Source organism: Channa argus, chromosome 14, assembly GCF_033026475.1.
Source record: "Channa argus isolate prfri chromosome 14, Channa argus male v1.0, whole genome shotgun sequence".
Taxonomy (NCBI): domain Eukaryota; kingdom Metazoa; phylum Chordata; class Actinopteri; order Anabantiformes; family Channidae; genus Channa; species Channa argus.
Window position 1 is genome coordinate 10,744,259 of NC_090210.1, and position 111,781 is coordinate 10,856,039.

Below are 111,781 nucleotides of genomic sequence, written 5' to 3' on the forward strand. Positions count from 1 at the left end.
GGTCGTAACCCAAAGTATTGAATAAATTCAAATTTTGATCACCTCACAAAAGTTATGGGTCGAGTCAGGTCATTTGGATTCATCATCTGGGATCATGGATTTCATGGATAAAGGGCTAGCTGATCTGTGTTGACCCCCAGAATTGTGAGCCAAACTCTGTCCATGCTGGCAGAACTAAGTCAATGAACCTCTCATCTCAAACATATTGCCCTTTTTCAAGTAGATTTGCCATTTTCCCAAATAATTTCAACAGAAACACTTCCCCTGTCATTTAATTGCACTAAGCATACACAACAATATTAGGAACCCACACAACTGCTTAGATCAACAAAAGATTAAAGCAGTTTTTCTACTAATTGCTCCACTTAAAATTCAACCAAGCCCAGTGGAGAAAAAAACAAAAACAAATGAAACAATGTTGGTCAAAGAAGAGTTTTTTTAATTTGAAACAACTGGAATGCATCTGCTTTTGCACAAGCAAATCAATATGAGCAACATGTTCCTGATACTTTATGCATTCAGCATATTTAACTCTCCCAAAAGAATGCAGAAAGCATACCAACATTTGGTTTGTATTTCTTTAGTCGCACAAGATTACCATCTGTGGGTTTTCTCAGTCACACTATCTCTGTTTATTACCCAGACTTAGAGTAGAAACCAGAGTGATTCCAGGAAGGGACCAACAGATATGCAGTGAAACCCAGAATAACCTGTATTATGTAGAATATCAAACACTTCACTTATCATTTTAAGCCGTGCTAGCTGCATTACTCTAGGGATATGAGTGTCTGTCAGTCAATAGGAGCAGTATTCAAACATCTCATCATTTGTAGTGACAATATTGGTTCCAGAAGATATTGCTTGTCTCCTGACTTTAATACCACCATGAGGTTCTACATTGGGTTTTGATTAAAATATGTGGACAAATAATGTATGGCTTGGTTGCCATGACATTTAGTACAGGTATTAAGCCACTTATGAGTATTTTAGGTTTATGATCAAATATTGGCAAAGGTAATGGCGGGGGATTAGTTGGTAGAGTGGATGCCTATTGACCAAAGGGACGGTGGTTCATGCCCCAAATGAGCACATGTCAAAGTGATCATGGGCAAGACACTGAAAACCAAAACTGCCCACATTTCCTGATAAACATTAGAATCATTGATCTTGGAGCATGTTAACTCACAATTGTGTCTTCGGTAACTAGCATAACTTTACGCTGCACAACTGTTTATTAGCTAAAGTGGGATAAATTATTTAAGGTTTAAGACACTGTCCGTTTTCTAATATATACAAACTAACTATAATCTTTACTATCTAATTTTAGACTAAAAATTGACTATCATTTCAAAAAGATGTTCAACCTCCTAAAAAGAAAGGTGTGAGTGACAGAAATACTCTAAGCTGCAGTGAATACTGGGCAAATCATTGCAGTTTTCACTGCAAAAGCGGTGAATCTTATAAACATTTATTTTAAATCAGTTTTACTGAGAGGGTTTTATATAAACCAGGCACAGAAACTTTATCAGGAAAAGTCACATCTTCAGTTCTTGATTCTCTAAAACTCTTGTTGTCACAGTCTCAAGTCCAGAAGAGATTTTGACACTGAAGCAGAGTCAATGTTCCACTGTTCTCTTGTACCATGTAAAACAGCAATATTGCCTTTTACAAAGATAAGCACAGTGCTGATCCAGACACCCAGTCCAAGGTGAAAGTGCGTCTTAAAATTAAATGCTGATGGTGGTGTTATGTGTGAAGCCGCTGGTCAAATAAACACAGTGGCTTTCTTTTCTTTCTGAAGAAGGGGAGTGAAGAAATAATACACAAAGAAGTGAGGCAGGCAATGTGTTATCTTTACAGTAAAATGGTTGAAAAGATGGACTAAGAAACACGTGGAGTGCATGAGATCTAGAGGCAATAAGAGGAGATTCTTTGTTGAAAAAGACCTGCAGACAGGTTCTGTTAAGATGGTCACATGGACATTAAACATCTGTTAAATGTTACTCAAAGTACATACAGTACTATACAGGCAGGCACAATATACATCATGTGAATACTGAGAACATGTTATTGTTGTTTTCTGTCACAACCCACAAATTGTATTTATCGTCAGTCTGAACATGTGTTTTCCTGCTTCTGTGCTGCCTTTGCAGGTGTGTGAACTCCCAGCAGGGGTGGATGCCAACTGAAGGCATCTTTTTATGTGCAATGTAGAATATTCCAGCTCTTTGCCTTAATATCTGCCAGAAAAATTTATCCAAGCAACAGAACAATGTTTTAGATAAAAGCCACACTCTTCAGAGAAAATTACGTCTTTTCTTCTCTGTGTTTGGCACTTGTACAAAATCTGAAAGTTTTCCACATTTTACTTGTGAGTTGCTCTTTTGTAAAATTGTGAACGGTCTTTAGACATTAGGCACACACAGTGTATTGTGTGGTTGTCAAGAAGGCCCATTATCACAAGAGGGCAACCACACAGAGAAAGAAAGATGATGGCCAGAAAAAAGACAGACGAGAGAGGAATGGGGAGGAAAAGGGTGCGTCAGATAAAAGGGAGATGAGAGAAGTAGAACAGAGGAGGGAGGAAAGAAGAGCTAGTATGTATTTAAGAAAAAGCTGTTACCTGTTAAACAAGGCCATCCTATAATGACAACTTTGGAGAAATAATTTGTAACTTGTTGTGTTTAGAGGCAATCCAACAACTTGCCACCTAATTTACAGCTGACAGACAACTTTATTGTTGGCAACCAGGAGAGCCTGTACTTTTCCCAGTGGTCTGCTACACTAATTGGGCCAGAGGATAAATGTGGAAAAACTTAAAGAAAAGGGAGGAAAAAAGCAGAGAGTGAGAGAGATGTACATGTGTGATCTCCGTCATATCTGTGGCCCTCTCCTCCCCCCACCCCCCGGTGACCATTTATCTCTTTGTATCTTTACACTGGTACAAACACTGAGGCAACAGTTGCTGAGAAAAGAGGTTAAAATCCGGAAATATCCAAATGCTCCAAATAGCTGTGCATCTAGTAGCAGATAACTGAGATGAGGTGCAGAGCTGGATAGTGGCTACATACATATTTGGTGAATGCTGTCAATGCTGGCAACATGACAGGTCGCTACTTAGTATGAAATGTCATGAGAGCACATACAGTACAGTGTTTTTTTTTTGTTTTTTTTTGTATTTAGGAGGTGCCTATTAGGAAATGATAGAAGACACATTCTGCACAAATTTTAAAATTTGTTAATGAAAAGGGTGTTAAAGGGGTCTTAAAAATAACCAACCCTGGAGAGAAAATCACCCAGAACATTGGGATCGGTCAGCAATGTGTAGTCAGAACCACTATACACAGCTGTTTCACATCAGTTTGACACATGCTGTGCTGAGAAAAAGCCTTACAAAATTGTTCTTTTTATTGTTTGTGGTCAAAATGATAATATATTATCCAAATTGGTTATTTTAAGATTACTTTCATGTACATTACCTTTTGTGTTTGCCATAATTACTAAACAGGATTTCAGATTAAACAAATGAGGTCAAGCTATCAACTGATGCTATAAAATAGTGAAACAAGCTTTATTGTACAGCCGTACATTTCTGTGATCAGAGGAAATCAAGTTCTTTCATCTAAAACAATACAAAGTGTACGAAGGATGCAGTGGAAATGAAAGAACAAAGGCGCTTGATTACTAAACGGAGAAACAATGAAGAAAGACTCATGCAGAAGATGCTTTTTTTATAGATCTATTATAGTGCCACCAAATTGCTCTCTATTACTTAGCTTGCAAGGCTGCAGGGCAAAGGCCAGTCAGCCTGTTCTGACCCCAGAGGACAAGGACACCCACCCACACACACACACACACACACACACACACACACACACACACACACACACACACACACACACACACAAACACACACACACACACACACACACACACACATGCATAAAACCACAGCACTAGACATTATTCAGCTTGAAAGTCAGTATCTCCAGAGCTTCTAACAGAGCATTCTCAGAGAGTGTGCTGGATGCTAAGGTGCCCTCTTGTTGACACTAAAGGCAATATATCCCTAAAACAAGTCAGCCCTTTGTCCTTGTCTGAGCTGGTGAGGATGATTTTCTGCTGTTTAAGGCACCAGAGATGGAGAGAAGGCTTGCCACATATTAACCAGTGCAGGTGAAATGCTCCCGGGGAAAAAAATGGACAATGCTGAGCGGAATGAGGGAGCCTTTCTTTGCTGCAAATTGTAAATCTACACTGTCAGACCAGAGCTGTAAAACATTGTTACTAAAATTGGAGATAATAAACTATGAGTGGCTCCTGTGTTTCTTATGCACTGATGTCAGGGGTTTTTTTTCAAAGTAAAGGTCATGACCTGGTAGGTTCACATAAATTACATTAGGAGTATTTCTGGTAGATTTTGGAGCAGTGTTGAAATCACACACTCTAATCACACAATACAATTACCTTACTAACTACTTAACAGCAAAGGCTGTTAAAAAAAGCGATGTTGTATGCAGCTCTCTTAATACATCCATAGAACCCCTGCAAACTAGGTCAGGTGATGAAATATTCCATGCAGACCTGCACTGAACCTTGCAAAAATAGAGAAACCGACAGCTTGAAGCAGCCTTAGTAGTTCTCCCATACCTCCAGCTCCTGAACCAAGACAACATATAACTATCAAATCAGTCTAGTATTACAATACAAAACCACCCTCCATTAAACTAACAGTAAGATAACAAACAACTTAGCCTCCAAAATGTCAAAGTAAAACAGCATTGCCACCTGTCACTGAAAAAGTAAAAAATTATATTATTATTATTATTATTCTGTAATGAGCTACAGAAGTGTGCATTACTGACAAATATTAAGCCAAAAAACATTCAACTAAAGACTTGTCATTAGACACTACTGTATATGATATGTTTTGGTTTTTTATTTAAATTTTACTGTTAAGCTTGTCCAAACTTTATTGATTCCCTTTCACTCCAAATCTAGTAAATAATGCTCTTCCTATTTCGAATTTTATGCTTCATAAAAAATTTCACAGACTGCTATTAATGTTAATGTAGTGAACCCTAAACAAGAACACTTCACTCTCTGTTATGCACCAGAGTTACTTAGTCATCAGTGTTTGATGCTTCATGCCTAGGGGGCTAGAACCTGAGCCAGCAGACCGTGTCCCTACTCACAAGGCTCGCCTTCTGCTCCTCACATCTCAGGCGTAATATGGTGATAGCTTTGCTATCACATGGCACATAGAACACTTTACAGTCCCGAACACGAATAGCTGCAAGCAGCAGCTAATATGAATACAAAACACACATGTTGAAATGTTGATATTGTTGTTGGAGAATGAAAAAGTTTTATTTTTTTGTTCCACAAATGATCTAAGCTTAGTCGAGTACTTAGTGAGTACTACAAGTTTAGAAAAAATATTACATATCCTACAAAGCTTTACTTTTTAACATATGATAGTAACAGTAATAATAATAATACATATGATTGTGCATATGCTTGTTAACACATATACACAGAAACTAAATTAAAGTAATTTAAAGAAATTAAAGTACCCAAAAAAAGTGGGACAACATATTCATTGAATGCTCTTCTATGAAGGTATGTTTTAAGGCCAGACATAAAAGAAGATGGGGCTCAAACAGCACAATTCCCTTTGGTGGCCAGGTAGGAAATTCGAAGAGTTAGTAATCTCAGCCTATAGGAATGTAGGGAGTGCTTCGGTTCATATGGTAACAGCAGGTACTTGTATATAATTTGGTGCCAGATAATATAGGGCTTGAAAAACATCAACAAGTCAAAATTAATTCTAAACCCTTTTAGAGTAGCAGCAATGGGGATAATATGGTTTCCTCTAGTTAAGTTTATCAGTAGTATACCAGTTTTGGATGAGTTAGACAATAGTATCCTCTGAGTTAAAGCAATTACACTAATCTAAATGAGATAAAAATGAGGGCACGCGTAGCTTTGTCATGGTCTGACTGGGAAAGTTTTAAAGTTTTTGTTCAAAGCAGATCTTGGGGTTTGAAAATAACACCTAAATCCATCTATCAATTATCTTTAATCTTTTATCCTGTTCAGGGTCGTCGAGGGCTGGAGGCTATCAGCTATCATTTGGCGAAAGGAAGGGTACATCCTGGAACGGTCAATAACATCCAGTTTCTTCACTGAAAGCCCAGGGTTATTGTTTAAGCTTCCAAGATTTCATAAATAAAACCACTTATGATTTGGCTTCATTAAAGTTTAAACCTTTCTAAGTAGACATATTCTCTATGCTGCTGTTAGTGCCTCCTGTGACAGATTCACAAAACAGCAGGATTTTTAAAGTGAGGGTCAGATTTTTGAACATTCAGAGAAGGTCAAACCCTGTGTGTTACATACTGATGCAAAAGGGTACCTTACATTTATTTGTAAGACATCATGGGCCATGACATATTGTCAGTTTTTCATGCTTAAACTATCTTAATTCCAAAAGGTTTCATATTGTAGCTTTAAGTGAACATGAATTTAAAGACATGCAGCATTTTATGTCTAAAAAACAGGATATTATGTCCTAATGCATCAACATATAGTACAGCACTGTCCCTTTGAGAGTTTTACTCATGCAATAATGTGGAGCTAATTGTTTTTAACATTTTACTGTTAATGCACTTCACCACATAGGGCCTATCAGCTAAATCAGGAATAAGGATAAAAAACAAATGTGAATCATTAAGATAAACTTGTACACTGGGTATGTTTCTGTGACTACTCACACATAATCCCGTCCTCTGGTAATGAAGCAGACTAGGTGGCTTTAGCAAGTAGACCGCGACCTTAACAAAGATGAGTATCTCTTTGTTTTTAACTCTCTTGCTCAAGTGCACATGAAGTAAACCAACAGTAAAAACACACAGTCTACCTAATAGCCGTTACCAAGGTTCCAGTGAGATGGTAATCTGTCAACAGAGAAGAACATCTGATGCTGATGAGTTGTCTCGTCTGTGCGTAACTCTCATCAGAACATCTGAGCCTTAATCCTGGGTCAGTACAAGTGCGGTCTACAGACTACAAACTACTCAGGTCAGGTACTCAGCAATAAAATCACTACTACAATAATTTATGATAAATATCATGAAACCAACAAGATTAAACACAAGACATTTGCATGCACATCTTTAAATACATAAACTGTTTTTCAGAGTGTGTAATCCAGTGACAGAAAATTACTTTACAACGAGAGAGTGGAAAACAGTACTGTTTATCATAAAGGCAAAGAGAGAAAACATGGAGTTACACTGAGGTGAGGAAGGAGAGAAACACATCGTGTGGCACAATGTAAAAGGTTTAATGGTGAATGTGTTTTTTATTTTAAAATAACATCACTAAGCTAGACAAACAGGTATTATTGACTATGATCTTATTTGTGCAACAAAATGAACATCTTTGTGAATATGTTTTTAAAAGCTTAAAAAACATGGATTCATGCATTAAAAGTTTGGCTCTTTATGTTTTGAAAAATTGAAATTCTGTTGGGTAGGTTATCAAATGTCAAACAAACCAAGATCCACAAACGAAGCACTGGCACAGTGTTGTGTAGTAGTTAAAAAAGTAAAATTGATGCTGATGTGATTATTAGATTTGATTTGCAGATAAAGTGAATGCAGCAAACACTAATGTATCTAATGCATTTTGTTATTACAATAAATATCAATATAAATATCATTACAATAATAGGTTTATGGTGCTGTTTTATTTAATGTTACAGCCTGAATGTGTCCACATGAGAGGATTGTCATGGGGTTACAGTATAGTAAACCAAATAGTTTAACGTCTAACTCTGGCTATATTGTTTTGTTATGAAACAGAACAACTGTGAAACATCTACTTACTGTCTGATTTATGGCTTTACACTGAATATTTTCCCTGCCTCCTACCAACTTCTTCCACCCCTCCACTCCATAAAGAGGAGGGGGTGGGGCAGCAGACTCTTGGGACACTGAGTTCACTGAAACTCAGCAGCCAGTACTGGGGAGGACTGAAGTAGCAGAGGAACTGACTGGAGCTTTTGCACAGGAACATCATCCCTCTGCTTTGGGAACATCTCTCTGTCCTGAGAACTTGAGAGTTACTGGCGAAGATTGATTTAAGCGGCGCAAGAGTTCTACCTCAGTTAAGAGTAAGGTGAGTAAAAGCTTAGGCAACAGTGAGTGGAGAACATTAATTGATTTTGGGATTTTGAAGTTTGGGACTGTCCCAAACAAGGGGGGCTAAAACTATTTTTTCACTTTGTAAAAAGAAGCCATTCAAGGGTTATGATTATTTTCTCAGTAAAACTGGTAAACCAATACCACCTTAAAATCATTGTATACATAAATAAACGGCAATACAGAGACAGCTCTGTAAAAAAAGACAAGTAAAATTGTCTTTCTGAAGTATACCTACAGTACATATGCAACTTTTAACTGTATTTCTAAAGGAGGCTGATATAAAACTCAAACTACCAGGCAGTGACTTTGTTGCAATTTTTGTTTCAGGTGCATTCAAGAGGATAAGTTGGAGCCCTGTCGCATAAAAGACATATTCATAACCAAACTCCAGGATGAAGACTGGACTCCTCTGCTTTGAGTTACTCATCTTGACAGGCCACCTCCTGGTAGCCAGTGGACAGCTGGAGCCAAAAAAGCAAGAACCCCCGAACCCACTTACAATTACCCAGAGACTTGGGCTCATAGAGAGGGACGTGCAGGGTCAGGTAAGGCCCAACATCACTATGCCCCGCCGTAGGCTACCTCCCATGTGCACAGGACCCACAGAAATCCGAGACACCTTCAAGCACATCAACACAGTGGTGTCCTGTCTGGTGTTTGTTGTCGGGATTATTGGCAACTCAACTCTTCTGAGGATCATCTACAAAAATAAGTGCATGCGTAATGGGCCAAACATCCTAATCGCTAGTCTAGCACTGGGAGACCTGCTGCATATCATCATTGGTATTCCCATTAACGTTTACAAGGTGAGTGCAGAATGTGTTGGTTAAAATGTCCATAACATATAAGCCTAGTATTAGGTTCATAATGATGGTTTTCTGCTGAAATAATAGCAAACATTCCTGGGCTTAAAGTGTATTACAGGAGCTTTATAATGGTCATGTGCAAATATTTTGCTGCATATTGAGCCCTTTCATAATGCTCATAAAAGCACATTTCATACATGCACATAAAAGCACACACATCAACACCCTTGAAAGCCAGGTGGTCTTTACATTTTATTACTTATCTGGACTCTGAGCCCCTCTCTATCCCTGTGTGTCTTGAGTATACTATCTTTAGGGCTGTGTGTGTGAGTGCGTGTGCATGTGTATGTGTGTAGAAATCATTGTATGTTTGTGTGGACAAGTCTTTGTTGGATACCATCACTGTGAGGACATTTTGTGCATTCTTCACAACTTCCAAGGGCTTTTTGGGGATTAATACTTAGTTTAGGTTTCAGGTTAGAATTAAGTTTATGTAAGGGTTTAGCCATTTATTTGTGAGGGTTAAGGCTCAGCTAAGGGGCTAGGGGATGCATTTTGTGTGTGTACATGTTTGTGTATCCCTGTTTGTGTGTGCGTGAGAGAGAGAGAGAGAAAGAGAGAGACAGAGAAAGAGAGAGAGAGAGAGATAGGATGTATCTGTATATTTGGGTAAGGGGGCAAGCATGTTAAAACAACTGGATGCGGTTGCATACCACAGCAGAGACAGGAGACACAGAGTGGTAGGAGAAGATACAGGGTCACATATGATTCCAATATGTTTACACACATTCCAGTCAACTATACAAAGCAAGTATAACTAGTCTAATATTGGACAGGTTTAGTGGAGCTTTGTTGTACTCCCAAGAGGTACTGTACTTTTCTGGGTTATGGTGCTTTAGGGTCAAACTAAAGCCTCACTGTGTCTAAGACCAAAACCCAAAACCAGACAAAAAGGTTTAAAAAAACAGCTCTGAGTTTTCCCAGTAACCAATAAGGTCACGTTTTTGTCAATACTGGATTTTTCATGGTGGTAAAAACAGGATGTACAGAGGTAAGTGTAGGATATTTAATTACTGTCAAAAAGTGAGTGTCTGAAATAAGCCTGTGTGGATGCATTAAAACTTTTGCATTTTTACTTATTTATTAGTATCATTTTATTTATTATAAGCAGTTTTCACTATTTTTGCACCTGCATCATTTAAATATAAGCAGGTTTCACTATATGGTTAAGAGGTGACTATAAGGTAACAATTCATACTATAAAGTGAAAAAGCACATCACAATAAAAACACTACATACCAACACCTGTCCTTCAATACCTGCAGTTTCATGAAAAATATTTTGTTGCATAAATAACTTGTTGTGTACAACAGGGGGCAAACATAAAATATAGTGCCATGAGTTGTGGGGGGGTGCTTCACCACTGTCACGGACCCAAACAATCTGTGACATCGCTCATCTCAGTCATCAATTGTTTCCGTCTCCCTCCAGCTCCTGGCAGAAGACTGGCCATTCGGGGTGACTCTGTGCAAGCTGGTGCCCTTTGTGCAGAAGGCTTCAGTAGGCATCACAGTGCTGAGTCTGTGTGCTTTGAGTATTGACAGGTAAAGCCTGTCACAACCAGTGGACAGCCCAAACCCTCACACTGGCTTGTATTCTTACTCTCTAACAACTGTTTGGGATTACAGAAACATTATCAGAGTTATGACTTTTGACCTGGCCTTTGACCTCCTTCTTGTAGCTGATTTTAACCTCTGTAAACCATCTTTAAATTGATTTTTTTTACCTGTCAACCTCATTATTTAAGTCAGTTAGGATAAGAAGTAGTATCTCAGAATTAAACCCAAACAGATACCAGGACTTCTAAAATGGGTTTAAAAAGTAAAGACTAATTAACTATCCATCTGGTGGATCTACCTAGAAACAGACATCAGAATGGCAATGGCCAATTCCCAGGTAAAACTGAATAAGCATATTTACTTAAATTGATTTGTAAACTGACTTTACGTGTGATGAATCTTTAGGTATCGTGCTGTGGCCTCATGGAGTCGAATCAAAGGGATGGGAGTCCCAAAGTGGATGGCTATTGAGATCGCACTCATCTGGGTAGTATCCATTGTCCTGGCTGTGCCAGAGGCAATAGCTTTTGACATGATCACCATGGACTACAAAGGAGAACATTTGCGGATCTGTTTACTGCATCCCATGCAGAAGACTGACTTTATGAGGGTAAGCTAAGACACAGAGCTTCAGAGGGCTAGAATTCAGTCGGGGCATGTTGACAGAGCTGTGCACTTTGTTAACCTGTGCATGTACAAACACTCTCTGGCCACTTCATTATGATGACCTGTATAATTTTATGCAATCGTCCACAGCAGCTTTGCCTTGAATTCTACTTTTAAATGATTGTATTTTCTCAGTTTTAAGCTGAAAACTACTATGTGTTTATTATTGAGATCACAGTGGGTGGTGGAGTCATACTGTAAGGTATTATGGTGAGTGGTGGTTTTAAAGTTTTGGCCTTATCATTCATTTTAAATATGGGGGCAGATGTACCTAATCAAGTAGCCAGTAAGTCTTTAATACATACCGACATGTACAAATCACACAGAGATACAGATGTGTATCATTCCTCCTGGTGAATTTCTGAACACACTTGAGTAAGGCAAATGTGAAGTTCTGTCATACTGTGAACGCTTCCTGAATAGACGAGTTGATACAAAGAGAAGCACTGTCAAATAGAAAACTTAGTGGAACACAGGAGTTATTGTTCTTTTGGCTCTCAGATAATACTGCAGTGTCTGCCTGCGTACTGTATTTATGTTAGGACGTCTTCCACCAACCGTAAAATAATAACGATAACCATTTTAATTCCATTGAAGAACTGGTCCAGGTCAAACTACAGATATGCTCTAATTTACCTTCACATGTCTTACCTTTAACTTAAAACAGATGTTTGTGTATGATTCAGTGTTGTGTACTGTCTTGTGTCTCCATAGTTTTATAAATCAGCGAAGGACTGGTGGCTGTTCAGTGCATATTTCTGCCTGCCGTTGGCCTGTACTGCTATTTTCTACACACTAATGACCTGCGAGATGCTGAGGAAGAAGAATGGGGTCCAGATTGCTCTTAGTGATCACCTCAAACAGGTGCAACAACAGCCTTTATTTTATTTTACTTATTTGTTATTCTTTACAGGCTCTCTTTATAGTGATTACATATACTATATGCTATAGTATATAGTTTACCATTAGTGACATTACACAAATTTAGTTTATGACATGTGTCTTTGATCCTTAACTTTAATTGAAAAGATTTCCAATGATCCATTCTTTGTGGCCAACATTTTGCCACACCTAATTCAGTAACAAACCAGCAGTGCAATATGTACCTATACAGTTACTAATGTTTTTTATGTGTTTTTTCAGAGGAGGGAGGTGGCAAAGACAGTGTTCTGTCTGGTTATTGTTTTCGCACTGTGCTGGCTACCACTCCACCTCAGCCGTATCCTGAAGCTCACCATCTACGATGAGAAAGATCCAAACCGCTGCGAACTGCTCAGGTAAGAAGGAAATATACTTCCTACACTGTATAAGAAAAAACAGCAGAGTAGATGAGATAATTTAGCAGAAAAATTAATCCACCTCTAGGAAGGGAAATGTGGAAGATTAATTTGTCTCCATGACCCCACAGTTTCTTTTTAGTGTTGGACTACATTGGCATCAACATGGCATCTGTAAACTCCTGCATCAACCCCATCGCCCTCTACATGGTCAGCAAGCGCTTCAAGAACTGCTTCAGGGTAAGTCAGAACTCATATGCAACATATGCCAGTTGCAAGATAAAAACACTACAATATTTTTGAAACTGTTTACTTAAATTGCTAATAGTTATATAGGATTGCCCCACTATCACGTTCATATGATTAATATACTGCAGCACCAGCAGAGGGTTAGCTGAGCAGACTGAAAAAGACACTACTAAATCATGAAATTAACATAGTGAAATGTCATATGTTGTTTGTATAATACTTTAAAAAAGTGTAAAACAAAAAAACAGTGGGTTAGCAAAACAATTTGCTGACCAAGCTCAGTAACTTCTTTTTCTAAAATAAACTAATGAAATGTTGGTTGCACCTTTTAATTTAAACTTCTGAGGCATTCCTTAAGAGGCATGAAGAAAAAAAAAAGAACAATTCATCTTTTATTTACCAAGCTGTGAATACGTGCACATTAAGAAGTTTTTGTCAGTCTTCACTTAGAAATCTCTCACCACTTTTTGCCTCCTCTAGTCCTGCCTGTGCTGCTGGTGCCTACCGGCAGAGATGTTGATGGATGAGAAGCAGTCGTGCATGAAGCTGAAAGTCACTGAACGTCCTTCTGACCAGAGCAACTCCCATATGACGAACAAATCAACTACAGCCTGAAGAGATCGAGAAGTGAGAAAAGACTAGATGTAATGACAAAAAATAAATACATTTTGAGGTATGTTTGACTGAATGTGGGTAAATGCCCGGTTGCCTCATCTCCAACATGACGACTCCAACTATTTACAGATGTTTCTTGGGAAATCAGCCTTCACTGAAACTCATTTTACCCAAAACACTAAACACTTTCCAGCACGGAGCAGTGAGCTCTGCCTGAAGAAGAAATACCACAGACACTGCAGCAGACACTGCAGCAGCTTGGAATGAGTTAACTAATAATCTGATGCTATTGTTTGTATTTTTTTACGTTATATCTTATAAATATATGTATGCATTAAGAGTTTTGCATACTTCATAATTTGCTACACTAATGCCTTTAATGTATTGTCATTGTCGTTCTGTGACTACTGATGTATGTGTTCAGCTGTGTGATCATTTAGCTTATTGTTCAGTACTGTTTCTTTACCTGACCCATTACCTCAGCTAGTGTGACAAGGGGTAAGGGTTTCTTTTTGCAGTCAATTAAATGATAAATACAAGAAATGACAAACAACTTGTATAGTTTTTTACATCACACATCTGCTCAGACACACTTGATCATTTATGACTGGGACTGCCTGTTATTGAGTCCTGACTGAATATGTGTTGTGTGTGTTTACAACGTGCCTTTGAGTAAAGTCTGACAGCAGGCAGCATCATGTGATGGTAAATGCTAACACAGACCACTGTGTCTTTATTTTTCTTCCCTCTTCTTTGCTTCAAGCCAACACACCCACACACACACACACACACACACACCCACACCCACACCCACACACAGCTCTGACCTTTTCCTTCAGGCTAAACCAGTGTCACACATGTCGCATTAGCTGTCAAAGATGCTTTCTGTCTTGTGATCTCTCACCACCCCTCCTTGTCTCATCTCTTCATCACTCTCCTTGCCTTTATTCATTTCTTTTTGCGCTTTTTTCTCACCTTTTTGTCTCTTTCCCATCCTCTACACTTGCCCCTCTGTCTCCACTCCTCCCCTCACTCAACCCTATAGGCCCCCTGCCTCTGTTATTCCAACATGGTTTCAACAATTCACTGTGGTTTGACATTAAATCAAACCCCTCTGTAATGTGAATAGCTGAAAGAAAATCACATTCAGTACATTCCTCCCTAAAATATTTCCTGTTCTGCTCTTAACAAGGTTAAAGTGATGTATCTGTGAATACCGGCAATGGCCCTCTGCTGATATGATGGATTATACTGTGCAATCACTAGAAGACACAGCCACTAAAAAGTTTAAAAGTAATTGGCTGAGAGTCACTTTAGAATCTCATATTTAGAATTAAACTTTTGTTTGAAATTAAAATTGTTTGTTTGTTTGAGGAACACAGACTTATGTAATGTGGACAGCAGTAAGAACAGCTTTGTGTTGTGTTAAAAGAATAGTTGAAGCATATTAGTATGTGTAAGTGTTAATGTTACTTACTCTCTTATAAATCAACCCTATCTTCACATTCGTATGGTATGTAAGGATATTAGCCAAGTATCTTACCTTAGCATAAAGACTGGATTAAGGGGGAGCGTGGCAGATTCTGAAGATAACAAAATCTACATCATGTATGTTCTATCTGTACAAAAAAATAGACAACAGGTTCAGGGGTGGATCTAGAAACTTTTGTGTGTGTTAGCCTGACTGGGGCACATGCTCAAAATAATGGGGTGGCATATTTGGAAAAGGATTTTTAAAAATTTCAACTTAATTTTAAAATTTTTTAAAGAAATAATAAATTGTACAATAATAGGGTAATTGTGTTTTTAAGTGTTTGTTTGTTGGAAAAAAGTCAAATATGTAACTTCTCTACCAAATAGTAATAAACAAATAATAACAAATAGTTGAAGAGAGATAATAATCAATCTTTTAGAGGAATAGTCTGCCTGGTTGCCTACAAAATTATTTAAGATTTATGAATCCAATGTTAAAGTACGTAAAATTAATAAAAACTTCATCTATTTATAATGATGGTGATTTATTTGAGCTTCAGATTTGCTTGGTTCTCCTGCTGAAAGTACTACAGTACCTTTCATTCTGGCAGGGTGTGGCACCTAAGGGTGGCAATTAGGCCACCCCTCTGACCCCGCCCTTCAACAAGTGGTGTGATCAACTGTTAATCAGATGCTACAATCTCCCGTACTAAGCTAAGCTAAACTAAGGTAAACAAACCCAAGCTAAGCTAACCTATGCGGCTGCTACTGGTAGCTTCCTGTTAATTATATGGGAATTAAAGTGATATGGAATTCATGGCAAGAATGTGATTAAGCATAAAATATGGAAAAAAATAAGGCAACAAAAAGTAAAGAAGGAACTAATCTTCAACTCCCCACAGCTTTAGCGGCCAGTAGAGCTGTCTGGAAACCAGCTGAATTGGTCAATTAATAGTGTAACGGCCCAGCAAGTGGGTTAGTGTGGGGGTGGATGCAATCTGCCCCGAGGGAATTATGGGTAAATGTGTTCTGAATAGTTCTGTTCTTTAATTGCTTAAATGTTAAATGTTGTTAAATGATTACGTTACAGTTAGTGTTATTAGGTGTGTTCACATGTTTAGGTTTGTCATGTAAAGTGTATGTGTTAGCCGGCACTGTGAGTGAAGGTGATGGGTGTATGAATGGCCGTCACGGTGATCGGCTACTTGTGGGTGTGTTCAAAATAAAGCTCAGCTATCTCTGTTGTGAGAGGTAGCTGTAAAAAGGCAAGAGTTGTGTTGTGTTGTGATTGCTTATGTCAAACAGCTCGAGGCACTTGGGGTCGTGCGGTGTATGGGGTGCAAGTGTTCTCCCTTCCGCCTGCCATTTTGAACTGTTCGTTGATGTTAGCTTGCTAGCACCCAAGCTAGCCGATTAGGTTAGCTAAGTCAGTTAGGGTTAGCCTTAGCTTTAGCTTCACCGCCTCCCACAGTTAGCTCCCATAAACCGTGGGTTGCTACATTGGTGTCAGCAAGTGGGATTTATCGTCTAGTAGACGCCATAATGGAACGAAGCATAGGCGAGTTAGAGCGTGCAGTCTTAGAGAGCAGCGTGCTGCTGGAGCACCTCAAGCTGGGGGCACGGCGAAAGGCTAGCGAGTCACGCCGACCCGACGGCACCAGTGTGGGCCGGTCTACACACTGCAACCCTGACCACGGGAGACGCGGACCATTACCCATAACGCCAGTAAAGCTACCACGTTACAGTGGGCTGACTCCACTGGAACCTTACCTCGCCCAGGTCGAGTTGGCTGCCCTCCATGGGGGATGGAGCGGTGAGGAAACGACTACTCACCTGGCCCTGGCCCTGGAAGGTCCTGCCTTGCAGGTGCTTGCTGACCTACTCCCAGAGGATTGTCGGGAGCTCCAAGCCATCACCGCCGCTCTTCAACGGCGCTTTGGGCAGAGAACCTCCGTCGAGCAGAGCAGAGAGCAGCTAGCTGGCCGCTACAGACATGACGTAGAGAGCTTGGGGGCTTTTGCCGCTGATGTACAGCTCTACACCCAACGCGGCTACCCCACCTTTCCGGTTGCAGCCCGAGAGGAACTGAGCCTCCACTCCTTTCTGCGGGGGCTAGCACCAGAGCGACTTCGCCAACATGTCCGCCTGTCCACACCCCGCTCACTGGAAGAGGCCCTGAGAGAAGCCGAGCGTGCAGAGGAGGTGTTGGGGGCTGGTTCAGCACCGGGCCGATCCCCGTCCTGGCACAGGCAGCAGCCAGCCGGGAGGCCGCCGGGGAGTGCCTAGAGGGAGAGGTAACCAGCCGGGCCCAGCCAGCTGTCACACGACGACGACCGAGGGACGATCGCTGCCACCGCTGTGGGGAACCAGGGCATTTCGCCAGGGACTGCCTAGCTGCGAGCCCTCGCCCCAGAGCTGAGTCACTGACGGGAAACGGATACGGGATGAGGCAGTGAGGGACCCCTCATCCCGCTTCCAACCACTCCTCCAAATAGACTGCCCCACAGTGGGACGCTGTGGAGCCGCTATGGGGTTGTACATAGACTGTGCCATCGCAGGGCAGCTTTGTAGGGCGCTAGTGGATACAGGATCCACCATCTGCCTGTTGCGACGGGGGGTACTGCCAGGGACCGCTGGTCCTCTCCCCGCAGACTGGACTCCCACCACCACTGAACTGCTTACGGTGACGGGAGAAAAGACAGTTATGCCAGGCAAGAAACTGTTACCCGTGGTGGTGGGGGCGCAACAGATAAGCCATGAGTTTTGGCTTGCAGACATTAGAGACGACTGCATTGTGGGTCTGGATCTGCTGGCCCGCTGGGGAGCTTGTGTCGACGTGCCGGGGTCTTCTATCTGTCTCGGTGCAGAGACCATACGCCTCCGGTCAGGCCGGAGTGCTGCTGGAGAATCCCAGAGACGTCGTGGGAGCTGCACAGCCAGGGCCAGCGCACCCGAGCAGCCTCATCGAGACCATCGCTCTCCAGCCCAGGCCAGGCAAGAGAGGCAACGGAGACGCCGCGGGAGCTGCACCACCAGGGCCAGCGCACCCCAGCAGCCTCATCGAGACCATCACTCTCCAGCCCAGGCCAGGCAGGAGGGGCAACGGAGACACCGCGGGAGCTGCACCACCAAAGCCAACGCACCCCAGCAGCCTCATCGAGACCATCACTCTCCAGCCCAGGCCGGGCAGGAGGGGCAACGGAGACACCGTGGGAGGGGCACAGCCAGGGCCAGCGTACCCCAACAGCCACCCCCCCGTGCCTATGCTCCTCCCTCTGATGAGACTGCTGCCGCTGTTGCGGAGCTAGCGCAGCGGAGCGGTGGACACCTTGACGCAGCGCAGCGGCAGCAGCTGAACAGGCTGCTGCAGGACTTCGTAGACATTTTTGCTGCCAGGGACGAGGACTGCACTAGGACGGGCCTGGTGCAGCACCACATTGACACTGGCGATGCACCTCCCATTCGCTTGCGGCCCCATAGACTGCCGTTGGTGAAACGCCAAGCCGCACAAGAACTGATCGAGAGCATGGTGGCCAATGACATCATCGAGCCCTCGGACAGTCCGTGGGCTGCACCAATTGTGATGGTGCGAAAAAAAACGGGAAAATGGCGCCCCTGAGTGGATTATAGGCGTTTAAACGCAGTTACTAAGAAAGACTCTTACCCGCTGCCCCGCATTGACGATGCCCTGGACTACGTTGCTGGATCCTGTTGGTTCAGCTCTTTGGACTTGCGTAGCGGGTACTGGCAAGTAGAGCTGGCACCAGAGGCCCGCTCAAAGACTGCTTTCACCATCGGGCAAGGACTGTGGCAGTTTAAAGTAATGCCTTTTGGACTTTGCAATGCCCCGGCCACCTTTGAACGGTTGATGGAGCGTGTTCTTAAGGACATTCCACGGAGCCGCTGTGTTGTCTACATGGACGACCTGCTGGTGCACGCCAAGGGCTTCGAGGACGCCATCAATAACCTTGCAGGCGTGTTCATGGCCATTCGTCAGGCTGGACTGCGGCTTAACCCAGCGAAATGCCACTTGCTGGCGAGAGAGACTCAGTTTCTGGGTCACGTGGTCAACGAGCACGGGGTGACCACGGACCGGGCCAAGGTGGCTGCAATTAAAGAGTGGCCCCAGCCAACCACCACCAGTGAGCTGAGGAGTTTCCTTGGCCTAGCCTCCTATTACCGGAGGTTTTTAAAAGACTTTGCCACCATTGCCGGTCCCCTCCACCGGGTGACTGAGAAGGGCCGGCGGTTCGAGTGGTCTGAGGCCTGCTCAAGGGCTTTCCAACGTTTGAAGGTGGACCTCTCGGAGGCTCCTGTCTTGGCGTACCCCGACCCCCAGCAGCCGTTCATTGTGGACACAGATGCCAGTGGAGTGGGAATTGGAGTGGTACTCTCTCAAGGGGGGGAGACAGGAGAACGAGTGGTGGCCTACTACAGCTGCAGTCTGAGTCGCCCTGAACGCAACTATTGTGTGACTAGGCGAGAACTGTTGGCGGTGGTCCTGGCTGTAAGACACTTTAGACCATATCTCCTTGGCACCAGGTTCACTTTGAGGACCAACCACGCCTCTCTCACCTGGCTGCTCAACTTCAAGCAGCCCGAGGGCCAGGTGGCAAGGTGGCTGGAGATCCTCCAGGAGTATGACTTTGATATCCAGCACCGGCCAGGGCGACAGCATGGCAATGCTGATGCCCTCTCACGACGCCCCTGTCTTCTGGACGAGTGCCGCTACTGTCGCCGCCATGAGGAACGAGAGCTGGGGCCATCAGCAGCTGCAGTCACCACCGGGGAGGGAGAGCCGTTCAGCAGAGAACAGCTGCAGCAGCATCAGGAGATGGATCCGGTGCTGGCTGGAGACTCAACAACGACCGGAATGGCCGGCCATTTCAGCCAGAGGGCCAGAGATCAAGCTGCTTCACTCACAGTGGGGCAGCCTGGAGCTCTGTGACGGTATCCTCTACCGGCGGTGGCGGGCACCAGTTGGGGGGGCTGACCGCCTGCAACTCTTGGTCCCCAGTGCTCTTCGGGCGGAGGTACTCCGGTGGGTCCATGGATCTGCCGGGGCTGGCCACTTTGGAAACTCCAAGACGGTGCGCCGTTTGCGACAGCGTTTCTACTGGCCAGGCTGCCGTCAGGACGCGGAGCTTCACGTCCACTGCTGTGATGACTGTACAGCTCAAAAAGGACCCACCCAACGCTCCCGAGGGCCTCTGCAGCAGTACCTGGTCGGTGCGCCTATGGAGAGGGTCGGCGTGGATATCCTGGGCCCTTTTCCCACTACCGAGGCTGGCAATCGCTACATCCTGGTCGCAATGGACTACTTCACCAAGTGGCCTGAGGCATATGCAGTTCCGGACCAGACTGCCACTACAGCTGCCCAGCGACTGGTGGAGGACATGTTCTCCCGGTTTGGGGTACCGGAGGAACTGCACAGCGACCAGGGGTGGAACTTTTTGCTGTTTGCTGAGGTGTGCCGGCGGCTCGGGGTGAGAAAGACTCGGACCACAGCACTCCACCCTCAGAGCGATGGACTGGTGGAGTGGTTTAATCGCACCCTCGCAACTCAGCTGGCCATTCTAACCAGCCGGCATTAGAAGGACTGGGACCAGCACCTACCCCTGGTCCTGTGGGCTTACCGGACTGCTGTGCAGGAGTCCAGCCAATGTACCCCAGCCACACTGATGTTTGGAAGGGAGCTCCGGACACCAGTGGACTTGGTTTTTGGGCCACCCCCGGAGCCTGAAATTACGGGGGGCCCAGAGTTGGATTACCTCAGGCGGCTCAAGGAGCGCTTTAGTGTGGTCCATCAGCTGGCTCGGGAATCCCAAGGGGATGCTGGGGCCCGACAAAAGCGGGCATATGATGGACGGTGCCATGGACACCCTTTTTCAGTTGGGGACAATGTCTGGGTGTACTGCCCTGTGAGGAAACGGGGGCTCTCGCCAAAACTCACCAGCCACTGGCAGGGGCCCGGAGAGATCCTGGATCGGATCTCTGAGGTGGTGTATCGGGTTCGCATGCCGGGAAGGGGGCGGAGGGTGGTGCTGCACAGGGATCGGCTGGCGCCATATCATCCTCTGGCTCCGAATCCGGTGACAGAACCGGAGGACAGTCTTTTGTCGGCCACTCCCAGTGCCAGCATGAACAATGGTGGACTTGGGGCTGAGCCTGGTACGGTGAGTGGGCCGCTGCAAAGACCGGCGCGTGCTCGACGTCTGCCGGGACAGTTAAGAGACTTTGTTGTGGGACTGAGTGACTGAGGGTTGTGGGGACACTGAACCCTCTTGGGGGGGGGCAGTGTAACGGCCCAGCAAGTGGGTTAGTGTGGGGGTGGATGCAATCTGCCCCGAGGGAATTATGGGTAAATGTGTTCTGAATAGTTCTGTGCTTTAATTGCTTAAATGTTAAATGTTGTTAAATGATTACGTTACAGTTAGTGTTATTAGGTGTGTTCACATGTTTAGGTTTGTCATGTAAAGTGTATGTGTTAGCCGGCACTGTGAGTGAAGGTGATGGGTGTATGAATGGCCGTCACGGTGATCGGCTACTTGTGGGTGTGTTCAAAATAAAGCTCAGCTATCTCTGTTGTGAGAGGTAGCTGTAAAAAGGCAAGAGTTGTGTTGTGATTGCTTATGTCAAACAGCTCGAGGCACTTGGGGTCGTGCGGTGTATGGGGCGCAAGTGTTCTCCCTTCCGCCTGCCATTTTGAACTGTTCGTTGACGTTAGCTTGCTAGCACCCAAGCTAGCCGATTAGGTTAGCTAAGTCAGTTAGGGTTAGCCTTAGCTTTAGCTTCACCGCCTCCCTCAGTTAGCTCCCATAAACCGTGGGTTGCTACAATAGTTTTGGGTTTGGGTCTCAGGGGTTGGATGTGAACAGACCTGGTTTGGCCAATCTCCAATTTTCTTCAAACAATCTTTCATGTTTATCTACCATTTCCATTCATGGTTTCACACATTTAAACAGAATTGTCATCAAAAATTGCCAGCAAAATGTATTCAAACCAATTAGAAGCAATTGTATGAGCAGAACGTTTGACTTTAGTTTCAAATATTTGAGAGGCAGACATTGCCCCATTTCTTAACCCTTTGGTGCACACTGATTTGTCCTGCTATAGTGAACAGCACAATGTCAGCATATCCCATGTCTGGCAGAAATGCAGTAATTTAAAAGCATATGCTTTTTGATATGGAAGACTTGGTGTTGTAGAGCATTTATTTTGGATTGATGGTATAAGGACAAGATCTTTCAGTCTGGCATCGCTTCACTAGCATTTGGGAAGAACAGAGAAAATATGCTTTGTGTGAAAATGTGTGTGTTGCCTGTGTGCTGTTCAGCTATGGAAGCACTTCAAGGGAAGTCAGTTGAACCACACTCAAACTAAGACCCTCGTGCTGTCGATTGAGGCTCCGTAGTAAGTGCATGTGTGACTGTGCACATGTTTAAAACAAGCTCCAAATGCACAGCCAGTGTGAGCACATGTATGAAATACTTTCAGCGTTTTTATCTAACTGATGGGCTGTGTTTGGTCACATACCACTTGTATGAGCCAACCAAGGTTTCCTTTGTTTTGTTTATGTTGAGTATTGTAAGGCTAGTAAGATTAACAAGTGTATGTAATAGTGTCCTGATGATGTCGTCAATGACATCACATAACTTCCTTTGAAGTTTGCCTTTTGACTATACCTTTGAAGTTTACCTTTTAAGTTTGATTAACTGTTGTTGTAGAAACCATGTATATAGAAAGTTTGAAGCAGTTCAGCTAAACATTTGGACAAAATAGACAGCTATAGGAGCTGCAACGTACAGCTATTAGACTGACAGAAAGAACAGACCAAAAGGTAGTGGAGAGTCAGACAAGGTAGAAGTGAAAGGTTCAGTGTCTAGGGTTTCTTAACTTGTTCGGTGGAATTAATTTTTAAACGTGTTTGTGAAATTACTACACGTAAACGTGTACTGCAGAATTACTCCGTTATCGGCTAAGTTAAGAAACGGGGGATTCAATAAATGTTCAGTCTTCGTCATACAACGATCTCTGGAGTGGATAATTGGAGTGGACAACCGGATACGAGTAAGATCACCTCTACACCACTGATGTCTCACTTTAAGGGATGGTTGATAAATAACAGTAAAACACAACTCATCACTGACTTTCACAGATGCAACAGAAGGTAAGCAGACGGAGGCAGCAGAAGGAATTCATTAGACTGACATACCATAGACACTGGAGCATTTCTTTCATCTATTTTCACCCCCTAGCTCCACATCAGATGACATTTAAACTTTCCACTCTTCACATACTGTTTTTAAAATTCAAAGATATTCACTATTAGACAATTATAACTATAAACAGCTAAGAAAACAACTACATACCGATCCGCCACCTGGTGGTTTTAAGATGTTGGCTGGTATTAATGTTGTGGCTGATTAGTGTATATAGATTTTACAAGCTGGAACCATTGAAGGTTTAACATTTTGGCTGTCAAAAAATTACATTGGTTAAGCAATTATCAACAAAGTTAATAGTTTCTTAACAAATAAACTGACAAATTTATGTGAAATAAATAAGGGATCATAATATTATCCATACCTGCTGTTGAAAAAACTGCAACACCATCACTTGTCAAGAAACTACTATATTTGTATCATATCTACTTTGATCCTGTTTTCTTCTGCATATGAAAGGCCATCTTAATGAATTGAGCATGATACAAGTAAAAGTTGTTTCATTGACTTAATCTTTGTATTTTAGTGCATTGTGTCACCTATTTTTGGGTATCGTTACTCTTATATTGCAAGGTAAGGTTAATAATATAGACATTTAAACAATAAAAAGACCAGTGCTTTTGAGAAAGTCAGACTACCAAATGTGCAGCTTAAAGAAAAATTACAATACCTTCAGCTTTTTTTCAGGGGTATTGCAATTTTTTGGCCCCTCTGATAATTTATGTACAGTTCCTAATCAGTTCAGCTAATAACAGTTCTGTTAATTATATCTGTACCTGGTTTTGCACTGATTAGAAGCAAACTAATCACAATGATGACTTGTGCGCGATTTGTACACAACTAAAAATAACAATTTTACCTTAAAAGTTTAGAAATAATAGAAATAATAATAGCCCCAATCTCTCCCACTGCACAAACAAACCTATTGTGGCAATCAAACACTTTGCTATTTTTAAAAAAATGAATTATCTTATTTTAGAGCCAAATCAGCACATTCTTACTGCCTGCTGTTGCAGGAGAAGGGAAAATGACAAAAAGAAATATGAAGGGGAAGGAATGAAGGGGAAGCTGGATTTATTTTGCCTGATCTGTCCAAGTCTTCCCACTTACATAGGACGTATACACATCAAATTAAAGGTAGAATAATATCAAATCATACTGCTGTTTGTTGAACACATTTCAAATATGCAACTGTTAAAATCCTCAAAACCTAATCTGTTAAAGATGAGTGAATCTGTAATCTTTATACAAACAACAAGTTACCAATTGTGTCTGTCTTGCAAAAATTCATTTCAGCTAAATGTGGCTAAATAAAGCTTCTTTAGGATTAAAAAATGTATATTTTGTTGAGGAATTGATCATGCCACATTTGATTTGCAATGTATTTCTGAAGATATAACAAGATTTCTATTATATAAAGTTTGCCATGGAGGTAGTTATGCAACCATTAGAGCAGTGACAAAGTACAGATAAAGCAGGGCTTACTGAAGAAGACCCTGTTCTCATGCAGGAGCTGATGATTTCCAGGAAACAGTTGTGACAGCAATCACACAGCTTGTACCAAGCTTCTCAGTATGACTGAACAACACTCCAAGGACGTTTAATTTTACATTTATGTTTTTCTCTATTGCATTGGTCGTGTGTTAAAAAGAGAAAATAAGAGAAGTCCGTGAGGGGATGGATTAGACTTTTTGGTGTTGGTACAGAGTGTTGCCACTAGGGAGCATTAGGGACTGGATAAAGGAAAGACCTGTGTTTTACTTATGACTGTATATCTGTCTACAGTATGTGTCTGTCTGCTTTTTTAGTCTTTTAGCCAGCAATTGTATATGTCTATTGCTCAGCCTATATCTACACTTGCCTTATTAACATTAACTGTACAAGTTTTAAATTGAGGAGTTTAGTTTATATTTAGTGAGATTATCAAACACATCCACTGGCTGGCCACCCTCATTTAACCACTGGGCTGTTTGCAGATCTGTTGCTTGTCTCGCTGCTGTTTTACATTGCAAATAGACCCGTGTTTACATTTGCTCCACACTGACAATGGTCACTAAGGGTTACCTTGACTCACAACACAGGTAACCAATCACATCTCATGGTGGGGGCAGTTCTCTGGAAAAAAGAGGAAGCAATAACTGACAGAAACTGAAGTGAACAAGGAAAAAACAAGATGATCTACACTGATCTTACATCTGTGTGGCACATTCTCTGGTGACTTGAAACCGACAAAAGGAAACTGATCCCAGGTCTGTGAGCAGATGAAGGTCGTGTGTTTGCCAATAAGGGATAAGAACAATTTCCGTTTCTCTCTTGGATCCTCCAGGCAGCTGCTGCTCTGCCACAACGAGGCACAAGTGGCAAACCCACGGTAAACCTAAAGCTTCTTATTCCATATAGCAGGCCTACTACCCTATATAGTAAACATACTTAAAAACAACAGAAGAAAATGCTGTTAGTTTTTCGCGTGACTTTATGTTACTATACATGTGCTGAAGAGAAAGTGAAAGTAATTTTTTAAAAAGTGTCTGTGAGTTTCCGAGCATGGTTGTTTGACACTGCTTAAACAACCTGCAAGAAACCACCAAGAAAAAAAATACCAGTATATCATTTGCTTTAAATGACAGTTACCATACAGCAGGAATGTTGTAAAAACAGGTATGTGTTGTGGCTGCCTCCACCATTCCCTCCTTCTCCACCTCTCCACACACCATATTTCACTCTGTTCATTTAACAAGGCCCAGTTACCCTGAGCAAGACGGTCTTATCTGCCAAATCCCTCACTCGCCATAATATTATCAGCCTGGCCTAGATCACATACACACACTCTGCCCTTTCTGTCAAACAAACCTGTGCTCTTCTATCTCGATCACTGACTCTCACACACACAGGCAGCTGGGGAATGAATGTTATGGGGGCTTATCTGTGTCCTTAAAGGCCTTGAAGCCACTTCACAGAGTCAGATCCCAGTGCCAAGGCCACAGAGACAAACCTATGTGACCAGAGTACTGATGAATAGAGCTTCTATGTTGTTAGACCGTCAATAGAAGCAGCAGGCTACAGGGCACATGAACATATGCACATGCAGATCTGGCAGTCAAAGAAAGTTTTAAAAAAAGAGATTTTCTAATAGATTGTGACATCAGATCTGTGTTTTTGGTTACTACTAGAAAATTCAAGCTGCATTCTTTGGGTTTTGTGCTACACTGATTACCGCTAAAATAAACATGGCAGCTAGCCATACTGTACACCCAGAGCCTGAATATCAGGTTAGGAAGTGGAAGGCACCTACTTAGTCAACAAGCAGTGCAACTTTACAAGAAAACACAGTATGAGTAGATATGTAAAAAAAGACATTCATGTTGGTTCATTTCAAATTATCTGTGTTTTATTGTAGATGACAAAACACGTGTATTTGTTCAACAACTACTAAATATTTTCTCAGAAAACTGAAGAAAATAAAAAAGAGGTGTTATCTTCAAATTGCTTGTTTTGTCCAAAAATCTGAGATTAAAAAATATATTTGTTCTAATTAGCCAATTACTGAAAGCCAAATAAAAAAAACAGCAAATATTCACATTGAATATACACTGCTCAAAACAAATACAGCAACACTTATAGTCATGTTTAAAAGTTAGTACAACCTCTTATTTCTATGTCAAAGAATAATAAATTATAGAAATCATCTTATCATAGTGGGTCTTTGTATTAGGCAAATACAACCTCAGATGAACAACTAATGCTTCCATAGGATTTAAGAGGATAAGTTATATCCAGGTACTGCTGATCATCCGCCCTTGATTAATTGATCATCAGGAGGTCTGCAGACGTTTATAAAAGCAGAAGCTTTGACATTGTGCTGGTCTGGGGCATTCAGGGAAAGGCATAAAACATGGTCTTTGAGAAGCAGTTGTTGCTGCACAACAGTCTGGAAAGGGATATTTCCAAACAATTTGGAGTTCAACATTCTACAGTGAAAAAGATTATTCACAAGGGCAAAGCATATAAGACAACTGTCAATCTTCCCACGGGGGAACATCTCAGCACATTCGACCCAAGGTTAGACTGCAATGCTTAGAGAAATACAAAAAACCCAAGAACTACATCTCAGGCTCTACAGGGCTCACTGACCATGTAAAATGTTAAAGTCCATGACAACACAATAAGAAGAAGAAAAGTCTGGTTTGTTTGGAAGCGTTGCCAGAAGAAAACCTCTTGTCTCTAAAACATAATGCCAAACACCGTGTTTGGTGAAACATGTAATACCCAATATCAAGCATGGTAGCAAAGAGGAGATGATGTGAGCTTGTTTTGAAGCCACAGGTCCTGGGCACCTTGCACTCATTGGATCGACCCAACTGCCCTCTAGAATCAAATGAGAGGACCTCTGTTTGACAGCTAAAGCATGGTCCAAACTGTCATGCAACAGGGCAATAATATGAAGCACAATAGTAAATCTACACCAGAATAGATAAAAATAAAAGAATGAATCTTTAGAAATCACCTACTCAAAGTCCAGACACCCTCATATATACAGGCAATATACCATTTGCTGTGATATCCTCAGACTCTGTCACGCCTGTCAGATGTGCTCAGTCTGAATGGTGGACCTGCCAATCCTGGTGTTCCCTGGAATATGCCAATCAAGCTGCACGGTGCTGGGCTGTGAGCCTAGCTCATAATGGAGTTTGTCAGACCACAATTCCATCCTCATGAAGTCTGTTTCTTACACTTTGGTCAGAAACTTGCACACCAGTAGCCTGCTAGAGGTCATTTTGTAGGGATCACGCAGTGCTCCTATTGTTCCGCCTTGCTAAAAAAAAGGAGCAGATACCTGTCCTGCTGCTGGGCTGTTGCCCTTTTACAAACCGATCTAGCTCTCCTTATGTAACGGCCAGTATTGTGGTATCTGCTCCTTAAGACTGTACTTCAGCCAGGAAAGAGAAAGAGAGCATTCACTTTGATTTACACCAAAGCAGATGAAATCACTTGTAGATTTTTAATACTGTGAGGATTTGAGTATTCCTTGAATTTTTTGAGCAGTGTATATATCACATATAAGAGGCCAAAACTTAAGAATGTGTCACAAATTGATGTAAATCTAATAAAACTGGCTAAGGTTTTCGGATAATCTCTACTATAATAACTGCACATAGATCATTATTGTTTAAAACTACTTTTGTAAAAACTACCACTTTTGTTTAAAAGGACTGTTTTTCCTTACACTAGTCTGAACAGTGAATTAGTCTCAATTTAACTCATGTCCAATGTAAATCATTGAGTGCCAAATGACTGCAAATATCAGAGGAAGTCAAAAATGAGAAGGCCATTGCTGGCAAAAATGTTGGCAGCCGTTTGGTACAGGAACTCAGGAAGTGGTGCCTCCTAACTGAGCTGTGCTTCCTGTGTGATAACTGACCCAAACATGCCGCCTCTATCACACACAAAAAGACGCAGAAGAATGCTTACATTCTCTCTGTATTTGGCAGCTGCTGTATTAAACATTACCGTTATACTAAACAGAGGCTTTTTTAAACATCGCAAGGATTAATGGGATTAAAATGTCGGAGTTCAGTGATTAGGATTAATTCCTCGGAGGCGATTTCTTCACAGTGTGAGATCTATTGTGTACAAAACCTAAATACTGGCGTGATCTTCGAAAAAGTTGAGCTGAAGGTAAGTGCAAGTGTGTAAACAGGGTTACCAACCTAAATGTGACACTAATGAGGGAGAGGATGCAACAGCAGCAGAAGGGCTAAGTTCACTTTAAACTCACAGTGTAGGCGTAGAGGACAGAGGTGCATGGTCCTGGGGAATATATATATATATATATATATATATATATATATATATATATATATATATATATATATATATATATATATATATATATATATATATATATATATATATATATATATATATATATATATATATATATATATATATATATATATATATATATATATATATATATAAGAGAGAGAGAGAGAGAGAGAGAGAGAGAGAGAGAGAGAGAGAGAGAGAGAGAGAGAGAGAGAGAGAGAGAGTGATTAAGAGGAACTAGGACAAGAAACGAGGCATGGAAAAAAGTGAGGGGGAGTAGAAGAGTTGGTTTTCTTCGTTTTGTTCTGAATGTCCCCTTCAGAGTCATGTTGTAAAGAATGCTCATGCCACAGCTCTAAAACCTTGAACATTGTGTAAAGACATGGTGTTTCAAGTTCAACACCAGCTGCCTCCCTCTACTCATAACCATGCACCAACACGCGCGCGCACACACACTGCAGTGCAAATGCTTCCTTCCTGTTTCTGGTGTAGCCTATTTTAAAAGCAAGATAAGGGCAAAAGAATTACATATATGAAAGCGGGAAGTGAAGTGTACTTTCATCTCTGTATCTAAGATCAAAGTAAAAACTCATCTTTACTTGGACAATTTCTTAAAAAGTCCAGCAACTGCATGCCTCCTGACTTTCACTACAAGTGTGGTATTCTCTGTGTTTTTTCTCTTAACGGCATCTCATCCCCTCACACACATTTACCCTCTTTTTTTTCTTCTCTGGCAGGTTCAGTCAGACCACAGGACAGTTTAGCAGACCCCGCTTCCTCATCGAGAGGCGCAGCAGATTGAGCAAACACGAGTTTCCTGTGATGTCTCTGTCTCTGGTCAATTAGTTTACTCACATCACTCTTCCACTGTTGAATTGCCCTGCATGGAACGACGTCAACATTCTTCATAACCTTGGGGGAGCTCTCCGGTAGATCTGCATTGACAGTCATTTCCAGTGATCTTACGATTTGCTTCAAACACTGGACAAGAAAAAGACATCAGACCTGTTGTGTAACAGTCTTCCGAGAAAATTTGTGATGCTGTTTTCACATACTTAGGATTGTGTGTGTGTTTTTGAAATTCAACCATGTTGCAGCAGTCAGAGCTTATCTTTGACTTTGCCAGTGACCATGTGTCACAGGTGAGTAAAAGTGAAAACTTATTTAATATAAATTTGTTGCTTGTATTGAACCAATAGTCAAAACTGACATCCAATTGTGTTTTGCAGTTGGGGGGTCACTCTGATTACCCTGCGGTGATTGTGGAGCAGGTTCCCCATCCACACCTGCTCGCATATTCAGGTCTAGCGTGTGAACAGCTAGAAACAGAGGAGGATCACCAGCAGCTGCTCAAAGGTCAGTGCATATTACACACAGGCTCCAGCCTCTCTATACCTGACACTGCCGTGACTGGAGCCCCCCTACCGTCTGTTACTCCGCAGTAATGGTTAATCAACCGTTTGTTCTGTGGAGATTTTATTAATGTTTTACCAAAGCAAAAGTTACACCAAGCTATTTTATAAAGGGAGGGACTGCGCATGCGCAGTCGCAACTCTCGCACATGGACCACCCTCCGCAGAAATTCAGGAAGTTAAACAAAACATTCCTGGTCTGTGCCTGGGAAATATCGTTAATGAATCAAATTAGGATGTAGACGTGGTTTCGTCGGGCTGCAGCACACATGCTATAGCTTGTTTCTCACCAGTGCTGGGAATTAAAAGTAAGTTACATGGTTGTATCGGCTTGTTTTTCCCGACACAGTCACACCAGGCAGCAGCTTAAGTTGGGGATGGCATGGCGAGATTCGGTTAATTTAGCTAACAGCAGTAAGTGCTAGCACAGAAGTAACACTCGCCGTAACTTGTGGAGCACTTACTTCAATGCTACAGCCGTTTAAGGGCAGCAGCCTACACATTTGTGTTGCCACGCTTTTTATAAGACTGTTTGAGCTCACGACAAACCGCTGCTAGCTAGCAGATGTTTTCTAGCTCACTGCTCACTGCCTGGTAACGTCGACAGATGCGCACAAAACAATAGACTCCCCCTCCCCCCAATTTGATCATATTTGTCTCAGAGACATAATTTGCCGAGATGTATGTCCATATGATAAATAAAGGCCATAGCTGGCCACAATGTGTGGAGGTACTAGCGTTATAATGTCTCAAAAATGTTATTTTTACTTTAGTGTTCGCTTGTACTTGTTTGAAAAAATTCAAACAAGTACTTATCTGCTGTAGTTAAGGGAAACCTTGTGGAGAGTCCTTTAAGATACAATACAAAGTACGATATATGAAATGGAAATTATGATTTACTCATAAAAAATTATTCTAATGATGTTGCAGCGCGTCACAGTACAAAAACTCTTGTTTATAAGCCTGTTGCACGGGACCCTTACATCTCCCCAGCACCTACTTTCAGTAGTCAGTTGCAACGCCATAAAAGGTTGACTTCAGTTTGCTTTCTATGGTTCTAATTTGGGATGTTGAGTTGATTTCGTCTGGTTGCTTGTAATAGTGGTGAAGTCTTCGTCAACCTTATCCTCTTGATTACATCATAGGAACTATAAATGTTTTTTCAGATGATGTCATATGGAGGACACCATCACCTTTCAGTAAAGACAGATGGATATCTACTATACTGATATTTTAGTACACAAATTCTTGACTGTCATAGATGCCTAGAAGTTGCCACGCAAAGTAAATGGACAAATGTACTAGTGAACCCATTTAAAAAAGCATGTCAGCCTAAACATTGACAATTATTATGCCAGATTAGAGTGAGATTCATGCAAATCACAGCACGACATGTTTATTAATTTATTTAAAATAAAACAATGAATAGTAATTACCTTTTTTCAAAATATGGCAGAGTTGTGATCAGTTGTCCCTGTACATATACAAAAAATGTCAGGTGAGAAGATTGGTGAATCACTGCTTTACTTATCTATCCAAGTAGACATTTAAAATTTTGCACAGCTCTGTGTCTTGCAGCAACTTGGTACAGATATGAAATCTCATTTGTGGGGCTTACAACTTACAACAAGAGATACATGATATGGGTAAAATCCTTTATAATGATGAAAGTTATACACTAAAATATAATTAAGCAGTGTGTTGTAAAACTTGCAGCAAATAAATATACTGAGTAAAAAAAACATTTGCAGAGGTGTCTCTTAATAAAATATGTGATTGCACAGTTTTATACATGTATCCAACAACAACAAAGACAGTTAGACAGTGAGGCAGTTTACACATGCAGCACCCATGAAACAACTTATAAAATTCTGCCACCTTTAAGTTTATTCTTTGCACCTGACTTTTATGTATTTTGACTTAAAATGTCTTTCATGAAAGTTTAAGTTGAACAGCTGAACACAATTGCTACTATTACATACAGATTGCAGTTACTTTAAAAGTGGTAGATGATGTGTCGTAGATTTTTTGATTTTGAAATGTGTTTAATGTTTCGCTACCTTAAGACCCAGAGGTGAAATTTTTTGTTGTTGTAATTGTATTGAAAAGGAAACAGAAATCACAGGCACGTGTGCTAAAACCAAACCATTAGAATAGCTACAAAGCCCTAAAGGTGATAGAATGCTCGTTTTTTCTAATGTGTGGGTGAACCCATCTTTTAAACTCAAGCTTTATCATCAGTTGTTCTAACATTTAATTGTCTTTGTATTAAACTCCAGCCTTTTCCACCCGAAAAGTATCATTCTACATTACTTTCTTCTCTTTCCTCTGTAGTGGAGCCACATGAAAGTGGAGAGGAAGAGACCATGGAGACTCTTATTGCTGCTGACTCCCTTCTCAACATGGACTGCCCTGACAGTCTGTCTCTGGAGCAACACTACTGTAAGCAAACACACCTGACTAAACTATACTTACATGCTTACAAACAGAGTGAAGATGCCCTAGCGAAACCTCACCCCCTCGTGTTTTGATGTAGGACAAGTTTGACTGCGGGATGTTATTTTAAGACATGGTGGTCATGGCGCTGTTGTCTTCAATTAAATCTGTTTGTGCCCCCTGCAGCCCAGACCTTCCTATCATCACTGGGTGATGTCATCACTACTCCTGTTGCCCAGGTAACTGTGTCAGCAGAGGGGGTTGTGGGAGCTGTTGACCAGTCACAGTGGCAAGCGTTGCACACAAAGAAGCCCTCAGCACAGCTGCAGTCCAGAAAGAGGGGTCAGTCACACATGTATATCACCTTATCTCAAACTAAGTCAAGGGATGTCTGATAATAAATGTCTTTTATTATTTTGTTATTTTTATTCTTTTTCTACAGGTAAAAAAGCACGACATCGGAGGGCAGAGTCTCCCACACCAGACATTATTGTGAAAAAGGACAAATACAACAAAGGTATTGTCCCATACAAACACATTTGTTTCTTTCTCTTAAAACATTATCACTTATTGGCCGAATGTCTTAATAAATGTCATTTTTATTTACAAATTGTAATAGCAATCCTCTGATGCTGAATGCAGTCATATAGTTAAACTCAAATAAGGTAGCTAGTACAGCAGCTGTTTAATAGTATGTATAAACCCTTAATACCTGTAAATGAGACAATTTTAAGGTATTTTACCTGTCTTTTTATATCATATCAATTTAAAAATATTCTCCTCATGCTCAAGCTATCTCCTCAAGCTATGCAGAATGCATGAACTTTCATCAAAAAACATTTTGTTATTATCCTATTATTTCTTAATTAAACACACAGTAACTAGCCCTTATGTGTGTGAGGAGAAAAAGCCATTGTTTGAAATTAAATGTCCCATACGGCCTGTCAGAAACAGGGTTTAGATGGATAGTTCACACAGGATGGGGTCAGTTTTGCAACACAGTTTGTACAAAAGTAATTTTCATTTGTCTTTTCTCCTTTTGTTTAACGTGTTTGTGCTTCAGGAGGAAACACGCTGTACCTATGGCAGTTCTTGATGGAGTTGCTGCAGGATCGTCAGGTCTGCCCCCGCTACATCAAATGGACTAACCCTCAAGCAGGGATCTTCAAGTTGGTCAACTCAAAAGCAGTGGCCAGGCTCTGGGGTAAACACAAGAACAAGCCGGATATGAATTATGAGACAATGGGGAGAGCACTCAGGTACACAACACTCTAAAATGACATCATAATATCATGTACTTAAGGCACTGGATCTGATAATAACAGATAATAGATTTTATTTCCCAGTAATGATCCATCAAAAGAGTCATTGCAAGTCAATGTTTTTCCGAATACTGGTTTTCAGTGTTGCTAAAGATAACGTGGGCAATGTTTATTTAGCTTGGTATATTAAAATTGTTAGACACTGCTGTTTAAAATATATAAACCAGAAAGAGGAAGACACATGCTTGATGTTTTTATATTTAAACAAAAAATAAAATAAAATGTAAAAATCAAGAGCTAACCCTTTTTTTCATCAAGAATAGGTTGGTAAATGAATATTAGTCATTTCACAATATGGGTGCTTTTGTGTGTATTTATTTATTTATTTATTTGGTTAATTTAATCATTTTGAATGTTTCCTTCATTTTATGCTTAAATCAAAAGTCATTGTCATTTACATTCTGTAAACATAATATCATTGACCATGAATATTCTTAATGCTGAATCTCTGTTCATGCAGGTACTACTACCAGAGAGGCATCCTCAACAAAGTTGAAGGCCAGCGTCTAGTCTACCAGTTCACCTCTCTGCCCAAAGATATGATTTATATCACTGATGGAGATGGATCCAAAGAGGAAGATGATGATCACGATGACAATAGCGTCAATGATGAAGATATGAGTGAGGAGTCTGATGACAGCACAGTAGCTTCTAGTGATCAGTCCTTGGAGGAAGAAGATTTACACCCACCACAGAAGAAGATTTCATCTGGCCCTGTCCGTGCCCCAGCTGCCCAGCGAACCAGGCCAGCTTCAAAGCCTTCTAGCCAGCGTGACACCGTCCTGCGGCCTCCCAGCTCCTTGATCCAGGAGCAGCATTTGCCTATTGTGTCTGCTGAGATGCTGCGAACCCTCCAGAACCTGCAGAAGGTCCAGTCGCTGCAGCCTGCAGGTCACGCCTCTGTGTTTAAAACAGCTCAGCTGCTAGGGAGTCTGTGTGAGCGACAGGCTGCTGCGGATGTGGCTGTGGACAGTAAGGGTGTACCAGAGATGCCAGATAAAAAGTCACACAGAGGACAAAAAACTTCACAAGTGGAGACTCCACGGCTGATGCCTCTGACTAGCTCTGACCATTAGAACAGACCAATTCACGCTCACTGCAAACATTCACCTACACTCCACTGACTCAGGATCACTTAGATAGTTACGCAGCTACACATTCAGGCATTTATGCCTTAAGTGTCCATGAGTGGGATTATTGATCTAGCATTACTTTTGTAATGTGAATTGGTAAAAAAAGTAATTATAGATCACTGCTTCCTCCCTGTCATCTAAAATGGCTCAATATCTCCCATCAGTTCATAAAAACTCCCTTCGTCTTAGCGTCATTCTCTGTATCCATCAAGTACACAAGACACCAAAGACATACATGCACTGGAATCTACAGCCTCTGCACCTTCTGCAGACACACCCTCTGCTTGCACTTCAGCTTCAGTGTCTTGGAGCTAATTATATTATTGTCCACCTTTACTTTTCCTTGTTCTTTCTCACAACTTTTTTTTTTTTTATCACACCCTAAATCATTCCTCTGCCTCTAAAGTGGCTTTGCACTAATGTTTACCCCTGCTGTATGTTCTTTCTTTAAGTGCCTGAAAATCTCAGACCACCCTGTCTCTGCCTCAGTGTTCGTGGTAATCATAAGGGTTATTGAGGGAAAACATTCCAAATAATTATTATTATTATTATTATTTTGTTTTACAATTACTGAATTATATTTGTATTGTTAAATCTTGAAAACAAGGGATCACTGTTGTTTTTTGAATAGAACTTGATAGTTGATGTATCTATACAGTGGACCTTTTTGTTTTGTTGACAATCACCAGTAAAATGTTCTTAGAGCCTTTTTGTTTAGCTACAGTGCCTCCTGTAGAATAGCCTTTCCGCAATGCACATATTCTGTTGAGTTATTACACTTATATAAATGCATATATGAACCTCTAAAGCCTCGAAACCTTTATGTATTGTGTTATATTCTGTATGTCTGTGAACATATTTGACTTTGTGCCTTGTTGCCATTTACTCCCTCAGGTTCATAAACTTTTTTTTTGCTGCACAGACTATATAATCTATGCAAGTAGTAAAATAGCTAGCCCTTTCTAATGAAGTCATTTTAGGTTCAGTGTTGTCTCTTCAGTTGCGCTAGTTCTAGCCCTACAAAGCTAGTCCAGACAGTTCACCTCTCTTAAAATGAAAATGCAGTTTGTCAAAGTCAGACTTTCATATGGGAGGTGAAACATGGCTAAGAGATGTGTTGTACTGTGCTTTTGCAACCAGGGAACCCTTTTATTGCAAAACGAATTATTTTGAAATCCCATCGCTTTGCTTTGTCTGAAAGTGTCTTGAATACTATAACTTTTACTGATCTAGATTTGTAAGCTTGTAGCAGAGGGAGAGGTGAAGTTTATTTTGCTTTTTTGTGTGTCTCTATGCTTTCATGCATTTCCAAGGTGTTGAAAAGATAATGGTCTATTATATGAAATAAACTTAATTTTCCATTATCTGTGTGAACTTCATCCCTACATATTTACTTACCTACAGTTTGAAATCTTCATTAATGGAAACCGCATTTATGTAAGAGCTGGATTTAGGTACCGGTAATTCAGTTTAATGCAACTTTCTAATTCCTCAAAACTATATGTTAGAATGTTTTACATCAATATGATTATTTGACATGTTATAAGAACTCCCTACTGTACAGGTGAAATGTTTACTTGAAAAAGTATTCAGTTTATAAAATACATTATTATGTGACCTTTTCATTGACACAAAATATGTAACGTAAGCCCCACTTGGCCTAGTTACAGCATTTAAATGTTAATTCATTGATGAAATTTCCCTAAAAGATTTATAATTGTGTAACTTAGAATATCTATATAAGTAAAAATAGTATTATATATTTATATATTTTAGATAACATAATGGTCTAGCCTCAACAGGAAAACATTAGCTGCAAGAAACATACTAATGCATTTATACCAAAGTAGATTAGGTATATTTAATATGAAAGAAGTTTAATACCTAAATTCTTAAATGCAACATTGTAATTCCAGTGTAACGACAAAGCAACTCAATAGTTCTTATTGTTTATATAGTGTTGGTCCCCCTTGAGCTACAAAAACAGCTCTGACCCATCGGGGCATACACTCCACAAGACTTCTAAATGTGTCCTCTAGGATCTGGCACAAGACGTCAGCAACATGTCCTTTAAGTCTTGTGACTTGTTTTTCCCGCACATCCCACAGGCTGGATTGAAATCGGGGGAATTTGAAGGCCAAGGCAACACCTTAAACTCTCATATTGTGTTTCTCAAAACGTTCCTACACAAGTTTTGCATACTGGCAGGGCAGATAGACTACTGAAAGAGACCATTGCCATCAGGCAATGCTATTGCCAGGAAGCACGTACTTGATCTGCAACACTGTTTAGGTAGGTGATACATGTCATTATACCAACTATGTGAATGCCAGAAGTCAAGGTTTTCCAACAGAACATGCTCAGAGCATCTCACTGCAGTAGCTGGCTTGCCTTTTTCCCCACTGCATTCTGGTGCCATCTCTGAGCCACCCAGTTGACTGCACAACGTAAAAAAAAAAAAAATTCCCGCTCTTTCCCGCTTTTCTACTGTTCCACTGCTCCACAGTTCTGATGCTCCTGTATCCATTGTGAATGCTTTCGGTGGTAGGGGCCAGCATGGGCACTTTGACTCTCTGCAGACGCACAGCTCCATGCACACCAAGATGTGATGCACTGTGATCGGCTCCCTTCCCCAACACCCTGTTATTTTGTCAACTTTGAGTAATTACTGACCACTGCATACCAGCGACACTCCACAAGACCTGTGCTTATGGAGATCCAGTGACCCAGTCTAGTCATCACTGTTGAGCACTTGTCAATTTGTCAGTTTGTTTAGGTACTGCTGTTGTTTGCATTGCCCTCAGCTTGCTTTGGAAATACATTCTAGGAGCTAATTTTTCAGCATGCCTCAGAGTGTAGTAAATCAAATTCCAGGAATTTGTCGATGGGGTATTTGGCAGGTAGGAGTTATCTGCTCTCAAGCTTCAGTATGGCAGACATGGTGTGAACAGCAACTTCACAAGAGAATACAGTTATCTTAAGCTCCAACTTCCAGGCTACCGTTTAGTCAAAAAAAAGGGACTTATTTACAGCAATGTATGGCTGCCACCCTAAGAAGGTTTTTACTCTATATCTTATTATAAAGAGAAAACTTTCTCCTTTTAATGAGAAACAAAACCTACATCTCCATGTATGCTGCTAAGTGAAAGCAGAGTTTTATTATGTGTTAGGCCTGATACAAAGTAAGACTTAATCAGTGCATTTAAATGTTCACATGCATCCATGTAACCAACAATACCAGCAGCTTTGAGGATAGGTCCACTAAATACACAGTATTTCGAAGAATCGATTAGATTTTTCTCGTTAAACGAGAATGTTTTCCCATTATAACAAGATAATTTTTCTCATTAAAAAAAGAGTTTAGACAAGAAAGTTTTAAAGGCTGAAGCATTCACAGTATATAATATTCTAATCTTTATTATTATTATTATTATTATTTCCATGTTCCATATGTTTTTCTTGGCACTTAACTACTTCAGCCCACTTTTAGCTAGAAACACTGTTCAAACTTTAAAGCTTATGAAGGACATGTGCTCCTCCATTCAGCATTTGAAAATATTTTATACTTAAATATTCAGCTTTTTTCAGCATTTATTTCTAATTCAAATAAATTGAGAGATTCTTCAGTTTTGTTGAAACAGGACAAGCTGAAGAATCTCTCCATTTATTTGACTTTAACTAGTTGGGCATACTTCAGCCTAGAGCCCATTCAAACTTTCAGCAAATCACAAGAGTCTGCTATCAGCCATCTATTTCGCTTTTTAATATATTTTACGGTTTTTGAATAATCGCAGTTATAGTTTGAATTCATTTTTGGTAAATTTCCAACTTCTCCATTAGTGTGTATTGCAGAATGTTGGCCCAGCTAGAGTGGGTGACATCACATGCTCTCTCACTTCTCACCTTCAACTGTTATAAACTTTTTTCTTCTTTTCTTCAGTCAACTTTCATCTTTCCTCAACAAATTACACATTAAAATTTAGGTATTTTTGTTTTCTTTCTTTTGTGTCCTGTCTCATAGTGACAAGACTTACTTCAGTATTTTGGCCAGAAGCGGAGAGAGTGCCGTCTGAAACTCCCATTGGAGCCCATTATAATGGAGGTCCAGAAATTCTCCTCAAGTGTTGCTGTGGGTGTTTTCTAAAACATGCACATGCACACACACACACACACACACACACACACACACACACACACACACACACACACACACACACACACACACACACACACACACACAGTAAACCCACTTTCAAAATAAAAGTCTTGGATGTTTTTTTTCAAGTTCAGCTTTTTGCTTGGAAATGCCTTTTCTATAAGGTGTTATTAGGTTGGGTTGGGGCTGATTGTTTAATATAAAATATAATATAAGTTATAATATTTTGCTATCGGTAATGTATTTTTTGAAGTGTATTTTCATGCCATTGTTAAGTTTGCACTGACTCCTCCAGGCCGGTGGGTGGCGGAGCGGCCTTTGGAGCAGTGTTGCCGCAGGATGTTGACAGCCTGCTGCTGTGCTGTGCTGTGCTGTGCTGTAGCTGTGGCTGCGGCCGCTATCACGTTTCTACTTGCCTCCACATCTAGAACTTTCCTGTCACTCCAGAAAGACTTTGCACAGTCGCTGCAGACCCATGGCTACGGAAAGGCAAGTAAAACTAAGCATATGAAGCATTTTCTTTTATCAAGTTATATTATCTTACGTTCGTGTTTATTAAGAATGTTAATGGTTGGTCTGTTCTTTCGTTTTAGCAGCTTCCCCGATAGCTTCATTGATCAAGATCCACAGAAAGCTCTGGAGGTAAACAGCGTCAGCTTACTACAAACCAGATGTCGATAGCTTATATCATTGTACACATTTGCCAAAGTATTGCTGAATAATGTCATGTTAAAGTGATGTTAAGTCAATATTTGTTATGTTAGCACTGATTTTGCTAATTACTGTAAAGATAACCAGCTAATAACCAAGCTAGCAAACATGTGCTAGTACCAGTTTGCAAAAGCAGCAGAACATCATTAGTAGCTATATGTTAAGATTATAAGGTAAGACCACCGTTACTTAGTTGTATTTTTCTGCCATTAACATGCAGTATTTCTGAGTTTTTTTAACTAGGGTGGAAAGCAATAATAATAATAATAATAAACAATAATACAATATATTTTTTTGTGTGTGTCAGCTGATGTTTTTGTTCCATCACCATCACAACTCTTTCTGAATCAAATCAGTGCTGTAAGCTGTGTTGTTGTAATCGCTATCTCTTTTCCCTTAGGCACTTAATGAGGCCTTGCTCAGAGACTCTGACAATGCTGAGTGGTTTTGCCAGCGTTCCTATGCCCAAATACTTCTCAAAAACTACAGCTGTAAGCACACATAGTATATGTTAACAGTCATGTTTTCATGTTCAAAAATATTTTAAATTTTAAATAGGTCCAGCACATCAAATGTTGAAACTGAGAAATTGTGACTGGTTTTTGAAAAATACCCAAGGTTATTTAAACTGGACTGAGGAAATGTAAAATCTGTCCTGTGGTCTGTTGAGTCAAAAATATAAAGTCTACTTTGACATCATAGACACTGCATCCTTAACTACCCTCGCCTGGCTCAAGTAAACTCCATGTTCAGGCAAGTGGAATACATAAAGTTGCACCACTGTCTGTAGTGTTTCCCAAACATTGATTTATGTTTGTTGCCCCGCCACAAATTAGATAAAATCGTATTTCGTCTTATTATGTTCAATTGATGCTGTCCTATCCCTGTTTAATAACTTCATCATAACATTATGAAGCATTATTACCTTTAAATACAGACATAGGTTTCACATTGTTTTATTGTAACTCAACTTTCTGAATAATCATCATGTCCTTTGACAACCTTTATAGATATGAGCTGCAGCTGCAAAAAAAATATATGCTGTGTGTGAAAAGATTTGGACTATTATAAAGTGAAAAATAGACTTTAGAACTTTTGAGCAGCTGAAATATCAAACAGAGAAGGGAAAAAGTCTTGAAATTAAAGCTTTGTCTCCTTAGTTCCCAAATGGCTAGTGTGCTTTTGGTTGTTGTAAACGTGGCCCCATCCCAACGTTTTTTTTAATGTGTTTTCAGTATTAAATTCCGAATGAGCAAATATTTTGAACTTTCAAATTTCTCAGTTTTACCATTTGGTAGGTGGGCTTTGTACTATTTTAGATTTATATTTTTTTGTTATCTCTTTTTTTTTTTTCCATTTCCATTTACACAGCATCCCAACTTTAGTAGAAATGTGGTTTGTAAGAGATATACAAGTTCTTAACATTGTCTTTGTTTTATAATAATGCTCACATTATGTGAGTATATTCTAGTAAATGGGCCCTCAAGTTTGAATCGTTTGAATCGCCTTTGAGATACATCTAAGAATATTGGGAGTTGCAGAATACATTGTTTCTATGTGATATAGCCTGGGTCAATGTATATGCACTGCATAATAAACATGTTTTTTGCTCTCTTCAAAGGTGCCGCTGAGGATGCTAAGATAGCAAAACAGCTCAAACCTAATTTTCCTCTTGCATTCATGCGAACAGGGTGTGTATAGTGAAATCACAAAGAATATTAGGAAAATATTCAAACAAGTTTTAATTTATAACCTGAACTGAAATGACTGTTGGTAAATTAATTTGATATGTGAATTTAGTGTTTGCATAGGTTAAATTATATTGCAAATACACTCTACTGTTATGAAAGTGAAACTTTTTTTATTTTTCTATAGCATTAATTTAAAGTTTTGTCTGCCAAGTAGTAATATTTTTTTTACCCCCTCCCCCTTTCCAAATGCAGAATAGCAGAGTACCACCTGAACCACTATGAGTCAGCACATGTAGCGTTCACTCAGGGACACCAACTGGATGGTGAGTATGGGCTTTTCTGGCTTTGGGTTAACCAAGGTCAAGCAAATCAAAATGAATTAATTTTGTTCAATTGAGGTCATAATATTTGGCAAAGTGTATGTTATTGACTGATACTATAGTTAACGTTAACTAATTCTAACTTTGCCATGACACAATTTGAAGATAACAGGTTTGTTTTTTAAGGTGTATGATTCATAAGTTAAGGTTTGTACCAACCTGTGCAAGTGTAAATCATTTTATTGTAGTGCACAGTATAATTGTCTTGCATGTCTATTTATTAATTTTTTTAAATAATGCTCTAGTAACAGTGTTTCACCTGCTTTTAACACAGCAAGACTGCCATTTTGGAGTCATTATAACTATAAGCCAGTGACAGAATCTGTATGTCTATAACAGCTTTTTTGCCATATCCTGCTATATCCTAGTCCCCTTCACTCCCTTTTTGCATTGCTTTTGTTGTCAAATGTGTTTTTATTGGGGGTTTGTATGAATATAATGTACACACAAATGGTAAACATTCACATAATAAGCTGAAAAGCAACAAAACATTATAATGTAAAATCTTGCAAATTCTTCTAGAATAGGTTTAGCACAGGTGTAATAACATTATTATAAAATGTTATTTTCTGTGCTGGGCCCTACAGATATTTCAGCAGGGCTGAGTAGTTTGATGTCTTTGTTTCTATTTTTTGTAATATCAATGCTCTCATCAAGGAATGGCTAGATTTTAATAGACAGTAGCCATGCTTTTGATCCTTTCTGGAGTGGTGGCCTTATAGGACTTTGTTGTCTTAATATACTGTGTATTACACAGTACTGTGTATAACAATCTGCATGTATGTGAATCTGACTGTAGAAGAAGATAAAAAATATCTAAAAAATTTAGTAAGCCATTTTTTTACTTTCTGCATTGTCAACAAACCTAATAAATAAATGACGTTAGCCTTGCCTTGTCAGAACACTTTTGACTCTACTGAGGCTTCACTAAGGCCATTTTCACAAATTTCTCTAATGTAGTTGCTAGGTTGTCATTATTATTATTATTATTAATATTATTATTATTATTATTATTATTATATTTCTAAATAGATTAGATAAATAAATAGATAAATAGATTCTATTTATTTATTTGATTCCTACAGTTTCTGACAAAACATTTGAGGTCTGGATCAGACGTTGTGAGGAGATGATGGGAGGTAAGTAGCCCATATCAGCATATTATTAAGATTAGATATACATTTAGAAGTAGTCTTTAGGTTTATGAAAATATCTATAACTGTTTTCTGTCCATTGTATTAAAATATCTATAACTGTTTTCTGTCCATTTTATTTCAATAAAATCAATTAATTTTGTTAATAATGTTAAATTTATAAGCTATTGCCCTCTGATTTGCACACAACATTTTCTAGTACTATCAAGCACTAAGATAAATGGCACAGTCAGGGAGCCTATCAGCATATTTGATCAAACTAATGAAAATGAACACGCATATCACACACATATACAGTTTGTGCTCACAGTGGCACAGTTAGGCAGAGCTGTTTAGTCTAATAAAAGATGCATTCCGTGTTGTGGTGGTGTGTGTCTGTTTGCTGGTGATGCCTGGGCCCTCTGGATCATCTCAAGTAAACAAGAGCACAAGATTTGACAAACATGCAATACACCCGCATGCACACGCTCTCCCAGGAGCAGTATGATTCATCAGTGTTAACGTTAGTGATGTTTGAAAAGCCCCTGATGAGACCCAGCCCCTTCATAAGCCTGCTCACAGACAGCACACATGCACATCAGGGTGTAAATCACACACTCCTTCCTCTCTGCCCCAAAACTTTAAAGTTCCTTACTTGTGTTTGCTTGTGCTCACACCAGGAGCAAATGTTGTTTCTTCAGGTGACAGTGTGTTTACTACCAACCATAACACACAGCACATCCTTACTCCATCTCAAGTAGCATCTGGCTTATATCAAAACTTACAGACATTCAAGCACACATGCAGCTTTTTTCCATAACAGCTTCCCTTTCTCACCATTTCAAACGTGACCTCATTAAGACAACATTAAAACTTCCCCTATCATCTCAACTCTCCCTCTCTCTGCATTCCCTCTCTCTCCCTCTGTGTAATGAAGTCAGTGAATAATGTATGATAGCATGCTGGTAAACGGTGATCAGACTTGCTTCAGCTCACAGGGCTTCTAATGGGCGTGGATAGACCAGTAAACAAACTGGTGGCAAGGCTGGGAGCTGTGTGTATCTGACTACATACTAGAGTGCTAGATTAGCAGTTGTGTTTTTATAGCTTTGCAATAATCATCATTTAGAGAGTAAAAATTTGTTTTAGGCAGTGTCAGTGTGCAATAAATGATTCCACCTATCACAAACCCATTTTACTTTTTTCTACAGATCAGACACAGTACAGCGTCAACACGGTGAGTTTCTTGTATGGCCACTAGGGGGCAGTGTTGCAATCAGTATCAGTTTTCTTTATGCTGCTGCTTCAAAGAGAAAAGCCATACTAAGCTCCTTTTGTTGTTACTTATTTTTCTCATTTGTGTGCTTTTTTTAATGTCTCTGCATTTTCACCACACTTTACTCTCTAATTGTCATCCCATCTCGGGGGCTGAATGACCCAGCAGACACCAACAGTTCCACCTGTGAAGTAAGTGCAAATATGTTTTATGTATGGATTTGTTTTATGTTTTTACTGCTTATTTTATTAATTACTGCACTTTTACTGCATATTTACAAGGCAGATTCAATCTATATAAGTATGTAATGATCAGCTGCTTTTTTTTGGACTCATAAGGTTTGCATAATCTACTTCTCATAATAATGGTCAAAACTGAAAAAAGATATATATTTATAATAACAATTTATGTTATTCTGGCTTCTTGATGTTTGTGTTTGTTTCTTGCAGACATGACTGGTACCAAACAGAATCTCAAGTCATTGTCACAGTCATGGTGAAAAATGTACCCAAGGATGGTGTGTGTGTCAGCTTCATGGAAAAAGAGGTATAAACACACACTTGAATGTCATGTTGAAGTAGGAGTCTGTGTTTTCTCTTTATGCGTATGTGAAATACAGATGGGTTAGCTCTTGTTTTTTTCCTCAGGGGGGCCCATTAGATGGGTCTCATACACGCATACATACTCTCCCTATGGGACCAACTATGCCTCCAGTGGTGCCTTGTTAACATTGCCCCCAAAGTACAGATATAAGAACGATTTACCCTCCCTAGGTTCTTCAACCTCCTAATTGTAGGTAGATAGAAGCCATAACTGATCTAGAATCATCCATAGAGTCCTCCAGGGATAAATTCTTTCTTTTTTTTTTTCTTTTCTTTCTGTCTTTCCCTCTCTCAGATGAGTGACTGCAGGGCACCCCAGGGAAAAGCTTTGTCTTTCCTAATAGAATAACAAACTGAGTTTACCCCATTTCAAAAGAAATAGTTAATTCACTCTGAATCACACAGTAACTTGTTAAACTCCATCTGTGGAGCAAAGTACAGATAAGTTCATATATTTTTTACTAGGTCAGTATATACAAAAGAAATTTAAGATGAAAGGCTATAGTTCCATTTTTTTTCTCCTCGTGACTGAGTATGCAGAGCTGTATACCTACAGACAGTGAAGGAATTCAACTGGAAATGAATATTAAGGTTGTGATAGTTTTGTGGAAATTGCTCAAAGGCTACTGTAGCTAACTTTCTAAGCTTTTATCCCAGATGAACTACTTCTTGCATTTATTTGGTTCCAAATCGGAGAGTCAATTTTAGCAAAGTCGTTACAAGAATTGTAAGTTGAAGTGATGTAATGTGTGTCCTAAAAACATACAATAACAAGCAGAGCTCTCTATGTGGGTGCAACATTTTCCAAGCAATGTGCCGGTGAACATTTGGGCCACAGCCAAGGCCATGTCCCTCAAAACCAGCAAGCCACCCACCCAGTCAGCCACCCAGTCCCAGTGAGTGACAGGGTGTTAGGAGCTGTCTGACCCCCTCTCATCACTGGTCACTTTGTGGCTGAAGGGGACACAGTGAGGATACCCCTGGCTGTCACATTAAATGATTAATCTTATAGACATGCTGACACCTGAACCCCCCCCCCCCCCCACACACACACACACACACACACAGACTCCTTATCTTTTTTAATGTTTTGTGTGTTTTCCTAACGTTGTTTACCACATTATGGGTTTTGAATGCCGAGAATTATCAAATATTAATGCAACTGTTTAAAAACAGGTCTTAAGTAAGACTTCTTAAAATAAGTTTTTTCCTTAATTGCTTACAGCTGAGCCTAAAGGCAGGCAATGAGATATCTCCTTAATGTCTCTTGTTTTGGGTGTCTTCAGCTCAGTGCCACTATTCAGCTGGTGTCAGGGGACAACTACAATCTCCACCTCCACCTCCTGCATCCCATCAACCCTCAACAGAGCAGCTTCAAGATTCTCAGCACCAAGGTACCACAGCCATCCATTCAGCCATTTATTAGAACTTGTATAAATTCAACAGTCCACTTTTAGGAAGAGATTTTGTTTTGGCAGCTGTGTAGATGTTACACTCTCACATACATTTCTGATGACTGGACATGTTTTTGACAGGTTCAACATTCATTTAAAATTCATTTTAGTCAGTCAAATGACATGTTCATAAATCAGGAAATTAGAAAACATGATAATTCATGGTATAACAACTAACCAATTAGTAATTTTTACAGGATATAGTTTAGTTGACACCAGCTTCTGCATTTCAGCATTCATAACATAAAGTTTATCATCACCCCAGTTCACTGCTCAGATAGCTTCTTGCAGTACAAACTTTTCTGTGTCAGCACGTACTATCCACATCCCTGGTGCATTAGCTGCACATGTGCCAGAGAAGTAAACCAGCTGTTCCGATATATCATTAATTGAATTTCTGTTAAAAAAAACAAAAAAAACCAAAAACCAACATCCTTGACACTGCTAATGTGAAACATTTACACATATTTTTTTCAAATGTTTAGTCAGACATATTACACAGTACTGTTCAGATTTGCCTTCATGTATTGAAGTGAGCATGTATGGAGCCTGTCTTCATCCCTAATTGCTACATGAATAGTAGTGCCAGCATCTACTGTCCATGTCCATCTCTGGACAAGGGTATGAGAAAATATGATCCTTGGATAACCTGTTACCGTGTTACAAGGCTATTGGACAGTGGTGGTTTTCTCCTCAGTAAGCTTCAACTGATCTTTTTAAAGTCAACAAAAAGTGGCCTTGCTATGCTAGTAGTTTCTATTATATTGCTATAAATAAAATATGATCCAGTAATGTCACACACTGGACAAAAGCAGCCCCTTCAGCTCTGAAATGCATTTTTTTTTCAATGCACCCACGATTTCTGTATATCCAAGCTTTTATGTTCTTAACATTTGATCATTAATTACTTTTTGTGTGAGTACATTGTTAAAAAAAACAAACAAATCCAATATCAAACTGGAAAAAAAGCAAATCAAAACAACTATACAAATGTGAATTATAGCAACATATTGAAACTGTGCCTGATTGAGTTAGCACTTTAAGATTAACATCTTAATGTTTTCAACAATTTAATGCTGTATAACGCGGGCTGTCACTGTGTATCATTCCTTAATGCCAAGAAAGCTTTCTGTAGCTTAGTAGTAAAAAGAAAATCCACTTGCTGTATACTGCATGGCTCCTGTGGAGATCTTGGTGCAGTTTATTTTAGTAGCTAACAGGAGATTCACACATATGCATAGATCCTCACTCCTACACATAGACACACACACACACGCACTTTTATTAGGGCTGCAGTTGCTGAGAGTTCCTCAGTGATTATGGACCTAATGAGTAGGAAGAGTGCTTCTACTGTAGGCTAATTATCAAGTATGTGGGCTAATGAGTGCACAGGCCGGATTCATGCTGATTCAGGTTTTAGGCCTCTGTCAGATATTAGCCTGTGGATCAATAGGAAGATAGATAGATAGATAGATAGATAGATACACAGATACACAGACACACAGACACATAGATACATAGTAGATTCAATAAAACGATCCTTTTAAATTCTTAATACCTTATAAGTCATTGACTGTCAAGTATTGTCAAATGTCAGGGCAGATTTCTTTGGACAACTTAGACTAAATTTACAAATAAAATACAAATGTGCCCTGCATATTTTATCTAATTTGTTCTTGCATTTGTACATGTTAAACTTGTTGCCTTCCAAGGAAGCAGCTCAGTACACAGTTGCGTCCTGATCTAGAAGTGCCCCACAGATGTATATATAGGTCATAAGATTTGTTTAAATAGTTCATAAAAGTTGGTCCTAACTTAAGCAAAAGGTAAACTTCACATATGGTAAAGGTTTATATCTTATAAAACACATTAGTCTTTAGGACTATTTCTATAAGCTCCAATATATAGTATACGACCTTTATGGCAAATGAAAAAGAAATGTAAAGTCACCCACACAAGTGAAGCAAAGTGGAAGGAAGGTATCAATACAGCTGATATTTCACTAGGATGCTGAGGTAAATGCAGTAAAATGTGCTATATAAATGACATGTACAAACAGAATAGCACTGATGAAATCTGTTGTAGTTTTCTATTCAAATACTATCGTGTTCATATTTAACTTCTCACCTCCTGCTTGTTTGATCTCAAATCTAATCTATGGTCATCTATATTATTTTTTTAAATGTTAGGGTTTTAATGTGTGTATCTTTTTACTTATTTATTTTTAGAAAATTGAGTAATCTGTCTAACCTGTCTTGATATATTTATGTGATGCAGCTATTGTCTGTCGAATGTCGATAAGCTGTCACATTTTTTTTTTTCCCACACCTGCTGTCATTGTGGCTCTTGTAAATTCCATTTGCAGCTGAGAATTTTCTACACAGAGCTGACAGCTGCAAATTATATGACCTTCCAAAATTAGCCAGCATACATAATAAATCTGTGGTAACATGTTTCCACCTATTATTTATGTAGCATTTTGTAAAAATGCATATCCAATACACTCAAACACTTTGCAAAAACTTGCTAAAATTCCAGGAAATTGTCAGTGAACAAGCATAAAAGTGTTTGGTTTTGGCCATTTCATTAAAACAAATGTAGCATCTTTACAACTGGGATACTTTAGGTAACATTAGTATTGTGTAGAGATCAGACTTGGCACAAATGCAAATTTTTGTCTCAGTCCCTCATTGTTAGGCAGTTGTTTTGAGATAAACTGTGGTTTGGGAATGAAAACAACTTTGTGCTTTTAAGCAGTTTTTTGAAATCTATTTGTTGGCATGCATTGCATACTGATCTTATTTATTTAAACCATTTTTTAAGTACTTTAAAAATCGTCCTATACTCAGCTTTTTAAAAATTGTTATTTGTTACAATTGCAAAGTGCCTAAGAACAAGCAGAGACACAAAAAGTGTTTGTGGTCCTAACTGTGAAATTCCCCAAACTATATAAGCCACTGAGCTTCTGAAAGCATTGTTGATATTTGTATTTTACAGCAAGGCCAAAGAGGGAATGAAATGGCAGTTCATGATCACAGGTGCTGCAATTAAAGACTGTACGGTGCCTGTGTTGTGTAAAGATGATGGGAAATTTAATAGAAGCGTTAGGTAACCTGAGGTTTGTATTGTTTGAATTATTTCCACTGGCTACACTCAGCCGTGTAGAGGCTGACCTGCACAGAAAGTGCCCCCTCTTAAAAACGCTTGCTTTCTCACTTTTCCATGGCAACGGCAGACACCAAATACCAGAGGTGCTCGTGGGTTGCAGCTTAAACAAGGGCTCAGTCTTAGAGAGACCACAGATGAAGACGGACTTAGACTCCCCCTCATCTCTCTACAGTGTGTTTTTTCTTCTTCCTCCTCATTTACCTTTTGTCTTTTATTTGTCAGTCTCTCTATGCCCCCTCACAGACACACACACACTTTCTTTCCTCTTTTTCGCTCACATACACACATACCTACCTCTAGGATAACGAAAGAGGGTGTTCAAACTCTCCTTCTCTTCCACAAAGCCCTGACTGTTCCCTGGTCCACTGGGCTCCGCGGGTACACATGGATACTAACACACAGACAGCTCATAAGTTCTTATTGGTAATTGCAGTAAAGACAGCATTCAAGACAGAATAAACCCCCCGAACTCTTAAGAAACTCCACAGGTAAAGTACACGCACACACGCACAATATTGTGAGACACCCCAACAAAGACAGACGCTTTCTGGATGCATGTCTCATTTAAATTTTTTGGAGCCATTTCATTTTTCTTAAGCTAAGGAGCCACTGGGGGGAGAAAACATTCAAATGAACAACAGTATCAGCAAATCAAGTTACCCCAGATTGGCATGCATCCCTAATGAGCATTTAAAAAAAAAAAAGTGAAAAGCACTGCCCTCGGTGCTGTTGATTCCTAGCCAGTGTTAGTCTGTCTGTCTCTGTAATAGGCTGCTCTGCACTCTTCGTTCCAATGTTTACGCTTCATCTCCTCACTGTCTTTAAAGACAACTTAGCAGGAGAAGGCTAAGCCAGGCGTGAGCTTGCATGCACGTGCACACACATGTACACACATGCAAGCAAATGCAAATTCAGAGATTGAACACTAATCTTTCACACACATGCTATCTAAACAAAGTATTTGCTCTGTGTCTGCATACACAAGTGTCATCTATAGCACATTATCGTCAGTGCGACCTCCTCCTGTCCTCCACTAAGACAGACATTCCAACCGCAGGGGTCACCACGACAACGGGGAGCCAATTACACACTAGTGTGTTTGATCAGAACAGACGGCTGAGGCGCATGCGTGCACACACAAACACTTAGAGCCGTGCATGTAGATACATCAAAAGCAATTTAGAATCCACGCTCACTCCTTCATTCAGTTTCAAACTCTTCTCTTTTTACCAAATGGCTAAAGTAGCATCTCCCCTCTTTAATTTGCATGCCTGTCAACATCTAAGAATGTTTATATTTATTTCATTTATGTATCTCTTTAGTTTATTTTGAAATCTGCAGGCATCTGGGACAAGAGGGGAGATGAGGGGAGAAGAGGAGTCGTTTGTGTCCGTGTCTGTATCTTTTGGGGTTGGGGAACATCTGACAAAAACATTTCACAAGTAACAGCACCCCGGTGCCCCTCTCTAAATACTCTGTGTTTGTTGTGTAGTATTGTATAGTCCAGCCCCTGAGGTCCTCGGTGGTGGCCCCTGCATTTGGCTGTGCTGTCACCTCGCTTTTAAAACCATCTCTTCTTCTGTCACACACACAGAAACGCATACAGAGAGACACACACACACACACACACACACACACACACACACACACACACACACACAGAGGGCGCCTGGCCTGCCATGTCTCCTAAAAGCCAGGAAACACAGATGTGGCAGCAGATTAATGTTGTATGGCCCAGGAGCACGCACAGAAACACACACACACACACACACACACACACACACACACACACACACACACACACACCCTTGGCTTGAGTTCTGCTGCACTTTGCAGTACAAAAACACTCAAGACAATAAATGGCACCTGCAACTGGCTGGTAATTTTACAATGATATTTAAATTGCTTGGCCTGCTATCGTTTTCTGTTTTAATTTAAATACTATCTATGTTTATTAACAAATCCTATTAAAATGGGCAGACAGGCTCATAATTTGCTGCCTTGTTGCAAGTGGGCAAGAAGGCTGGATTAAGATTATTTTACTATCTGTTTCCTATCTGCTACTGTTACTATCAGAATATGAAACTGAATCCACCTAGGTAACGAAAAAATCTACAAACAACAGACTTGATCTGAAGAACTGTAATGTGACTGAACACCAATTAGCAGTATCCATTGCCCATTAGAACTGGCCTTGCAAATCAGCACTTTGATACCTACTGAAATCTTCAAAGCACCATGAGACTATGAACAGTTTAGCAACTGTGCCCTGATTGCAGGTGTATCTGTCAAAAAACTAAACAAAAAACTAACTAACGCTTGAAATGACTTCATCAAGTGCGAACTACTTTGACAAAGAGGGATAACCCTGAAAATGTATCAGTGGGGTTTAACAAATCACCATTGATGTTGCTGTGACTTTGTGTGCACACAGCTGAATTTGAGAATTGTCTATTTCATACCAAAATGCACCGTTTTCTTCTTAGACACAAGAATGTTCATCTGACCTTTTATTTAAGAATCTAATAATATGTACACATCACCTCATTATATGAATAATGAGCTTTTTCTAAGCAGTAAATAAACTGGACTTTTAACTCCAGAACAAAAAAAACTTCTCCCACCTCAAACAATGTTTGCAGTGCTGATTAAGTTAAGTTCATTTCTGAAATATTTGTTTGAAAGAACTACCAACAAGTAGTCTGATCTTGTTGGAATTCAAATCTACAGATATTTGAAGGGCCTCATTTTGAGAAAGGTCCAAAGTCACCCAGGCATGAAAAATAACAATAGGAAAAGATCCATTGGCATTTAAATTAACACACAATTTAATTGTATGCAGAAACTGGTATTGAAAAAGTTGTACAACAAACTGAAAGGTGAACATGAATTATTTGGCCAGTAACTTGTATTCTCAGTGGAGATCTTCGTTTTTTAGTTCCTCAGTCAGGTGAGCCAAAAAGTTAATTTCGGACACTGCACAGATGCCTCGCTGTGCATAAGGCCCTTTGTGGGACCGAAAGCGCTGACACATACCAAAGTGATCTATCAGTGTACCCGCTACTCACAGTAGCTCACCTCAGAGTGGAAGGTAGCAGCGATCATGCAGTCTTATTTCCCTCAATCTGCTCCCTTCACTCAAGCTTCACTCAGTACCAATCAGCCTCTTTGCCTCCTTGTCTCTAACCATGGCCAGTTCATGGTTCCTCCCTTCTTATCTGACATACCCTCATAAATGAATCATCACATCGCCCAGCAGAGCAGAACTTTTCCCTAATTGCTCCGACATAACCAGTTCTGTCTTTCAAACACGCACTATTAGCTTGCGTGTCTCACTGGTATGTGCCCTGTCAATGCAGCTTAATGTTAAAAGTGTGTGTCCATGTCCTTTCTTCACTCATTGTTTCCTCCTCTCCCATGTCCTCTTGGTGTAATGATCAGTCGCTGCTGTGTGGAATTAGGAACCCCCTTACTCCTCCCTCCACCTCCTACTCCTGCTCCATCTCTCACGCTGGCCCTCTGGCTGACAGGCATCTCGTTAGTGCAGTACGTCTGTCAGTGAGGTTTGAGATTGAGCTGTGCCCCCGCATATCCCTGATGTCTTTCTCTCTCTCTCTCTCACACACACGCACACACACTCGCAGGCTGAGCTGACGACAGCTCTGAATCGTCTCTCTGGCCTCAATAATGATCTGATGTCCTGTATTTTTAAGATGTCTCACTAATGGAAGTGTTATTTTTGTCCCGCAACACAAAGAAGTCCGTTCTGTAACACTGTTCTCTCCCTTCTTCCCTCTTCTTTCCTCCCCTTTCCTCCTCTGTCAGGTAGAGATCAAGATGAAGAAGACAGATGCCATCAGATGGGAGAAGCTGGAGGGAGAAGGCCAGGAGTCTAACATCAAACACTTCAATTCTAGTCAGTCTATAGCTTCAGCATTGACGCTCTTTCCCCCAACTACCCCCCTGTCTCCACTCACATCACTCTGCCTCCCTTCCCTTCTCAACCTCTTCATATTTTTCTCTCTCTCTCGCGCTCTCTGCAAAGATCAATATAAGCTTCTGTGTTTGTCTGTTCCGCACTAAAATGAGAGTGGGCAGTCAAGCCCTGCTAGAGTCTTTCATTAGTCTGACGGTGAAAGTAGGCAGGGAGAGAGAAAGGTACGACAGCAAGAAATGACTCAGTATTTCAGCCCACACATTCCTATTACTGACAGGATTAATTACTTATGTAACTGTGTATGTGTGTGTTGAAGTGGGAGTAGAAGTTAAGTGGGCAGCTGAACTATCCTTTTCAGGCAACCAGCTCCGCCTCTAGGATGCCTTTTTTATAAGTGGCTGCTCATAACTGTGACTAGTGTTACATTTGATCATGATATGACATCTGATGTTATAGGATCACATTGCCTGATGTCCACACTTGGCCTAAATATGTCTTCTGTGTGTCTGGCACTTTATTTATGCAAATCTGTGTCTGGATTACATTTCTCCGCCCGCCCTTTCTATCTCTTGTTGGGATTATAGTGGGTATATTGCACCCTGAAAATATACAAATGAAATCACAATGTGATCCCTCAGTATCTGAGTTGGATGATGCAGTAGCAAAGTCAGCAAAAAAAATTCAGATGTGCCAGTTTCTAAATCTTAGTGTGATGTGATGATAAAGGGCAAATTACTTATGAACATATCCATTGTTTCTTAAAACGAGTAAGCTATTTGTATCAAGGTTTTCAGATCTACATAATGTTATTTCAAATACCTCTCAGCTAGTTTCAAATCTCCCTAAATCTATGTTAAGTGTATTGCAGCATTTTTAACACTTTCTCTTTTCTTCTTCAGATCAGTACCCATCATCATCCCACTACACATGCAAATGGGACAAGATGGTGGTCGACATCAGTGAGGAGGAGAAAAACGAGAACCTAGAAGGAGATGCAGCACTCAACAAGCTCTTCCAGCAGATCTACTCAGATGGCTCAGATGAGGTCAAGCGAGCCATGAACAAGTCCTTTGTAAGTTTTAATCTGAAGTTACCTGTTTTTTTTTTTTTTTTTTGGTTTTTTCTTTGTTTAGTTTTTGCCAGTGTGCTTATATCCATGCTAACCAGTGGTTGGTTAAAATGGGAGGGTTGTGGGAGGAAGGGCATCCAGTGTATAAGCAAACTCATGCCAAATCATGCCCGAACACATCATGCACGTCTCTGAAGGGACAAGCCGAAAGCAGTTAATCTTTTTTATTTATGGGTCTTGCCAACTTGGCACTTAGCAACATGATAGTTAGACCTCAGAAAGGAACAAATTAGGTTTTGCAGACTACATTGGAATCTACTGGGGCAACCAGCTTGGTGTTACTTGCCCCAGACTAGCCACCCCTGTCAAAATGGTCTTGAACTGCTAATGCGTTTAACCACAGTTTCTGTGTGTTAGGTGCTGAGCGTTTTCAAAAAGTCTGCGACCTAAACTTTGCTACGGACCTGAAGGCTCCGGTGTAGACACACAGCACCAAAGCTGATGCTGTTGCTCTTCTAACATGTAATTTTAATTCCATTGTGGTGGCACACAGAGTTAAGTGATGACAGTTTTTAAAAACTAATCAAAATTGTGTTTTTGTTTTTTTTGTTGTTGTTGTTGTTTTTTTCCTTTTTAGGTCTTGAGTGCAAAATTAGCATAAGCTATAGTACAGTCACAAGTCTAAGACAAACTGCAGTTTTCCTCAAATGAAGGCAGAAACACAGCTATTTATCTGTACCTGTGTTATCCACACATCATGTTCATGTAAAGTAATGCCATAAATGCAGGAGTGTAGCAGCGTTAACTCACTGTGCAGCTAAACGAGTGAATTAAAATTCTGTTTTGTTAATGATGTCATCCAAACCATTCAGCTGAAATAGGATTTGCTGGAATTACCAACATAGCAGCCTAAAAGTGATTGAGTTTTAACATTCATGTCAAGTAGTCATGTCTGCATTGGTTTGAACAACCGAGAGTACAGGACTAAAGGGACTAAAGAGACTAAAGGTCAGCTTATATGAAAATCAGCATTTTAAATGATTTGATTTTCAGCGTATTATGAGAAAAAGAAGTAAATTAAAATTAATAATTAGTTTAGAAGAATCTACCTTGTTCATCAAGACTGTTGGAAAACTGCTGCAGTGGACCTCCACCTTTATTTTTATTTATTTCACTGTTACATTCCACTGTTCTGTCTCTTTCCTCTCTGTGCAGATGGAGTCAGGTGGTACAGTCCTTAGCACCAACTGGGGAGATGTGGGCAAGAGAACAGTGGAAATGACTCCACCGGAAGACGTAGAGTTCAAGAAGTACTGATCATTTCCCTTCATTACTTCTTTTCTCCTCTGTTCTGACACCATCTTTCTTCATATTTTTGCACTGAGCTCCAGTGGGTTCTTATTGCTCTGCAGACTGCTTGCCCCCACCCATTCCCTACCCCTTTAGTTGTGTTGTTGCTCTGAACCACACAAAGCCTATTCTCTGCAATAATTAATTAAAATAATCTGTTGAACTGACTAATTTACAGTATCTGATTTTCATTTTTTTTTTAAGGCTAGTGAACTCAAAAGGAGACTGCGGTCTGAATTTCAATGCAGTTGACATTTCCAGGCCTAAAATGCTCCAATTCAAACTTCATCTTCTTCCCTTTTTTTCCTCTGCCTATCTTCTCAAAACACCCATAGCCTTTCAATTTGGGAGCATTTTATGACTCTCTATTATCAGCACTTGTATAAAGTTTTAAAAATGCCCTAAAATGATTGCTATGAATGCATTTCTTTGCTCTAGCAGTCTTTTTTTCCCTTTATATTCAGTAGAAAGTAAATAGCAGTACTCTGCAAACTAACTTGTCTTGAATCTCTGTGACTTGTTAGCCAGTGGCTTAGCCGAATGTTTGATACCGGCTTTGTTGTAAATAAAAGATTTGTTGTTTGGCTCATAAATTTTGTGTCATGTTTTATGGTTCATTGTCTCTGGAAACATTTTTGGACAGGTTGGAAAGTCTCCGAAGGGATTCATCAAATGCAAAAAATGAAACAAACAGCAATGTATTATGAGAGGAAACCGTGTTGTGTGATTATGTGCTGTTAGGGATGAAATGAGGCATTAGTGATATGAGTGCAGCCAGTTGTGATATGGCTGACAGCTCAAGAGTGAGGTTTGCGTATCTCAGTTTCCGATCACGGTATCAACTCAGACAGCTTGGAGTTTTTGGTTAGCAGGTGGGGGTGCAACCCTGAGGTAGTGTGTGGAGTTTTACAATCAGAAATGTGGTAGAGCAGCCGCCTCCCGTTTTCCAACTACATGTATGCAGCTGCTGTAACTGTGAGGGGGCGTCCTGCCCAAGCAAGAGAGCATTAATATGGATCAGCCTCCTAACCGCATCATCAAGCCTCTCACACTGAGTTAAGTGTTAAATTCATCACACATCGTTTCATCTCTCGTGACGATCAAACACCCGTTTGTTGCACTGGAACTCTTAGATTTATAACACACACTCTCTCAAATACACACAAACACACTCTCCTCCACTATCCCTTACACACACAACACATCGCCCCCATGCTTACCCCCTACCCCTGCCTAAGGCAGCTCTGTGACATCAAAAGAAGCTAAGCGCTTTGCATCGTGGGTAAGATCTGGGAGCGTGACGGCTACAGAGTCTTTAGTCTCATTAAAGAGTTCTAGAGCTGCAACTCTCACATTAAAGAATTCAGGAAACTTCTCTCTGCTCGTCTCTTTGGAGCAGCTACCAGATGTGACACTTCCAAAAACACTGAAAAGTGTCTGAGCCTGAAAGAGAGAGGGTGTCTGCAAATAAAGCTAGAGAAAAGTAATAAGCCATATGCATTTACAAATAGGATATACTGTAAGTTACTCTGCCAATAACATGAAAGAGAGGTTTGACACTTGAAAGTTTATTTTAAAAAAAGTCAGTCAGGGATATTGCACTTTGAGATAGCTTCTTCAATGCAGATAAAAATAAATTTAGATGCAAGTCTTTGAGAGGAAGTGTACAGTTAATGAGAGCTACTCATGAAGACAAAGTAGGAAAGGTGCTAAAAGCACAGGAGTCAGAAATATTTCTCACTACAGTGAAAAACAAAAGATGCTATTTAAGCTGTGGAAACCCTGCACCATATACAGCTGTATACATCAAAAGCAAGGAATGAAATAAAAGGACAGCTTTTCCATATGTTAATTTAGTTCTGTTCATCCAACAGATGTCACTACATTTGATTGAAAGCAGGTCTGTTGAATGTGTGCTATCATAACCTGTGTGTCTGCAGTGTTGTGCTGTAGAAGCAACTACATCAATAGCAGGAATGTTTTTCTTAATAGGATAAGCTAATGTGATATTGTGTGGGTCTTAAATTTTGTAATGTGCATTTATTTTTATGTGGACATGGTTACTGATGCTGTTTCGTGAGTCTGCTCGGACCAGCACTCAACTGGGAGTCACCAACTCCCCTTTGCTAAACTTTTTTCTTGCAACTTCATCCCTGCCTCCACCTTTCCCTCCTTCCTTCCTGGTTCCTAACATCTTATAGGTGGGTGGGCTGTGTGTCTACACTACACCTATAATGCGTGCATACCACCATTTGCAGGGCATGATAACCCTACAGGCCACCCTGCAGCCTCTGTAGTTGTATGGCCATGGTTCGTAGCCTCCCAGTGGTTCACAGATCTTTTGGCAGTGTGTGTAGCCATGACTGCACTCTGCACAGCAAATGCCCTGGTGGTCCAGCATAGGGTCAATGTTCATGGTTCCCTCCTCACCCTCGAGACCTCTCTGAGAACAGAGTGAGAGAACGGGTCAGAATAAAGCGATGACAGTGTTTTTGTGGCGTTCTGACATGTAACAGTGTATGTGTTCAGTGGCAGAGAAAGCTTGTTTCAAACCAATTAAAAATGGATTTCCGACAGGCGGGATCGGGGGGAGGTGATGTTGTCATGTGGGTTTTTGTTGTCAAATATTTTCTTTTTCAACTTAGTGTGTGCTGTTTACCCCCCTCTGTGGTTGTCAGGAATGTGTAGCAGTGGTTGGGGGATGCTTACAGTGAGAAGGATTAGGAAAATCGGGGCCAAACAGAAGGGGTGAGGATGGGTGTGTGGATATGTTTGGGGGGAGAGTCTGTGTATGCTCAGCAGGGCAAAGAGGCCACAGGAGAGGTGGGGGGATGTTGTGGAATTATTCATACAGCCTCAGTGCTGAATGGAAAGCTTTGGACAGCCTCACACAGAAAACGCATGCATAGAAAACACACCCCCGCATACACTCAGATTTGCAGTGACAATCCAGGCCCCTCCGCCATGACCTCAGCATCTGCTACTGCTCGCACAGCTGTGAGAAACTCTCCTCTGCAAAAGCCTTCTCAAGGTACCCCTCAGATCTGAACAGACAGCTGCGAACTCTCTGGCGGGACGTAACACAACAGATAAAGGAGACACGTGTGAGTTTGTTTGTGTGACTCACCTGATAAGGGTTCTCTGGGTTGAACTCCGCCTCCACGTCCTCCTTCCTCCTGGCTGCAGTTGCCTGGCTGAGCTGGCGGGGGGCAGCCCTCCGCTTCCTCTGTCCGCCTGCACATATCACAGTCTCAATATCTGACAGCACACCAAATTTAGGAGCAGAGTGGCACTCATGTTGTTCTGCTGCTTTTTGCACCACAGTTTCTCTGGCAGCATTTTCAAGTCAACAGATGAAGTAAAATAAAATTGTGTTTGGGGAACGCTTGACCTCCCAGCATGCTAAAAACTGTAAACTCTGTAGCTCAGAAACTTCAAAAGGACTTCTTTAGCCTGGTTTTTATTCTCAAGCTTTTGCAACTGTGGTGTTAGAGTGTTTGACATTCAGATGCACCTCAAACTCTACCATGATTATCTGATTGCTTACTGCTTGAGTAAGTGGGATGGAGCCAGAAGATCGGCAGGTCCCCACACAGGTCCTTGATTTTGTTGCTAAGGAAAGTGGAGTCAGAGAGGGGGGTGTCAGCAGCCACCCAGATCAGATCATCATCAAACTTAGCCGGCATCATCTCGTCGTCCTTCAGGGGGTGAAGAAGGTGAAAAGAAGTGAGAACAAATATCTCAACAAAACATCTGGCAGCTTGAGGCGGGATATCACAGTTGTGTATGTATCTTGTTACTAGCCTTTCCCTTTTAATAGTCTTCACTCTGTGCATCCTGTCCACGTCTAGTCTGCAGTATTGCTTTGCTGTTAATAACCCTTAAAACATAAAATCAAGTAGTAAAATAAAGAAGCCCTTGAGGCTTTAGTATACATACTTTCCTTGTGCTAACATTTAGCTGAAAACACAAAGTCAGGACTCATCACCATCTGAAGGGAAGGACAGATTGGATGGCCTAAACTAAAAGCTTTCTGCAGATAAACTAATGAGGTTTGCAGAGGAATTGACTGTGTAAACATAGGTGCTCTGGTATCCTCAGCCTGCAGGTGCAACAGGAATTCCGTGGGGCTGATTTTGCCCCGAGGCATTATTTCCTGCAGGGCTGCACTGCACAATCCACAGCCATGTTTAGGGAATGTTATCCTCCAACCTTTCATAAATGCTGCTGCTGTTTTTTTTTTAACCTGCAACTCAAATGATTTGCTGGATGGATAAATAATAGGGGGGTTCTTCTCCGCTGTTTGACTGATAAGGGTTTATCTGACCCACTCTCTCTAGATGGGGATGTGTGCGTGTGTCCATGTGCTTATCTAATGCATATTTGCCATCATTCTAAATTATAGCAAATGACCAGCCTGCAGCAACCATTATGACATCTCCCTGTCTACACACAAACACAAAATGGGAAGCGAAACGATTGTTTATGAGGCAGGCAAAGTTAATAAGAGCAGCTCTGTGTGATAATTAATTGTGTGAATGTGTGCGAGTGTTTATATCCATACGTGTTGATAAAAGCAATTCTGGTGGTGTGGATTTATGCGGATGTGAGGCTTATAAAGAACTAAATGATTTTAATTATCACACAGCCTCAACTGAACAATCACAGGCAGTGAGCTGAGATAAGGGTCCACACACACATATGGTACTGTATATTCAGTGTAGATGTTTTTTATCTTATCTAATCCACCAAGCTGTTAAGTGAGGAGAACTCACACATGAAAATTGCCTTTGTTCCTTGCAGGTTGGCTTGAATGCGTTGTGACAATATCACAACATAGACTTTATATCACAAGTGAGTATTTGTGGATCTCTAAATCTCAACAGAAAATATGCAATGCAATCATAAAACTTTTACTGCTTTTAAATATTAAATGCTTCATAGACTGTAAATTTTTACTGTTAACATGCTAATGGTTTTGCAGATTTAATGCCTACTGTATTTGGTGGCTCAGTGTTAGATCATTGGGTTGGGATGCATAATGTCAGGGGCTCGAATACCACCCCACCATGTGCCAAAGGCCACCTTGGTGCCGGTCCTGAGTTCGTCTAAAATGGGAGGGCCGTGGCAGGAAGGGCATATGACGTAAAAACTCATGCCAAATTTACTTGCAGAAAATGGTTCACTGTGGCGACACCTGAAGGGACAAGGCGAAAGCCGTTGAACTTTGTATTAACCATGCTAGGGTGCTAATATGACTACTTGGCTTATTGCCAACATAGAGTGCTAATGGACATGTGGTCAGTTTTCCAGGTATTTTGTCATAAAATAAAATAAAAGTTCCACATGATAATATCAACAAAAACTGTGGTTTCAAATATTCTGGCATGGTTGTAAAAACAAGTAACGGTCAGTGGGTCTCCAAAGTAATTTGGGTTCATCCTCCGAGGATTATATTTGTCTTTTTAAAATTTGGCAATCTATCCATCAGAGACTCTGATCTTGCCCAAATGCTTTACAATTTTTGTTACTTGCTAAAAAAATTCAAATGTAAAACTGTAACTGCTTGTAAGTATTGTTATTTAGAAAGTGGTCAAATCAAAAGCTTTGTTTTCTACATTTGCGTAGCCTTCCTAGCACCGAATGCCGCAGGCGAAGATTTATCAGGCACACACAGACTGACTATAAGAAAGACTGCTCTGGTTGAGCAATACAAAGAAAACCATCAATGCACTGAATGTGGAAATACCCCACTGTAAAATTCAGGAAGTAGCTTTACAATGTTATTACCAGTTCAGGTTTGGTAAAGCTATAGATAAAGTCCCTAAGATCCCACAGCACGGAGACAAGATGCTGTTTCACAACATATAAGACAGACAGCACCAACCCACCAGCTCAATTGTCATTGAGTCCTTGTTGAGGGCCTCCACATCAGGCAGACGAGCCTTCACCTGGGTCTTGATGTAGCACTTCTCTCCTCCTGAAAACCGAATACCTGTGATCCCCTGGAAAGATCAGGAAGGAAATAGGACAGGTTATTCTTTTAACTTGTTTCAAACCAATTAAAAACTTTTAGTTAAAATTAAGAGATTTCTGGTTACACATCAGCACATTTAATGCACCACCACTGCTAACATCTGTAGGTTTTGATTAAACCTGCATTTTAACAATATATCCAGGATACAAAAATACACTCATGTTATGATGAAAGGTCCAATTTTTAACGGTTAAAATGCCAAAATTGCTGATCCGCTAGTCTGATTGGCCTGAGTGGGCTGCTTTAATTAAAGGTCAAAAACCACCAGTCCGAACTTAATGAAAATTGGTGGGACGAAGCATCTTGACACTGATTGGCCCAAAGCTGAATAACATGTCTACTTGTTCTTAATTTCTCTGCTGCTGCAATGAGCCAATTTCCCCACAAGGGTCTTTGAAGTCTCAACAAATCTAATTACTTGCACAGTGCTGATCAGTGTGTTGATGTATTCATAATATTTTTGGATTATTTCCAGAGCAACTCACAATCTCAAAGTCATGGACCTCTACAGCCTCATCCATCCCGCTGCCGGTGCTGAATCTCTCCACGTTATTGGCCGTATCGATCTCCATTGAACCTTCCTCCTCTTTGCCATTGATGCTCATGCTGTAGTGGACATTGTAAATCTGCACACACAAACACAAGAGTTCAGACTGGCATGTAAGGTATGAGAGTCCTGAGAGTCACCCCACCCCCAGACGTCTCCCTTTCACTCTCTCTAGTCCTCTGTCTCCAATCCTTCCCTGTGAATTCTCCTACCACACATACAACCATTCTTTATTCGACTTTCTTTGCTCAGACACACACGTTCATTCAAATCTGGTCAGAGGAATACAATCCTTATAGCTCTAGGCGATGATGATCCTTCTCCACAGCCTTTTCATTGTGTCCTAATAGCATTTTCTAACTTCATATTGAACACTCTAAAAATTACATTTTTCTCTCTCATCTCTTACACCTCTTGCCCCTGGAGCATCAGCTGGACCGGAGAGAGAGCCCCCTCCCCTCACTAACCCTTCAACAGGCTGCCACGATGATCCAGCTCACACCGCGTACACACAACGACTCCATTCACCACGCTTTACCTCAGTCTCTACCAAGAAAATGAAGTGCTTCATTTACATTTTACCGTTTGCCTTCACTGCAAAGAAATTCCGTCTTGAAAAAAACAACTTCACTCCTCTATCGATTCTCCTGCTTTTAATTCAATGTACTTAAAAAATGAACCACTGATTTCCAAATTAAATTTGTTTCCTAATTCAGACAAGCTTGCTTCATCAGTTTCTTTAATTAAGAGGCAGTTTTTTCTATAATATGATTATGACATCTGTGTTTTTACTAAGTAGTGCCATTTTAGAAAATGTCTAACAGGCAGCACCATTGATACACACTGATAAAACTAATACAAATCCATGTGGTAACTCCCCCTTTATGAACCGTGCTCCATCATGCAAGTAAAAGCACAGATTATTTATCTTTTCCTCTACTGCAAAGGAAGAAGAAAAAAGCATGTAAGTATAAAAAAAGTGAAACAAACTACCCCACTTTTCACAAACAACGGTCACAACAAAACCTTAACTTTTCCCCCTTTTCTGAATTCCTCCTTCCAATAATTTTCCTACATTCTCTTATAAAACGTTGTTTTCCATTGAAAGCTGCACTTCACACTAACACACACCACACACACAGTAAAGTTAGAGAACTAATAAACTACCACTCCTACGTGTTTCTCATTGTTGTTCCAGAAATAGAAAGCTCCCACTGCCCCTAGCAGCAACAGTAGGGCTCCAGCGATGAGGACAACAATCCCGGCCTTCAGGAGGCGGCCGGTGGCTGCAGGCTTCACGGCCACGGCAGAGTAGGCCTGCAGTAAAACAAACAGACCCTAAAATGACAACATGTCCATATATTGTGGGCCTCATTGTGTCACATTGAACATGAAATCCTCTGTATCTAAGCAACATGTTACAGAGGTTTTCTAATCAATTACTGACGGTCAACAGAGTCTGTTACCCTGACCGCCCGCTCACAGATCCACTGCAGCCTACACATCAAACTTCTGTATCCCAGGGGAAGTGAGTCGAGAGGAGCCTACATCAACACTCACCGGAGGCATAAACTGCTGCAGGTCCTCTGGTCCTGCCGAGGCAATCGGTACTTTCTCTGAGCTCCCGGCCATGACTGAAGCCAAACACCTGAGGGAACCTCAGTCCACTGACTTCTCTGTCTCTCTGTCTCTCTGTCTCTCTCTCTCTCTCTCTCTCTTTCTCTCTCTCTCTGTGTGGAGGAGGGTGAATGGTCTCGTTCACATCCATGCAGGTTGTGTTGTAGGTGTGACCAAAACCTCCTTTTGACGATCACAAAATTATGAGCCATCACTATTTTAAGCCATAAATTCAGTTTTCTTCTAGAAAATGAACAGCATTCATCTTTTTTTCTCTTTGAAGACCCTATAGGCTGCTCATCCAACTTACATGAGTTTGATTCCTGCTATGATCTTCAGAACTTTGTTTCATTAAGTTTTGCTACCTCACACACACAAGTGCACGCGCTTACACACGCCTACACACACACGGTCTCTCTCTCTCTCTCTCTCTCTCTCTGCAGCAGGTCAAAGGTGACTGGCGGAATGTGGCACGTTTTCTCCAGCCCCAGGGCAGAAAACCTGCCTTAGTGTGTGCACACAAGATAAAACTCAGTCTTACTTTCCTCTATATATCTGAGTCCAGAGCTACCTTGCTGTTATTAAAAATGCCCTGAATCCATGAATGATAATGGGGGATTACGTAAGGAGCGCACCGTGGCCATTTGGCAGATCCTGACAGGATCGCAGCAGAATTCTTTCACACCGACTTCATGTTCTTTAACAAAAAATGTTTGGATGACCATTAAACATGCTTAATTACACTTCCTCTTATGCCTGTCATCTTTTGTGGAGACGAACAGTATAAATGCGCCTTTACACCTGGCAAAAACCAGGTGGTGAGTTACGTAACGAAAACCTGAGCATATATTTTAATTATTGTATTAGCATCCAGGTCTTAGGCAGTAAATTTCAGTTATTAACACCGTGAAAATGAAAACTGTGACAGTTTTTCGCCCTTGATATGCATGAGGTGACAGAGTTATTTGATTGGCGCCTGCTCTGGCATCTCACCAGTGACATCGCATTCACAAAAAGAAAAAAGAAAAGTGAGCTGACCTTCTTCAGTGGACTGCAAGGACAAAGGCTCACTACTGCAATCACAGCGACGCCTGTCGGCTCTTACTATAGTGACTGGCCTGACTGAATATCCCGCAAGGCATTCATTCATTCATTCACAACTCAGTGTGTTCAGAACAGTATTTCAAAGTTTATTTACTCCCAGAATATTGTGATAATAAAAAATCTGTACACTTATTTATTATTGCATTCAATTAATTTCATACAGCTTTATCAACATGATACATTGTGGTTTACTGGCCTTTAAATTGCACAGTTTCTGGGGCCATTTTAAATAGTCAGCATGCGTAAAGATCGATAATTACAATTCATATTTACATATCTTTGCTTAATTATTACTTTTATAAAAAATAAAATCTCTGTATGTACAAAACTTGCATATAATACATTTCATGTCCAGAAAAATGTCTCAGTGATTGAATGGACGTTTACAGTAGAACAGAAAAGCACAAATATTAGGGTATAAACTTAAATGTGCACACCCTCCTAAGCAACAAATAACTTCAAATCGTTACATTATTCTCATTGTCGATGAATCATAAATTAAATTCTTAATATTTTGTACATTTCTTTGAGAGTGAGCTTATTTGTGTGCAGTTGTCCGTTTTAGACATCATTGTTAGGGCAGTGTGTAGGGGTGGGGGTATAAACCGGGATGGTTATATCACTGATCTCCTGGACTCTCACAGGCCTGGGCGGGGTGACCAGAACGTAGTCGTACTCTCTGTGCAGCACTTTCTCATACACACTCTGCAGCCCTACTGTTTTGGGGATGTGGGCCTGGTAGTAGTTGTCCCTGCGGAGGGTGTCCCGGGGCAGGGAGGATGTCTTGGACAGGCTACTGAAAGAGGAGAGGGTCGGGGCTGGAGAGGGAGCGGCGTTGGCTCTTACTGCCGAGGGGCTCCAGCAGCGATCTGAATGACCGAGGACCTTACATTCGCTGGTACAAGCCCAGAGAGCTAAAAGAGAAGGAGACAAGAAAGATTAGTTAGATACAGCACTAAAAAGCATTCTGATTATTTACACATCCAAGCTTTCTTTTCTTTTTTTATTCTTACCATTCTGAGCGCCCATGGGAGGAGCCAATGCACCATCTTTCTTCAGCCCAGTGTCTCCACTGACATCACTGTCACTATCATTGAAGTCGCTGTCCCCCTTGCCACTGTCTTTGCCACTGAAGGCCGGGTCCCTGGCAGAGATGGTGGTGTAAGAGTTGCCCTTCCAGATGGTGATGGGCCTGACAGCTTCCTTACCGTTCCCATAGCCAGGCAGAGTGGAGTAGCCCTACAGGAGAAGAAAAGGAAAACAGAGGTTAATATCTGCTGAGTGAACACATTGCTCAGTGTTAATTGTTGTGCGCCCCCTTCACACTCAGACACACTCAGCACAATGTCCCAAAACATCTCACCTCGTGTTTATTCGCTCGGAGCTTGCTGTTGCTGTCTGAATCATACACACAGGGCACCTCGCTGCCGTCCTCTGAGGCCGAACACATGTCGCTGCCCCCAGGGTGAGCCGAGGTGAACTCAGCGGGCTGACTGCTGTACGAGTGTCCGTCGAAGCCCGCTATCGCCTCGGCTCCATGGAGAGGTAGAAGCGGGTTGTCCACCACGTGGCTCCTACCCCGCTCCAACGTGCCCTTCTCCCCGTACGAGTCGCTGTCCTCTCCGCTTTTGTCCCGCTTGCGTCGGTTGCAGGTGGTGGCGATGAGGATGATGGCAAGCAGCAGGAGCGTGCAGCTCCCCGCCAGGACGACGATAATCACCACCGACAGGTCCCACTGCGCGTGCACCTCGTCCTCGCTTCCTGACTGGTACACTGTCCTGTCGCTCGGCGGGGCGCCCTCGATGATGAGGAAGTGAAGAGTTGCGGTGGAGGTGAGTGCTGGCCTCCCGTTGTCACTCACTGTCACGGTCACGCTCAGAGTTTCGTCCACGTCGTGGCTCAGCACCTGGTTGAGGTAGATCTCCCCAGTGGCTTTGTTAACAGAGAACACGGAGGGTTCACCGGTGGCCAGTCCGTAGGACAACTCCGAGTTCACGCCCTCATCTGCGTCCCGCGCCTCCACCCGGGTGATGACATATCCCGCTGGTGCGTCGCGGGGCAAGAGGACTTCAGCGGATCCGTTATTGAGGGCTGGCTGAGTGATGACCGGTGCGTTGTCGTTCTGGTCCACTATCCTCACATAGACGTTAGCGCTGCCGGACAGGGGCGGGGAGCCGACGTCGCTGGCCGTGATACGCAACTCCAGCTGCTTCATCACCTCATAGTTGAAGCTGCGGAGCGCGTAAAGCGACCCACTGGCCGGATCCAGCGACACGAAGGTGGAAATAGGAGATCCCATAAAGTAGGTGTCAGCCAGTTTGTAGCTGACCTTCCCGTTTGACCCCATGTCCAAGTCCCTTGCTACGACTGTGGTGATGTATGCCCCAGGTGCGTTGTTCTCCACCACGGCCACCTCATACACCGGTTTACTGAACACTGGAGCGTTGTCGTTCTCATCCGTCAGTCTGATGGTGTACTGAGTGATGGTCCTGAAGGGAGGGGAGCCCAAATCCTCAGCAACTACTGTCAGGTTATATTCGGGGATTTTCTCACGGTCCAACGGGCTTGTACTCACTATCATGAAGCTGTCCTCGTACGCCTGCTGCAGTCTGAAGTGATCGTGTCCGTACAGAGTGCAGTGCACCTGTCCGTTAGCGCCAGAGTCTCTGTCCGAGGTGCTGACCAGCGCCACGAAACTCTCTCTGGCCGCGGCCTCTGTGATGTACGCTATCCCCGCTGTGATGGACGTCATGGGGGTGATGGAGATTTCTGGTGCGTTATCATTAACGTCCTGCACCTGCACTACAATTTTGCAGATGGCTGGGCTCGGGTTCGGACCCAGGTCGGTGGCCTGGACATCAAACTCGTAGGTGTTCTTACTTTCAAAGTCTATCGGGCTCTCCAGGGTGAGCCGTCCAGTCTTTCTGTCCACTCTGAAGAGTTGTCGTATTTCTGAGGGAACCTGGTTACCGAACCCGTACACCACTTCACCGTTCAGCCCCTCGTCCGGGTCCTCGGCGTTCAGGTCCAGCAGGAGGGAGCCCACTGGTGCGTCCTCGGGCAGGTCCACAGAGAAGCTGTTTCTGTCGAACACCGGGCTATTGTCATTGTAGTCTTTCACCTTGACGTTGATGCGCGTTGTTCCTGTGCGGGACGGGTTGCCTCCGTCCATGGCAACCAGCTCCAGCGCGTAAGAAGCCTGCGTCTCGCGGTCTAGCTCTTTCATGAGTACCAGCTCCGCATATTTAACCCCGTCGGCCCTGCTAAGTACGTCGATTGAAAAGTGGCTGTTGACAGAGATCTGGTAGCTTTGTATGTAGTTTAGCCCAACGTCCTCATCCACAGCAAAGTCCAGCGGGATCCGCGTCCCCACCGCTGTGTTCTCGGAGATCTCCAGACTCGACTCTTTCCGGGGGAACTCGGGGGAGTTGTCGTTGATGTCCTTGACCTCCACCTCGACGTGGATGAGTTTGAACTGCTCCTTTGAGAAGCTGACCACGTCGAAAGCGATGAGACAGTGCAGGGTGTGTTTGCAGATCCGCTCCCTGTCTATCCTCTCTCCTATGGTGAGCTGCCCGTCGCTCTCTCTCAGACGGATGAAAGAGGAGTTGAACTGTTTCATCATCCTGAAATTTGTCCTGGAGCCTCCCGAGGAAGAAGGAGTGGATGAGATGTCCTTAGCCAAGTTTCCAATCACCGTGCCTGGTGCGTCTTCTTCGAATGTCTGATATTTCAACGTTTTTCCTTGTGTCACAGAAGCCAGGTTTGCCACAAAGACGCACACAAGCACTAACAGCCCGTTCCACCCTATTTCTCTCATCTTAACACCTTCAGTCCGAAATAATCTGATAATTCAGCAAACTGTGCGCAATTAGTCCAGTTGAGAGTTTAAACAAAACGCACCTGCAGGAGGCTCTTCCTTCCCTGCTCTTGTCGACTCTCTGGGGCGGTTCTTTACTATAAAGCATGTAATGAATATTCCATATGTATTTTAATGCGCGCTCTGGATGCGCTCAACTCTCTCCACTGAAGGTGTGCTGCTCTCTCAGTGCAAGAGGGCTGCAGTGTCTGCAGGAGGGTTTATATCGAGAGACATGCAAATGAGGCGCACTGTGACCAATCCGAGCTTTGAGAGGGGGGGGCCTTCTGAAAGACCTCTAAACCCTATTTAGAGATTCCTAGACTGTGCGGAGTAACTTGGCACCCAATATGTGGGCTAAGCGCGGAGCTTGATTTAATACAGCTATAGTTTCCGTTGCTTGTTTATGTTCCTCGGGCTGGGAAATGAGTCTGCGCACCGACACATGGGGGAGCACAAAGATGCGCAGTGTCCCTGAGCTAGAGGACAAAGCATTAGAATAGGAGTGTCTGTTCGCGATGCTTTACACTATAGGCATACTTTCAGTGTAAAGTGATTAACGTTTGAACACTGGCAGAATGGGTCCGCACACACGTGTCCTGTGTAACCCAATAACAACTGTTCAAGTGACCTCTCCATCGCTTCCTAATCTCCAAACTCAAAGTGCCCCTATCCACTAAGGACAGACAGAAGATTATTATATGCAATATTTAGATATAACTATTGTGCTGAGGCAGCTAAACATGCTGAATAATGTATCGGCTGGAGATTCAAAAGAATGTGGTGTAAATGGTGGTAAAAGCATCAATTTAATGCTCGTTTTATTCTCATTAATGAGTTCCCTGAATTCGCTCTACCTTTTATTATTCACCTCCCTTAATGTTGTAATACAGTGATTGTTTGCCTATCAGATCATATTTGACACAGAAAAAGGACTATATCCACTTAAACATTGATTTTATTCTAATTCGCTCTCAGCTCAGATCGGCTCACGAGATGTCGTGTGAGCGGGAGCAGGGATTTTTTTAATTAAAGCCAGTGTAACGGCCCGGGTTAGCATGCGACTCTCTTTGGCCTCGGCTGGCAGAACAGAGAGGCGCAGGTGAAAACGACACACGCAAATGCACACACACACACACACGCGCGCGCGCTCAGGCAGCCACTCACACAGCCTTCTTCTACCAACCCGTTACAAATGGGATTTGGCTGTAAACGCAGGGGGGATTTATCAGGATTTCAATGGTGAGATTATATCAAAGACGTATGAAGCCCTCGTTAGTACTAGCCGGATAATGGCGTGGCGGGGTCTCCGTTTGCAGCCGTCCATGCTGGCATTGTGGCCCCTGAGCTGGTCTGCGGGGACCCTAAACTCAGTGCTTCCATGCAGCCCTTCGTCTAACTACAGCATAATGAGGCAAAGCCAAAGCAGCCTTTGTATCATCCTTCCATCACCACCCCTCCTTAGACCTGCCCTGTTCCCGGCCATGACTCCTTTCATTACACAGAGATGGGAGATGAATTGCCCTGGACATCAGGGCCCCTCCTATTAAAACACATTCAGAGAGCGACCGGGGGCCCGTCACGGCTCTTTAAAGGAATTCTCCCTCTTCCCGTTGGACTCTGTCTCTCTTTCTGTCTTCCCTTTCTGCTCTTCACCCCCTCCTCACAGACACATAGGCAGCTTTCTTCAGGGCCAACACTTGCCTTAACTAGAAGCTAATATCAGTTGACATGTTCTATAAAGAACCCATCTGCCACAGAAAGTCAAATAGGAGACACCTGAATGGACACACTGACACGGTGAAGACTGTCCCAAACCATAAGGAGACATCATTCTGCGATTAATTCCGGACAGCAAAACTATAGTATCAGTGTTATGGCAAGGATTATGCCACTTTTAGTAAACGGCTCAGATATTACATGGTCAGTTATTACCATTGGTTGTTTAGAGGCCCCTTTAGAGACTGTATGGAAATTGTTAGGCGGTGTGTGTGTGTTTGTGTGTGTGTGTGTTAATTACTTTTTCAGCTATTCAATGCATACATCAACAACTTTAACTTGCTGCAAAGAGGAGAAGTCTGTCTCTGTACCAACCTTTTATTAATGCGCTTGCTGATGTCACACATCATAACATCATTAGGGTGTCAAATTTTGCGCACCAAATCGTACCAATTTTACATCACTGTATTCTCACATGTTAAAGAGTACAGCCACTGGAAAGGACATGCTTTTGTTGCTTTTCAGTCCCTCTCAGCAGAAATAGCAATTCGACACAGTCCCTTAAAAAGGGTTGAAGAAGAATTGTTTTCTCTCAGTCAACAGGCAGAAAAAAATAAGCACCCACCCTAATAATTTGAATACAGGCCCTAATAAAGACAGCAATCTATTGCTAAGACAACAATGTGGGTGACAGTACTAAGATGAGACAAGGTAACTGATAAATGTGTTGCAGTAGAAACAGATCCTAACAGAACTGTGAAGAACCCAAACTGAAGGCGAAACGCAGTAATTTCCTTACTGTTTCTTCTCATTTCTTCATGTGGAGACAGGACTCCTAATTTAATACCGCTCAACATTCCCTCACACGCACACACACACACACTTGAAAAACAGAACGATCAGACCCAAATTACACTGTCTTGAGTCTCGCCTCGCGGATTAAACCCATTGCACGTGCGCGTGCGCTAGAAAGACGGGAAAGACACTGGATGCAATTGTTGGACAGGGTTTTGCATCATCAGCCCTCCTAAAGAAAGCTGCCATTTGAAGGACATACACACACACACCTAAAAAAAAAAAAAAAATCATTCTCTCACGTGACCACCGTGTCAATCTCGCCAGTCTGCACGCGAGTTCAACAATAGCAGAATTAGAGAGAGTCTCCGAAATCCCCTCTATTCTTCACGGGACGCATTAGCATTTTCTTTAACATATATAAATATGTCTTTAGAGGACACCCCCTCCTGTCCCTCCCCGTCCTCCTTTCTATCTTTTCTTCAGCATTGTGGTCCCATTTGCTCTAGTGATCGCCGGGTATTTGGGGTCTGAAGCTGGTCGCCCGATCCCTGCCTCTTGTTGGGGCTTAACTCATTGAGATGGAAATAGGCTGTTTGGTCTCCTTTGTCCAGCAGATAAGCGGTGGGGAGAGAGGCGAGCTGTGTGTGCTGCTGTGTGTGTGTGTGTGTGTGTGTGTGGGGGGGGGCGTCCAAGATAATCGATCAGGGCTGTGAACCCCGTCACCCCCCCTCCTCTTCCCCTCTCAGCTAACCTTTTCTTAACTCGCGTGCCATCACAAGCACAGAGCCTTAATTGGTTCCCAGCACTAATTATCCAATTATCGCCTCTCCACCGGAGAAGCGCACTCCAGGGCTCATCTGGATAATGGCCTCATCTTCTGTACTATTGATGAAAATGATGAGGAGTGAATGCGCCCATCACAGTGAAACACTTGAGAAACTGGTGTCACGGCCCCTGTGTAGCAATCCTAAAGAGAAAACCCCACTTCACGTACAGAGGCTAGATGCGCTCATTCAAGCTGCATTATTCCTAAACTCTTATCGAGATTGAATACATGATAAAGTGATGTGCAGGTTAATTATGTCCTTTTGTGTAAGACATGTGGTAGTTGTGGTAAGGTCACTTTAATTGCTTTGTATAGAACATGTTAAATATGATGAAAACATTATTTGAAATATATTTCAACACATTAAGGGAATGTATGAAAAGTAACAAAATTGGTGGTTGTGGTCTTATGTTTCAATTTTTTGGCACATTGTGTCTCTTTTTTTTTCTTTTGCCTTTTTGTACAATATTGGGAATCTAGGAAGTAAAACATTTTTTGGCTACTTTCTGGTTTCCTTTTTGACAACATTTTAAATTTAAAAAGAAGTCTAATGGTTAATCATTATTAGTAGCAGCTGCCTATTGCTTTACATAGGGTCCAAATTTTATTTAGAAATCGCAACACCATACCCACAGATCAAAATAAAAACTTCTGTTAAAGTGTAGCCCAGATTTAAACATCAAGGAACTTCAAGGATAACAACATAATTGATCGATTTAGATTAAAAGGACATGATGCAGCTTTGTGATTAAGGCCAGTTGTCTAAACAGACAGTCACCAGCAGTGTGGGGCAGATTTGAAATGAGCAGCACTGAAAACAGACGAATGAAAGCAGACTGACAATATCCAGTTACATTAAACGTTTGTCTCGTTTCTCCATCTCCTTTTTTTTCACTTGGTTAACTTGTGCTCCGATCCATCACCTTCAGCCCATCTGTCGCTGATAGCTGCAACACTTTGAATAAATTCCTCCCGACAAAAAAAAAAGAAAAAAGAAAAACAGTTAACATCTCATGAATACATCTTTTTACACACCACACACAGATTGTGTGGAAACTTTAGGGCCATGGAGAAACTAGTGCAAAGAAATCTGTCGGGGGATACTCCCTCTTCACTTCCACTTCATTACCAGCATTGTGCTCGGGAGCGCGCAATCTGTGCGGCCGGCTCCGCCCGGCCCCGCCAGCTTTCTAATGAGTTTCCAATGATGATTTAAAGGCTCGCACGGCCCCCTTGCCTCCAAACTTCTCCTGCCTCCCCTTTTATTCTTCGTTTTACTGCTTTTGAATCCCATCCGCTTTTGTCTGTAGCTCTTTCCATCACTCGCGTTCTGGGGATTCAGGAGGAGGTCAGGAGGAGCACACAAAACCATTCACACACCAGGCCTGAGTAAAAGAAACCACAGGGGAGTTACATGGGACCAGGTTTGGCCCCGTTTCTGCCTGATATTGTAGTAGTGGTGGAATGTGGAGAAAGTATTAAAGGCATGTATCTGGTTTTGTGAATGCAAGTTTTATTCTAGACAAACAGGAACTTCAATTTGGTGGGAGAGCTAAGGAAATGTGTGTGTGTGTGTGTGTGTATTCCTGATGGTTGCATTGTGCCAGATTGTGCCGTGCTTCGGATGAACAGATGGGGGTGGTTGGGTTAAGAGAAGCACAGAGAGAGGGGATTGCAGAAGTCTGGAAATCACTTGTGTAGTTATGTCTCACCTTGCTTAGACTCTCATTTGCATTCAAAAATTGTCATGGATTTAGTCCAGAGCAGGTTGGTATGGCCAATAGTGTCTGTAATAATCCATCAATCTTTGGGGTGTTGTTTTAGGCTTTAAGGAATCTATAGGCAAAACCCTTTTTGGCCGAACGGTTCATTTAACATCTTTGTGATGAGACATTAATATTGGACACAGCAGTACCAGATGCAGAGCACAGCATCACTTTACAAAAAAGATAGATACATGGTTAAATTGTGAGTATCAGTGCGGCATGTATGTGGTAGAAATAAACCATTGCTTTGTAACGTCTTAACAGCTGCTCCAGTGAAAGATCTGGTCTATCACACACAGTTATTTAGAGGTGACAAGTGTGAGACAATCACTGAAGAATTAACACCGAATACAGTAAGTTGTGTCCATGCAGCCTTTTAAAGCTCTGTGGTTCTGCATGTGGATGGTTGTGTCAGTCTGTCAGCAAAACACTTTACTCCAGACTGAAACACAATATCTAATGAAACAGCTGAACAGATTGCCATAAAATATAGTCTACATCCAAACCGAACAGAGGAGAATCGCCAATTGGTTTGATTAGTCACAGATGCTTCCTCTGGCTCTACCGACAGGTCAAAGCTATATTACTGATCCAGTGAAACAATGTATTACATCAACTGGCACAAATTGTTGAGATCTAAACCTTTACATCTAGTGCTACCCTGCTGTTGACATTTCTGGTTGAGACCAAAATGTTTGCCTGCAAAACTAGTGACATGTTACACGTTCACTGTCCTAGAGAATGTGAAAAATGTTCTACCCAGAGCACTGCCTATAGGAACATCCTCAAAAGCCGTGGTTGTTTACTACTTATGGGTGACTACAGCAGTTTCCTAAATAAGCAGTAGCATTTGAAAGCACAACTTTGGTCATTTTTGAAATTAATCAAATTGTCCACTACACCAGGTACCAACATTGAATCTCTACTCACATTTGGTCTCTAGATTAGCTTGTTCATCTGTCCCATAGACCTACACTGCTGTCCAAAAAAATATAGTTTAGTCTGTATGGTGATTATGTAAAATAGATTTAATTTAGACATTGATGTAATTTAATGTACTTTTTTCTATTTCTGTCTTTGTGTCTGTGTTTGTGTCCTTTTGTGTCATATCTTCTGCCTCAAAAGTCAGTGACATGTGTAACAAAATGAATTAGTGCTCTCCTCAAACATTTTCTTTGCACTGATCAGAGAAATAAAATGCTCAGATTATCATTCATTTCTGCTGTGATTAAAGGTTTTTATGTGCAGACTTACAAACAAACACGTCCTCTTTTAAACAGTGGGCTGATATCATTATATTTTAATTCTACAGTTCATTATCCCAGACAAACTTTGCAACTGACTTTGCAACTGATTCCCATCACCGATTAAAAAAAACATAGATGTTTATTAGCTTTTTAACTTTAAGCAATAACCCACTAACCTACTTTATAGATGCTATGAGTCACACAAGACAATCACCAAGCGCATTAGCAGCCAAGGTGGAAATGCTTCTTAAACTATTTGATAGGCAACAGAACTCCCACTCTTACTTACTTTGTAATTCCTCTCTCTTATCTCCTCTCCCACTCCTCTTCCATCTTACCTTTTTCTATTTCACAGTCTACTTCTGCTTTCTCTTGCTGTTTCAAGTACCCGTGGTGCTATTTAGAGCAAGGCAGAGAGCTATATTAATGTGACTAAAGAGGATTGTACGGGTAACACAAGTCCAGCTGGCTACAAACTCAGCACTGTGGTTTTTTCTCTCACAGAGCATTAAAGCTGCCTTTATCTATGGAGTCACCCATAAACAGTAATATATAATTCTCTTTGAAAATTACAGAACATGCCTCAAAACAATGCAAAATTTGAGGGGACACCACACAGACCCACAAATACAGTACAGCACTCAGACTTCCCCTACACACACACATAGAAGGCAGGCAGCGACCACAGCCTAGTGTGATCAGTGTGTCCTCGCTACATGTGCCAGCGAGGCTTTGAAGGGAAGGCACTGTTTTCCCTTGGGAGTGAACAACAACATATTCAACAAATAGTATATGCAACAAAACACGGGAAAAAAAAGAAAATTTTCTCTGCTCACTATAGGGCAAATCAATATTTCAGCAGCCCAGCCTTGATTGTTCATGCAGGCCATCAGAGGGTAATGAGGCAAAGCTGCAAAGACAATGTGCTCACCAAAGTAGGCTATCTCCTAAATGACAAAATTATCTTTCTGATCTCCTGGATCAGTCATACTCTCCACAGGATGAGATGCTACTGAGGTAAATCATTTGAGACCTTTTGCTGTGTGACAGCTCATGAGTAGGCATATCTGCCGGAGAGAGCACAGATGCGGTTCCCTCTGATCTGGGGTGTCAGAGTCCTCACGCCTCATATGCAGTTTGTTATCAGCGCTCTTTGAATTGTACTTATGTGGAAAACGTGCTATGCAAATAAATGATGCTTGACAGACTGATTCTGAATGGAGTGCTGGGAGTTATGTGGATTTTTAGTAGTCTTTCAATTGAAAAAATATAAATACACATTTTTTGTTTGTCCACACCTGTGTACGAAATAACCCCATACCTATTCACTACTCCCTATATATAATCTATACTAAGTAGTTTACTCAATAGTGAGTAGTCAGTTGACATTTTGGATTACTAACCATTGTCACATTGAGTCATCACATTTTCTCATCTTTAAATGGGGAGCATTTTATTGTGAGATTATTAGCAGAAAGTAGTGTACATACTATGTACACTACTTTCTGTGTTGCATTGGTGGATACATTGAGTGCACTTTATAGTGGGGAGATTTACACAACACTCTGACACTGCTATAAAATTGCAAACACACTTTTTTCTTGGTCTAAATGTATATTTCAATAAAGTTTTCTCGTGAAATTTAATGAAACCTGGCAGCTACTTTTTAAAAGCAATACAAGCCACTGTTGGAAAATAAATACGTTTTTCTCTGTGGCTACAATACAGTTCTAACAAGGTTACGTTTAGAAAAAGATGTGGGTAAGGTGTGGACATTTTGTAGCAATCGCAGACTTGAACTGTACCAGTACACTAAGCACTTATAGTTACAGAGCAACAACATGCAAAGTTTGGAGAATAAGACAACAACATCCTTAAGAAAACTTGAAGTCTGAAATGTTACCACATCAACACTATTAATTTGACATTTGAAAGTGCTACAGTTATTTTTGTTTAGTCCTTAAATATGAAGTTCTAGAACTGCACTCCTGCCTCAAGAAAGCCTTTTGACTCCATAGTTATACTATGAAATGCTAAAATAAAAGGTGTTATAGTATGAAAAACTGATAGCATGCTGCACATTAGGTCTCCATTGTCATCTAAGTGAAAAAACAAGCTATGTAAACACAGAGATCCTTGCAGGCACACAAACACACAGCAGACAAAACCCAATTATCTTTGCTCACGATAAATGAGAAATTGTCAAATTAATATTGGGTTTAGTAAATATCTTCATAAATTAGAATATAAAAAGCAAAGGAAAACATCCACACTCATTATTCCTCACAGACCCTCGACACAACGCCAAATGTAGGCTATTTCATAAAACTACAACCCCATGTTATCAAAGCTCTCCCTGCGGAGGCGTTATTCTTGATTGCTCCTCCCGTCTAAGCGCCCTATTTCTCCACATAGTCATCTTTGTTTGCGACACTAGTCTCGCGTCACTGAGAGGAAAAAGCCCGCGCTTGATTCATCTTAACTGTTTGTGTGTCACTGAAAAAAAAAATGGGTGAAACTTTAAAAAATTCAGGCTTTGTTGCCAAAGAACAGAAGGCTGACAAAGTTTTATAGAGGCAGCCATGAAGTTCTGCCTCATTAGATAGAATAGCTGTTCTATATTCAGGGTCTCTGTGGGGCTAACAAACGCAATGAGTGGGCCAAACTCGGTTTGTTCCGCCAGAGCAAGGGCCTTTTTTTCTGTGTTTGGTGGGTGGGGTTGGCTGGGATACAGGGGCAAGGCGGGCACTTCAAAACCTGGATTTCAACACAGCTGAGCAGATTATATTAGGAAGACAGTGAGCGGAATAAACTACACAAGAACCCCTGTAGGATTTCAAGTTCCAGAGTTTGTACTTTACAATTCCCAATTCTTACTTTAGGGGCTTCAACCTCATTGCTTTTTTTTCTGGCCCACTCTTTTGGTTCACTCGTAGTAGGCAGCTTTAATTTTGTTGCTAAAATGCTCTTGATGAACTGTACATGCCCAACACCAAATGCCACATGTGGCAAATAGCTGAGGAACATATTGGAGTATTAAACAGTTAAAGAACCAAACCTTTCTTTACAAAAGTAGTTGAGACCAAAACAGAGCTAAGAGGGAGTTATTATGTGACTTACAATCATCAGGTGGGACACAAAGGGAATCGGCTCTGAAGGCCAAAGTGGGTCAGTTTTGTATTAGCAAGGTATACCTAATAAAGTGGTTGCTGGGTGCATGTGTATGGTACTCCGTGTATTCATCAATATAAGCCATTCACAAAGCTTTGTATTATGTAATTTTAATTTTTCACATATATTTATATTTTTAGAGATGGCTCTAAAGACGGCAGTGGTACTGATTGTTAAAAAACACTGACTGGACACATCTCAGAATTGTCCTCCAAAAAAAAGATTAGAGGATTAAGAAACCATCTCAAAGTTGCTGTTTCATGTCTGTGTCCTAGATTCAGCTTGATACCCTTTGATTGCACAAAGAAACCCACTCAGGCTATGCTGCTCTAGGCCAAGATAATGGGGAGAAATTTGCACTATGTCATTATTTTCATCTTACTCTGTAGCTATCATTTATTATAGGCGGTATTTCATTGATAACTTAATAGGCTTAGTCTCTATTCACACTGGCTCAGTCATTAGAAGCTATAATGCAAATGTAATACAGGCTATTAGAGGTGTTTAGCAGTCTTGTGTGTGAAGATGTGGGTATTTGTTGGGCAGATGGACGCAGCTCCGGGGCTGCCCTCACCCCTGACCCCCTACAGCTGTCCTAAAATCATCCAGAGCTCCGTCACGATGGGGTGGAAAATCAGTAATACACCGGAACCAACTTGTCAATAAGCAGAACAATTAGGCGCGTTTGAGCGCCAGCTCCGGCTGCGCATTGGCGCTCGCTGCTGCGTGAAACACGCAGTGATTACAGCGGAGATGAAAGAGGAAAAGAGGCCATGCGGTGGCTTTCTATGAAGGCCTGTTTGACCGATGGCTCTTGCCTGAAAGGGGCTCTGGTCATCATACATAAATTAAGAGGTTAAGTGAGCCATCCAGAACAAATGTTTGCATTTATTAACTAAGGGCAATAACTCCCAGCAGAGAACCCACAGATTGGGGCTTCGCTTTGCACTAAATTCTTAAGCGTGTTTCAAGTTCAGTTTTGTGTATTAGTTTGGGCAATAATTGGCCACTCTCCATCTCCTGTACATGAATCAACTGTAATTACCCTCCACAGACCGACTGATATTGTCTTACAAGAAGGATGCTGCAGATCAATAGTATTGAAGAATAAGGAAAATGCACCAAAGCTTGTTGTTAAAAACTGATGTCGGAAGACACAACGGGAATATTAGAGCCTGTTTGTTTATTAAGGCACACATAGTGTTTTAAATGGACAACCAGGAACCACATATCTATATGCAAAAACGTTAAAAACCATTAAACTGAGGCTTCATTAAGACATCAGAGACTGAAGCGTTCAGGATGCTCGTTATACAGAACAAACAATCCCGCTCACATGTGAGGAGGGATCCCGCAGGAATGCATGAGGCAGGTGTAAATTTAAACTGTTAATGAGCCGCATCAAAAGCATCAAAGACGCGTCGTGCTGAGCCATTCCGCCATTAGTCCATACGAGACAAAAGCCATCAGAGAGTTTTCCTCGCTAAACGGTGCAGAATAGGTCCGAGCAGCGGGAGTTATATTGTAGCCGCAAACCCCCGCAGACTGCACCAGGCTAACCAGCCAAGTCTTATGAGTTTAGGCTCTAACGAGACATGTGAAACCTCCACTACTGGCCGGAGAGCAGTTTATGGTCTGCTTCTTGTAGAACAAACATCCCTATAGGTATGGAGATCCATTCAGAGTATAGACTATAGAAATAATCATTTCATGAGTGTCTTAAGACTTACGGTTGGACACAGTAAGTTATAGAACATCTCATTAGTTATAACGCACAAACATGGCAAAAACCCACTAAATCCTAGTAAGAGGGATAATAAGTAATATCGAGATTTCATCAATAAAAAGAGTGGCCTTATACTCATGGGAAATTGTATGCTTATAAAAGATGACCAGTTGGTATAAACTTCAATTCATCTAAATGGAAGTCCTCTGAGGAACACCTTGTGGATACAGTGGAAAGAAAACATAGGAGTTACCTGCATTTTTGTCTTAAAACCTGGTCAGATCCTCATCCTCTATAGTTACAATTCTAAACAAATACAGTTGGTGTTCACTAAAAATGGATCAGTGTCTTGTTCTTGTTCATAATCACAATTAAAATATTCATATTGGAAAAAACATGTGAAGCTCTTGACTAACTACATCAAGAAAAGTTGGACGAGTCAGCAAACTTAGAGTCCAGATGATTGGAATAATGAATTGGAATAAGATGACAGGTGTGGGTTAAAGCTACTATGATTTATAAAAACACATTTTAACTTTTCTTTGACCAAAATCTGCTGATGTGACCATGCTTCACTTCTGAGAAAACCTACACAGACTTTTGCTTTGCAGAAAGCTGAAAAGGGTAATAAAGTAACCTCAGAGAGGTATTCATCAGTCCACAGACAAACTGGCTAAAAACGATAGCTTAGTGCTGTTGCTACTCTTAATTCAAGTCCAGTGACTCTTAAGGCACAACACCAAATGTTAAAAAAACAAGTAAAAAAGCTTTAAAAAAAAGGCACTGCACATTTCTCTGCACTTAAATATTCCACCCCAACAATGAAGTACAGTGCTGGGATCATCGTGCTTTGCTGCTTCTGAATAGCAGAAGTTGGGTTGTGCAGCAACACAATGACTCTACACAGTGAGCAAACCTACTTCAGAATGGCTGAAAGAAAATCCACCCAGTCAGACCCCAGAACTCAACGCAAAGCAATGCTGTGGAATGCTCTCAACAAACCTGTTCAGGCATCATTAAAGAGGTTGGCTGAAGTTTCATATAATTGATTTAATAATAATTTACTACTGAATGTTGTGCAGATCAGATCCACACACGTGGATGGATTACTGAACACCAGGCCTATCAGGACCAGGGGCCAAATAAATCAGGAGCCCTTGGGCCACTGGACGTATTGTTGTTATTCTTTGATTGAAATTGCTATATTAAGTCACAAAGAGATGCAAATCAACACAAAAAATGAACAGCAATGTGAAACTCTTAAATTTTTTAAAAGGTACACAATGGCCAAAGTAGACATTAAATGACCAAAACACAATTCCTAAAAAAAAACATAAACTGAACTCAAACAGCCTTAATTAATAAGAAATGGTGAGGAATCCCTCCCTATTTTCTCATGATCTGTCTGTGTCTGCAGGAAGTATTTGAAGTTGTTGCTGCCACTAGAGGTTCAACAAATTATTAAGAGGGTTCACTTACTTTTTCCACCAGCACTGTGAATATTTAATGAGTTTGTTCAGCAAAGACACAAAAGATTATACTGTAAAAATACTCTTGCTCTCACTAACTGTTATCAGCCAATGCACTCACAGTAAAAAAAAGGACTTGAACTTTAGTAAAAGTAAAAATAGCAACATAACAATATACTATAAAATCCCTTGGCCACAACCATTGTCAAGGCAACAAGCCAACACTCTTGGAAGTTACTGGTTCCAGCCAAGAAATAAACTGGGATGTGACAACTTATAAAACCAGTGCGAAAAGATAAACTGATGATTTATACGTCAGTTTGTGTAGAGATTGTAAAATCTAACATGTTACCTAAAGTAAATGTTGTGTAAAATCTTTTTTTGTAAACCAACTCTGAGTCAAATCCCTACAGTGGAGTGAAACTTACATTGATTCCCTTTGATTGGCATAATATAATGTTGGAAAATGTCAAGTAAACTACCACCAAAGTGTGCTTAAGTATCATATAGTAAAAATACACATATCCAGCTGAAAGATGGGAAAGGGTCACTCTGACGACCAGTGCACCCTGGCCTTCAATATTAAGAATGAACAGCCAAACTCAGGAACGATCAAAACTGTTCTTCTGTTATATAGTAATGGAGCAGTTTACCTCCTGCAGCCACCACTTTGATATATTGAAAGAGGTATGTGGTGGAATAATGAAATATCTTATCATCTGAATGAAATTTACATCATCTATCACTTGTGGACCAGAAAATACATCTGCAGAAATATCCCCTTTCATATTCAAAGTGACCTTTTCCACTTTATTTCCCTATATCCCTGTGAATTCACAAATGCATGGGAGCAGAAAACTTTCCTCCCTTGTTTCTGGCAATAGAAACCAGTCATGAATGTTCACTAATACAGTGCAAATTGTCCTAAGGCGCAGGAATAACATATTTGAATGATGAAATCCAGCACGATTCTCTTTGGCAGGCACAGTCATATAAATCCTTGCATCTCAGCAGGCATGCAGGAGTGGGTTCAGGGAAATTAGGTGTATGTGTGTATCTCCCCGAGGGCTGATGGGAGGCTTGCGTGCACATATGTACACTTACTGTAGGTGGTTACATGTGAAATAAAAGGCAGCTTATGCAAATGAGCTTGTGTGGCCAACTCGAGGGACGATGACGGCGCCTCATGCTGCTCTACCAGTGTTTTACTCGACTAACAAGGCACAGTGTGCCATCAGAGCTGAGCAGCAGTGTGCATAGCTATTAGACAAGTCAATGGGCCTTATGAGAGGTGACATATAGGGCCCTGCTTGGCCTGAGGATGAGGTGCAGCAGAAAGAATTAACAACGTTCAAGTCTGTCGCTGACTCCTGCCCATTGGAGACTTGATAGATGGCATCGAGAGTGTTTGATACATTAGCATAACAGTCTGATGTTTGTGTGGATTGTCAACAAATAAAGTTGGGGTGTCTCCTTCTCCCTCTCTGTCCTCTCCCCTCTCAGCTTGTCAATCATTTCTCATCTGTAGGACAGAGAAGGTGGCATGCCTCCAAAGCATGGCCTACTTTTCTGCTCTCACGCAGAATGAAAATGAGCTCAACTTATTTCTTTCAGAGCGTCTGTCTGATTTTAATTAACATCGGAGTCGTTGTGATAAAACAGCACTCTGTCTATATCTTACAGCAACAAGATCCCACATCCGCCTTCTCTGTTTGTGTGTGTGTGTGTGTGTGAGGGAGTGACTGAAACAGTGAGCTCAAATCCATAATTTAACCAAATGCCCACAAGATGCACAAAGCAACACTGACTTAACAGGTCTCACATGTACAAGTGTTGCTGTGGGTGTTTTCTAACACACATATATATATACACACACACACACACACACACAGACACAGACACAGACACACACACACACATACACACACACACACACAGTAAACCTACTCCTGTATTTTTAATTGTTGTTCATCTACTCTCCTCCCCCAAAACATATAGCATCCTAGAATTCAGTGTTTTGCAGCGTAGCACTCCCTTTCTTTGACTCTGTTTGTCATACAGCACAGTATGTGTATTTATAGCATATTCTGTCAGACAATGTGGCGCATTTGTGTGTATTCATTTGGAAATAATAACATTGACAACTGCTTGAGAGATGGAGGGGTTGGGAGAAGGAGAGGGACTCATTTTGAGCATGTATCCACTAACGAGCTGTATTGTGCTGCAGGCAATGTGTATGATAGCTGTGTGTGTGTGTGTGTGTGTGTGTGTGTGTGTGTGTGTGTGTCTACTTATTGGCAGCTAAGGGATGTTAACAGTTTTATTTTTTTCTAATTTTTACGTGTCTTTCCTTCTGTCATTTTCCTTACTGTGTTTTCTTCCTATCCCATCTCCTCTCTTCCTTCTATCCTTACCTCCTATACCTCTTCTTCCTCCCTCTTCCACCATTTTCACACACAGAAGTATGTTTTGTTATATTACAGTCCAAAACTCTTTTCCCTGTGCGATTGTTTAGAGTATAATGCATTATCTATCTCTATTCCACTTTGTTCACTCCACTTTACCTCAAGTAGCCACAACTTGTGAGCAACTCTCGCTGAAACACATGCACACACAAACACACACATGCAAGTAGGTGCACGAAGTGCCAGTATCCCATTAGCTTTAATATTTCAGCAGCGTCATAACATTTGCCAGTGGCCTTGTCACCGCCATGTTCCCTGGGGACACAGATCCTAGATCAGCCCAGCTTGTCCTTAGCCTCCAACATCACCACCAGGGCGGGGAAAGCACTCAGCTGACCTCGGAGTTGAGGTTTGCGCCGTGCCCAGCATTCCCAGGAGCTCCCCCCCCCCGTCTCCACCCTCCCTTCATCCCCGCCATCGCTGCCACCACTGCTGCCATCTCTAGGGAGCAGCAGGGAGAGGGAAGGGTAGAAAAAGGGGGCTAGAAGGAGGGGAAAGTGGAAGAATGCAGAGGCAAGTTCGTAGGAGGGGGAGAGGGAATGAAAATAAGATGAGCAGAACAGGGAAAGATACAGAGCGAGGTTGTGTGGGTGGGCAACGGGGTGCTGATTAGGCCCTCGGTTTGAAGTACTCAGTGGCTTGTGGATGTGCGCACACACACACATACACATTGCTTCACACTGTCTTTATAACTCATTCAGTGTTACAAAGGCTTCAGAAGTATACGGTGAGGACAGTGCACTACGTTTAGGCATTCTGTTAGAAATTCTCTCTTCTTTGAGGTGGAATATTTCCCTTTTGTTCTGAATTTCATGCCTGTGATCAATTGTCTACTGCATAATAGAGCTCCCTGTGTATCTGTGTGTTCATGTGTGTGTGTGTGTATCTGTGTTTTATCTGCCTGCCTGTGTCCGTCCATCTGTGGGTGTTTGAAGAATAGAGGTGAATGTGAAGAATTGGACAGACTGGTCTGATATGCCAGGCTGAAATTTGTCTTTGTGCTCACTGGAGGCGTAGAAAACCTCATCACAGCACGCAGTGCTCTTTTGTACTTGGATTACACAATGCTCTAACTCTGCTCTGTACCTTCCACCAGAGTCTGACCATTTGTTCACTATATGGAGGCTGTGCAAGCATGAGGACACACACATCCAGACACACATGCACACACCCAAACAGCATAAGTTATGTCCTGGGAGTTATAACTCATGCATGATCACTAAATGGAAACATTTGTCATCTCCGTAACAATACCACCAGAGGAGCTGAATCTTTTATGGCTTCCTTGGTCACCCCCAAAGACCCCCACCCCCACTTCCTCACCCCACCCAAACGCACAAATGTGCATGCACAAACACATACACACACACAGAAATGCCTGCCACACGTTGGAGCTCACAGGTCATCCTCCTGTGAACAAACCCAAAGACGCATTGAGGCATAAACACCCCGTAACACCTCCTTCCACAGACCTTCATCAAACATTAAAACTGCGGTGGGTGTGCACACACCTGCATTTATACACAGACACCACACACATTGAGAAACACTGGGGGCCCTCATGCCTTTATAAATGCATGATTGTAAAACATTAACACAAATATATCCCTGTTGTCTTGCTATAAAACATTAAGGTATTTGTTTGGACTGATACATGCTCTCAGTGCTCATCTTCTATTCACAGAGACTAAACGTTCATTTTCATGGTACAACTGAGCAATATAATCTATATTAAATCATAAGCTGTGGCCTTCCTATTAACCATATGTCAACCCAGTCAAACACTGTGGACCAACATGTAAGACAGTGATGTCCAACACCATCATCAAAACACTAAATGAGGGAATATCCCTCATTTGTTTGACTGACTGAAGGCAAAATATCATCAACATGCCCACTTGCTCACTGTAAATTGAACTCTGATAACGCCGATAAAGGTACCCTAAAAACGTAATGGATGCATGTCTGAATACAGCTTTATGTTGATGTCTGAGATATTTTTTCTTTACCTTGTCCATAGTCTGGATGACTGACTCCATTTTAAAGTAGTTCACAGTATCTGGACTCCAGTGAAATGAGAATGATCATGATTGATTGCACTGTGTCAGAATGAAAGGAATATAAAGATGAGCTGGTTTCCCCTGTATCAGGGCACTTTTTGAGCTGCAAGAATGCAGGTCTGCAAGTGTTCTTTAGTAACGCTGTTATATCAGTGAATAAACTAATGGCAACAATGCAGCTTGTCACTCTGAAATGCAGTTTGACCTTATTGTTTTCATTGTCACTGTCAGACAAATTGCTTGTTCTATGTTGAAACCATAAAGCAAACCTTTACCTTAAAGTCTGCTTTCTATAAATGGAACCACAAAAAAAGTACTGCTTCTTCACTTCTTTTCCGTAGTTAGCTCACTAATCTACTTGGGCCCAGTGGAAGGAGAATGACTTGTTTTCCCATTTCAGCATAAATGGAGGTATTTGTAGGATGTTTTGGAACAGAAATGTGCATTTTACCAGCTTCATGTTGACATAGATGTAGTGATGCTTTGCACTTAAGGCTAACATGGTGATGTTTAACTGGTATACTCACCAACTTAGGTTAGCGCATTAGCATGCTTAAATTAATTAATTGGCTGAAATCTTAAACTAGTGATGGAAAAGCTGAATAATCACCTAGATTATTACATTAATGTGTTGTATTAATGTCTTTACCAAATTACTTGACAATCCATCCAATATTAGTCAAGTCAAACCAACAAATCTCAATGTCTGCTCAATAGTGTGGATGATCTGGGAACTATGTCTGTCTGTAGAAAAAATGTCCTAAATAATGTTATAATGATGTGATAATGATGTTTACAAAAGAAAAGTGACAACTTTGACCTGCAGATGGCAGGTCAGTGGGTCTCCAAAATCAGCAACATTCATCCATCAGCACAATTGTCTTTAAAAAATGTAAAGCCAAATTATCTAGTAGATGTTGTCACATTTTAATCTGGTGGCTATTAGAATGGCAAAAAACATTTAGTGTCTTTTTTAATTAAACCCCTTTCACTTTGTCTTAACTGCAGTGTCCAGATTGCTCATTGTTTGTACCAGGTATGATATTCCAACGTCATGATTTCAGTCCTCTTTTTCAGCCAAAGCTTACATTGTGAATGTTGGTGCAACCTTGAACGAACCATCAAAGCACGTTTTCAACATGATGTAAAAAGTAAGGGGGACAAGATGTACTCTCAGGAAACTACCTATTCTAACCTGGTAAGTCTCAGCAAGCCAAAATTCATCTGACACGAACAAAGAAGAACAGATGTGGGGAAGGTATGAAATTAGTTTCAAATCTTACTTCAAACAATCACCGGCAAATAATCCCCAGAAACAAAAAGTGCTGTATAAACAATTTGTGATTAGTAGGTTTGAGGATTTAGGCAGTAATGTCAGCAGCGTTACTGCAAAAAGGAAATGGAGAAACATTTAGGTATATGTCTCGATAGATAGATAGATAGATAGATAGATAGATAGATAGATAGATAGATAGATAGATAGATAGATAGATAGATAGATAGATAGATAGATAGATAGATAGATAGATAGATAGATAGATAGATAGATAGATAGATAGATAGATAGATAGATAGATAGATAGATAGATAGATAGATAGATAGATAGATAGATAGATAGATAGATAGATAGATAGATACATAGATAGATAGATAGATAAATACATAGATAGATAGAAAGGGTTTTGTCAACTGTTTCTAAGTCACATGATCCTAGTTCCTGTCTAACAGTGTGTGGTGAGATGCACACTCAGAAACCACAAAGCAGCACCGTGAAGAATAGCTGGACAGACAATGGAAAGACAGTAAGGTTGAGTGAGCACCCAGGCACACACTCACAAAAACACACACAAACAGACATGCACACACCACCTAAATCATCATTGGAAAATCATTAGAAATCTGGCGAAGTAGGGGGGCACAGATTGAGGGACAAACCCCCATTCAACACACATAAAGACAGGCACACACACACACTCACACACACTCACACCAACACACTCACAGAGAGGCAGCCGGGTGGAATGGAAGTGGGGCGGTTCCAGTGATACACCGCTGTGCACAACACATACGCACACATACACAAACAGAGCTCTGACCTCACAAACAACCATCCTTACTTCTCACCCTGCTTGCCCGCCCACCTCAGTCGACATTTATTGCTCCTTCTGTGTGAATGTTTTCAAGTTTCATTCACATGTCAGCCATTGTGTGTGGGTGTGTGTGTGCACCAGTGCCACATAAGTCTGTATGTGTCTGTTGGTTTGTCACTGTGAGTGAGTGCTCCATTAGTGATTCATTTGTGTGTAGTTAACCATTGTAGAGAGGAGGCAACATTTTATTTGTCTGAACCCAACCATACCATATGGCAACACCCTCTCCTGCTCAGTCCTCTTCCTCCTCTCTACTTCCCTCTTCTCCCTCTCAGGTTCTCCCTTTGGACTTCCCATTCCTTCTTCTTCCTCTTGTTACCTCCCTCCTTTATCATTCAACCACAGTTTATATGTTCACCCCCTTTCATTTGCGATTTTAGCTACAAGTTGACTTGCTGCCTTCTTCCTTTAGTTGACTTTTGGAAAGCTATAATGTGACATGATTGTGTGTGTGTTTGTGTGTTCTAGGTCATCAGGGACAGGCCTTTTTGGCTGTCAGCTACAATCAGCCCTCACGTGTGCCAGTAATGTTGTGTATTGTCCGAACACATCACCAGAGGAGCATCTGAGACGTCCATTAAAGTTCAAAGCAATTTATCACCATCTCCCTCCTCCTCTTCTTCCTCCTTACGTCTCCCTTCATCCTTCACTCCCTCCTCCTCCTCCTGATGCTGTCACTATTACCTCTTTTCTTCTCCTCCTTCCACTCCTCTGTCTCCATCCATCAAATTCATCCGCTCTCCCTCTTCTGCCTAAATTAAAATACAACTAAGATTAATCACCATGGTTGTAATGTCTTAGCTAAAGCAGCAAGTGTAAGGTGCGAAATGTAAGTATAATTCAAAATTCTGATAAAAATAATTTGGCAACACTCTCTGTCTCTAATTCTGTTTTTTATGTGTCTGTCTCTCTGGTTCTGTTTGTCACACTTGCTAATGCACGATGCCCTTGACATCTTGAGTGTGATTTGTGACAAACTGAAGTTCCTGAAGGCTTTGGGTGTGTGTGTGTGTGTGTGTGTGTGTGTGTGTGTGTGTGTGTGTATGTGCGTGTGTGTTAGGCATGTTCGTGTGCTTTCCTATGTGACAGGAACCACCCTGGGGTATGATAACTTTTGACGGTAAGTTTAAATATTGAACTGGCCTTAACAACTGACAGTTCACTAACACCCGTTCAACAGCCGTTCAACATGTACGCTCAAGCTTCATTTCGCAAAACACTCGCCCACACGTGTTCCTACCTTGACAGTAAGTAGCTTTCCTTAGCATACATGGCTGTGTGTGACTGCAAATTGTATATGTGGCTCTGTGCTTCTAGTGTGTAGCTTTGTGTGTGTGTGTGTGTGTGTGTGTGTGTGTGTGTGCGTTGGATTTGGACTTGTTTTTAATCAGTGGGATTTTGCAAATGGCCTCGGGCTTCTCCCAGGGACTAATTAGTAATGTGACTTCGGCATAATAAATAAACACACACACACTCTCCAATGCAGCATCAAAACACAAAAAAAGAACACAGAAAAGAGAGCTAGAGTAGAGTTGGAATTTACAGATCAGATAAAGAAAAAAAAGAAGAGTGTATTTAACAAGTAAACAAATGCGGTGATGCCTCCCCATCCACGCTGTTGCTGTTCTGTCTCTATCCTAATTTCATCCTTTTCTCTCTTATTCACCTTTGCAGCATGTTATTGTTAAGTTTTCACTTTCTATTTATTTTCCTCTGTCACAGACACAGACTCACACACACACACACACACATACACACCCACACATAGATTCCACTATCTAATGTGTTGACAGACTGCACCGAAGTGAGAGCAGAAGGTTGACGGCCTAAGAGAATTCCTCAGGCTTTTCCACACTGCACCTTAATGTACACACACATACACACACACACACACACACATTCTGGCTGTGTAAACCAGGGAGATTAGCAGCTCATTACCATACCACAGGGGGGCTACACACAGGGGATTGTGCGTTTCACTATGTATATGTGTGAGTGTGTTGTGTGTGCCAGAGCACCTCAGAGCATTGTCTTCTGGTCATAACAACAACTGTTCCATTATTTGTGTGTGTATGTGCCAGAATGAAAATGTCTTTAATCAGGAGGACAGGAAAACAGAGACCACAGACAATTACTGAATATGTTTTTATCGTGGAGACAATTATCAGATTAAACAAATTTACCCTGTTAAGCAGCTAATCCATCTATCCAATCAGCAGGCAGGACAGAGGCAGCAGCACCTGCTCCCCAGCAATGACCTCACACAGATGTGGAGATGATCCACTTTCAGAGGTGTTGCTCTGATAAAAGGGGGGATTGGTTCATCGTTTTGAAGTCTGGCATTTGGCATTAAAAGGGGAATTTAACCCAGTTTACATAATTCTAATTTTTACATTTATTTAGAACATTAATTGATCCTGAAGAAGAACTTTAACTGAAATCTGTGTCTTTTATTAACGGAACAGATCATGCAACAGCCATGGACACTTACATAGTAACATAACATTAAGCCCTGAAATATAGTTAACAATTGATTCCTAGTCTGTAACTGTAAGTAATTACACCACAATTCGCAGACTGTGCATTATGTTTGTTGTGGACTCTACGAGGTGCAATCAACCATCTAAAGCATGTAAAGTCTAATAAAGTCAAATGAAGCTCATCAGCATGAATGAAATTAATGTTAGGGAAAGAGTCAATGGGAGATGATAACAGCAGTTATAAGTCAAGCATCATTTTTTACTTACTTAAATTTGATGTATCATGTTTGGCCCCACATTACCATTAAACATTAACAGTTAATAATGCATTTGTGATTCTGAAATTTTCTATTGTTAAAACTTTAGTTAATTAGTGGAGTAATAATTCTGAAAGGGTTTGATTAAGAGTCACAAACTGGTAACGCTCAAAGCCAATTGCTTTACATAGTTAAATTCAATGTCAGTTTGAAGTGTGGTGGTTGGATGTCTACTCCATAATAAATTGTTAGCTCCAAAAACAACTTAAATGGAAAAACTAAACTTTATATCTGGGCTTGTACAACACAAATGTGTTAGCTGTGAGCCACTGTTGTCATTGGCTGAGTTATTAGCACTTATATAGGAATGGAGGGCCACACTGGTGACTGTAAGCACTGTTGTCTGCTAAGCTGTGATTCATAGTCTTTTACTTTATCATTAAAAGGCCATTAAAAGACTGAAGGCAATGAATGAAAAATTCCCTTTATGTTGCGCTGTTGGTCTTGAAGTGCATTTAAACAGTTATTCAGCCACTTCGCTATTCAGCTCTTAGTCATATTGTAGTTTACATGCATTGTCTGTCCAGACTTATTTAATCAGTTTATGCAGGAGTGAGGTTTAACCCGCATCATCCTTGAGTCCAAGTGCTGAAGTATATTAAAACATAAATGAATATAAAATTATTTGAATCAGCAAAATTGTTTCTACCTCTAATCTGATATCATCTACTTTGACCACACAGTTTAAATCGAGCAATGCACCTCTTGGGAATCAAACTGGTAGCATGAGACTCAATCTACCTGGCACAGCCCTTCAAGTATATATTTCATGAAATCAAAATAAATAAGAGCGCTACAAAACCTAGTAGTCAAGCAGAAGCAACTGTTCCACCTTAAAATAAGTTTGGAGGACATTTCTATGTGAAAAAAAAAATAGGAAAAGAAAGACGTGACATAATGTAGCTCAGTGGTGCATGGAGTACTCACACTCTTTACTCTAGTAAAAGTACCATACCATACCAACATTTCTACTTAGGTAAAAGTAAGTAAATACATGACATGTGCTATTTTAAAGATTACAGATCATTCTTAAATCCACTTACCATCATATATCATGAATATTAAGCTACTGTCTTCCCTACCATTTTTTAGAGAGTTCACAGTTTGATTATTTGCAGCATTTTTTATTGTTAGCTTTAAACTGAAATCCCATAAAGGAAACCAATTACCGCTTTGTTGATTTATATTAAATGGTTAAAAATGTCATCAAATCCTTGTATTCTAGGTGGCAGACAACAAAACATTCTGGCTGAAAAAGTGCTATTAAACAGGTCTCCCAACGCCTCACATAAGGGCTCCGTAGTGCCAGCATTCTACGTGTTTGTAAAAATTAGAACATGTGAATATAATTTTTTTTTAGACACACAGGTGCTGGAGAGTTTAGAGATAAACTAGGAGCATTTTATCCGGTCTTTAGAGACCGGAGAGGGAGATTGGCAATTAGGAAAATGTGGTTTTCGAGTTTATAATGTAGCCTCTCTGTGCTAATTTCTCCATCATCCATCCTGAGAGTTACCACAGATTATAGCCTACAAGTCTCCTGCTTTCACCTTTCACCAAGGAAGATTAACACAACAAACAAGCCTTAAAATACTTATTAGTGAGCAATAGAAAAAAAACATCCTAGGTCAGACACTTTTTGGGTTATTTACTGTTTTCCTGTACATTAGTGAGACATCACAAACAGGATAAACAGACTCTTGGCTCATGTTTCTGGCAGGAGGAGACAGCAGGTAGTTCTCACAAGAACGACAAACATCCCGGGGAAAATCTATTTTAAATTTGACAGTCGGTGACTTTCTGCTTTAAGAAAGAGGAAGTGCAACCTGAAGCCTTGATCAGGACAAAGGCTGAGATTTATTTAGAATTATGAAATAATCACGGTCGTGGCAGTGAAAGGCAGTGGCAGTGCTTCAGTCACTCGCTCACTCACACACACACATACACACAGACAGACACACACACCTCTTCACAATCAGAAATCAGCGCCTGGCTGTAGAGAGAAAAGAGAATTCATTAAACCCAGCCACCTAAATTGGGCCAGAGAATAGACGTAGGATAGTGAGGGAAAGAAGGTGGGGAGGAGGAGGAGGACGATGAGAGGGAGAGAAAGAGAGAGAGAGTAAAGACAAGATAGGAAAAGAGGGAATGAGATGGAGGAAGACAAGGGAAAAGGAAGAGAGTGATGATGGCGTCCTCTTAGTGGGGGCCCATCAAATGAATTGGATACAAGGTCAGCTGAAGAGAAAAGCTCTTTAGAAGGAAAGGAAAGGAGAGAGGAGGCTAAAGAACACTGGAAGAGAGGGGAGCATGACTATGTGTGAGAGAGGTGTTAGATAGGCTCTGCTGCTGAGGAGTTAGAGAAGCAATGAAAACTTCCCAAGAGTTAGTCTTCTATCACCGTGTATTATGGGACTGTCTTGCATCCCATCCCATCCCTGGCACTCTGTTGTCCCCGCTCAGTAGCCAATGGGTCGTCCTGACACCTCCGATCACACCAGACTGACAGTTAGTCTGATAATGCCGCCATAGTTGTCGTGGATGTGACCTGAGGCTGACATGTCAGACTTTCCCTCTCTAACCTCCACTGCTCTGTCCCCATCCTAAACCTAATCCACACTGTGCTAATCTGGTTAAGTAGAGCTCTTTCTGAGATGAACAAAAGCCTAATCTAATTCCCACTTAGCACTAATTAAGAGATTATTGACCTCACATCCTATTATCATAATAATCAAGCTTTGGAAAAGCACAAAAAAAAAAGAGATAGTTAAACAATGCAGCCGTCAAGAATCAGATGCTGTTGCACTGTTGAAGATCCTGTGTGACAGGACAGCACACACTCACATAATGCACAGAAATATACTGATGGAAGAATTGTCAGGTCCCTCCATCTGCCTTTGAGACACACACACATACAGAGAGAGAGAGACAAACACTCCACCTTAAGCCTTTTACTGTCCAGAATGTCAGCAGCCATCTCGAGCACCATGGTCTGACAGAGTGAGCGAGAGAAAGAGCGAGCGTGTGTAAAGTCAGTGTGTGTAAGTGGAGTGTGTTTGTGTGTGTGTGTGTGAGAGAGAGAGCAAGAGAAAGAGAGGGAAGCTGAGGGATGGAGACACACAGGAGGGGAGGGGTGTCCTTGAACGAGGACAGAGGTGTTCAGTTGGATCTAATGTGATGGAGGAAACAACTGGTGCGCACACACACACACACACACACACACATAAACACACACACACACACACAAAGACACAGACAAACGCTCCTTTCTAGAAAACAAAAACATTTGTTGGGATAAATTAACATGAATCCACAGTCCGTCCGACTAAATCCGTTTGTCCCATTCAGCCCTCCACAGACCAGTCTTTTATTTTGCCACTATAGGAACGGGAGTGAGAGTGGGGCCAAGCCCCAGCCTGGCTCACTGCAATGGGCCTCAGCATCATTATCATCAGCAGAGGGCTCTCTCAGATGCGCCAGCACAAGATCAAAGGAAAGCCTCTCAATCTTCTCCCCTCACTGAGGCAGCACAGAGCTGCTCTATAACTGGCATCTTGGTCCTGCGATAATCCTCCCATTGATCTACTTCACAGAGTTCAGTCTGCACTGAGGCTTCTGGGTTGAGGGTTAAAGATGCTGAGGAATGTCTGTTAGAGTTTGCAGCACTGGTGCCAGATCTTATTTAGCCATACTCTGGCCGAGCTCTACTGTAAAGTGTTCTTTTTTATTGAAGTAACTTGTTTTCAAGGTGCCTTGCTGGTAAGATAATGTTAATGTTTTATGAGAGCTTCTAGCATTTGCATATATTCTACTCAGATCATCAGTTAGGCCTTGTAAAGGATACAAAAATAGGTTATGTATTTAGCACAAGCAATTAAAAAGCATACCCACTGCAACATGTAGGCAGGATTGGGGCAAATTAATTCACCTTGCTTCCTAGTTTCTTCCTTTCCTTTGAAGTCTATGAGGGGGTGTTTAGACTGGAAGGTAGAAGGAGAGGGTGGAGTGTGAGGATGAATACTTGGAACAATAGACCAGAGAGCCATTACCTCAGCTCTGCCACTGGGCTTTCCTCTACTCGACGTCTCCATCTACTGCAGGCCTGATGAACTGCTGGCTTGTCTGGCACTTTCCTGCTGACTGGCAGTGCTGAGTTGACAACATGGAATTGTGTTGCTGTAATGTCCAATCCAAACAGAAGGTGGGGGAAGCCTCCCACACACCTACAGTTATAACTTTTTCAAAAATCTAGTCAAAGTAAGTACAATTCTGGAGAAAAGTGGAACAGTTACTGTTAAGTGGCTATCCTTGGGCTTTTTTTAAGCTATATCTTATAATGTGAGCTATTTAAAAATAAAAAATGACACTCATAAACATAAACATAAAACTACAGCTATTGAATAAATACACTACATTTGTTATTTGTTTAAGCTGTACAAAAACCAAAATGTAGAATCGATTGCTTGTGCCCAGCCAGAGGTCGGTTAACTTAGCAGAAACCTGTCTTGCACAAAGCTGTAAAACCTAAAAGTAAAATCTGGAACTAATGATGCCAGTGATTTAAACGTGTTTTTCTCTGTCTCAATCTTTTCTACATCTGAGGTGGACCTCTCTACTGTTTTAAAAGTGTCAAGGTTATGAGGGGGAAAGTACCAAATGAAGATGTTCAAGCTTTAATTCATCTCCATTTCTCCATTTCGGTCAAAGTGATGTATGCGCAAGCTCCACGTAAACCAGCATGTGTTGGAGATTTTCAACAACTAAGTAATAATGTGGTTCAGATTGTAGAGGCATATGGTTTGGTCAGCATGTATTAAAGTGAATTTTTGTAATTCACAGCCAACCGTGAACATGCATGGTTTGGATAAGACTTATCGCATGTGTTTTTTTGCTTCACAAAAACTACAGTCATAGGCCAACTCACACCTCCACCTCCACACACCTCAGTCTTAACCACAGGTTTTTTTCCCCAAGCTTGGTGAAATGCATTGATAAGCAAGTGTGCGCACACACAAACGCACACACACGCACGCACGCACACACACACACACTGCATTGTGAAATTAGGTCAGCGGTGGAGAGTGGGCTTTAATGCTGAGCACATACGCTCTCTAAAACCTATCTGCATATTCATGTGGGTGGCTATCAAAATGACACACACAAGTAGACATTCACAGACACATGCACACACACAAATGAGTATATGCATGTACACATCTATCCCATTGTGTGTGTTCCCACATGCCCACATGTGGGCATGTGTGTAATGCACACACACTGACAACAAAGTACAAAGGAAAACCTGAAAATCGTGGATATTGTAACTGTCAGGGAGCTACAGGGGTCATTTATGTTCTACTCATTGTCATTCTGTGGCTAAAAATGAGCTTCTTCCTCTCCCAGCTGCACCATGTCAATCATTTTTACCCCTTTCCTTTTACTTCTCTTCTTCTTTTCCCTCTTCTCCCGCTGGCAAAAAGCAGTGACCATCTTTCATAGTACAGCAAAGTCCTGATGAAGTCCGGCTGCCGCTATCTGCCTAGCAGAACAGCTCTCATTACTCCTCAACTTGTGAGTGAGTTGTAACATTGTCAAAAGTCTTAGAAGTCCTCACACTTCTCAAAAAAGATATTCATGCACCAAAAACTTAAAAAAAAAAAATCACCATAGCCTGAAATCATTTTTCTGCTAGAGAGTTAGAAAGGCTAAAGGAATGAGAGGTGTGAAAAAGGGAGGGGAGTAAGGGAAGAAAAGGAGAAAGATGGAGAGAGGGGGGAGAGAAGGAGAGGTCTCTCCCTAAGGATATACTTGTCAAAAACCCCTACTTTGCGTTTCTGACTTTTTCGGGAATGAACAACAGTTTTCTCTGACAAAGCATTTTCGTGCTTATTTGCAGACTGGGTGGAGTGGGTGAGTGGGGGGATGGGGCTCAAGTTGGAACGTGAGAAACTGAAAAGATGTAACAAAGGATTCAGAGCCAGTAAGCATATCGCTGTAAAGGCCGCTAGGGGCTGGGGAAAGGAAGGGAAAGGGTGGAGGGAAGGAGTGGTGGTGTCTTTTGAAGAGAGAGATGGTATGGGAAAGGGAAAGAGAAAGGAGGAGACAGAGAGCGTGTGTCTCCTGTGTATGTGTTTGGGGACCCACACAGTGAGGCCCGAGCATGTGATTTATTTCAGAATACTAATGTCTCTTTGATCTCCCCTGCTTAAAAAAACACCCTGCTGGGAATATGGGCATACACACACGCACACACACACACAATTGCACATATGTATTTATGTATGCAGTTGCACACACTCACACATACCTGCGAGCACATAAACCCACGTCATGTCAGTGTGTCCCCTCGACTGACTGTTGAACAGGGCTCATTTATGCACACACTCTCACACTTCAGGGTCTCTAATCTACTTTAACTATCATCAAATCCATAGAGATCCAATTACAAAGATAGAGGGATATTTGTTTTTCACTGTGCATCCTAAAAGACTAATTAAATTTTCATGTAAAGATGAAATTATTTGATATAACACAAATGTCTCTTCATTTTCATAATTGTAATGTAATATGTTTTAATTGGGGAATGTGACTGTTTCTGCCTGTTTCAGCTGCAGTTCTAGGCCTGTTATTCTGTACAATCAGGTGTATAAAAACACTGAATGGTAACACACTGTGCTCACCTTTCTGTCTGTTTTCATTCCATCATTATTCCAAGTCAGGGTAAAGGAAGCTAGAGTATATCTCAGCATGCAATGGGCAGAAAGCAGTCAATCAAAGGGCTACAAGGGAACATAAGCCAAAAATACCCTCACTCAAAATAGACAGCTTATTAAAATTGCAACTGCAATGCACTGACCACTGATATTTTGTAGCATATATTTAAAACAATATTTACACCATTAGCCACAATATTAAAACCACCCGCCTAATATTGTGGGTATTGCTCCGCATCCAAAACAGCTCTGACTTGTTGAAGCATGGACGTCACGAGACCTCTGAAGGAGCCCTTTGGAATCTGGCACCAAGACATTAGCACGATCCTTTAAGATGTGAGGCCTCCATGGTCTGGACTCCCACAGTGGATCCTGGTGCACAGGATCTTCCACATAATTTAAAAGCTAACTTCATCCGACCAGGCCAACTTCCTCTATGTGCTACATTAGTTCTTGTGTGGGATTTAACCAAATCTTCAATCCACACAAGCATCATTGAGCCCTGAATTCCCATGACCCTGTGCTCAGTTCTCTAGTTGCCTTCCTTAGATTTCATTTTGTAAATAGTGATCACTGCATTCAGGAAACACCCCACAAATTATGTTGTTCTGGAGATGCCCTGACATTGGTCATTTAGCTTTCATGTTTTGACTTCTTTTAAAGTCAGATGCCTATTGTTGCCCATATTTCCATTTTTCCAATACATTAACCTAAAAAACTGACTGTTCACTTGCTGCCTAAAATATTCCACACCTTTACAGGTGTCATTGTAATGAGATAATCCATGTCATTCAAATCACCTGTCAGTGTTTTAGTTGCTTGTTATATTCTTATCTAATTCTCTCTATGATTAATTGTTGAAACAGAAAGCCCTGGATAGAAGCCTTTTTCATCTGATTCTAAAACCAAAACCTGACATTTACTGTTGATGTTGCAGAAGTTGTAAATTGCTGAGAAAATATCGTGCACTGAAACTGCGGCTATGCTGAAAATATCTTGATGTTGTGCAAGTTTGGACAGTTATCTGCAACGGCAATGAGAAAAATACGCCAAACAGCACAATAGATCCAGAAATGGATGATGCTGTGTCAATTTCAGTTGTCTAAGTTGAAATGTTTATGGTGTATTTTCTTCCTACATGTCTGTCCATACAGGCTTGAAATAGCAGGGGGTTGGTAGCTTCTCTCCTCCTGCCAGCCCCAACAGTCTCAGTTGATACATAGTATCTGTCAGAAACTCCAGCTCCTCCTTGATGAACACCTCCAGCAGCAGCCTCCAGGACATCATTGCGTGCAGCTGCTAGCCAGGCTCTTCTGGGTTTTCTAACCCTCCTCTTCACAGCAGACATGTAGCAGCTTGGTGATGCCAGCTTTCATACAAGGTTGCTGCAGAGTGGCACAATGCACCAACTCCAATGTGTTTATGGAATCAGGTGTGATCATGCATGTATAGATCACCCGAAATGTCTCTGGTATAAGCCTTTTGTGTTTTAGTCTATTTACTTAAACATGCATTACTCATATAGTCTATTTTATATATGTATTTCATTTAACATCAGAATGTTTTTTTTATACTTCATAACCTGCAGGACATAGAGAGTGAGAGTGAACAAACTCTTCTCAGATCTGACAACACCAGTAAATTGTTTACAACAGGGCTGCGTGCTCCATAATAGATTTTATAATGTTGTTTCAGCAAGTTTGAAATGTGTCAAGTCTGGAAATTTGCAGATGACACAGTGGCAGTCTGTCGGCTGAACATTGAGAAAAGGTCTCATAGTCCTAGTCCTGTGGTGGACAGGTTTTCAAAATGATGCGGTGAAACTTGAGTTGAATGTCACGAACTAATAGTGTGTATATGTATTTTTTGTGTAATGTTGCAGGTTCTGTCAGCACTGTAATAGCATACTATAAAGACAGTAGAGTCCTATAAATACTGTGGCATCGTAATTGACAACATACTGTAATTTGTGCATAAGTCAGTTTCTGGTTTGCAACAGCTGCTCAGGTTGACAGAGCTTGAATGACACTATTCTAGAGAACTTTCATTTATAGTGTCTTCACATTTTTTTATCTTTTAGTTTGACTGTCTTAGCGTTAAACTAAAAACTTTATTAAACAAAATTGTTAAAGTCAGCAGTAAATATTGGATTGTTAAAGTTACTGGTAAAATCATTGGAACTCACGTAAGCAGCCTGACTGACCCCCATAAAAACCAACTACTTAACAAAGAACAGTCTGTCGGGGTGTAGCACGCCTCTCACCCAATGGCAGCTAAGATAGACTCAAGGCTGCCATGATCCGGATAAGAGGTAAAGATAATGCATGAATGCATGGACAACAGACAAATATACATACATCAAAAAAATGCCAAATCATTTGACAGTGTTTCATTACTAACAATGTCTGCACTATGCCTCAATCAATCAAACTATAGACATTATTTAATTTGACTGCAAGCTATTTTTTGCAAATGTACCTTCAAGCAATGCTTCTAATCATGTTGTTTCCAATGCTTTAGCAGTTAAGCTCTCTGTATACCAGTGTCTGCTTAGAATAACATGTGTGTATTAACATTGCAACCTTGTTGTCTAGGGTTGATACCAAGCCTGAACAAGCAGCTAGAGCAGTTGTCTTCAGTCAGAGATGTCCTAAAGCTCATAGAGACAAACACATCTCCTTCACAAACTAGCAACAGCTTCATCTTGGCATTTGGCTCCATCTTGCGTCCATAATATGTTTTGCACTGGCTGGGTGGAGCTAAAATGGGACTTTGTCAGGGCATGATTCTTATGTTTTAGTTTCATTTGCAAACAAATCCGTGATGGTTCGTAAGGAGCTGGTGTTACGTCTCAACGACAGGGATTATAAAAACTGGCTGAAAGCAGGACGATGTCTGCTCATACTAAAAGAAGGTCTCCATCCTTTCATCAACCAACAAATGAAAGCTTTCCACCGGGACCTGCTCAATCAAAACGATCTGCTACGGAAACCGTGTCACACCTCTTCATGTAAACCCAGCGGGAATAAGGTGAGATTAGTCTCGAAACTATGTGTTCAGTCTTGGCTGAATGTTTGTTCGTTTAAACGTTGTTGTTGTCACACATAATAGTCCCCGTGAATATCCGTTTCCCCTTGTGTTTACCATTGGTTCCTGTGGAAGTCAATAAACACGTGAGGATTTTTTTTAAATCCTAGGAGGTGGTTTAAAACTCTTGACATAATTCTGATTTTTCATAATTCATATACGCCTTCTCTAACCATCTGGGGTATTCCGCTCCCTGAGAAGAACCATTATTACCTGCTCGTTTTACTTGGGTCTGGGTCGACAGGACACCATCTTTGTATTGGGGAGGGCTTAGGGAGCCATTGTGACTTAGGACGTGTAGTCAGTGTGACCATATTTACTCTTTCTTTACCATTAACATTTCCCATGTTTTCTCACAGTAACATACTCAAATCAACCCAGTGGTTTTTATTTTACATGAGTGGCCTCCTATGGTTCGAATTTGGGAGTACCTGTATATATGTATTATTGTGTTAAACTTTCCTACTAATTTTCATTAGTCTATATATTAAAATATCTTGAGTCTGGTTGTGTTATTACATCATCTATAGGAGGTTTTCTTTTTGCTTACAATTTGGTTAAGGTCTTCTGTCTTCGACCAAGACTAAAAAGTTATGTCTCCTGGACGATTTTTTTTTTTGTTCTGGTACGTGCAAGTGTAATACTGATAATGGGCACAAACTCCCCAAACTACAACCATAGGAAGCAAGTGGAAAATCAGTCAAGTTACCTTTTATGTGTGTGAGTGTTTGTATTTTATATGTCTCCAGCTTTCCTCGACATGCAGGCTGTGCACCGAGTGGCAAAAAGTGATCCTGAGGCACCACAGGCAGCCCGATGCTACTGTGAACTGGGACAACTGCTCCCCCCCCTCCTGGAGAACAGACCACTGGGAACTGGCCAAGGTTCTCTACAAACTACATACTACTTCACACACATTTAAATTTAAAAGATCTGACTAGATTTTATATTAGAGGGCAACTTTTGCATCACATTAAATAGCCTAGAACAGTTGTAAATAATAAATGAGGCGGCTGTAGCTCAGCTTGGTAAGGCAGTCGTCCAAAGACCACAGGGTCAGTGGTTCGATCCCCGGCGGCTATATGTAGACGTGTCTCTTGCAACTGAACCCCATTCCCATCCCTAGCTGTGCAGTGCTGGTCCAAGCCCAGTAGAAATTGGGGATGGTTGTGTCAGGAAGGGTATCTGGCGTAAAAAAACCAGATGCGTAAAAAAAACATCATGCGGACAATGAACTGCTGTGGCAACCCTGGACTCATGGGATAAGTTAAAAAGACAAATAAATAAATAAATGAATAAAAGGTTGTCAATATTAAATACAAAACTGCTAAAAGACATTTTATAGGACATCTACTCTGCTTTATCCTATCACCAGTCTTTAATTTAAATCCTTAAAACTAATTGAATATTTATTAAACATATTATATATCTTTGGACAATTTACAGTCAGTGCTGTAACATGCATTGATCAGCCACAAAATTAACAGCTTGTGAAGGTGAGACTAATTTTACATTCTGCCTGGCAGCTTGATCAAATTTATTTGCTGATTATGTATTAGTCAAGCATTGATGTAGTGTTACAATCAAAATAAATTAATTGATTAACAGGGAGAATATTATGCACATTAATCAAAAATAAAAATAGTTCTTTATGGCAGCAAGAAGAAACTTTAACATTGAAAAGTTCTCAAACAATCTGAAGATTCACCAGAACGTATAGTTCTCTCTCTGTCTCTGCAGGCCTACATGCCGCGAGGTCAGGGGAAAGTGAAGGGGGCAAATCAGTGCGACGCCTCGGCTCTGCTCAACCTGATCAACTACTGTGATTGTTTCCTGTCTGTGGATGGAAAATTAGTTAGAGAGGTTTGTATTGTTTTAACTGCATACTGCACTACCTTTGGCCTCTCACTGTCAGGCCAGAAAAAGGTTACATGATCAAATTTTACCAGGGTCAGAATTGTGCAGATTCAATACTAAAACTCAGAAATATGGCTGAAATACATATATTCTATTTCTCTTAAGTGAATAAAGACATGGTGTTATTTCTTTGTCTTCTTTTCCTCTTCCCTTTCAGGGGTCGCCACAGCGAATCAAAAGACAAATGCCTGCATATAAATACTTAAAGGAATAGTTTGACATTTTCAGAACATTCTTAGCATATCGATACCACACTCATACCTGTCTGTTAAATACAAAGCTGTAGTGAAGAAACTGGTGAAAGTGGTTTGCCTCTTTCCAAAAGGAGCAAAATCTGTGTCAGCACATGCTGTACCTCCTTTGATTCATCTGTAGAAAAGCTGAAGAGTAAAAGCAACCATTGTGGTTTTCACAGAGGTTTATGTGCCAGACTTTCTGTGCGATGCGTGGTAACATTCTGAACTGAACCAAAACCTGAAGATGTAGGGAGGGAATGAGTACCTAATGTAGGTGTCTAGACTGCACTCAGTAAAAATGACAATGTAAAAGAATTGTATTTTTATGCTTTTTTTAATATTTAAACTTGCACTAATTAGACACAACATTTACTAAAACCTGGTGTTCTAAAAAAAGAATATGACTTGTTTTTTATGAAAACTTCTGAACTAATAAATCATTAAGTATCATTATGGTTTAATTACTTAACATGGTTTAAATAAGCTCCACATTTATCAACAATGACCTTTAACCCCTATTTTTTTATTAATTACTGTTCATGTATTGTCATAATTACCATAATCAGTATTGTTAAAAATACATTGTTTTCTAAGTGGAGTGGTGTTACTTTTGTACTTTAAGTAAAATGTAGATAATCTCTTTAGTACTTTTACTTGAGCAAAAGATCTGAAATGGTAATTGTACTTTTACTTGAATATTGAGTTTGTGTACTTCTATGACCTCTGGACAGTGTATTACGTTGTTGTGTATGGGAATTTGTAGCTGCAGAGTGCTCAGAGTGGCCATGCTGACCCGTGTCATCCACGCCTTTATTAAGACCACCGGTAGTAATGTTTTGGCAGATCAGTGTATACACTATTGTAAAAAGATTTTAATTACAATACATTCTCAACTTATAGTGTGTGTGTGTGTGTGTGTGTGTGTGTGTGTGTGTTTCCAGGTGATCCGATACAGGAATGAGTTGATGCATTCTTGTGAGATGCGAGTGAAGGATGAGTGGATGAGACATTACCAGACCACTCTGAAAAAATTTGTAAGGCAGTTCAGCCACATACCACAGATGGCAACAGCTGGACAACAGATAGATGAGGTGAGTGTGTTCACCTGTGTATTTGGGGTTGTGTACACTGCTGCTTAAATAAGTTCGGTGGTGAGTTTTTACAGTGCATTTTTTTGCCCAGATGCTGAGGGCTGATTTCTCAATATGGGTCTCTGGTGTGGACCAAATGGATTCTGTGGACTTGAAGGGATTAGAGTCGGATTCTGTCAGAACAGGGATGAGCAGTGCTGAATTAATCAGCCAGTGGGAAGCTGAGTTGCTACAAGAAAGGCTGCAGGAGTTACTCCATGATGATGATTATGATGCAAAGACACAGGTGTGAAGAATTAAATAGCTGTCCATGTGCAAGTGTGGAGATAGACATAACACATAAAAAGAGACATATCACATGAATTTTACTAACTCTTCTTTCTTCTGTAGCACCCTGAGCAGTTAACGAGCCTGGGGGTGTTTCTACAGGCCAACAGAGATCTAAGTGTGAAGTTTTCTGCAGAGCTTCAAGCCATCAATGCCCTGGAAACCAAAGACTAAAAGAAGAGGTAAAAGGGAGAATGAAAAGCATACTGTTCACTTTTTAAAACACTATTCAGAATTTAATTTGAAGATCAGTCATTTGGTATGCATTTTTATGAAAATGTAAATTGAAAAAAGAATCAGAATCAAAGTCCTCTGACTTGTTCCTGATTGCTAGTTTTATTTTGTTTTTTAATTAAAAAATATTATAATTTTTATTTTTATTATTATATTATTAAAACTAAACATAAATGTAACCAACCCCTGACAGGTGAGTTTGTGTGTGTGTGTGAGAGTTAAAAGGTACAGACAGGATAAGTGTGCCGCACTGTTTCATAAATTGGCAACAATTTTAATCATACTTATAGTACTCTCACTAAATACTACAGTCAAATTCTGCATTTATGTTAATGTCGGAGTAACAATTCATTCAAATGATATAGAATTGTGTTATTCAGAGGATCTTTCTTCTGCATTGAGTATTTTATGTATATGTATAAGTATACAATATTTATAAATTATTTTACTTAACATATTCAATGCAGAACACTTAGTAATAACAGAGTACTTTACAGTGTGGTATTAGTACTTCTACTTCAAATCTTTCTCCAACATTAAATGAATAAAACTGTTATGTGATTGTGATGGACTCCTTCAAGCCAAAGACAAATCTAATTTCAGAATGACAAATATTAAAATATTAATAACATTTGAATTACTATAATCTGCATTATTGTACATTAATGGTTTTAGAGTTTCCTCTGACTTACCTAATTTCCAATTGTTTTGGCTGGACATTTCTGAACAGTAACTGGGTCTGTAACTGGTTTAAGCCTAACTGCTACCTTACATTGTTTCCTTACATAACTTTGTGCATTTTCCCAAAGTAGAAAATGAAAAAGAGCAGATCAAATTTGGTTAGCTGGTGTGATTCTTCAGGGCTAAATTAGTAATGCTAATAGGAACCCGACCAATACATCATCCAGGTTACTCTCTAAGGAGTGCATGTGTTAGGCTTTGTTTCTGCACCACCTGCTGGACATTTAGCAAAATAAAACGGGAATTAAAGACAGCATTACCGTGTACCCACCTGCGTTTTCTCCACTGTTAGAAATAAGATGAAATGTAGTGTGTCTCTTAACATTAGGGAGTTTCTGGGGCTTCACGCATGTAGACTCTTAAAGTGTCTTTTGAAACATGTTTAGATGTTTGTTTTGCATGATTATAGTGCTCCTGTGATTATATGTGTAGTAGCTATACTTTTTATGAGTGTATTAATAACCAACCTGCCATGAAACCAACATTTTTTATTGCTATACAACATCACATCTTTATGTCTAAAAAAGATCTTTTAAGATATCTTTTGTATGATTTTCATGGAACTATATAAAACTGAGAGGTGTTGGATTACGCATGAATTTTTGTTATTTTGATCTTGTTAGAGACGGCGTGGTTCTAAAAAACACATCGACCTTGAATAAAAGATCTTATGTTTGATGTGTTTGTACATGTAGTGCATGCATTGTGTGTGTGGAGGGGGGTGGGTGGGTTGGCTGGTGGTTAATGTGTGGGAAATTGCTGTATGCACCTATCTGTCTGCTTAATACCACTGTTTCTGTCGTATGAATTTGTCATAAATGAGTTTCATTTGGCTTTATATTCCCAACAGTATTTGTCTGCGCTACTTCCTGAAGGTGTATTAAAACTGCTTTTATCATAGCACAACCCATGAGGCCTAAACGTATATAACTGTTAATAATAGAATGAAAAAACACATAATCTACTGTTACTAAGAAATGTTCATTTCATTGAACAGTGTGACCACGAAAAAAGAGAAGAGGATAGAGAAGGGGTGAGAATTTAGGTGCATTTATGGGGGTATTTCTCTGAAGAACTGAAGTAAAATGTTACAAAAGAACTAAAAATATGCTTTCACTTTTGGACAGATAAAAGCCATTACTCACATTAGACAAAGTGCATGATGTGAGGTGCAGCTGCAAGAGAGAAAAGTGTGAAAACCAGAAAAGCTTTTCCTGCTTCATCGCTTTTCTCACACTAGTGCTGTTCAACTTGCTTCACCTCCACCTCCTTGACATATAGGTGCTTGCCACAGAGGCAACATGGAGAGGGAGGGGGTGCTGGTCCAATCTATTTACTATGGGAGAATTGGAAGCAAGGCTACGGAGAGGCTGCTGGAAAAATTTGGACAGGAGGGCAGCTTTCTGCTGAGAGACAGCGAGACAGTTCAAGGGGCCTACTGTCTGTGTGTGAGGTCAGTGTACTACAAAAATTGAAAATGGACGTTTTTTTCAATAATGTTGGACCACCAAAAAACGAATGTGGAACCAAGTGTACCCAACTCCACTGTGTTATTCCAAGAAATGAGACTGACAGCTCTATTTTTGTCTGTTAAATGGAAGTGATCCTCCATGTTTTAATAATGGTCCATGAACAATGTCTGTTACTGCACACTACTTGAGAAAAGAATGGTAATCTGTCTTGGAATTTTTTTTTTTGTGACAAGAAAGAAATTTCAGAGCCATACTAAAGCCACAATCCACAGAAGGAGTTTGAGGCCACTTTTGAGTATTAGAAAAACAAACTAATGTTGTCAATGTATAATTGCAGCTACAATGTTAGGCCTAGACAATGATGGGCATTTCACTATTACTGTTACACAGGAATGTAAAGGAATAAACTAGAATTTTCTTGTTAAGCTACAGTGAGTATCTTTCTTTCTTTAGGAATACTTCACAACTTCTTAACATGAATTGTTCTGAGCCTCGATCTTTTTTCTTGAAATGATGAGTTGAATGAATAAACTAGTCGAAATTCACTCAAGTCATTAAATTAAGTGGTAAAGTAACTAAAGTAGTAGACTTCACAGAATGCAGGATATATAACCATAACACTAACGATGGCAATGTTTTGTGCATCTTTAATTTAAGAGATTGTTCTGTTTACGTTGTGTTGACTTAAGTCCCAAACTGAAGACACTGGGACTTTAAACAAAAGTTACTGAGAGCAACCTAATATATCTTTGTACTGACTGTGAAAACTGCAGCAAGAAGTTATTCATGCAAAAATTAAGATCTGAGTGAGAAATGTAAAAGCAAAGAAAATATATATTTAAAAACTAAACAGCTTATATTCAAACTTGTTTTCCTAAGTTCTGGTGATTTGAACTAAATGATTGACATGGAAAATATTTTCGTGGTCGTCTTGTTTTATTCAAAGAGGCTTTGATGGCATTGTAGAGACTTTTTATGAAAGGAAACTTGTGTTTGCATTTGAGGCAAACATAATGCAGTGAAACCAGCCATGAAACTCAACGTACATAGCTACATGAGTGAAAAACAAGAACTAATAAAAATAAATAACAAGAATTCAAGTCCTTTTCACCAAGGCAGAAAGCGGAAACTGAATGCAGAATAATGTTCCAGGAACTCCTTAGAACAGGGATTTCCCATTCCTAACACTATGGCAAATGTTTGAAAATTGTTAATAAATTGAATATTTGAGAGCAGCGCTTGGTAAAGCAGGCAGAGCTGCTCTTGAAGCTCTTCATGGTACAACACAATAGTTTATGTGATGAACAATGTTTTGACTGGCAGGTAATTAGAAAGATGGTCATGGGCCTGGGTTTCAGTATATCACACACTGTTACCATAAACTATACACATAATAATTATAATGTAGTTTTATTTCTATGAATCATTTACTTTTTTGCAGTTATTGTTCTCTTCATCCAATTTGTCAAGATGTGTACCCTGGTGGGCGCCTCTTTGGAAACCGAGGTGTTATGCCACCTCTGCAATCTGTTGTGCAAAGCAAAGCTTAAACTGGTATCTTCTGCCTTGTGAGTGCAGTGTGTCCTGTTTTCATATTTCAAATGTCTTTGAGTTGTTTATAGCTCTACTGAAGAGACATTTCCTCTTTCTCACATTTGACTCTCTTGGAAGCCAGTAACACCAATATTTCACAAAAGAACAATGTTTATGTGTATCTGTTATTTCCTCTTTCCCAGTAAATATTTCACAACCCCTCTGATTTATCTTGTTTTGGAAAGGTGCCACCCATAGGTTGAGAAACATTGGTGTCAACTACCTGAAGTAGTTAAAACTAGTTCCAACTCAACCCACTACTTCAAAAAAAGTTAAACAATAAATATATGAGTATTAGTGAATGCTGTAGCTGCAGAACAGAATAATTCAATATATCAAACAAACAAAATTACATTGACCACTTTCTACAATGATTTATCATTTACAAGTGTGGTTTCACCTCATGTGTGAAACCCAAAGCTAAAATGAGTAAGTCTGTACTCCAGATCAACATACAATTTCCCTTTCAAAATTGATCACCAGATAAGAACATGTGCATACACTTGTGCAGTTTCAAAGTTTACACATATTACAGAAAATCTTAATTCCTCAACTTTGTGTTGTTCAGGAAAGCACCGTTTGTGCACACCTACAGGCTTGTACATTCTACTGATGGCTGGTCTCTTGAGGTGGGTAAAGATCAGTAACACATATCACATTCTGTGCTGTGTTTGTTTGTTTGTGTGTGTGTGCGTGTGGTTGGGGGGGGCATGCACCATGTGTGGGAATGAGATGCTGGTCCCCATCATAAAAATAATTTTAGTGAAATTACCCTACTCTTTTACTTGAATTCAAATGAATGTAAGGCAGTGTTCATAATGAAAAACATGCGTGTGTGTGTGTGCGCTCTGGTCACCAGTGTTCAGGAGTGAGGCAGCACAGTTTTAGGCAGCTGGAAACACTGATAGAGAGCTACAGAACGGGTATTGTCTCTGGAGTCAGTATAATTGCCCTCACAGACCCACTGGACAAGACACATCTCCAGGACACCAACCTCGAACATGGTATGACCCACACACACTGTTTGGGTGAACACTTCTGTGTTTGTGTTGCATTTAAGAACTATAAAATGTCTGTTACATCTCCTGACCTGTACACACTCAAATCTTAACACAGTTTCACTGGTCTCCTCTACAGAGTTTGCCTATATGGAAATGTTAAGCAGCAGCTCTGTTTGAGGCCTTTACTTGACCCACAGCATTGAACATCTGTATAAACTGAAGATATCAGAAACATGCAGAGCATGGCACATCGAAAATTGCGACTTTCTGTCACATCTTTGCAAGGTTTTCACTGTTTATTTATTTTTAAGATTTTTGTCATCACGTGGTTTACTTAATAATATAGAAAAAAGAGGCCATTGGCTTATATTCATAATATAATTTTAAGTATTTGCCAAGGTCACAATAAGAAGACACTTAAGTGTTTTTTATCTGGTATTTTTGTATATGGTATCTGAGTGAACTGATGCTCTGCATGGTGTATTTATCACACACCAACTCTGTCATTGTGGCTTCTTTTGAGTAGACCTGTGGTCTGTTATTGTTTGTATTTGCGTGTGACAATTTGGTTCCACACAAATGGCCTCAAGTCTTCATTATCTGGTTCTTTGCCATAAAAGCCACATATTTCTGCATAATTTAGATCATTTTCTTCACAGTGATCTACACAGACTCGCAGGTGAAAGGTATGTAATGTGGGAAAGTCATTATTGTGTGCAATGTTTTGTCTGTCTGGCTTGTCTGCACATCTTTGATTCTTATCTGAAGCTCGAAGCTGCTGTAGCAACGTGGCCTTACTGGGTGTAAAAACACAGGAAATGTAGCAATGCAAGCCAGACAGACCATAGTATCTATGGGGCTACAATTGTCATTTGACCATTTATTTATTTGTGATATAAAGTTCCTCTATGTAGTTAACAACATTTAACAAATTAAATATTTAGGTGGTACAGTGACCTTTTAGTGCTTGCTTATCTTAGTGTGGTATCAAAGGCAAAAAAAAAAGCTGTGATCACACACTGCACTTAATGCATAATTTAAACTTGAGCTTGTGTGGTTTTCCTATATACCTGTTCACCTGAGTCAGAGTCTGAGCTCACTTTAAAATGGCTTTAAATATAGTTTCTTTCCTTTGTGCTGTAATATTTTATTTTTAGTTAAAATATGCACATTATCTGATTTTCTGTGGGCACAGACATTTGGGTTTTGTCTTAACGCATCGATTTATTTGATCTGTGCTTAATAAAAAACCTACCTCATGTGACACCCTACAAGGTCTATGCTTAGACTATACTGTTAATTATTTTTTTGTATTGGATTTTACAAAAAAGTCAAACTGAAATTGGAAAAATGGAATTTCTCAAGACATTTTATTATCTCTCCCTCTTTTTATTCTATAGGGTGCCACTAATGAATTGTTGACAGTATGTGCAAGTCAAACTTCTTCTCTTCAGTCTTTGTTTTTTTTTTAAGCATTTTGAAAATCACATTGGAAATGGCTATAAAACTCCTTGTAGCTACACAAGCTTAATTTAGCCCTATAAGTCAACATAGGTTACCCACACTATGTTGTATCAGAACTCTAAGAAATGTATCTTGGGGGAAAACGTTTTTGTTTGCTCAGATAATACAAACAGCAGCAAGAATTGAAATTGAATCAACAAAAATTTCTTTCTTTTTCACCAATTATTCTTCCTCTATCCCCAATGGTTAGATCAGCATCTAGACACCAAGTATTTTTTTTTTATTTTATATAGCTGCAATCTATTTTACAGGTTGATTTTTGTTAAACATATACCTTAATTTGTGAGCTT

General features: G+C 40.8%; 6 protein-coding genes across 13 annotated transcripts; 4 read left to right on the top strand and 2 right to left on the bottom strand.

Moving 5' to 3' along the window:
* The first annotated feature begins 8,011 nt into the window (after positions 1-8,011).
* Positions 8,012-16,148, top strand: ednrba (endothelin receptor Ba). The gene is made up of 8 exons (XM_067475421.1): positions 8,012-8,184; positions 8,538-9,016; positions 10,508-10,620; positions 11,041-11,245; positions 12,016-12,165; positions 12,445-12,578; positions 12,710-12,818; positions 13,308-16,148. The coding sequence occupies exons 2-8, from the start codon at positions 8,603-8,605 to the stop codon at positions 13,440-13,442; spliced, it is 1,260 nt and encodes a 419-aa protein (XP_067331522.1). The 5' UTR covers positions 8,012-8,184; positions 8,538-8,602; the 3' UTR covers positions 13,443-16,148.
* Positions 16,149-25,285: 9,137 nt separating this feature from the next.
* LOC137098612 (ETS-related transcription factor Elf-1-like) lies at positions 25,286-36,633 on the top strand. Of its 3 annotated transcripts, none has more exons than XM_067475033.1 (8): positions 25,286-25,511; positions 29,704-30,108; positions 30,196-30,322; positions 32,713-32,820; positions 33,001-33,156; positions 33,257-33,331; positions 33,878-34,073; positions 34,597-36,633. In XM_067475033.1, the coding sequence occupies exons 2-8, from the start codon at positions 30,055-30,057 to the stop codon at positions 35,210-35,212; spliced, it is 1,332 nt and encodes a 443-aa protein (XP_067331134.1). In that variant the 5' UTR covers positions 25,286-25,511; positions 29,704-30,054; the 3' UTR covers positions 35,213-36,633. The 3 variants fall into 3 exon arrangements, with proteins under 3 accessions (XP_067331134.1, XP_067331135.1, XP_067331136.1); XM_067475034.1 differs by lacking the exon at positions 25,286-25,511 and adding an exon at positions 28,549-28,816; XM_067475035.1 differs by lacking the exons at positions 25,286-25,511; positions 29,704-30,108; positions 30,196-30,322 and adding an exon at positions 30,527-30,686.
* Positions 36,634-39,763: 3,130 nt separating this feature from the next.
* On the top strand, positions 39,764-56,789 carry sugt1 (SGT1 homolog, MIS12 kinetochore complex assembly cochaperone). 3 transcript variants are annotated; one of them, XM_067475024.1, is made up of 13 exons: positions 39,764-39,914; positions 40,019-40,067; positions 40,537-40,627; positions 41,758-41,827; positions 42,080-42,150; positions 43,293-43,346; positions 44,552-44,577; positions 44,782-44,807; positions 45,066-45,162; positions 46,505-46,612; positions 53,666-53,756; positions 54,677-54,849; positions 56,062-56,789. In XM_067475024.1, the coding sequence occupies exons 1-13, from the start codon at positions 39,901-39,903 to the stop codon at positions 56,161-56,163; spliced, it is 972 nt and encodes a 323-aa protein (XP_067331125.1). In that variant the 5' UTR covers positions 39,764-39,900; the 3' UTR covers positions 56,164-56,789. The 3 variants fall into 3 exon arrangements, with proteins under 3 accessions (XP_067331125.1, XP_067331126.1, XP_067331127.1); XM_067475025.1 differs by having other exon boundaries at positions 44,785-44,807; XM_067475026.1 differs by having other exon boundaries at positions 39,771-39,914; positions 40,022-40,067.
* A 959-nt stretch (positions 56,790-57,748) lies between these two features.
* LOC137098870 (leukocyte cell-derived chemotaxin 1-like) lies at positions 57,749-64,505 on the bottom strand. 2 transcript variants are annotated; one of them, XM_067475558.1, is made up of 7 exons: positions 64,341-64,505; positions 63,948-64,097; positions 62,719-62,859; positions 62,088-62,201; positions 59,744-59,894; positions 59,324-59,430; positions 57,749-58,639 (listed from the first exon to the last, which is right to left on the bottom strand). In XM_067475558.1, the coding sequence occupies exons 1-7, from the start codon at positions 64,410-64,412 to the stop codon at positions 58,415-58,417; spliced, it is 960 nt and encodes a 319-aa protein (XP_067331659.1). In that variant the 5' UTR covers positions 64,413-64,505; the 3' UTR covers positions 57,749-58,414. The 2 variants fall into 2 exon arrangements, with proteins under 2 accessions (XP_067331659.1, XP_067331660.1); XM_067475559.1 differs by having other exon boundaries at positions 63,957-64,097; positions 64,341-64,498.
* Positions 64,506-65,566: 1,061 nt separating this feature from the next.
* LOC137098824 (protocadherin-8-like) lies at positions 65,567-69,571 on the bottom strand. The gene is made up of 3 exons (XM_067475467.1): positions 66,865-69,571; positions 66,515-66,740; positions 65,567-66,415 (listed from the first exon to the last, which is right to left on the bottom strand). Exons 1-3 carry the CDS (start codon positions 69,319-69,321, stop codon positions 66,063-66,065), a joined length of 3,036 nt encoding a protein of 1,011 aa, XP_067331568.1. The 5' UTR covers positions 69,322-69,571; the 3' UTR covers positions 65,567-66,062.
* Positions 69,572-101,014: 31,443 nt separating this feature from the next.
* Positions 101,015-107,320, top strand: zgc:153935 (uncharacterized protein LOC777611 homolog). Of its 3 annotated transcripts, XM_067475188.1 has the most exons (7): positions 101,016-101,298; positions 102,105-102,239; positions 103,096-103,218; positions 104,450-104,599; positions 104,691-104,885; positions 104,990-105,108; positions 107,183-107,320. In XM_067475188.1, the coding sequence occupies exons 1-6, from the start codon at positions 101,092-101,094 to the stop codon at positions 105,098-105,100; spliced, it is 921 nt and encodes a 306-aa protein (XP_067331289.1). In that variant the 5' UTR covers positions 101,016-101,091; the 3' UTR covers positions 105,101-105,108; positions 107,183-107,320. The 3 variants fall into 3 exon arrangements, with proteins under 3 accessions (XP_067331290.1, XP_067331289.1, XP_067331288.1); XM_067475187.1 differs by lacking the exon at positions 107,183-107,320 and having other exon boundaries at positions 104,990-106,811; XM_067475189.1 differs by lacking the exons at positions 103,096-103,218; positions 107,183-107,320 and having other exon boundaries at positions 101,015-101,298; positions 104,990-106,811.
* Positions 107,321-111,781: the final 4,461 nt, after the last annotated feature.

What these genes read in the sequence shown, in the direction of transcription:
- ednrba (XM_067475421.1), top strand. Translation starts at nt 8,603, where the DNA reads ATGAAGACTGGACTCCTCTGCTTTGAGTTACTCATCTTGACAGGCCAC. An exon ending in TGTGCTTTGAGTATTGACAG is followed by an intron (nt 10,621 to 11,040) that starts GTAAAGCCTGTC and finishes ATGAATCTTTAG; the next exon opens with GTATCGTGCTGTGGCCTCAT. An exon ending in AACCGCTGCGAACTGCTCAG is followed by an intron (nt 12,579 to 12,709) that starts GTAAGAAGGAAA and finishes ATGACCCCACAG; the next exon opens with TTTCTTTTTAGTGTTGGACT.
- sugt1 (XM_067475024.1), top strand. An exon ending in CTTGCATTCATGCGAACAGG is followed by an intron (nt 41,828 to 42,079) that starts GTGTGTATAGTG and finishes TTCCAAATGCAG; the next exon opens with AATAGCAGAGTACCACCTGA. An exon ending in TCAGCTTCATGGAAAAAGAG is followed by an intron (nt 45,163 to 46,504) that starts GTATAAACACAC and finishes GGGTGTCTTCAG; the next exon opens with CTCAGTGCCACTATTCAGCT.
- LOC137098870 (XM_067475558.1), bottom strand. Translation starts at nt 64,412, where the DNA reads ATGGCCGGGAGCTCAGAGAAAGTACCGATTGCCTCGGCAGGACCAGAG. An exon ending in TGCAGCAGTTTATGCCTCCG is followed by an intron (nt 64,098 to 64,340) that starts GTGAGTGTTGAT and finishes GTTTTACTGCAG; the next exon opens with GCCTACTCTGCCGTGGCCGT. An exon ending in AGGTCCATGACTTTGAGATT is followed by an intron (nt 62,202 to 62,718) that starts GTGAGTTGCTCT and finishes TGATCTTTCCAG; the next exon opens with GGGATCACAGGTATTCGGTT.
- LOC137098824 (XM_067475467.1), bottom strand. Translation starts at nt 69,321, where the DNA reads ATGAGAGAAATAGGGTGGAACGGGCTGTTAGTGCTTGTGTGCGTCTTT. An exon ending in TCCGAGCGAATAAACACGAG is followed by an intron (nt 66,741 to 66,864) that starts GTGAGATGTTTT and finishes CTTCTCCTGTAG; the next exon opens with GGCTACTCCACTCTGCCTGG. An exon ending in TCCCATGGGCGCTCAGAATG is followed by an intron (nt 66,416 to 66,514) that starts GTAAGAATAAAA and finishes CTTCTCTTTTAG; the next exon opens with CTCTCTGGGCTTGTACCAGC.
- LOC137098612 (XM_067475033.1), top strand. Translation starts at nt 30,055, where the DNA reads ATGTTGCAGCAGTCAGAGCTTATCTTTGACTTTGCCAGTGACCATGTG. An exon ending in TCACCAGCAGCTGCTCAAAG is followed by an intron (nt 30,323 to 32,712) that starts GTCAGTGCATAT and finishes TTTCCTCTGTAG; the next exon opens with TGGAGCCACATGAAAGTGGA. An exon ending in AAAGGACAAATACAACAAAG is followed by an intron (nt 33,332 to 33,877) that starts GTATTGTCCCAT and finishes TTTGTGCTTCAG; the next exon opens with GAGGAAACACGCTGTACCTA.
- zgc:153935 (XM_067475188.1), top strand. Translation starts at nt 101,092, where the DNA reads ATGGTTCGTAAGGAGCTGGTGTTACGTCTCAACGACAGGGATTATAAA. An exon ending in GTAAACCCAGCGGGAATAAG is followed by an intron (nt 101,299 to 102,104) that starts GTGAGATTAGTC and finishes ATATGTCTCCAG; the next exon opens with CTTTCCTCGACATGCAGGCT. An exon ending in ATTATGATGCAAAGACACAG is followed by an intron (nt 104,886 to 104,989) that starts GTGTGAAGAATT and finishes TTTCTTCTGTAG; the next exon opens with CACCCTGAGCAGTTAACGAG.